A 144,179-nucleotide genomic window follows, 5' to 3' on the forward strand; every position below is an offset into this window, starting at 1 on the left:
TATTATAGTCGCTGTTGACTATTTTACCAAATGGGCCAAGGCGATGCCTACATTGGATAACACTGGTGAAACAACTGCCCTTTTCTTTTTTAATCATGTAGTCGCCAGGTTCGGCATTCCGCAGGCTATAGTGACAGATCATGGATCGCATTTTCGCAATCACATGATGGTTGAATTAGCTACCAAACTAGGGCTATCTCACGACAGCTCTACCCCATATTATCCACAAGCCAACGGACAAGTTGAGGCAATCAACAAGGTCCTGAAGCGTATGTTGCAGAGGATGATCAGGGTTCAGAAAAGAAGATGGCACCTACTCCTGTAATCAGCCTTGTGGGCTTACCAAACCTTGGTAAAGAATGCCACTGGGTTCACACCATTCCAATTGGTGTATGGCCTGGAGGCAGTCTTACCGATCCAGTGTGAAATTTCGTCTCTTAAACTCGCAATTGACCTCCTCCCTGGAACCTCAGAGGAAGAGGCTCGTTTCTTGGAGTTAATCCAGTTGGATGAAAACCGTCGCGACGTCGCTTTGGCAAACGAAGCCCATAAGAAACGAGTCAAGGCGCAGTTCGACAAAAATGTCAAACCTCGTGTCTTCTCTAAGGGTGACTTGGTTTTGCTTTACGACCAAGAATCTGACAAGTTAGGAGCAGGAAAATTTAAGTCCTTATGGATGGGTCCCTATATTGTTAAAAGGGTGTTAGCAAAAGGAGCCTACGAGTTAATGGATTATGACGGAATACCACTGGCGCAACCCCACAACGGGTTGTACCTCAAGCGTTACTACGCCTGAGTAGTAACCTGAGTGCTTTTGTTGTATTTTGTTTTCACTGAAGTGTTTGTTTCGGTTGAGTAATCCACCTTTCTCGTTTGTTGCAGATGTCGAATTTTTCTGAAACATATGTGGGATATGCCGACGGAGCGAGTCGTAGTTCGCGGAATTTGTCCTCCGCAGCCTTGGCCATTTTTGATCCAAGCGGCGAGTTAGTGAGTTTCAGAGGCGTGTGTATTGGGCAATCGACGAACAATATCGCTGAGTATAGCGCGTTGATTGAACTCCCCTCTGATACCATCGCTCATGGTATATGCCGACTAATTGTTAGGCTAGACTCATAGCTTGTGATACTACAACTCAATGGTATATATTCGGTCCGCAATCCAGCTATTTATCGAATGTTTCTAAGGGTTAAGATTTTGGAAAGAGAGTTTGATTCAATTCAATACCAGCATATTTCCAGAAACTTAAACACATTAACAGATTCATTAGCAAACTATGTATTAGATAGACATTTACGACATGTATAAGAGAGAGATGCATCGGTGCTATGCAAGTGGATCACAAAATCAACCAGAATAAACCCCGAAAATCAAAATATATAAAGTTGTTTATAGTTTGTACATAATGTGCTGTAACCAAAACAAAATTGGTCATATGACCTAGAACTCAAAAAGATGCTAGGGGGCACCCTAGCCTAGTGGTGCTCATGATAGTACGTCACGGCCTGTGCAATCATGCGCAAGAGACGAGTCCATCGTCTAGGCACGCCAATAGTATGCCGCTGCAGCTGTAAAGGTAACTCGTCAATCTGTACATCCGGAAGACCACGAGTAAGGCTCTCAACCTGCTCCTGCACAGCTGTAAGGGTCTCAGTATCGTCAAGGTCGCGAATAACAACTCTCCTAGCAGGCTCTGCTGCTGGGGCAGCAACAGGCGATCGCGGACGAGCTGCTGGACGAACAGGACCAACATCTGCATGCACCCAAGAGTTTGATTAAAAAGTTTTGATAGAATAAAGCACAGCGACATTATGAATAAAAACAATAAACAGTGATATGGTCAGAGATTTTACCAATAGCACCCCATTGCTCGCCGTCCGGTAGCACCAAATCCGGATCACCTCGGTAATCCATACCCACGTATGGATACTCAGAAAACGCCATCTCCTGGCGCTCGAACCACCTAAAGAAGGCCTCAGTAAAAGTAATCTGAGGTTGACCAGCATGTCGAGACATGTGGTCGACCCACCTCTGCATGCGTGGCTCGGTCGGAGAAGGCAAGTCAAGTATGATGTACTGAGGCTGCATCAATGGGATTTTCTCCAAGGCAAAGGCAGTCAGAATAGAACCAAATCCAAAGTTCTTCAGCTTCCCGTCCTTTACCTTGGTCAATTGACTTTTCATCTGAACAAGTAGTGCATCACACCAGTTAAACACTTTCAGTTGGAGACACTCCAAGGCGTGCTGCATGTAAGATCTGTTGGCAACATGCAAAGCTGCGCTACTGGCCATCCTACCAATGGTAAACAGAATGGACCTGAGAGACCTATCAGTAATCTCACGGATAATGATCTTACCATCTTTGCTCGGCTGTGAACCTTCCCTGCAATACTGACGGATATAATCTCTGGTGGAATCGGTCCCTCGAGCCGTACCTGACAAGGAAACGGGGGCACCCCGCCTTGACAACCCAGTCAAGAAGTACATGTCCTCTATGGTCAAGGGGATGGACTTCCCCCTAATCTGGAATACTTGGTTAACAGGATCCCAAGCATCAAGCATATACTGCAGTAAAGAAATCTTTGCTCTCATGCTAGAGATACGGAAGAACTTCAGCAGGCCACAGTTCCGAAGCACGTTCACCATGACCGGGTCATGGAGGGCAATCATGTCCTCCTCTTCATGTTCTCGTTCTCGCCATGTAAGGGACATTTTGTTCAAGGTTCCCTGCAAGCAAACAAGAGAAGGAGTAAGTTCCTGATTTTGATGAAAAACTGGCGAAAAAATCATCAAAAAATAACATGCAGGATCAGTTTTCTAGGCCCAGCGCAGGCAGAGAGTCTCTCCCCTGCGCTGAAGCGCAGGCTGCCTTAAGACAGCTTGGCATTCAGCGCAGGTCTCGAAAGGAGAACCTGCGCTGATGCTAGGGCGTTTTGATGAAACCCCTGGGGCTCAGAAACCCTGAAAAACATGCATGAAACTGAAAAAGGAAACCATGAAAGTGAAGGGCTAGGGTTTAGCTCCTACCTGGTCCAAACGGCGCCGAAAATCGTCCGCAGAATCTCCCGGAATCAGCTGGTGAAAATCAAGGAAGAAGAGGCACCTCCAGAGCTCCAACAAACCAAATGCAAATGAAATGGTAAATGAGAGGTAAAAACACCTTTTTATGACTTTTTACATAGTTTAAAGTTAAATATTAGGGTTATAATCTCATTTTCATGCAAATATTATCCATTTCTAACAAAGTTTGTTGCAGCAATTGAAAGTGCAGTACTATATTTGAAAAGAGAAAAGCTAGTAAAAGTAAAAATCAAATTTGACCATGTAATCGAGCAGTTTTACCGCGGAATTTATGCTCGTTAAAAAATAGAAAAGCGTGAGCAAGAGTTTCCACCAGAGTTCAAGCTCATTAAAAAATGAACCTATCCCGGTAAATAACCATTGCGATCGTAAATTTGTTAGCCTTAAAAGCCTTGGTCGTGTTTTCATCCACCACCTCCACCGTCATTTGGCCGATCGTTCACCCCCATATGATTGTTTACCCATTTTGAGGAACATCTGCGAAGAGTGATTTCACCTAGCCATCCTTGTGACGCTGCCGTGATTGGAAAATTCCAACTTGTACCTGGAATCAGTTGCTATCCCTGTTTATCACTCGTTCTTCAAAAGACAAGTCCTCTTTGAGCTCTTTTCCGACTCGTAAAATATGAAAAGTTTGCCGAGTTTTGGCCTTCCAGCTCGTTAAAGGGACTGGAAGAGCTATCCCTCATTTAGAGTTTAATATTTTTGGACCTGAGGGATTATTACACAAAAAGATCGAGCCCTTGTCTTGTTCGGCTCGTTAAAAGTACCGAACACCCATCCCTTCTGTATTTTTTTATACTTTTTCGGACTTAAGGGATTAGATGACGAAAAAGGAATTTTGGAGTTAACTTTCTGTACCTTTTCAGACTCTCTAAAAATGAAAAGGACCGAGTTTTCCTTGTCGTTAGACTCGTTAAAATGATTAAATAGAGACAAACTTGTCTTTAGACGAGAACGAGTTTCCCTATCACTAAGCTCGTTAAATCATAGCGATGGGCTTGCCCGAAGGGCAGGTTATAAAACAAGCATATGTTATCCTCCTCAAGCTTGACAAAAATAAAGAGGTACTGGTCAGAAATGACTGGGGAAAAATTGGGAGAACCTCAAAGCTTTAATGGTAGCAAGTCACTCTTGAACATGACACTTTTCCTCCGTACCACATCGGGTTGGGTTGTTTCATTCACCGGTCTCATCACCATGGTCTTCGCCAAACCATCCACATCTGGGGTAATGCTACCGATCCATCGCATCAGTGTCGTTATATGTTCAAGAGAGGTCATTCTGAAAGTGTCAACCGTGTCCCATCCACTGCCATACATTATCCTTCATCCGTCCATGATCGCCACCCTGAATCATATGTCACAGTTTGCTTTCACCTCCACTAAAATCATTAGCTCCGTTCCGTGTCATTGATGTGGGATTCATTAAGGCCCTCCTTTGACGAATCGCTTCTTGTCGACTTCAGCTCATTATCCAAGAAGTTGATCTAGGAACAACCCCATCAGTACTTTGAAGCTTGCATGCCTCAATGGCAAGTTTCTCACTTCCAGTGACAGGTATACATCAATGACCTTTGACCAGAAGATTTTGCGTGGCGTTCGACGCCAAGTCCTTTATTCATGCCACGTGAATTGTACTGTAGTACCTTGAGGGTCATTATCATTATCGGTGATTCCTCTCGCGCTTGTTAACGGTTTTCATCATTGACCGGTAATCAAGCGATGTCTTTCCATGTTCGACTTCAGCGCAATTCTCACATGGATCGACTTGTACTTAGAATGAAGATCGAACGAGTTTTGAAGACCCCGGATCTAGTTTCATCCATCCGGGCTGCGATATATATTCAGGAAATATAAAAGCATTTGTCATGTACATCATTGCAGCAGATGATCATCCTATTCAAAGGATGATAATTTCAGCAGAGAATTATCAGTCTATCATCAGACGATCGTCTGTTCTATGTACCAAAATGTATTTATAAAGCTGAGCATGGGAATGCCTGCCTCAGCTAGATCATGAAAACAGAATGAAAAATAATGTATTGTATTGTAAATTATTACAGGGCACCTCTCAGCACTTGAATGAACTTCGGATCCTCTGGATAAAGCATTTCACCCAATAAACGACCTCATACTTTAGGGGGCAACTGTTATAGACATTTTTGTGCCTCGCAGCATGGAGCATGAAATGTCGATAATTACAGGGATCCAAAGTCCCTAAACATGTTTTTCTTACCCCTAGAAGAACAAGGTCAGCAAACCACAACACTTCCTATCAGTTCTCCACCTGAAAACACTCAAAAACAGGCAATTTTAAGTTCATGTCAACTGCTCCACTGAGCATTTGCGCTGAATGTCAACTGTCCCACTCTGTACCTGCACTGAATGTCAAAAGAGCTGAAGGCTACCTGCACTGGGTGAGATTGGCCAAGTGGCACAGTCATTCTGCAAGGTGTCAGATGCCTAGGAAGCTTCCAGAAGACACTTGGATCAGCAAATTCGCCCTATGATGAGTAAGAGGTACTTGATCTCCATGTGGAAGCAAGGATCTCCAAGTGGACTCAAGAACTGAAGTTTAACTGAAGAGAGAGAGGACACAAGGCAGCTTCATGTCAGTCTCAAGCTAACTCATCCTTTCTCCATTTACCCTATATATAGAGCTCTCTTATGAGGTCTAGGGAGGCTGGAATTTTGTGCAAAGTAAGGAAGTGTTGTTGGTTTGAGTTTAGAGCTATTGGGTGATTGCTTTGAAGGAGGTGAAGAGGAGATTTCTTGCTGCTGGGAGGTGTTGCTGGATTGGGCCTCTATGGTTGTAACCCTCTCAGAACTTTACTTCTTCCATTAATAAAGCTTTTGAGGTTCTTCTATATACATGTGTTGCAATGATGTATTGTTGTATTTGTATATTTGATCTATTCTAATCCATGAATCAGTTATGAATGCATGCTTCTTGTAGTTCCCCTCTTTTGCCTTTTTGCAGGATCTTTGTGTAGCTGGGCCCGTGAAAGAGAAAGGAGCTGGGAGCAAGCGGCAAGGAGAGAAGACTGGATCAACACTAGCGAAAGACATCGGTTGGTGGATCTCTTTCTCCTCTCTGTATTTTCTTAAAGAAGACATATCAAATAGCTTTGCTTTCTGTTGTTGCTAAGGAACTATCACCCTTAGAGTAGGGATAGGGTCATTCCGAGTCGGATACTTTTCCCCACAACAAGGGGAAAATCTCTTTGTATATGTGTTTTATGTGTTATTCCCTTGCATTGTTTATTTTCTGTGTTTTAGAATTCATATGCAGGTAATTTCTGTATGGGGTTAAAAGCTACATCTTGTATCAGAGTTGTTTTGGCTTCAAGGGGATGCCTTTATTGCTGAGGGGTTTCACTTGGGCTTGTGGTAGACCCTGTTCAGTGGGAGATCTGCGAGATTGATTCTAGTGGTGAAAGAAGATGGCAAGTAGTGGAAAGATAGAGATTGAGAAATTTAATGGTCAGAGTTTTGAGTTATGGAAACTCAAGATGGAGGATCTATTGGTGGATAATGATCAGTGGATCATGGTAGATCTGGGTACTAAACAAATGGGAGTGTCCGATGAAGAATGGAAGAAGTTGGATCGGAAGGAAAAGAGCACAATACGATTGTGTGTCTCAGATTTAGTATTTTTGAAGGTATCAGGGGAAGCTACAACGAAGGCTTTGTGGGACAAGTTAGGGACTTTGTACCAATATAAGTCTCTGGTGAATAAATTGTTCCTGCGGAAAAAGCTGTATAACCTGAGGATGAAAGATGGAGACTCGATGACAGAGCATATGAACTCCTCTAATACTGTGGTAAGTCAGTTAGCATTTGTTGATATTAAAATTTCAGATGAAGATAAGTGCATCAATTTGTTGTGTTCTCTACCAGATTCGTGGGATAGTCTGGTTATTGCAATAGGTAACAATGCAACTGCCTTGCAGTTTGATGAAATAGCCTCATCCTTGCTAACGGAGGAGATGAGATGGAAAAATATGGAGAGCCATAATGGTGATACCTTGTCTGTACGAGGACGGTCCCAGAAAAGAAACAAAAATAATTCATCGAGTGGGAGATCTAAATCTAGAGGGAGATCTAAATCTCCAGGAAAACCTGTAAAGGTGGTGTGCTGGAGATGCGGAAAGGAAGGGCACTACAAAAGGGACTGTAAATCAAAAGCTCCTGATAAAGGAAAGGGATCTGATGATGCTCCTTCTGCAGAGGTGAAAACCACCTCAGATGAAGGTGGGTATGTGTACTTGACTTCTTCAAGTACACATGTAGATCATGAGGCATGGTTGATTGACTCAGGTACATCCTTTCACTTCATTCCCCATAGAGAGTGGTTCTATGAGTATAAGAAATATGATGGTGGCGATGTCTTCTTAGGGGATGATAGGAAGGCTAGAATCGTTGGTCGTGGAAAAGTAAAGTTGAAGTTGCAAGGTGGAAGGGTTAGAACACTTCTAGGTGTTCTGCATATTCCTGCGTTGGCCAGAAATCTGATTTATGTAAGCAAGTTGGATGATGCAGGTGTAAAAATAGTGTTCGAGAAGGATACCTGCAAGATGGTTCGGGGAGCATTGGTATTGATGTGGAGATTTCGGATTGGAACTCTGTACAAGTTGCAAGGTAGCACGGTTGTTGATGGGTGCAATAATTCTATGGTTCTTGAAAGTGGAGTAGAAAATCTAGTGGTCTATGGAGAGAAGACCATGTTGTGGCATCAAAGGCTTGGACATATTTGAGAGAAGGGCCTTCGAATACTTCATGGTAAATGTATGGTAGAAGGTATGAGTAATAGCTCTCTGGATTTTGATTTCTGTGAAAATTGTGTATATGGGAAGCAGAATCGGGTGAGTTTCCCCTTTCGTGGTAAGAGGGCGAAACAAATATTAGAGCTTGTGCACAGTGATGCATTTGGACCTGTGAAGGTTCCATCACTGGGTAAGTCTATGTACTATGTATCATTTATAGATGACTTCTCAAGGAATACATGGATATATTTCCTTAAGAAGAAATCTGAAGTCTTTGACAGGGTTAAAGAATTTAAGGCTCTGGTGGAAACTTAGACAAGGAAGAAGATAAAGGTGTTGAGGTCAGATAACAGTGGAGAGTTTTGCAGTAAGGAATTTGAAGAATTCTCTAAGAAGTGTGGTATAGCACGGCAGAAGACTACTCCATATACAACTCAGCAAAATGGAGTTACAGAATGAATGAACAAGATGTTGATGGAAAGGGCAAGAAGCATGCTCAGTGGTGTCGGGTTAGGACATGAATTCTGGGCAGAGGTGGTGGAGACTACATGTTACCTAGTCAATAGGTCACCTTCATCAGCATTGGAGGATAAGACTCCACAAGAGGTATGGACTGGTAAGAAACCCTCTCTTTCACATCTGAGGGTATTTGGATGTGATGCATATGTACATGTTCCAGAGGAGAAAAGAACAAAGTTGGATAGTAAATCTGAAAAGAGCATCTTTATTGGGTATAAGGAACCCAGTAACAAGGAAGGTTGTGTACAACCGAGATGTGGTGTTCAGAGAGGTGAAAGATGTTATTAAACATGAATTCCAACCAAAGGAACTTGAGAAGATAGAGTTTGAGCTAAAGGAGGAAGAATTAGACTCTACAACATATGAGGAATCAGAAGATGAAGAGCCACAAACTCCAGGTGTGAGAAGATCAGTTCGAGAAAGAAGGCAGCTAGAAAGGTACAGTCCATCTACTTGCTGTTCAAATTTTTCTTTCTCTATTACTGATGATGATCCCAGAACTATGAAGGAAGCAGTAGATTCAAAGGATGGAAATCTCTGGAAAGAGGCCATGGTTGATGAAATGGCATCTTTGCACAAAAATGAGGCTTGGGATCTAGTGGAGTTGCCAGCTGGAAGGAAACCCATTGGCAGCAAAACGGTGTTGAAGAAGAAGACAAATGCAGAAGGAAAGGTGGAGAAATACAAAGCTCGGATGGTAGAAAAAGGTTATTCCCAAGTTCTGGGAATTGATTTTGGTGATATTTTTTTCTCCTATTGCCAATGTAACTTCTATTAGATTACTGTTATCTGTTGCTGCTGCTTTTGATTTTGAGGTAGAATAGATGGATACGAAGACAACATTTCTTCACGGGGATCTGGAAGAGGAGATCTACATGAAGCAACCTGAAGGTTTTGTGGTGAAGGGTAAGAAAGAATAGGCATGCAAGTTAAAGAAGTCTCTGTATGGGTTAAAACAGTCACCATGGATGTGGTATCAAAAATTTGATACATTTGTACGGGGACTTGGTTTCACCAGAAGCAAAGTAGATCATTGTGTGTATTTTAAATTAATTGGTGACCGTGTTATTTATCTGTTCTTGTATGTGGATGATATGTTGCTGGTTGGAAATGACAAAGAAATTATCGAGGATTTGAAGACCTAATTGTCCTCCAAATTATACATGAAAGATATTGGTGCTGCAAACTATATTTTGGGCATGGAAATTAAAAGAGACCGGGAAAGGAGGAAGCTCTGGTTAAACTAGAGGAAGTATGTCAAGACAATACTACAGAGGTTTAATATGCAGATAGTAAACCGATGAAGGTTCCTATTCATGTAGGTGTAAATTTATCTGCTAAATAATGTCCCAAGACAGAAGAAGAGGAAGAGGACATGTCCCGTGTTCCATATGCAAGTGTAGTCGTAGCTTGATGTATGCAATGGTCTGTACTAGACTAGACATTGCACATGTAGTGGGAGTATTGAGAAGGTTTATGTCAAAACCAAGAAAGGAGCATTGGATAGCAGTGAAGCGATTTTTCAGGTATTTGCATGGCGCTAGTGATTATAGTTTGTGCTACCAAGGAAGACCAAGATTGGACAAAGTGTAGGATATTCGTGGCTTTGTTGATGCAGATTGGGTTGGAGATCTAGATCAGAGAAGATATACAAGTGGGTATGTGTTTAACCTATTTGGAGGTGCAGTCAGTTGGATGAGTAAGAAACAATTTGTAGTGGAACTATCAACTACAGAGGCAGAATACATGGTAGCCACTCATGCAAGCAAGGAAGTAGTTTGGTTGCAGAGATTGTGTTCAAGTATGGGGTTAGTACAGGGAGCTATAAGGATAGACTGTGACAACCAAAGTGCAATTTTATTAGCAAAGAACCCTACATATCATTCAATGACAAAGCACATTGATGTTCAGTATCAGTTTGTGAGGGATATGATAGAAGACAAAAAGGTGTTGTTGGTAAAGGTGGACACTTTGAAGAATATTACAGATGCATTGACAAAATCTGTGAGTTCTGAGAAGTTCTCTTGGTGTAGAGAAACAATGGGTGTTGCAAGGTTGGATAAATGACTAAGCTCTCTTGTGGCCCCCTATGGAAAGAAAACAACAAGTGGGAGAATGTTGGGTTGTGTTATATTCTTTCCACGACTAGCCCACCTAGTTAACCGGGGGGTTAGAGGCGGGGCTGAGCCCCTCGTTCATTATGTCGATTGCTTAGCGAGAAGGTCATAGAGGGTTTGAGGGGTGCAGGTAACCCCACTCTATGGGGTCTGGTGTAGTGCCCCAGAAATTCTGGTTTTGGACCCTATGTTAGGTTGGGCGGACCCACCTATGGTTTTGCGCATGATTTTTGCACATGGTTTTGGATTCGATGCTTTTCGGTCCATGGTTTTGGATGCAATGGTTTTTGGTCCATGGCATTGGATGCTTCGGCATGTATAAATATGTGTTGTAATATTGAAAGGAACATAATGAAAAATCAAGCTGGTAGTCCCAGTTTTGGGATCTAGGGGAAAATCTCTGTGTATATGTGTTATGATCTCGCATTATTTATTTTCTGTGTTTTAGAATTTGTATGCAGGTAATTTCTGTATGGGGTTAAAACCTACAATTACTAGTTGTTGGTGTTAGGATGGTTCCCTTGGGATTCACTAGGCTGGTTACCTTGGTTACCATGGTTACCCTTGTTACCCTTCCCCTTATTCTTTTTCTTCAAATTTTGGGGATTGATATCACTCTGTTGCGCAAACACCTAGCCCTGAGGGGGCCATGGCCGCTGGGGCTGAGGATGCATGGGATGTTGCAATGCTATTGCTTGAGGGGCTGGAGGACTAGGTTGTGCATAAGAAGGAGCACCATTTTGGTATATGGGTTGGGGCCCTGGAAACATGTTGCTAGCAGGAGGGGCATAAATGTTGGAGGAACTGGTGCCCCCCTGCGGATATCCATAAATTTGCTGAGAATATGGCGAAGAGTGTGAAAGAGATCCAACGATACCATTGGCGGCGTGAGATTCCCCTGGTGCATTGGCACTTCCAGGACGAGCGAGTTCTAGAATGACAATATAGACATAACCGGATTTAGCATAAATCAGATCATATCTCAAAGCGGTCTGGAGAGCTTCTTCCTTGGTTTGAGGAAAATGGGATGCAACATCTTTCTTGATGGGGGATAAATGACTCTTAAGAAACCAATCTAGATTGACACGGTCTTTGAAAGGCGGGGCAAGACATGTGCTCCTCCTTCAATGCCACTCTTGAACATGGTCATAAAGGTGAGTGGCGGAGGATTAATGGAATGTGGTCAATATATCCGTACCAGTGTCGTACCAGAGAGGTAATTGAAAATATGATAAGAATGCTTTAGCAAGCATCGTGAAAATGGAATGAGAGGTGGAGGGTTGGTCTACATACCATTTTGCAGCGTCTCTAGTGAGAGTGCGTTGGAAGAGCCGAAGACGAATGGAATCATTGGTTATGGAGTTGGATGAACACCACACGTGGAAGGATCGAACATGGTTGGTAGGACCCTTGCCAGCAATACCCTCGAACTTTGGGATGCCGGAGGGAAGCTTAATCGGCATAGAGGGCCAATTAGAATCATGGTGTATGGGGTCGTTTATCAACTGGTTAAGATCTGGTAGACTTAACCCAACCATAAAGGGGAGCATGGGCACTTCCAGAACGGTTCCTAAGACTGTTCCTCCCGATGTGACCACCGGTATAGCACTGGAGCCACCACTAGTTTGGGTTCCTACACCAGCTGTGGGTCCAGACATGGTGATGATATGTTGTAAATGAGGCTCAGAATTAGATGAGGAATGAGAAGGACTAGGGGAAGAGTCGGTACGGGGACTCGGAGGGATATGAACTCAAACCCAACAGGGAGGGGTAATACGCCCAACCAGAAACTAGGGGTGAAGGCCTAATAGTCTCCACGCCACACACCTTGGTGGCGCCATGATGGAAGGACAAACAGAACATGGAAATGGTGAATGGAGAAAAACAATATATATTTTGTCTCTGATGCAGTGAGATTATTATGTTAAGTCTTAGCTTGGATGTGTAAACCAAGCACCCTTCACTTAAGGTGTGCTTGTGTGTGCAAGTGTATTAATTGATTAAGCCTAGATCGTGTTTGTAAAAAAGAAAAAGGCTTGATGTATATAAACTGAAATAAATAATAGATAATGAACAAGAAAACAATTAAATAAACCCCATCCAAACTAGGTTTGCAAACAATGTACATCTTGGTGGCTAAACCGATGGGAAATACATTGAAATGGTCAAGAGATCTGAACATTGGTGTGACTGGGATCAAGTGACTCTAAGCTACTAGAAAGTGGTGCAGCAACCAACAAAAAACCAGAGGGGAAGATCGCTGCAAAAAGATAGGGAGATGGGTGAAACACCTAGGGAAACTAATGGGACCCTTAAGGGAATGACCAAACAAGTTTAAATGTGAAACTATGGATGGTAGAAACCTATCTAAACAGATCTGAAACAAAAGGTTACAGATCTGGAAAATGTGGCTAAAAGCACTGCAGAAACTCAGACTTCTCACTCAGCGAAACTCGTCCTCGAAAGGTGTAAGTGTACTAGAAGCCCTAGAGGAGGTTAAATTCGACTTTGATGAGTAAATTAGAGTGAATCAAAGCCTAAGAGAGATGAGACAGAGGTTAGACACCCAGCAGACAACTCTCAACAAAACCCAGAAATAGATATGAGAAAAACCCTAAAACCCAGAAATCATAGGTTATAACTTGTTTTTTGATGAAATCACACTTTTTGGGCTAAAAGTTGCTTTCTGAAGCCGAGATCACACCTTTTGGGCCAAAAACTATGCTTTTTTTTCTGAGACTCTCAGTTTGCTAATTTTGGAAAAAGGTGTTGCCTTTTTCGCGGCTGGTTCCTGTGACCTGCAGAAACAACCAGAAAGCTTGCATGAGTCAGAAATTTATCAGATCTAGGGTTAAAAAATTAGGAAACTCTAATAGAATGGAAAAAGGAAGAAACCATAAGATGAAAACCAAAGGTTACCGAGGTTTCCAGATCTGAAGTATAAAACTTAGCAGAGTCTTCAATTTTGTATTGGAGACCTAGGTTTATGAATCGAAATTATTGCCCAGTGGAGTCACCAATTTGTTGTAGGGTTTTCTTGTCAATGATGTATGAAAAGAACCCACTTAATATTGTGGATGATAAACAATCTCAACAATAGAAATAGCTACTAAACATTGTAGATCTACAGCTATTGATAGAAACAAAACCTACCAAAATTCTGGTCTATGCTACGATCATAATTAAATAGCGAAAGAAAGAGCAATAACCCCAATTGTCCAATGGAAACCAGATATGTAAAGAATAATTTAATAATAACACCTGTGAAGAGAATAGATAAATGTTACCAGTCCCCTCTATGGGATGGGTTCTTGGCTATCCTCACATGTCTTCATCTTTTGTAGAGTCTCTCTCCTCTATAATGCATAAACCCAACAAAAATCTGGTGTGCAACAATGAAAATAAATAGAGTTACAACAATGAGTGCAACAATGAAAATAATCAAAAGTGAATAATGAATGGAAAACCCTCCTATTTATAACAAAATATCGAGTTATTCTTGAATAATGAGCAATAATAAAATATTATTGATCCTATTCTTGGAATAACGACCTGGAATATTTGTTTAGGAAGGAAAAAGTATTTAAACTTTTATTTAGAAATAATAAATAAATAAATGATTTATTTATCATCTCAAGGAATTATTTCAGGAATAATAAACAAATAACGATTTATTTAATTATTCCTAAGGTATTTAGTCAAATTTAACAAAGAATAATAATTAATTAATGATTAATTAGTTTTCTTAGAGAAAAATAAAATAAAGAATGATTTATTTTTGTTTGTGGAAAAATCTGTGAACAGTTATTGAACCAATGTTTCAGACTAGTGCGAGGGGAAAAAAAAATGGGCTTTGCCCCTTTATCATTATGGACATCACCCTAGTTCCTACGACACCTATGAGTTCCGCCTGAATCATTAATGATCCCATGATTGCCCCAAACACTGGTGGGAAATCAATTTCCCTACCCTAAGAGGGAATTCACCGCTACATCTTACACATCATGCTCTCATCCCTTTGAGCATTGAGTATTAAAATCAAGAAAAATCAATAAAACGAAAAAGGAATATGAAGAACAATGTTAAAAAAAAGTCATGTCTAATTCATGTACCATGATTTCTCCCTCTTGCATTCATACACCCAATGTGTGGGATTTCTTCATCATATCTACCATTGTACCATGGCATGTGGCTTGGATCCTTCCGTCTTTCCCCCACTCGATTCCATCGTTATATCACATGAAACCTTCCATTTGATGGATGTACCATGGACATGTTACTCCCTTAGAGGTTGAAACCACCTAATAGGGTTTGTCATTAACTTATCTTGTCAAGCAAGGTAACATATGTAGATGTTTAAATCACATTTGGAAGGTGATGCCACTATGAAGTGTCCACTTCTACCCTTGATTATCAATCCTATTTACTAAATTGAACTAATGATTAATTTTACTAGAAGGTAAGGAGACACATTAGATCTTATATAGTATTGTAGGTCGGTCTTCATCTTGGACTTGGTCTCCCCATATGGGATCTAGGCCCTCTAGAGGGCCATAATGTTAGGTCTATTTTAAACCTCAAAATTCCTCTAATGCTAATAATAACTTAAGTTATAACTTCATTTCAAAAGATAAAGGAATATTAATTCATAATTCTGTATCATAAATTAGTAATTTATTACCTAATGATAGTGAAATCCATTTGAAAGTTTTTATTTATTTATAATTTTATCTCAAAAAGTATTTAGGAAAAAATGGTTGAATCCCATTTAAATAATTAGGGTCACATTTCCATCCCAAACCATCCACATAATAAGATAAAGTGAGAAAGTTATGTAAGTGCAATATTTTTAATTTTTTTTTTTTTTAAGAAACAAAAACCATGATATTGATTGGTCTTCTCTATGTTGGAAAATTAACCTTTTCTCCAATTCAAATCTTTATTTTATGATCATAAATAAAACACATTGGCATATTTGGGTCGTCTCTTTTATATGAAAGGATAGAATGTCAAATGTTAACTATTTTGCATCACTAAATCCATATTTACCGTTTCACTTTTACTTAATACAGTTATCAAATTACAATACAAATTATTAAATAACAAATGACACCATGTAAATATATATTTAAATGTGTTTATGTGTTTGTATCGACAAGGATGCCCACTGTCTCCCTTATAGTTCCTTTTGGTAGAAAAACGCCTTAGCAAGTTGCGTTTAGAAGCCAAAATAAGGGGTGATTTGAAGGGTATTTCTTTGGCCGAAGATCTGAAAATTACCAACTTACTATTTTTTGATAGTATTATTTTATTTTTTTATGTATCCAGACGAGACATCAATTCCATCAAGTTTGTCCTACAACTTTTTCATAAAGCATTAGGTATGGAAGTGAATTTTCAAAAATCTATTATTTCCTCCCTTGCACTATCGATGGATGAATCCCTAAATGTTCAAACACAATTTCCTTTTCTTATAAATACTTTATATGAAGGGATGAAGTACCTTGGCCTTCACCTCAAGCCAAATCACTACAAAAATTCATATTAAGAATGACTCAATGCAAAAATCGAAAAGAGTCTAAAGGTGTGGAGATTTTGGTGATTCTCTGAAGATGGTAGGTTGGTTCTTATCAAATCTATTTTGTAGGTCATCCTTGTATATTGGATGTCCTTATCATGGATCCCCAAATGTGTCTTAAATGTTATCTACCAGTTGTGTTGCACATTTTTATGGGCTAGGAAAAAAGAGAAATTCATCCTTCCATGGATCAGATGGAACAAAATCATTGTTCCAAAGGACTGGAGTTGTTGGGGCATACAAATAATTCCTTTATTTGTGAAGGAATTGGAAGCTAAAGTGGGGTGGACACTGCTTTCCACGAATAGTCTTTGAACCTTAGTGGTACAAGAGAAATATATCTATCTACTTTCTATTGTTGACTGGATCAGATCCCCTAACAAGAAAATTTCTAATGCTTTAGTGATATGGAAGGAAACTTTAGCTTTCTTCTCTAAAAGTGGACATGCATGGAAGGTAGGAAATGATGAAAAGGTGAGGATTCAAGAAGACCTCGGGGTGGGATGTGGGGAAATGTTTTGTCTCTCGGTTGTATTGGTAACATTCTTAAAAGACAATGGCAAGGTTACCCTGAATCAAGTGGAAAATGAAACTTGATCCATGATATGGGCCCAAGGATGAGCTAATGGTAACTAGCTCAATTTTCCAACTACTTTCATGGGAATTTAGCACACCTACACTACTCCCTTAAACTTGTCACATGTTAGAATATGAGACTAGGAGGATTCACTGTGCTAGGTACATTTTTTATTCAAGGAATCTACACCCAAATAGGATACTTGTACTTGATCCTCACAAATAGAATGAAGTCCCAATCCTAGTGGTCGAAGATATTTTGGAAATTAAAGTGCCGAGAAAAGGTTTAAGTATTCATGTGGTACCTTATTGAAAACAAAATTCCCATTTGGGATAATCTTCGGAAGAGTTGGAAGGAAGGGCCTAGCTGGTGTACTTTGTGCAAAAATGTTGAAGGATCAGTAGCACACATTTTCCTATATTAGAATTTTACACTGAAAATATAGGTTGTTTGCAAACAATTGACTAGCATAACAATTGTATGCGTTGGATAATTTTTTATGGAGTTATGATAGTCTTAGTGGGAAAAGAAAAACAAAAGAGAATCACACAAACATTCCTCCACTCATCTGTTGGGGTGTGTGACTTATAGGAAACAAATAAATCTTCTAGGACAAGCCTTAATCAATAGATCAGGTAGTGTCATAGGTCATAACCAATTTCTCTTTATTGCTTGTGTCGGTCTCAAGGCATGGCCCTCATGTTATCACTGTTGAAGAAATCAATATTTGTTTTCCATGGGCCTATTTTGATGGGTTTTCCTAAGAAATTGTAATATGCAATGGTGTGGTTTTTTTGTTCCTACAGGAGCATAACTCTTTCAAAATCTAGCTTATTTTTGGCATAGGATCAAATAACTATGTTAAATTGCTAACCTTAAAATTTCTCTTATTGTTCACCATTGAAAAAGGATTCCATACACTTCCGAGTTTTGGGGAATCTTTGGTCGTGATAAATCCATTTAATGAGACATAAAGATTCCACAATCATACATTACTTCCTATCCTTGAAGAGAAACACACTTTTGATCATATTTCATGTTGTCACAACTGCATGGAAAACAATGCTTCAACAAACCAACTATCTAAATCAAGTGCTTAATAGGTTCAGGGCATATGGGAAATCTTCGAGTAGCTAGGAGAGAACACACAACAATGCCTCCATAGCCCATTCATGGACATCATTCCATATGTTTAATTTCTTGTTTGGGGTTGGATATCTTCTAGTATCACCTTTTGTTTTATGCATATGTATAAACATGCTCATGGAGGATTTTAATGTCTACTTATGTTTCTACATCTTTGAGTTTGATACTATATGATGATGATGATGTAATATGTTTTCAGAGACTTATTCTCTAGTGACATTGGAAAGAATGTGTGTTTGATTTTATAATTTTGTTTAGTCAGTAACTTTTGAGCTGAATGCATCTTGATGCATCTAAAAAGTTTTATTTGCTCATTACTACTGAAAAATTACATCTTGTTTCTTGTGCGCGCGCGCGCGTGTGTGTGAAAGTGAAACCATAAGACCTATGAAGGAATGCCACTTCTTTTCACTTCCATAAAATAAAGTGCAATCATAAGAATTTATGGAAAATTTTTGTAGAGTTTTTTCTTAGAATAACATTAAGTAAAATATACAAGGAAGAATTTAGTAGTGAAGAATGAGAGTCATGTGTTCAAACTTTTGATTAGTTGATAAAATTTCAACATAATTAGCACAATGATATTAGTAAATATACTTGATATATGCCTTATTTTTTAAAGAAAAAAGAAAAGAAAAAAACATGCATATATCAACTACATTTACTAATATCATTGTGATAATTACGTTTAAATTTTATCAACTAATCAAAAGTTTGAAAACATGACTCTCACTCTTCACTACGAAATTTTTCCCTGTATATTTTACTTAATGTTGTTATTCGAAGAAAAATCTCTATAATCATTTTGATAAATTCTTACGATTGAACTTTGTTTTATGTAAGTGAAAAGAAGTGGCATTGCCTTGTAAGTCCTATGATTGCACTTTCTTCTAAAAAAAATTAGATGAAAATGATGTTAAAATAAGATAATTTATACAGCAAGGTAGGAAATTTTCCAAGAATGGTGAGAAGGATAATTTACACTTACTATTATTTTTTGTCTTCAAGGGTAAATTTTGGCTCTAAAATCACAAAGAAGAAGGGTCAAAAGGTGGGTCAAAGTGGCAGTTTGAAGGTACATAGGGCTCAATTCGTTTTGGTGATTATTATTCGGTAGCTCAATTTCATAATCATTATGTCATAATTCACTAGTATAAATAAATATTAAGTATGGATTTAGCATTCACCTGGATAGATCAAATATTTTCATATGCAAACCTCTTTTACAGTGCAAAATTAAAGGAAAACTTGCATCCCTCTCATCCCTTGATAGATCCCAATAAATTTGTAGTGGATCTCACTATATATATATATATATATATATATATATATGATAGTATAGATAGATATGTATATACATATGTATAGTATATAATATATATATATATATACATTGTTTATATATATATATATTATATATAATATATATATATATATATATATATATATATATATATATATATATATATATATATATATATATATATATAGATAGATAGAAATATACAATGTGTAAAATTTCATTGTTTAAATTATATTTTTAAAGAGTACATATCGCAAAATTGTAATTCTAATAATTCCAAAAAATCTATGTTTATTTTCAAGGGAAAATGATATAAAAAAAGTACCTAAAAATGATCAAAATGTAAAATAGTGAAACTACTTTAAACATTATAATCATAATAACTTCTTTTCAATTGCTTTATATATGCATTGAGACATTTTATCTATGCATTACATTATCCACATTAAAATTGTTTTTTATTATTAATATAATTTTAAATATACATCAATATTACTTGATTCTAGATGTTAAAATATTTTATTGATGACCCACATCAACATTTTTTATTATTATGAATTTTTTATATGTTATATATTAATTTTATATTAAGAATTCAATGAATTACACATCTCCCTCTTATTATACTTGATATTTTTATTTTATTTTTTATCTTTCAATTAATTTTTTATTTGGACATTGAATATTTGATTATATACAACATTAGAATTATATATATATATATATATATATATATATATATATATATATATATATATATATATATATATATATATATATATATATATATATATATATATCTGAAGTTGTTATTGCATAAATCTGTTAATATAGATGTTCAAATAGTTTTGCAAATGCTGTGTTGAAATATTTTTGAAAAGTATAAGGTTAATTATTTTACTCACATCTTATTTTATTCCTAATTAATTTATATTTTTAAAGTTGATATGGAATTATTCCCCAATCCAGGTGTGAGACAGATCATCGTCACTCTCGAGACTCTCGACAACAGTGAAATGATGGGTGACAGAGAAAAAGAGCGGCTCAACCCAGGACCTTACATGCATGATCATGATGATGGGGTGGCAGATAGCATGAGTGATTTTAATGTTCGAGCAATTTGACGCAGAGTTCACAATCTTCAGGTGGTGAGGGTTCATAGCCCCATTCATGCATTGTTTTGTGTTGGAGACTAGATTTAGGAGGTAAGTGGAGGTGCTTGGTTCTCTATCCTCTCGTGGTAAGCTTGGTTGGGAGATTTTTCTCGCAGTATGTCACCGACCTCGGGTTCATGGTGACTGTAGTCCGTTATGTACTATTTATTTTCTCCCCTCCTCCTCTATGGCCTACTCTATTTTTGAATGTCTCTTGCAAGTTTCTCGACCACTCCTACAAATTTCTTATTGAGTGAACTAGAATTGACTGCTCAACATGCGAGCATGTTTCTGTGGTTACTTTTTATGTTGAGTTTGTTGTTTCTATGTCGATGACTGTCTTATATGGTATTCTATTGCTTCAAATGGGAATATATGGAACAATTCAGGTCAATTGTCTTCTATGGAAGGATTATCCACCTAATGGAAATGGTTTTCTTCGTGATTTGTTGAATTGCAACAAGAAAGTCTCCTATAATTCTTCATTTCTATCCTTTTATTGTTAATGTTGTCCCTTAAGAAACCAATTTCTTGGTTGTGTATAAATTTTGCTTAAGACATTAATGTTTATTATTCTTGTCACTTATTTGTATGATATATCCACAAATGAAGGACCTGAAAGACCTGGTTCTTAACCCTTAATACTTAGGTGACATGGAAGTCCAAAAATGCCATATGATGTTGGATATAAATGATGAATGAAGAATGCTTTGAAAGGTTAGAGACAATATGATGTTTTTCATAGAAACTATTATTTGTAACACTTTGAGAATTTAAAGACAATATTTTGTTTTCACAGAAACTAAATTATCTATAACTTAGAAGAAATGTAGAAGTAGGGGTTTTAAGTATAGGAGCGCTCTTTTAAGGAATTTTAACTTCATTCACATAAGTAAACAAAGACCTACAACTTCATTACTATACTTAAAGAAAAGAAGACATATGATGACACATAACAGAGAAGTTACAAAATCATATCCAACAATGTGTGGAAAACTTCTGATTCCTTCATTAATCAACAATTTATCAAAAATACAGTAGCCTAGTCTCCAGGTTCAAAATTCGAACCCTTTTTCTATAATTTTGCCTCTTTTTATACATCATGTGACAGTTGATAATCACCAAAACGGTCAAACTGCTTAACTATCTCCTAACTATCTAAACTAAAATTCATTATAGAATATTACATTGGAGGGTAAAAGACACCTCATTCTTAAGAAAGAAAAATAACAAGAGGTAACATAAATTAGAATATAACTGATGATGGTTACCTGTTGTTTGGATCTGTGGCTTGACTACTGATGAAGTCTCTCTGTAGATGTTTTGATAATAGCTAGACTATTTTAACACAACAAAACTGCATCTTTACAAGATTGTGTGTGTGGTTGTGGGTTATGGGCCCACGTATGTATCATAAATGTTCTGATTGGAGGAAACACAAAGAAACCCTTATGACCCACATATATATCGGAAGTGCTCTGATTGGCGGAAACACAAAGAAACCCGACCAATCACCATTCCTTTGGAGTTTCGGTCATCCGACTCTAATTTTAGTTATTCTGCTAAAACAACGGAATTGGTTGATTTACACGGAATATGGAAAACCTTTAGTTACTATGGAACCGAAAGGAATTTAGACTCCAGTCCATAATCTTATCGTGTTCGCATTTTATGCAAACCTTTGCCCTCCGCACGGACCCGATAGGAAAAAAAACTGTAGTTAAAAGACTTCTCGAGTCTGATATTTATAATCAAACCCATGCACTTTTTTATGCGATATCTGTGGGATCTCGTCCCTTCTTGATGAGCAGTTGTGATTTATCTAGACTTCAACAGATTAAATCACACTTCATAAACCAACACATTCGTTTTCTGAATTAAAAATTGTCCTTGTTAATGACGCGATTACCGTCTGATCTGCATTCTTCAAGCGGACGACCCTGTTCAACTGAGGTTTTAACTCGATTTTATAACTTATCGCATCTGATTTTGGAGTAAACCTCACCCTTGTTAACCGCGCAAATACCGTTAGATCTGCTCCATGTCGATATGACAACTCAGATCTTCTCCCGGGTTTCTCGTGTTCAAAAGCCCTCAATAATATAAAACAACTCATTTCTTTCGGATTTCTGCATTTTATTTTATTTCCGTTATAACATAATATTTGATTTTTTTTTTTCATTTTTGCCATAAAACTGAAAATAAAATTAAAATGACAATGGATGCTACAATATCTGGCTCCACCTGGGGATATTTCTTTGGCCACAGAAGCACTGAGAACTGCAGATCAATTCCTTCACCTCAGGCATGGAGTCACATATTTCTTAGCCAATTTAAATTCTATGGAATTTGTACAATTAATCCACTCCAGTATCTACAATGACAGGATGCTTGTTCTTCCGAACTGGAAATAATGTTTGAGGTACTGCCCATTGGTAGGCAGCTGTAAGATTCACCATCAAGATTCTCCATGAAGAATGTATTATTTTCCCTTTCTTCTATAATTCTGAATGGGTTGTACCAGAGAGGATCAAACTTTCCATGTTTACCCTTATCTTCTCTTCTAGTATCCCACCTTAATACCAGGTCTCCAACTTTATAATCCATTTCTTTGGCCTTTCTGTCAAAAATACCCTTCATCTTTGATTGATACATAATCAAATTATCTCTTACCTTATCCCTAATTCCACTCATCTCCACTACCTTATGCAACCTTCTTATCAAAGCATTGGGCTCTTCTTTTGCCTCCTGAATCATTGCAATCACAGGCTTCACAAGCTAACTTGGGAACAGAGCTTGAGTTCCATACACTAACTCAAAAGGTGATTTGCATGTAGACCTTCTTGTAGTCACTCGGACAACCCATAGAGAAAAATTTAATTTAGAATCCCAGTCTTTTTGATTCTCTGCAATAGTTTTCTTAAGGATCTTCATCAATATTTTGTTAGTGGATTCAGCCAATCCATTTCCTCGTGGATGATAAGTTGTTGAATGAGATAAAATAACATTATACTTTTGATAAAAAGCAACAAACTTACGTGAATAGAACACTTCAAATTGTTTGTTATGATTTTGACAGGGCATCCAAATCTGCTGAAAATATTTTCCTCTAAGAACTTCATCACCACCTGGTCATTTTCCCTTTTAGTAGGTATAGCTTCTACCCACTTGGTGAAATAATCAGTAGCTGTAAGAACCCACTTGTGCTATCCACTTGAAGGTGGGTTAATTTCTCCAACAAAATCTAGTCCCCATTGTTTGAATGGTTCTTCTATGAAGACTGGGATCAAAGGCAAGGGAGCTAGCCTCTTCTTCTTAGCAAAAGGCTGACACTTCTGACAACTTCTGACAAACTTTTATGTATCACCAAATAGGGTGGGCAAAAAAAACCCTGCCTGTAGGATTTTATGTGCAGTAGCCTTCCAACTATGATGTCCACCACATACCTTCTCATGATAATCTTTAGTGGTCTTTGTAAATTCATCCTCTGTTAAACATAAGAATAACATTCCCTCGGGATCCTTCGAATAAAATCTGCCCTCAAAAATCACATATGGCTATGCTTTGATTTTTAATGCTCTATATTTTTTTCTATCCAAAGATATAGGACAAGAGAGAAAACATAAACAATGGACTATGTACTTGTACCATTATGAACATAAAAATTTATATCTAATCTTCATACCTGGCTTTGATTTTTCTTCACCTTCTTCAATTATTTCCTCATTTGCAGATGTTAGCAAGTTGATTCCCAATGCCTGAAAATTTGACTTTGTCAATATCTTTGCTAATCCCTGCCATTTCACCAGCTTTGTGGGTTTTATGTCCAGGTCATACTCTTGAATCTTGGCTATCCATTTCCCTCATTTGCCTTCCACATCACTCTGCACTAAGACATCCTTTATTGCAACATTCGGCACATAAGCAATGATCTATGACTGCATCACATAAGTCCTAAAGGCTTTTAGGGCTTTTACCAAAGCATATACTTATTTTTCAAGAATATTGTACTTTAGTTCAACATCTATGAGAATCTTGCTAAAGAAAGCAACTGGCTGCTCCTTTTCTTCATCATTTTTCTCTAACAAAACAGGAGCTATTGAATTAGGCGATGCAAATGAAAAAACTTGAAAATGTTTTTGATAATTAGGGATAATTAAAACTGGAGCTGCTTGTAATGCTTCTTTAATCCTGGAGAATGACTCTCTGGCTTCCTTGGTCCAATGCACCTCATTTTCCTTCTTCAATATATTGGTAATTTCTTTTACAATTTCATCATAATTGGACACAAACCTCCTTAGAAAATTTATTTTTCCCAGAAATTTTTGAATGTCTTTCTTACTCCTGGGAAGGGGTATTTTCTGTACAGCTAGCACCCTTGCTGGATCTATCTTCACTCCATCTCTAGAAACAATGTGCCCCAGCAGTTTTCCCTCTTCTAGAGCGAAAATAGACTTCTTAGGATTCAAGGAAAGCCCAAATTTGCTACATTTCTTAAAATTACTTTTAAGATGGTCCAGATGCTTCTCATCAGACTTAGAGAAAACATTGATGTCATCCAAGTATATCACTATAGACTTATCTCCCACAAATGCAATGTACATTTCCCTCTGAAATGTTGCACCTGCATTCATCAACCCAAAAGGACTTTGAGCATACATAAAGGTCCCCCAAGGAGTTGTGAATGCAGTATTTTTCTGATCTTCTTTATCAACATCCACCTGGTTATACCAAGAGAACCCATCCATTATGGAAATCTTGAATGATCATGTTACCTTCTGCAGCACATGATCCATTTTAGGTAACGGACAATTATCTTTTAAGGAAGCCCTATTCAGATTTCTAAAGTCCACACATAGCCTTATTTCTCCATTTTTCTTCCTTACAGGAAATAAATTGGCCATCCAGTCAAAGTACTTGACTGGAACTATTATCTTGGCATCAAGTAGCTTTTTGACTTCTTTCTCAATCAATGGTAAAACAAGAGGGTTTATCTGCTTGAGTTTCTACTTAAATGGCTTAATCCCTTCTTTCAAGGGAATATTGTGTTGAATAATATCTACACAATATGTTTTGAGATTCTCATAGGACCAAGCAAAAACATCAATATAGTCCCTGAAAAGCTTAATATATCTCTCCTTATAATTAAGTGGAACTCCATTAAATAATTTGACTAACCTGGGCTCCTTCTAGGTTCCAATATTGTGATCTTGAATATGCTCATCCTATGGAATTTTCTTTGAACTGACAGCTACATCATTTGAGTTAAAAAGTATTTCAAGAGGGACAAGCCCCCTTGGCAGAATATTATCTTTCAATTAATTAATTTTTTGATTAACTATAGAATTTTTCAAACCACTTACTTATGCACCTTCTGTTGTTTCATCTTCATCTTGATCAATCTATGTGCCTTGAAAATCTTCAATCATAGTCAAGAATTCCTTAATCTACTGATCATCCTAAAAATTATGCCATTGTTTTATATTATCAGGAACAGAAGGCTATGCCTCATTTCAACCTCATATCTTAGCTTTGTATTTATAGGAGGCATAAAAATACTGGTAGCCACAGCCAAAGAGTCTGCTAATCTGTTTCCATCTCTTGGAATGAAATTTATGTTGAAAGCCTTAAAGAATTTCTCAACCAAATTCCACACTTCATTTCTGTATGCCCTAAGCCTAGGGTGTTATGTTTGACAATGGTTCTTTATTTACTTTATAACCAGTTGTGAATCTCCAAAAATAGAAATTGATTGGACTCCCATTTGTTTTGCGGTTTCCAGAGAAATGATCAAGGCTTCCTATTCTACCACATTATTTGTTGCCTCGAACTCCAATTTAAAAGAAAAAGAGATCATATTACCTCCAGGTGTAATTAGAAGGAAACCAACACCTGTTCCTTCTCTAGAATAGGCTCCATCAAAGAATCACTTCCACACCCCTTCTGTTTGCAGCTCTGTATTTACACTGGCTAAAGTAAGTTGCCTCTAGCTATCTTCAGCCAACTCTACATTGTCATGCGGCACGAAGCAAGAAAAGCCATCTTTCTCTTGGCTATATATAGGTGAATTACTTGCTCTATTCTTTGTGATTGTTTTTACAAATCTTGTTTCTCTGTACAATCTTCTTTTTTCTCCACCAAAAATTGGTATGATAGCATAAGTAAAATCTAGTTTCAAAACACTACCCAATTTAGCCCCCCATGACCTAGATAGCAACATTCCAAACCTAGCAGGGATATCTGCTACCACTACATCCATTACCAAGCTTCTAGCTAGGATCTGGGCTAGTGACACCACCATATCTTCAATGACCCCCAGACACTTGACTTTATTTGAATCAAAATAATACATGTCTCTGTAAGGTTTAGTAACTTGTAGGTTTACTTGTTTCATCACTGATAATGGCATAAGGTTATGTGAAGCTCCTGAATCAAACATACAATTATGTAAGAGGAAATCATGAATCAATAAAGAAATGTAGAAAGGAAGTGTTGAAGAATCTACCTCCTCCACAGTTGGACCAAAAACCACTACTAGTTTATCTTCTTACAGATTCACAGTGTTAGTTATATTCACATTCTAAGATAGATTGATAAACTCAACAATCTCTCTTTGATAAACTGGTGTTTTAACCAACTTTGTGAGGGGCACCTGAATTCTGATTTTTTCTAATTCTTTATTGAGACTAAACAAATGAATCTTTTTAGAATTCCTTTCATTTTCATCTTCACTTCTCGTCATCATTGAAACCTATTGTGGAATGGAAACAAGTTTTTCTGAAGGAATTTTTTCATTTCTGTCTTCAGAAGACTCACCTTGAATTATTTCAGTCTTGCCATTTGTATTCTGTTGTTGCTTTCCTTTATTCAATTGTTTTGCAGGCTTTGGTTCTTGTGGAGTCTCCTTTTGTAGGGGAGCTGAAACTTGTTGCTCACCTTCATTTTCTTGAACTCTTGACCTTTTCCTTGATCTCAAGTCATATTTCTTATGTAATTCTGCCTGCATAAAATTAGAAAACTACTTCCAATATTCATCAATTTCATTTTCAACATAAATAGAATCTGTTTTAGTATATTCATATTCTTCTCCCTCAACACATAGTTTCTCTTCATCTACTCCATACAATGTAGAAATCTGATCATCATGGTCCCTGGAATGCTCTGGTACTTCATGAGGATTTGCCTCTAGGTAAAGTGGTGCTTGAACCTGATCTTGATGTTTTCTCTCCTTCTGCAAAATTTGTAGATGTTGTCTTCTATATTGAGGATTAAAGTTTATGTTCTGTTGTGCCTGCCTCTGAGAATTCTTACTCTCCAATTCTAATTTAATCAATTTATTAGACAAATTTTTAATTACATTATTCATATCCTCTAATGTTTGACTTTGAGAGGATTCCACTTTAGCATTTCCCTTATCTTGAATAGACTGTGTCTCTAGTGCTTTACCTACAACCACTAGATTTCCTTCTATTTCTAAAGCATCAGTTTTGATTTGATCAAGGGTTGTGGATCTTCTCTCCCTCAATGTGAACCCAAAATCTAATTCAAAATCCCTTGCAAAAGTTATTTTTGCACCAAAAGGAGGGGGCTTAATCTCCATTGGAAGACTATTGTACAATTTATTGAACCTTCTGATGAACTCCACAACACTTTCATCAAATTTCTTCTTAATAGCATTAAACTTTGTGAGTGAATACCCATGGTCTCTTTTCTCTCCCCATCTCTAGGTGAATAGGTGCTCCATCTCTTCCCATGTAGGAATAGAGTTATTAGGAAGCCCTTTAAACTATTTTCTTGCTTCTCCATCCAAGGATTGGACAAAAAGTCTTAAAATGACATCCAAGTGTTCAACATTGAGATTTTTTGCAAAATTACAAAACACTGCTATATGCTTCTCTGTTGTTTGTTCATCCTCCCCTGAGAAATGAGGAAGAATTTTCAAGTATTCTTGATGCATTTGATTCAACTGTTGTGGCAACTAAATAGGTGCATACCTATTCAACAAAAATGCAAGTGATGCCATGTTTGCTCCTGAACTTACTGAACCTTGAGTACCAGCAGATGTAGAACCTGACTGAGGAGTAAATGGAGTATGAAAAGGTGGCAAGGTAGTTATAGGTTCAGGTTGAATAACTATAGCAGATACTGAGAAAGAAATGGACTCTAAAGACTGTTCTTGATAGTTGGGTTATTGAAATGAAGTGGATGGTGAATGTTTGGATGAAAGATGTGTTGAACTGCTACAAGGTGCAGACAGTGTAGGACTTGGTGTAACTGGAGTTTTTGGCCTTCCAACCCTCTTTGAAACTAGTCTCTCAGGGTTTGAAAGGGCTTGAACCTTTTTCTGTGAGGTGTCTAACCTCGTATGAGGCCTCTTTGAAGCCAGAGTTATTTCTTTCTGTTCAATACAACCAAATATTTCCTCCTCACTGAACAACGAGAGGAAAATATTAAAAACCCAAGGAATAGTGTTGTTGTCTTCTCTCCCTGGAAACAGTGCCAATTAATGTTGTCCCTTAAGAAACCAATTTCTTGGCTGTGTAGAAATTGTTCTTAAGACATTAATGTTTATTATTCTTGTCACTTATTTGTATGATATATCCTCAAATGAAGGACCCGAAAGACCAAGTTCTTAACCCTTAATACTTAGGTGATATGAAAGTCTCAGAATGCCATATGATGCTGGATATAAATGCTGAATGAAGAATGCTTTGAAAGGTTAGAGACAATATGTTGTTTTTCACAGAAACTATTATTTGTAACACTTTGAGAACTTAAAGACAATATGTTTTTTTCATAGAAACTATTATTTGTAACTTAGAAGAAATGTAGAAGTAGGGGTTTTGAGTATAGGAGTGATTTTTTTAAGGAATTTTGACTTCATTCACATAAGTAAACAAAGACCTATAGCATCATTACTATACTTAAAGAAAAGAAGACATATGATGACACATAACAGAGAAGTTACAAAATCATACCCAACAATGTGTGGAAAACTTCTGATTCTTTCATTAATCAACAGTTTATCAAAAATACAGTAGCCTAGTCTCTAGGTTCTTCAAAATTCGAACCCTTTTTCTATAATTTTGCCTCTTTTTATACATCATGTGATAGTTGATAATCACCAAAACTGTCAAACTGCTTAACTATCTCCTAACTGTCTAAAGTAGAAGTCATTACAGAATATTACATTGGAGGGTAAAAGACACCTCATTCTCAAGAAAACAAAATAACAAGTAATAGAAATTAGAATATAATTGATGATGGTTTCCTGTCGTTCGGATATATGGCTTGACTGCTGATGAAGTCTCTCTGTAGATGTTTTGATAATAGCTAGACTATTTTAACATAGAAAAACTGCATCATTACAAGATTATGTGCGTGGCTGTGGGTTATAGGCCCACGTATGTATCGGAAATGTTCGGATTGGCGGAAACACAAAGAAACCCTTATGACCCACATATATATCAGAAGTGCTTTGATTGGTGGAAACACAAAGAAACCCGACCAGTCACCATTCCTTTGGAGTTTCAGTCATCCACCTCTAATTTTAGTTATTCTGCTAAAACAATGGAATTGGTTGATTTACGCAAAATATGGCAAACCTTTAGTTACTATGGAACCTAAAGGAATTTAGACTCCAATTCATAATCTTATCACGTCCACCTTTTCCACAAACCTTTGCCTTCCCCGCAGACCCGTTAGGAAACAAACTGCAGTTAAAAGACTTCTCGAGTCCGAAATTTATAATAAAACCCGTGCACTTTTTGACGCGATATCCATCAGATCTCCTCCCTTATTGATGAGCGACTGTGATTGATCCAGACTTCAATGGATTAAATCACACTTCATAAACCATCGTGTCTATTTTCTGAATTAAACATCATCCTTATTAACCACGCAATTACCATCGGATATGCATTCTTCAAGCGAACGACCCTCATCAACTGAGATTTTAACTAGATTTTATAACTTCTCGCATCTGATTTTGGAGTAAACCTCACCCTTGTTAATGGCGCAGCTACCATCAAATTTTCTTCCTGCCATTCTAACAGCTTAGGTCTTCTCCTGGGTTTCTCGTGTTCAAAATCTGTCAATAATATAAAACAATTCATTTCTTTCGGATTTCTACATTTTCTTTTATTTCCGTTATAACCTAATATTTGATTTTTTTTTCACTTTTGTGATAAAACTAAAAATAAAATTAAAATGACAATGGATGCTACAACATCTAGCTCCACCTGGGGATAGTTCTTTTGCCACATAAGCACTAAGACCCGCAGATCAGTGCCTTCACCTTGGGCATGGAGTCACATATTGCTTAGCCAATTTAAATTCTATGGAATTTGTATAATGAATTCACTCTGGTATCTACAATGATAGGATGCTTGTGCTTCAAAACTAGAAATAATGTTTGAGGTACTGCCCATTTATAGGCAGCTGTAAAGATTCACCATCAAGATTCTCCAGGAAGAATGTAATATTTTCCCTTTTTTCTATAATTCTGAATGGGCCATACCAGAGAGGATCAAACTTTCCATGTTTACCCTTATTTTCTCTTCTAGTATCCCACATTAATACCAGGTCTCCAACTTTAAAATCAATTTATTTTTCCTTTCTATTAAAAATACCCTTCATATTTAATTGATACATAATCAAATTATCTCTTACCTTATCCCTGCTTTCACTCATCTCCACTACCTTATGCATCCTTCTTATCAAAGCATTGGGCTCTTCTTTTGCCTCCTAAATCATTGCAATCATAGGCTTCACAAGTTGACTTGGGAACAGAGATTGAGCTCCATACACTAACTCAAAATGTGATTTTCCTATAGACCTTCTTGTAGTCACTCAGACAACCCATAAAGAAAAATTTAATTTAGAATCCCAGTCTTTGTGATTCTCTGCAATAGTTTTCTTATGGATCTTCATCAATATTTTGTTAGTGGATTCAGCCAATCCATTTCCCTGTGGATGATAAGCTATTGAATGAGATAAAATAACATTATACTTTTGACAAAAAGCAACAAACTTACTTGAACTGAACACTTGAGCATTGTCCGTTATGATTTTGACAGGGCATCCAAATATGCTAAAAATATTTTCCTCTAAGAACTTCATCACCACCTGGTCATTTTCACTTTTAGTAGGTATAGCTTCTACCCACTTGGTGAAATAATCAGTACCTGTAAGAACCCACTTGTGTTGTCCACTTGAAGGTGGGTTAATTTCTCCAACAAAATCTAGTCCCCATTGTCTGAATGGTTGTTCTATGAAGACTGGGATCAAAGGCAAGGGAGCTAGCCCCTTCTTCTTAGCAAAAAGCTAACACTTCTGTTAGCTTCTGACAAACTTATATGCATCACCAAATAGGGTGGGCCAATAAAACCCTCCTTGGAGGATTTTATGTGCAGTGACCTTGCAACTATAATGTCCACCACATAACTTCTCACGATAATCTTTAATGATCTCTGTAAATTCATCCTCTGTTAAACATAACAATAAAATTTCCACGGGATCCTTCCAATACAATGTGCCCTCAACAATCACATATGGTTGTGCTTTGATTTTTAATGCTCTATATTTTGTTCTATCCAAAGATTGAGGACAAGAGAGAAAACATAAATAATGGACTATGTCCTTTTACCATTATGAACATAAAAATTTATATCTGATCTTCATACCTGGATTTTATTTTTCTTCACCCTCTTCAATTATTTGCTCATTTGTAGGTGTTAGCAAGTTGATTCCCAATGCCTGAAAATTTGACTCTGTCAACATCTTTTCCAATCCCTGCCCTTTCACCAGCTTTGTGGGCTTTATGTCCAGGTCATACTCTTGAATCTTGGCTATCCATTTCCCTCTTTTGCCTTCCACATCACCCTGGATGAAGACATCCTTTACAACAACATTTGGCACATAAGCAATGATTTGTGACTGCAGCACATAAGTCCTGAAAGCCTTTAGAGCTTTTAGCAAAGCATATACCTGTTTTTCAAGAATATTGTACTTTAGTTCAACATCTCTGAGAATCTTGCTAAAGAAAGCAACTGGTTGCTCCTTTACTTCATCATTTTTTTGTAACAAAACAACATCTATTGAATTAGGTGAGGCAAATGAAAAAACTTGAAAAGGCTTTTGATAATCAGGGTTAATTAAAACAGGAGCTGCTTGTAATGATTCTTTAATACTGGATAATGACTCTCTGGCTTCCTTGGTCCAATGCACCTCATTTTCCTTCTTCAACATATTGGTAATTTCTTTTACAATTTCAACATAATTGGACACAAACCTCCTTAGAAGATTTATTTTTCCCAGAAATTTTTGAAAGTCTTTCTTACTCCTGGGCAGGGGTATTTTCTACACAACTTGCACCCTTGCTGGATCTATCTTCACTCCATCTCTAGAAACAATGTGCCCCAGCAGTTTGCCCTCATCTAGAGCAGAAATAGACTTCATAGGATTCAAGGAAAGCCCAAGTTTTCTACATTTTTCAAAAGTCTTTTTAACATGCTCTAGATGCTCCTCATCAGACTTAGAGAAAATAATGATGTCATCCAAGTATATCACTACAAACTTATCTCCCACAAATGCAATGTCCATTGCCCTCTGAAATGTTGCACCTGCATTCATCAACCCAAAAGGCATTCGAGCATACATAAAGGTCCCCCAAGGAGTTATGAATGCAGTCTTTTTCTAATCTTCCTTATCAATAGCCACCTGGTTGTACCCAGAGAACCCATCCAGCATGGACATCTTGAATGATCCTGTTACCTTCTGCAACACATGATCCATTTTAGGTAACGGATAGTCATCTTTTAAGGAAGCCCTTTTCAGATTTCTAAAGTCCACACATAACCTTAATTCTCCATTTTTCTTCCTTACAGGCACTAAATTGGTCACCCAGTTAGAGTACCTGAGTGGAACTATTATCTTAGCATCAAGAAACTTTCTGACTTCTTTCTCAATCAATGGTAAAAGAAGAGGGTTTATCTACCTAAGTTTCTGCTTAAATGGCTTAATCTCTTCTTTCAAGGTAATCTTGTGCTGAACAATATTTACATAATATGTTTTGAGATCCTCATAGGACCAACAAAAAACATCAATATAGTCCCTGAAAAGCTTAATGTATCTCTCCTTATAATTAAGTGGAACTCCATTAAATAATTTGACTAACCTGGGCTCCTTCTGGGTTCCAATATTGTGATCTTGAATCTGCTCATCTTGTGGAATTTTCTCTGAATTGACAGCGACATCATTGGAGTTAAAAAGTCTTTCAAGAGGGACAAGCCGCCTTGGCAGAATATTATCTTTCAATTGAATAATTTTTTGATTAACTATGGAAGTTTTCAAACCACTTACTTTTTCACCTTCTGTTTTTTCATCTTCATCTTGATCAATCTCTGTGCCCTAAAAATCTTCAATCATAGTCAAGAATTCCTTAATCTACTGATCATCCTCAAAAATCTGCCTGTGTTTTATATTATCAGATACAGAAGGCCTGTGCCTCATTTCAACATCATATCTTAGCATTGGATTTATAGTAGGCCTAAAAGTATGGGTAGCCACAGCCAAAGAGTTTGCTGATCTATTTCCATCTCTTGTAATGAACTGTATGTTAAAAGCCTCAAAGTTCTCAACCAAATCCACACTTCATTTCTATATACCCTAAGCCTAGGGTATTTTGTTTGATAATGGTTCTTTATTTGCTTTATAATCAGCTCTAAATCTCTGAAACAGAAATTGGCTAGACTCCCATTTGTTTTGTTGTTTGCAGAACGATGATCAAGGATTCATATTCTGCCACATTATTTGTTGCCTCGAACTCCAATTTAAAAGAAAAAGGGATCATATTGCCTCTAGGTGTAATTAGAAGGAAACCAACACCTATTCCTTCTCTAGAATAGGCTCCATCAAATAAACACTTCCACAACCCTTCTGTTTGTAGCTCTGTATTTACACTGGCTGAAGTAAGCTGCCTCTGATTATCTTCAGCCAGCTCTACATTGTCATACAACATGAAGCAAGAAAAGTCATCTTTCTCTTGGCTATATATAGGTGAATTACTTGCTCTGTTCTTTGTGATTGTCTTTACAAATCTTGTTTCTCTATACAAACTTCTTTCTTCTCCACCAAAAATTGGTATGACAGCATAAGTAAAATCCAGTTTCAAAACACCACCCAATTTAGCCCCCGATGACCTAGATAGCAACATTCCAAACCTAGTAGGGATATCTGCTACCACTACATCCATTACCAAGCTTCTAGCTAGGATGTGGGCTAGTGACACCATCATATCTTTAATGACGCCCAGAAACTTGACTTTATTTGAATCAAAATAATATAGGTATCTGTAAGGTTTAGTAACTTGTAGGTTTAGTTGTTTCATCACTGATAATGGCATATGGTTATGTGAAGCTCCTGAATCAAACATACAATTATGCAAGAGAAAATCATGAATCAATAAAGAAATGTAGAAAGGAGGTGTTGAAGAATCTACCTCCTCCACATGTGGACCAAAAACCACTACTGGTTCATCTTCTTGCAGATTCATAGTGCCATTTCTATTCACATTCTGAGATATATTGATAAACTCAGCAATCTCCCTTTAATAAACTAGTGTTTTAACCAACTCTATGAGGGGCACCTGAATTCACTTCTGTCTTGAGAAGACTCACCTTGTAGTATTTCGGTCTTGCTATTTGTATTCTGATGTTGCTTTCCTTTATTAAATTGTTTTGCAGGCTGTGGTTGTTGTGGATTCACCTTTTATAGGGGAGATGAAACTTGCTTCTCACCTTCATTTTCTTGAACTCTTGATCTTTTACTTGATCTCAAGTCATATTTCTTATGTAATTCTACCCGAATAAAATCAGAAAACTACTTCCAATATTCATCAATTTCATTCTCATCATAAATAACATATGTTTCAATATATTCATATTCTTCTCCCTTAACACCTAGTTCCTCTTCATCTACTACATACAATGTAGAAATATGATCATCACGGTCCCTGGAATGCTCTAGTACTTCATTAGGATCTGCCTCTAAGTAAAGTGGTGCTCGAACCTCATCTTGATATTTTCTCTCCTTCTGCAAAATTTGCAGAGGTTGTCTTATATATTGAGGATTAAAGTTTCTGTTCTATTGTGCTTGCCTCTGAGAATTCTTACTCTCCAATTCTAATTTAATCGATTTAATAGACAAATTTTTAATTACATTATTGATATCCTCTAATGTTTGAATTTGAGAGGATTCCACTTTAGCCTTTCCCTTACCTTGGATAGGTGTGTCTCTGGTGCTTTACCTGCAGCCACCAAATTTGTTTCTATTTCTAAAGAATCAGTTTGGATTTAATCAATGGTTGTGGATCTTCTCTCCCTCAATGTTAACCCAAAATCTGATTCAAAAGCCCCTGCAAAAGTTATTTTTGCACCAACATGAGGGGTCTTAATCTCCACAGGAAGACTATTATACAGTTTATTGAACCTTCTAATGAACTTCACAACACTTTCATTAGATTTCTTCTTAATAGCATTAAACTCTGTGAGTGAGTGCCCGTGGTCTCTTTTCTCTCCCCATCTCTGGATGAACAGGTGCTCCATCTCTTCACGTGTAGGAATAGAGTTATTAGGAAGCCCTTTAAACCATTTTCTTGCTTCTCCATACAAGGATTGCACAAAATGTCTTAAAACAACATCCAAGTGTTCAACATTGAGATTTTCTGCAAAATTACAAAACACTACTATATGCTTCTCTGTTGTTTGTTCAACCTCCCCTGAGAAACGAGGAAGAATTTTCAAGTATTCTTGAGGCATTCGTTTCAACTGTTGTGGAAACTGAATAGGTGCATACCTATTCAACAAAAATGCAGGTGCTGCCATGTTTTCTCCTGAACATACTGAACCTTGAGTACCAGCAGATGAAGAACCTGACTAAGGAGTAAATGGAGTATGAAAAGGTGGCAAGGTAGTTATAGGTTCAGGTTGAATAATTATAGCATATATTGAGAAAGAAACAGACTCTAAAGACTATTCTTGATAGTTGGGTTCTTGAAATGAAGTGGATCTTGAATGTTTGGATGAAAGATGTGTTGAACTGCTGCCAGGTGCAGACATTGTAGGACTTGGTGTAACTGGAGTTTTTGGCCTTCCAACCCTCTTGGAAACTAGTCTCTTAGGGTTTGAAAGGGCTTGAACCTTTTACTGTGAGGTATCTGACCTCGTATGGGGCCTCTTTGAAGGCATAGTTATTGTTTTCTATTCAATACAACCAAATATTTCCTCCTCAATGAACAACCAGAGGAAAATATTAAAAACCCAGGGAAAAGTGTTATTGACTTCTCTCCCAAGCAACAACGCCAATTAAGGTTGTCCCTTAAGAAACCAATTTCTTGGCTATGTAGAAATTGTTCTTAAGACATTAATGTTTATTCTTGTCACTTATTTTTATGATATATCCTCAAATGAAGGACCTGAAAGACCTAGTTCTTAACCCTTAATACTTAGGTGATATGAAAGTCTCAGAATGCCATATGGTGCTGGATATAAATGTTGAATGAAGAATGCTTTGAAAGGTTAGAGACAATATGCTTTTTTTCACAGAAACTATTATTTGTAACACTTTGAGAAGTTAAAGACAATATGTTGTTTTCATAGAAACTATTATCTGTAACTTAGAAGAAATGTAGAAGTAGGGGTTTTAAGAATAGGAGCGCTCTTTTAAGGAATTTTAACTCCATTCACATAAGTAAACAAATACCTGTAGCTTCATTACTATACTTAAATAAAAGAAGACATATGATGACACATAATAGAGAAGTTACAAAATCATACCCAACAATATGTGGAAAACTTCTGATTCCTTCATTAATCAACAGTTTATCAAAAATACAGTAGCCTAGTCTCCAGGTTCTTCAAAATTCGAATCCTTTTTCTATAATTTTGCCTCTTTTTATACATCATGTGACAGTTGATAATCACCAAAACTCTCAAACTGCTTAACTATCTCCTAACTATCTAAAGTAAAAGTCATTACAGAATATTACATTGGAGGGTAAAAGACACCTCATTCTCAAGAAAACAAAATAACAAGTAATAGAAATTAGAATATAACGGATGATGGTTGCCCACTGTTCGGATCTGTGGCTTGACTACTGATGAAGTGTCTCTGTAGATGTTCTGATAACAGCTAGACTATTTTAATACAACAAAACTATATCTTTACAATATTTCGTGCATGGCTATGGATTATGGGCCCACGTATGTATCAGAAATGTTCTGATTGATGGAAACACAAAGAAACCCTTATGACCCACATATATATTGGAAGTGCTCTGATTTTTGGAAACACAAAGAAACCCAACCAATCATCGTTCCTTTGGAGTTTCAGTCATCTGCCTCTAATTAAAGTTATTCTGCTAAAACAGCGGAATTGGTTGATTTACGCGAAATATGGAAAACCTTCAGTTACTACGGAACCGAAAGGAATTTAGACTCTAGTTCATAATCTTATCATGTCTGCCTTTTCCACAAACCTTTTCCTTCCCCGCGGACCCAATAGGAAACAAAACTGCAGTTAAAAGACTTCTCGGTCCGAAATTTATAATAAAACCCATGCACTTTTTGACACGATATTCGTCGGATCTCGTCCCTTCTTGATGAGCGGTTGTGATTGATCCAGAATTCAACGGATTAAACCACACTTCATAAACCATCGCGTCTGTTTTCTGAATTAAACATCATCCTTGTTAACCATGAAATTACCATCTTATTTTCATTCTTCAAGTGAACGGCCTTGATCAACTGAGGTTTTAAATCGATTTTATAACTTCTCGCATCTGATTTTGGAGTAAACCTCTCCTTTGTTAACCACACAACAACCGTTAGATCTGTTGCATGTCGATATGACGGCTCAAATCTTCTTCTAGGTTTCTCATGTTCAAAAGCCGTCAATAATATAAAACAACTCATTTCTTTCAGATTTCTTCATTTTCTTTTATTTCCATTATAACATAATATTTGATTTTTTTTTTCATTTTTGCAATAAAACTGAGAATAAAATTAAAATGACAATGGATGCTACAACATCTGGCTCCACCTGGGGATAGTGCTTTTGCCACATAAGCACTGAGACCCGCCGATTAATGGCTTCACCTTGGGCATGGAGTCACATATTGCTTAGCCAATTTAAATTCTATGGAATTTGTACAATGATTTCTCTCTAGTATCTACAATGACAAGAAGCTTTTGCTTCAGAACTGGAAATAATGTTTGAGGTACTACCCATTGACAGGCATCTGTAAAGATTCACCATCAAGATTCTCCAGGAAGAATGTATTATTTTCCCTTGCTTCTATAATTTTGAATGGGCCATACGAGAGAGTATCAAAATTTCCATGTTTACCCTTAACTTATCTTCTGGTATCCCACCTTAATACCAGGTCTCCAACTTTAAAATCAATTTCTTTGGCCTCTATGTCAAAAATACCCTTCATCTTTGATTGATACATAATCAAAGTATCTCTTACCTTATCCCTTCTTTCACTCATCTCCACTACCTTATGCATCCTTCTTATCAAAGCATTGGGCTCTTCTTTTGCTTCCTGAATCATTGCAATCACAGGCTTCGCAAGCTGACTTGGGAACAAATCTTGAGTTCCATACACTAATTCAAAAGGTGATTTTCCTGTAGACCTTCTTGTAGTCACTCGAACAGCCCATAGAGAAACCTTTAATTTAGAATCCCAGACTTTTTGATTCTCTGCAATAGTTTTCTTAAGGATCTTCATCAATATTTTGTTAGTGGATTTAGCCAATCCATTTCCGTGTGGATGATAAGCTATTGAATGAGATAAAATAACATTATACTTCTGACAGAAAGCAACAAACTTACTTGAACTGAACACTTGAGCATTGTCTGTTATGATTTTGACAGGGCATCCAAATCTACTGAAAATATTTTCCTCTAAGAACTTCATCACCACCTGGTCATTTTCCCTTTTAGTAGGTATAACTTCTACCCACTTGGTGAAATAATCAGTAGTTGTAAGAACCCACTTGTGCTGTCCACTTGAAGGTTGGTTAATTTCTCCAACAAAATCTAGTCCCCATTGTATGAATGGTTCTTCTATGAAGACTGGGATCAAAGGCAAGAGAGCTAGCCTCTTCTTCTTAGCAAAAAGTTGACGCTTCTAACAAACTTATATGTATCACCAAATAGTGTGGGCCAATAAAACCATGCCTGGAGGATTTTATGTGTAGTATCCTTCCAACTATAATGTCCACCACATAACTTCTCATGATAATATTTAACGGTCTCTGTAATTTCATCCTCTGTTAAACATAACAATAAAATTCCCACAGGATCCTTCCAATAGAATCTGCCCTCAACAATCACATATGGTTGTGCTTTCATTTTTAATGCTCTATATTTTTTTCTATCCAAAGATTGAGGACAAGAGAGAAAACATAAATAATGGACTATGTGCTTGTACCATTATGAACATAAAAATTTATATCTAATATTCATACCTGGATTTGATTTTTCCTCACCTTCTTCAATTATTTCCTCATTTGCAGGTGTTAGCAAGTTGATTCCCAATGCCTAAAAGTTTGACATGTCAACATCTTTGCCAATCTCTACCCTTTCACCAACTTTGTGGGTTTTATGTCTAGGTCATACTCTTGAATCTTGGCTATCCATTTCCCTCTTTTTCCTTCCACATCACTCTGGACTAAGACATCCTTTACTGGAGCATTTGGCACATAAGCAATGATCTGTGACTCCAGCACATAAGTCCTAAAGGCCTTTAGGGCTTTTACTAAAGCATATACCTGTTTTTCAAGAATAACGTACTTTAGTTCAGCATCTCTGAGAATCTTGCTAAAGAAAGCAAATGGATGCTCCTTTTCTTCATCATTTTTCTGTAACAAAACAACAACTATTGAATTAGGTGATGCAAATGAAAAAACTTGAAAATGCTTTTGATAATCAGGTCTAATTAAAACTGGATTTGCTTGTAATGCTTCTTTAATCCTGGAGAATGACTCTCTAGATTCCTTGGTCCAATGCACATCATTTTCCTTCTTCAACATATTGGTAATTTCTTTTACAATTTCAGCATAATTGGACACAAACCTCTTTAGAAAATTTATTTTTCCAGAAATTTTTGAATGTCTTTCTTACTCCTGGGCACGGGTATTTTCTGCACAACTTGCACCCTTGTTGGATCTATCTTCACTCCATCTCTAGAAACAATGTGCTCTAGTAGTTTTCCATCTTCTAGAGCAAAAATAGACTTCTTAGGATTCAAGGAAAGCCCAAATTTTCTACATTTCTCAAAATTCTTTTTAAGATGGTCCAGATGCTCCTCATTAGACTTAGAGAAAACAGTGACATCATCCAAGTATATCACTACAAACTTATCTCCCACAAATGCAATGTCCATTTCCCTCTGAAATGTTGCACCTGCATTCATCAACCCAAAAGGCATTCGAGCATACATAAAGTTCCCCGAAGGAGTTGTGAATGCAGTCTTTTTCTAATCTTCTTTATCAATAGCCACTTGGCTATACCTAGAGAAACCATCCAGCATGGACATCCTGAATGATCTTGTTACCTTCTGTAGCACATGATCCATTTTAGGTAACATATAGTTATCTTTTAAGGAAGCCCTATTCAGATTTCTAAAGTCCACACATAGCCTTATTTCTCCAGTTTTCTTCCTTACATGTAATAAATTGACCACCTAGTCAGAGTACTTGAGTGGAACTATTATCTTGCCATCAAGCAACTTTTTTTTTTCTTTCTCAGTCATTGGTAAAAGAAGAGGGTGTATCTGCCTGAGTTTCTGCTTAAATGGCTTAATCCCTTCTTTCAAGGGAATCTTGTGCTGAATAATATTTACATCATATGTTTTGAGATGCTCATAGGACCAAGAAAAAACATCGATATAGTCCCCGAAAAGCTTAATACATCTCTCCTTATAATTAAGTGGAACTCCATTAAATAATTTGACTAACCTAGGCTCCTTCTGGGTTCCAATATTGTGATCTTGAATCTGCTCATCTTATGGAATTTTCTCTGAATTGACAACTACATCAATGGAGTTAAAAAGTCTTTTAAGAGGGACAAGCCCCCTTGGCAAAATATTATCTTTCAATTGAATAATTTTTTGATTAACTATAGAATATTTCAAACCACTTACTTATGAACCTGTTGAAGCCCCGAAAATCAGGTCTACAACAAGGGGGATACCCACCCAGTCCGGACCTTGGTTAGCAGCTCCTTTTCCGTTTGGTATAGTGGATCCGACTGGGGATATGGGACCAGTTTCCCAATTTTTGTGTGTGTGTGTGTGTGAAGAATTGATATTTCCCTTTTAAAATTTCCTAAGTGAGATGCTCTAATTCTAACTCTAATCTAATAATATGCAAATTGTATTCTAATAAGCAGAAATATCTAAGTCTACACTAACCCGGGGTGTAATCCTTCTGTTATACGATCTAAAATGATTTCAGATAACAATTGGTAATAAAGATCATTCAACTGTTATGAGAAAAGAATTCAATAAAGATGAACCACTTCGTATAAAAATTTAGACGAAACAGTTGTGAAAAACATATCGCATAATAAGCTACTCATACATTAAGCATAAATAAATAGCTATCACCGTACAAAAGTGCAAAATGATAACTCAGGCATTCACGCATCAATATATAAACAGCTAAACATGAATATCACTTTTAACACAAAGGCAGAAATAGTTAAGAGATAAAAGTACCATTTATAACTAGTCCTACTCATGAGCTTCAAGCAATAATGACTTATCTCCTCTTAATCCAACATCCACTAAGAGTATAGAAGTGCAACATCAGTAGCAGATATTAAATACAGATATCAATAACTCCTGTTCCATTCATTCATCAAAACCTCCTCAGAGGGTACAAAAGTGCATGTTCTGGGGATAAGTTTTTGACAAATATCAGGACCCTTCTCTAAATGCATGAGAAGGGTTTAAATACTACTAACTAAATCTAAAAATAACTTATTACAAAAATGTAGGATGCGGTTTAAATGACCGTCCTTATTTTAGGCAAAAATAAAGCAAAATTAAAACTAAAACTGAATCTAAAATTAAAACTACTAACTATTTCTGTATCTGATCCTTGAAATCGCATGCGTTCAGCATTTGTTTGAGAAGAGTCAGCTGGCCGACTTCCGACTTTAGCTGTGCTGTGAAAATAGAATCGGCAAGAGCTGGCGCCATCTTCTCAACAGAATTGATGATACACTTGAGAGTCATGCACTGGCTATGTGGTTTTACCAAGTATGCCCAGTAATAATCCCAATTCAATTTAGTTAACCTTTGGATTGATTCTGCCTTTTCTTGAGCCTTTTGTCTCCAGTCTGTCTGCAATTGCTGAGCTTTTGGTAGATACCCTAGAGTGGTTTTTGAGATCAGATTTTCCCTATGCAAATTTTCATTTATACAGTCAATAACGCAGTTTGCTGCCGTGGCTGCTTCTTCTGCCGCTTGTTCTGCTTTTCTAATTTGTGCATCCCATTTGTTAAAGAGCATTTCTTTGTGATTGTCGTTGATTATTGGTGCGCCTGCTCTTTTTCCCTCCTCTGTTTCTTGCCAAGCCAAATATTCAGTAACTCGTTTATCAATTAAATCATAATCATGTCGTAATTCCATGACTTGATTAGTGATTTTATCACTTATTTGACAATACGAGTTCCACTGTGATATTCTTTGGCTCAATGCTTCCTGTTGCTACAGTAGTTGTTTGTTCAAGGAAATGGATTCTGTGATGAATTCTGTAAGTTTAGGATCATCCTTGTGCATCTCCTGCATATCCTATAACTGTTTTTCTCTCTCAGCCAAACTGGTCTGGTAGTCTATCTGCATTCGTTGGAAGTCCTGCTGTAGCCTTTCAAGCTGTTTCTGTGCTTCGTTGTTGGCATTGGCTTGTTGCAACTGTTGTTGCAAAACTTGTATGTGGTCTTCCTTTTCTTTTAGCAGTTGATGTACCTCAGATGCTTTATCAATAGTTTCCGAGGCATATGCTCCTATGATCTGAGATAATTTGGTGAGATTCTCAGTGGGATCGGTAGTAGGATCTCACCATAGGACGTCTAATTTCTTTGCATCATGAGAGAGCACGTTCTCTAGTTTTCTTTTCTTCCTTTGTCTTCTCACTACTGCCTTGTGTTGTGGACTATAAAATATATCAAGAGGAGGAATCTCTTCTATCTTGAGTATAAGTTCAGAGGATGGGGTAATAGGAATATGTTCCATATCTGAGACATTGCTAATTGTTCCTGTGACTATATCTTCTGTTGTCTGTACATTACTCACAGGTGTCTTTGTGCCTTGTCCTTCAAGATTGATCAAATCATTGAAGATCTCCCATTCTTTATCTAGCTCAGTTCTGACTGATGGTGGCTGAAACGATGAGAGAGGGAGGATCTATTTGTGGGGAGGTAAAAGCCTGTTGCTGTGGGAGCTCTTTTGATTGGGCAGTATCCTTTACTGACCCCTCGCTTTTACCATGGTCACTTTCTAATCTCTTGAAATGTTCAGATGTTTCTTTCCCGGACTTAGATTTAGATCTATCTGTGCCTGAACTTCCACTAAGACTAATACTTGGAGTTGGTTCCCTTACGGGTTCCAAATGTAATTTTTCCAAGGGGATACTGGCTAACCTCCTTTCCCTGTATATCTTGAACTGCTGAAATTCTACTGGAGGGAATCGCATTTGAGCCGAATGCAGAATTTCTTCAAGCATACTTTTCTGCTGGAATATGTCATCAAAAAGATCTTCTTCTCCAGAAAATACCTTTATTTTGAGTGCAGTAGTGAAATTCTTAGCAATATCATAAGGGTCGAACAGTCTTCCTAGAAATTTGAACAATTGTAGACATGTTATGTTGTTTACTTCTTTGAATGCATGGCCTACATCAAATAGCGAAAAGGCCCCACAGGCCACAGGAAATTGTGGCCAAATAGCCTTCTTTTTGTCTTTCAAATCTTTAGTAAAACCTCCTTCTCCGTAGGTTTGATAAGCAATTTCTCGTGCCAAGAGTTTATCAGGAACGTACAAGGGTAAGACGTGAGGGGAAGCGAGAATTCCGAATACCCTAACATATGTAAACAGTTCTTCTCCAAACCATCTCGCAACAGGGAGTATATCTACCTCTGCTTCAGGAGAAAACCTTGGAACATCCTTATCATACAACACTTTGTACATGGGCAGCATGATTCCATGACAAATCTTGTAGAAATACGGAGTGAACTTAGAATCCCACAATTCTTTATGATAAACATGAATGGGTAAAGGGTCTTGAGTCGTCCATTTCCAGCCCATCAAAGGAAACTTGGAAATATAACAGATCACATCCATCACATATGCAGATAAGTAGAAAGGGGGATAGATCCTCTGAGAAACAGTTTTTTAGACCGGTAATCTACAATGGTTGTGACTAAGTTATTAGACAATATTTTAGCCCAGTACACTATAGTAGCATTGGTGGCGGCATCCAATAATGGTAGCCATTCAGACGAAAATTTGTTAATGTCTAGCTTCCCAAAAAGTCTACAGAGCATAGCAGCAGCAAAGCAATACGGGGAGGTGAGAGAACCAGTGCTATACATACCATGTTTGTCCTTTTTTAGCGGTTCATCCCTCCTTGACTAGTCTTTGATGCATTCTGCCAGGTCTTGATTTTCTTTTGCAAACTTCTCCATGAACTGTTTGTTATAAGTCGCCTGTGGCTCTGGCAAATGATACATGAGCCTCAAATCTTGTGAAGTGAATGAGCCAATGAGTCCTTGACCCTGAGTCTTAAACTGTCTATTTCTGATATCAGCGCTGTCCAGTATCCATTTAACCATGTCTGTGTATGGGAGAATTTTGGGCCTCGCCGCTATTCGATGTAAGAACGAACAAGCTAGCTCTGTAATGGATGCCTTAGAAGAACTATGTGAGCCTACAGTAGCCTCAACTTCCATCACTCTGGGATTCTCTTCCTCAAGTAGACTATACATGCCTTCCCAAGTAGCAATACTAGCGTCTCTGTTACAGGCAGTGTCTGTATACAAGGGCGCCATTTCTTTCTCTTCAGAGCTCGGAGCTTTGCCTTTCTTCCCCATAATATCCTGTATACTGCTTTGTATATTTCTCTGTTCTCCGTTCCTGCAATTTACAAGTGAAGTGAGAATGATGATAAGGAAAGGTGACAGGAAAGTCTTAAATGCTAAAGACATATAAAATATACCACCTTACGTGAAATGACTCTTCGATAAGCATGAAACCGTATTCCATTAATGACTGGCAACTAACTCATTAATTAGAATTAAAGCGCATAACCATGTCTCGGTTTATGGAAAATACTTTTTCGAACGACGAGCCCGAAAGATCTGCGATGAAGCGATTTTGCGATTTGCTTTGCAATATCGCAGATCACATCACAAAATCACAACATCGCAGAATCACAATATCACAAGGTTGCTAGCTCGCTATATCGCATTATCACATTATCGCATTATCGCTTTGCCGCTCTATCGCAAAATCACAATATCGCAATATCACAATATCACAGGAGTGTGGCATATGACAATTTTCGTTCATCTGTTTTCTTCGAAATGTGATTTGCGATATACGCCATCGCATATCGGCAGTTTAAAGTTTTTCAACGTAAGCGGTCTTTGATGCATGCGATGCGATATATGTTTGTAGTCCCGTATCGCGATCTCGCAATCTTAGAATTTGGCTTGCAAGGAGGTATCCTGTTATCCTTTTTGCGATGCGATATTTCCTAAGGAATAATTCTACTTTATCATAAAACTTAAGCTTTTTTAGATTTTTCAAGGGTATTCTCATAAGTTTATGATGGTAAGTTTTATTGAAAAAGGAAATTCAAGCACTAATTGACTAAGGGTCCCCACTTATTTAGTATTAGTAATAACACCAAATAAGAAGGGGAGTTGTTGCTGGCCACAACAGAACCTTCTGTTGTTTCATCTTCATCTTGATCAATCTCTGTGCCCTGAAAATCTTCAATCATAGTCAAGAATTCCTTAATCTGTTGATCATCCTCAAAAATCTGCCAGTGTTTTATATTATCAAGAACAGAAGGCCTATGCCTCATTTCAACCTCATATCTTAGCTTTGATTTTATAGGAGGCCTAAAAGTACTAGTAGCCACAGCCAAAGATTCTGCTAATCTGTTTCCATCTCTTGTAATGAACTGTATGTTGAAAGCCTCAAAGAAGTTCTCAACCAAATCTCACACTTCATTTCTGTATGCCCTTAGCCTATGGTGTTTTGTTTGACAATGGTTCTTTATTTTCTTTATAATCATTTATGAATATCCAAAAACAAAAATTGACTGGACTCCCATTTGTTTTGCTGTTTACAGAGCAATGATCAAGGATTCATATTCTACCACATTATTTGTTGCGTTGAACTCCAATTTAAAAGAAGAAGGGATCATATTACCTCCAGGTGTAATTAGAAGGAAACAAGAACCTGTTCCTTTAGAATAGGCTCCATCAAATAAGCACTTCCACACCCATTCTGTTTGCAGCTCCGTATTTACACTGGGTGAATTAAGCTGCCTCTAGGTATCTTCAGCCAACTCTGCATTGTCATGGAGCACGAAGCAAGAAAAGTCATCTTTCTCTTGGCTATATATAGGTGAATTACTTGCTTTGTTCTTTGATTGTTTTTACAAATCTTGTTTCTTTGTACAGTCTTCTTTCTTCTCCACCAAAAATTGGTATGACAGCATAAGTAAAATCTAGTTTCAAAACGCCACCCAATTTAGCCCCCCATGACCTACATAACAAAATTCCAAACCTAGTAGGGATATCTACTACCACTACATCCATTACCAAGCTTCTAGCTGGGATCTGGGCTAGTGACAGCACCATATCCTTAATGACCCCCAGAAACTTGACTTTATTTGAATCAAAATAATACAGGTCTCTGTAAGGTTTAGTAACTTGTAGATTTAGTTGTTTCATCACTGATAATGCATAAGGTTATGTGAAGCTCCTGAATCAAACACAAAATTATGCAAGAGGAAATCATGAATCAATAAATAAATCTAGAATCGAGGTGTTGAAGAATCTACCTCCTCCACATGTGGACCAAAAACCACTACTGGTTTATCTTCTTGCAGATTCACAGTGTCATTTATATTCACATTCTGAGATAGATTGATAAACTCAGCAATCTCTCTTTGATAAACTGGTGTTTTAACCAACTCTGTGAGGGGCACCTGAATTCTGATTTTTTCTAATTATTTAGTGAGACTAAACACATGAAACTGTTTAGTATTCCTTTCATTTTCATCTTCACTTCTCTTCATCACTGAAACCTCTTGTGGAATGGAAACAAGTTTTTCTAAAGGAATTTTTTCACTTCTGTCTTGAGAAGACTCACCTTGTAGTATTTGAGTCTTGCTATTTGTATTCTGTTGTTGCTTTCCTTTATTCTATTGTTTTGCAGGCTGTGGTTCCTGTGGACTCTCCTTTTGTAGGGGAGCTGAAACTTGGTGCTCACCTTCATTTTCTTGAACTCTTGATCTTTTCATTGATCTCAAGTCATATTTCCTATGTAAATCTGCCTATATAAAATCAAAAAACTTCTTACAATATTCATCAATTTCATTGTCATCATAAATAGCATCTGTTTCAGTATATTCATATTCTTCTCCCTCAACACCTAATTCCTCTTCATCTACTGCATACAATGTAGAAATATGATCATCATGGTCCCTGGAATGCCCTGGTACTTCTTCAGGATCTGCCTCTAAGTAAAGTGGTGCTTGAACCTGATCTTGATCTTTTCTCTCCCTCTCCAAAATTTGCAAAGGTTGTCTTCTATATTGAGGATTAAAGTTTTTGTTCTGTTGTGCTTGCCTCTGAGAATTCTTACTCTCCAATTCTAATTTAATCAATTTATTAGACAAATTTTTAATTACATTTTTCATATCCTCTAATGTTTGACTTTGAGAGGATTCCACTTTAGCCTTTCCCTTATCTTGGATAGGCTGTGTCTCTAGTGCTTTACCTACAACCACCAAATTTTCTTCTATTTCTAAAGCATTAGTTTGGATTTGATCAAGGGTTGTGGATCTTCTCTCCCTCAATGTGAACCCAAAATCTGATTCAAAATCCCCTGCAAAAGTTATTTTTGCACCAACAGGAGGGGGCTTAATCTCCATTGGAAGACTATTGTACAGTTTATTGAACCTTCTGATGAACTCCCCAACACTTTCATCAATTTCTTGTTAATAGCATTAAACTCTGTGAGTGAATACCCATGGCCTCTTTTCTCTCCCCATCTCTGGGTGAACAGGCGCTCCATCTCTTCCCATATAGGGACAGAGTTATTAGGAAGCCCTTTAAAACATTTTCTTGCTTCTCCATCCAAGGATTGCACAAAATGTCTTAAAACAACATCCAATTGTTCAACATTGAGATTTTCTGCAAAATTACAAAACACTGCTATATGCTTCTCTGTTGTTTGTTCATCCTCCCCTGAGAAATGAGGAAGAATTTTCAAGTATTCTTGAGGCATTTGATTCAACTGTTGTGGCAACTAAATAGGTGCATACCTATTCAACAAAAATGCAGGTGATGCCATGTTTGCTCCTGAACTTACTGAACCTTGAGTACCAGCAGATGTAGAACCTGACTGAGGAGTAAATGGAGTATGAAAAGGTGGCAAGGTAGTTATAGGTTCAGGTTGAATAACTATAGCAGATACTGAGAAAGAAACAGACTCTAAAGACTGTTCTTGACAGTTGGGTTATTGAAATGAAGTGGATGGTGAATGTTTGGATGAAAGATGTGTTGAACTGCTACGAGGTGCAGACAGTGTAGGACTTGGTGTAATTGGAGTTTTTGTCCTTCCAACCCTCTTGGAAACTAGTCTCTCAGGGTCTGAAAGTGCTTGAAACTTTTGATATGAGGTATATGACCTCATATGAGGCCTCTTTGAAGCCAACGTTATTTCTTTCTGTTCAATATAGCCAAATATTTCCTCCTCACTGAACAACTGGAGGAAAATATTAAAAACCCAGGGAAAAGTGTTCTTGACTTCTCTCCCCGACAACGTTGCCAATTAATGGTGTCCCTTAAGAAACCAATTTATTGGCTGTGTATAAATTGTGCTGAAGACATTAATGTTTATTATTCTTGTCACTTAATTGTATGATATATCCTCAAATGAAGGACCTGAAAGACCTGGTTCTTAACCCTTAATACTTAGGTGATTTGAAAGTCTCACAATGCCATATGATGCTGGATATAAATGATGAATGAAGAATGATTTGAAAGGTTAGAGACAATATGTTGTTTTTCATAGTTTCTATTATCTGTAACACTTTGAGAAGTTAAAGACAATATGTTGTTTTCACAGAAGCTATTATCTGTAACTTAGAAGAAATGTAGAAGTAAGGGTTTTAAGTATAGGAGCACTCTTTTAAGAAATTTTAACTTCATTCACATATGTAAACAATGACCTGCTACTTCATTACTATACTTAAAGAAAAGAAGACATATGATGACACATAACAGAGAAGTTACAAAATCATACCCAACAATGTGTGGAAAACTTCTAATTCCTTCATTAATCAATAGTTTATCAAAAATACAGTAGCCTAGTCTCCATGTTCTTCAAAATTTGAACCCTTTTTCTATAATTTTGCCTATTTTCATACATAATGTGACAGTTGATAATAACTGAAACTGTCAAACTGCTTAATTATCTCCTAACTATCTAAAGTAAAAGTCGTTACAGAATATTACATTGGAGGGTAAAAGACACCTCATTCTCAAGAAAACAAAATAACAAGAAGTAATAAAAATTAGAATATAACTGATGATGGTTTCCAGCTGTTCAGATCTGTGGCTTGACTGCTGATGAAGTCTCTCTGTAGATGTTCTGATAATAGCTAGATTGTTTTAACATAGAAAAACTGTATCTTTACAAGATTTCATGTGTGGCTGTGGGTTATGGGCCCACGCATGTATCAGAAATGTTCTGATTGGCAGAAACACAAAGAAACCCTTATGACCCACATATATATCGTAAGTACTCTGATTGGTGGAAACATAAAGAGACCCAACCAATCACCATTCCTTTGGAGTTTCGGTCATCCATGTTTAATTTTAGTTATTCTGCTAAAACAACGAAATTGGTTGATTTACGTGGAATATGGAAAACCTTTAGTTACTACGGAAATGAAAGGAATTTACACTCCAATTCATAATCTTATCATGACTGCCTTTTCCACAAACCTTTCCTTCCCCACAGACCCAATACGAAAGAAAACTGCAGTTAAAAGACTTCTCGGGTCCGAAATTTATAATAAAACCCATGCACTTTTTGATGCGATATCCATCGGATCTCGTCCCTTCTTGATGAGCAGTTTTGATTGATTCAGACTTCAACAAAATAAATCACACTTCATAAACCATTGCATTTGTTTTCTGAATTAAACATCGTCCTTGTTAACCATGTGATTATCATCGGATCTGCATTCTTCAAGCAGACAGCCCTGATCAACTGAGGTTTTAACTCGATTTTATAACTACTCGTGTCCAATTTTGGAGTAAACCTTGCCCTTGTTAACTGCGCGACTACCGTTAGATCTGCTACCTGTCGATTGTACAGCTTAGATCTTCTCCCGAATTTCTCGGGTTCAAAAGCCATCATTAATATAAAACAACTCATTTCTTTCAGATTTCGCATTTTCTTTTATTTCTGTTACAACATAATATTTGAATTTTTTTTTCATTTTTGCGATAAAAATGAAAATAAAATTAAAATGACAATGGATGCTACAACATCTGGCTCCACCTGGGGATAGTGCTTTTTCCATAGAAGCACTAAGAACCATAGATCAGTACCTTCACCCTGGGCATGGAGTCACATATTGCTTAGCCAATTTAAATTCTATGGAATTTGTACAATGAATTTACTCCGGTATCTACAATGACAGGATGCTTGTGCTTTAGAACTAGAAATAATGTTTGAGGTACTGCCCATTGACAGGCAGCTATAAAAATTCGCCATCAAGATTCTCAAGGAAGAATGTATTATTTTTCTTTGCTTCTATAATTCTGAATGGGCCATACCAGAGAGGATTAAACTTTCCATGTCTACCCTTATCTTCTCTTCTAGTATCCCACCTTAATATCAGGTCTCCAACTTTAAAATCAATCTCTTTGGCCTTTCTGTCAAAAATACCTTCATCTTTGATTGGTACATAATCAAATTATCTCTTACCTTATCCCCACTTTCATTCATCTCCACTACCTTATGGATCCTTATTATCAAAGCATTGGGCTCTTCTTTTTCCTCCTAAATCATTGCAATCACAGGATTCACAAGCTGACTTGGGAATAGAGCTTGAGTTCCATACGCTAACTCAAAAGGTGATTTTCCTGTAGACCTTCTTGTAGTCACTCGGACAACCCATAGAGTAAACTTTAATTTAGAATCCCAGTCTTCTTGATTCTCTCCAATAGTTTTCTTAAGGATCTTCATCAATATTTTGTTAGTGGATTCATCCAATCCATTTCCCTGTGGATGATAAGATGTTGAATGATATAAAATAACATTATTCTTCAGACAAAAAGCAACAAACTTACTTGAACTGAACACTTGAGCATTGTCTATTATGATTTTGACAGGGCATCCAAATCTGTTCAAAATATTTTCCTCTAAGAACTTCATCACCACCTAGTCATTTTCCCTCTTAGTAGGTATAGATTCTACCCACTTGGTGAAATAATCAGTAGCTGTAAGAACCCACTTGCACTGTCCACTTGAAGGTGGGTTAATTTCTTCAACAAAATCTAGTCCTCATTGTCTGAATGGTTCTTCTATGAAGACTGGGATCAAAGGCAAGGGAGCTAGCCTCTTCTTCTTAGCAAAAATCAGACACTTCTGATAGCTTTTGACAAACTTATATGTATCACGAAATAAGGTGGGCCAATAAAACCTTGCCTGGAGGATTTTATGTGTAGTAGCCTTCCAACTATAATTTCCAGCACATAACTTCTCATGATAATCTTTAATGGTCTCTGTAAACTCATCCTTTATTAAACATAACAATAAAATTACCACAGGATCCTTCCAATACAATCTGCCCTCAACAATCACATATGGTTGTGCTTTGATTTTTAATGCTCTATATTTTGTTCTATCCAAATATTGAGGACAAGAGAGAAAACATAAATAATGGACTATGTGATTGTACCATTCTGAACATAAAAATTTATATCTGATCTTCATACCTGGATTTGATTTTTCTTCACCTTCTTCAATTATTTCCTCATTTGCAGGTGTTAGCAAGTTGATTCCCAATGCCTGAAAATTTGACTCTGTCAACATCTTTGCCAATCCCTGCCCTTTCACCAGCTTTGTGGGCTTCATGTCCAGGTCATACTCTTGAATCTTGGCTATCCATTTCCCTCTTTTTCCTTCCACATCACTCTGGACTAAGACATCCTTTACTACAACATTTGGTACATACGCAATGATCTATGACTCTAGCACATAATTCTTGAAGGCCTTTAAGGATTTTACCAAAGAATATACCTGTTTTTCAAGAATATTGTACTTTAGTTCAGCATCTCTGAGAATCTTGCTAAAGAAAGAAACTGGTTGCTCCTTTTCTTCATCATTTTTCTGTAACAAAACAGGAGCTATTGAATTCGGTGATGCAAATGAAAAAACTTGAAAAGGCTTTTGATAATCAGGGATAATTAAAACTGGAGCTACTTGTAATGCTTCTTTAATCCTAGAGAATGACTCTCTGGCTTCCTTGGTCCAATGCACCTCATTTTCCTTCTTCAACATATTGGTAATTTCTCTTACAATTTTAGCATAATTGGACACAAACCTCCTCAGAAAATTTATTTTTCCAGAAATTTTTGAATGTCTTTCTTACTCCTGGGTAGGGGTATTTTCTACACAGCTTGTACCCTTGTTGGATCTATCTTCACTCCATCTCTAGAAGCAATGTGCCCCAACAGTTTTCCCTCTTCTAGAGCAAAAATAGACTTCTTAGGATTCAAGGAAAGCCCAAATTTTCTACATTTCTCAAAAGTCTTTTTAAGATGGTCCAGATGCTCCTCATCAAATTTAGAGAAAATAGTGATGTCATCCAAGTATATCACTACAAACTTATCTCCCAAAATGCAATGTCCATTGCCCTCTGAATGTTGCACCTACATTCATCAACCCAAAAGGCATTCGAGCATACATAAAGGTCCCCTAAGGAGTTGTGAATGCAGTTTTTTTCTGATCTTATTTATTAACAGCCACTTGGTTATACCCATAGAACCCATCCAGCATGGACATCCTGAATGATCCTGTTACCTTCTGCAGCACATGATCCATTTTAGGTAATAGATAGTTATCTTTTAAGGAAGCCTATTCATATTTCTAAAGTCCACACATAGCCTTATTTCTCCATCTGTCTTCCTTACAGGCAGTATGTTAAATTGGAAACTAGGGCCAAACTCCATGTGGGTCATCTTATTTATGGCAGCTGATATTTTTATTGGATCCCTCTCATCGAGAGGTGTAGGATTGATCTAAATATCATCCGATTCCTATAAGTATTTATGGAGTTATGAATTTATTTGTATTATAAGACTAATTGTCAACTCGGCCAGGATCTTATGTAGGCTCGGAAGCCTAATAGTCATGTCCATTCATCATCTACATTTTAGTATAAATAAGAGAAGACTTGAAGTCATTTTACACACATTATTCACGTGATCTCCTCCTCTCCATGTCTTGGATTTTTGGTGAAGGAGAGACACTAATGAAGATATGTTGGGTTAAGTGTATAATAGCTGCAGATGATGCCCTAGCTAATGCCCTAGATGCTACACATTCATGAAGACACTATATACGCACAACAGTGGAGACTCATGCATATACATGCACAACAATGGAGACTCTTGCATATACGAAGCAATGGAACATACACTGTCATACATATAATAAAGACTATAGCACAACCTCTATACGCTGGCATGCCTCTATACGCTGTCATGCATATACACAACATTTAAATCATAGTCATGATGACATATAATATGCAAAATTGTATACATGATGTACACGTAACATATACGCTGTCATACGCAACAACTCTACATATAATATATGCAGGTCATACGCAGATATGGAATACGTTGCAATGGAGATAAGAAGCCGCAGTCACATAGAGAGGAGTCGCAGTAGGGTTTGACTGCACCTAGGGTTTCGGTGCAGTCACAACCTCGATGCCAGGAGCAATGAATAACGTCATCGCAGTGAAGAAGAGTCTCAGCATACCTATGATCTGAAGGAGGTATCTCACATTCTTTCGTGTGAGTATTGGAGCAGATCCGCTCTACAGGATTTATCATATTGTTTGGTACAAATGATAAAGGAATGATGTAGTCTCAGCAGCATAACAGTAAGGGTTACATAATAAAGCAGTAATGAGAATCATTGTCTCAACAAATATACAGTGATGACAAAGGTATATTGCAACAGTCCACATAATGATGACTTCAATGAAGAGCTCATTGACATAATGTAATGACTATCTTAGTGCATCAATGAAAGCATAGAGATCACAGTGAGTGGATCACGTTGATATGAAGCAACAGAGAAGATATCCGTAATGATGGCTTCAATGGTGCTGAAATGTGGAGGATCTCAGCAGGGATGGAAAAGAGGATCAGAGACCTGGTATATGGATCTCGGTGACATGCAACAGTGACTTAGAGTATAGCATGATGTATGAGCAGCATGATGTATGGGCAGCATAATGTAGATCATGGGCAACATGATGTATGGGCAGCATAGTGAAGAGATCATGAGCAGCATGATGATGCATGATGCAGAATGATGGCACTACATAGTAAGGTGCAGCAAATGGATGAGATGTAGCACTATGATAGGTGAAGGAGTCACCTTAGAGAATCAATTGAAGCAATGTGTCTTCAACTGATCTCATGCGATATCAAAATTCAAAGTATTGACTTCTATTGTAAATGTACTATCTCTCTCACTTTCTCTATCAAACTTTGAAGAACATAAAAGAAAAATTGATCAAGGGTTTCCCCACATTGTGGGGTTTGTCCCTGGCTAGCGCCACATCTTGTGTCCTCTTGTCTTGGCTTGTCTTCTGCGATTTATATTTATGTTCTATCTGCAGTTTACTTTAATGCTGATGTGATTGCTAACTGTGAAAATTTAGATAAATTGCTCTCGCATAGAACATACCAAAACTTAACACAGTAAATTGGCCACCCAGTCAGAGTACCTGAGTGGAACTATTATCTTGGCATCAAGCATATTTTTGAATTCTTTCTCAATCAGTGGTAAAAGAAGAATGTTTATCTGCCTGAGTTTCTGCTTAAATGGCTTAATCCCTTCTTTCAAGGGAATCTTGTATTGAATAATATTTACATCATATGTTTTGAGATTGTCAGAGGACCAAGCAAAAACATCAATATAGTCCCTGAAAAGCTTAATATATCTCTCCTTATAATTAAGTGGAACTCCATTAAATAATTTGACTAACCTGGGCTCCTTCTAGGTTCCAATATTGTGATCTTGAATCTGCTCATCCTGTGGAATTTTCTCTGAACTGACAGCTACATCATTGGAATTAAAAATTCTTTCAAGAGTGACAAGCCCCCTTGGAAGAATATTATCTTTCAATTGAATAATTTTTTGATTGACTATAGAATTTTTCAAACCACTTACTTCTGCACCTTCTGTTGTTTCATCTTCATCTTGATCAATCTTTGTGCCCTGAAAATCTTCAATCATAGTCAAGAATTCCTTAATCTGTGGATCATCCTCAAAAATCTTCTAGTGTTTTATATTATCAGGAACAGAAGGCTTGTGCCTCATTTCAACCTCATATCTTAGCTCTGGATTTATAGGAGGCCTAAAAGTTCTGGCAGCCACGACCAAAGAGTCTGCTAATCTATTTCCATCTCTTGGAATGAACTGTATGTTGAAAGCCTCAAAGAAGTTCTCAACCAAATCCCACACTTCATTTCTGTATGCCCTAAGCCTAGGCTGTTTTGTTTGAAAATGGTTCTTTATTTGCTTTATAATCAACTCTGAATCTCCAAAAACAGAAATTGACTGGACTCCCATTTGTTTTGTTGTTTGCAGAGAAATGATCAAGGATTCATATTCTACAACATTATTTGTTGCCTCGAACTCCAATTTAAAAGAAAAAGAGATCATATTACCTCCAGGTGTAATTAGAAGGAAACCAACACATGTTCCTCCACTAGAATAGGCTCCATCAAAGAAGCACCTCCACACCCCTTCTGTTTTCAGCTCTGTATTTACACTGGCTGAAGTAAGCTTCCTCTGGTTATCTTCAACCAACTCTTCATTGTCATGCAGCATGAAGCAAGAAAAGTCATCTTTCTCTTGACTATATACAGGTGAATTACTTGCTCTGTTCTTTGTGATTGTTTTTACAAATCTTGTTTCTGTACAATCTTCTTTCTTCTCCACCAAAAATTGGTATGACAGCATAAGTAAAATCCAGTTTCAAAACACCACCCAATTTAGCCCCCATGACCTAGATAGCAACATTCCAAACCTAGCAGGGATATCTTCTACCACTACATCCATTACGAAGATTGTACTTGGGATCTGGGCTAGTGACACCACCATATCTTTAATGACCCCTAAACAGTTGACTTTATTTGAATCAAAAGAATACAAGTATCTATAAGGTTTAGTAACTTGTAGGTTTAGTTGTTTCATCACTGATAATGCATAAGGTTATGTGAAGCTCCTGAATCAAACATACAATTATGCAAGAGGAAATCATGAATCAATAAAGAAATGTAGACAGGAGGTGTTGAAGAATCTACCTCCTCCACATGTGGACCAAAAATCACTATTGGTTTATCTTCTTGTAGATTCATAGTGTCATTTATATTCACATTCTAAGATAGATTGATAAACTCAGCAATCTCTCTTTGATAAACTGGTGTCTTAACCAACTCTGTGAGGGGCACCTGAATTCTGATTTCTTCTAATTCTTTAGTGCGACCAAACACATGAACCTATTTAGTATTCCTTTCATTTTCATGTTCACTTCTCTTCATCACTGAAACCTCTTGTGGAATGGAAACAAGTTTTTCTAAAGGAATTTTTCCAATTTTGTCTTGAGAAGACTCACCTTGAAGTATTTGAGTCTTTCTGTTTGTATTCTGTTGTTTCTTTCCTTTATTCAATTGTTTTGCAGGTTGTGGTTCTTGTGGAGTCACATTTTGTAGGGGAGCTGAAACTTGCTGCTCACCTTCATTTTCTTGAACTCTTAAGCTTTTACTTGATCTCAAGTCATATTTCTTATGTAAACAATGTAAACTTTGAAACGGGAACTATAAACTCAAAACGGGAACTCTGGCCAAAAAACCCCGAAAAAACATCAAAAACAATGCTAAAAACGAAAAGTGTTGATGCCGGAATAACACCTTTTTTTTTCCAGGGTAAATTTTCAACATGTTTTAAAAATGGCGGTGAAAACCAATTTTTTGTGCAAAAATTATCCAAAAAATACCCTCAAAACAAAGTGCTGATGTTCGAATAACATTTTTTTTTTCTCAATGGTAAATTTTGTGTAGAAAACACCCTCAAAATGAAAAGTGTTGATGCTCGGATAACAAATTGTTTTTCAAGGGTAAAATTTCAACATTTCAAAATAATAGCATAAAATATTTTATCATGACCCCGAAAAACATTAAAATTTCATATAGAAAAAATAAATAAACAAAAATAAAAATAAAAATAAAAATAAAAAAGTTAAAACAATGAAAAAACACAAAACAATGAAAAAACACAAAATAAAAATAATAAAAAAAAAAATAAAAAAACATAAATAAAAATCATCATAAAAATAAAAAAAAACAAAATTAACCAAAAAAAATATTAAAAAACTAAAAATTACAAATTATAAACAAATAAATAAAAAAAAATATAAAAAAAAAAAAAAAAAAATTAAAAAACTAAAAAAAATTGGGAAAATAAACAAATAAACAGTAAAAAAAACAAATTAAAAAAAAAAAAAAAAACAAATATGTAAACTAAAAAAATTTGGGAAAATAAAAAAATAAACATTAAAAAAAACTCTAAAATTAAGTAGGTAAAAATAGAAAAAAAAAAAAAAAAAACATTAACAAAAAACTAAAAAAAAACTGAAAATTAAAAACAAACTAGATTTAAAAAAAATGGAAAATTAACAAAAAAATATTAAAAACGTGAAATTAAAATTAAAATGATGATTACTTAAAAAAATAAACGTATATATATATATATATATATATATATATACAAAAAATAAATAAAAAATGTTTAAAAAAAAATTGTTTCATAAACCATAAAAGAATTTAGAAAAAAAAAAAAAAAAAAAAAATTATATATATAAAATTAAGTAGGTAAAAATAGAAAGATTAAAAAAATCATTAGCAAAAACTAGCAAAAAAAAAAAAATTAAAATTAAAAACAAACTAGATTAAACAAAATTAGAAAATTAACAAAAAAATAAAAAATAAAAACTAGTAAAATTACTATTAAAAGCATTTAGAAAAAACAAAAAAAGACAAAAATAAGCTCAAAATATTAAAAAAAAAAAACAAAAAAAAATCAAAATTTTAAAAACATACGTCTTTTCCAATTAAAAAAAATAAAATTAAATTAAAAAACATTTTAAACTTTAAAAAAAATGTGTTTTTGATTTTTAAAAATAAAAATAAATTTTTTTTATTAAATTTTCATTACTTATTTAAAAACAAACCAAAAAAAATCATTAAATTTTTTTAATAAAAATTATTAAATTTTAATTTAATAAACAATTTTAATAAAACTTAAATTTTAAATCATTATAATAAGAATTAAATTATTAATAAAACTTATCAAATAATTTTAATTAAAAAAAAATTTAATGTTTGTTTTTTTTTTAAACGATTTTTTTTTTAAAAAAAAAAAATATAAATTTTATTAAAAAAAACTATTGAAAAAATTTAACAATTTTTTTTAATAAGAATTAAATTTTAATTTTTTTTAAAACTTTGATTTTATAAAAAATTAACGTGCACCCCCGGACGCGCCACCCCCAGGCCGCTGGGGGCCCTGGGGTGATTCCGGGAATCGCCCCAGGGCCCCATAGCGGCCCGGGGGTGGCGCAGAAATTTAAAAAAAAATAAAAAATTAATTTTTATTAAAATTATTTGTTAATTTTTTTTAATAATTTAATTTTTAATAAAATTTAATATATATTTTTTTCACATAAAAAAAAATTCGTTTTAGATTGTTTTTTTTTTTTTTTCAAATAAAAATTGTTTAATTTTTTTTTATTTTTTATTTTTAATAAAAACAAAGATTGTTTAAAAAAAAAAATTATTTATTTATTTTTAAATAAAATATATAAGATTAATAAAAATAATTGCATTTTTTCTTTTTTTAATAAAAAATACGCGCTTTTTTGGGTTTTTTTTTTTATAATTTAAATTTGTTGTTTGTTTTTTTTTTTTTATATTAATTTTACCAGTTTTTTAATTTTTTTCTGTTAATTTTCTATTTTTTTTTTTTTTTAAACTAGTTTGTTTTTAATTTTTTTCCTAGTTTTTGCTAATGGTTTTTTTTTTTTTTTCTATTTTTACTTACTTAATTTTATAAATATATATTTTTTTAATTTTGTTTTTTTTTTCCAAAGTTTTTGATGGCTTGTGAGATATTTTTTTTAATATTAATTTTACTATTTTTTTTAATTTTTTTCGTTATTTTTCTATTTCTTTTTTTTAAACTAGTTTGTTTTTAATTTTTTTTTTCTTTTCCCTAGTTTTTGCTAATGTTTTTTTTTTTAAATTTCTCAATATTTACTTACTTAATTTTATATATATATATATATATATATATATATATATATATATATATATATATATATATATATATATATTTTTTTTTAATTTTGTTTTCTTTTCCAAATTCTTTTATGGTTTGTGAGATAATTTTTTTTAACATTTTTTATTTTTTATTTTTGTCTTTTTTACATATATTTTTATATTTTTTTTTAGAGACAATTATTTCATTTGGATTGAAAATTTAATTAACGATGTATAAATATGTAGTATATCGAAAATGCAAAATATCGACCTTCTTCTTTAAATATGCAAATCAATAAAAACCCCACTACAAAAAAAATAAAAATTAAAATAAAAACTAGAAAATATGAAAAAGAAGACCACTTCCAAAATTATTAAATTTACGAAATAATTATTTACATTTCATATGTTAGAAAAATTTAAAGTCAAAAAATAGGTCTTTTAAAAAAAGGGTCTGATGCAGAATAACCACTTTTTTAAATCAACATGAAAATCACTACCATTCTAAAACGCAATGTACATAAAAAAAATTAAAGTGCCAAAAACTATGCTTTAAAAAAAACATGTGTGTTCTGCATCACCCCTTTTCAAAATTGGGTCACTTTTTTGCTATCTCTACAAAACGGGTAACAGTAGCAGTTCCTGTTTCAAAGTTTACATTGTTTGTAATTTTGCGTGCATAAAATCAAAAATTGCTTCCAATATTCATCAATTTCATTCTCATCATAAATAGCATCTATTTCAGTATATTCATATTCTTCTCCCTCAACACCTAGTTCATCTTCATCTACTGCATACAATGTAGAAATATGATCATCATGGTCCCTGGAATGCTCTAGTACTTCATCAGGATCTGCCTCTAAGTAAAGTGGTGCTTGAACCTGATCTTGATCTTTTCTCTCCTTCTGCAAAATTTGCAGAGGTTGTCTTCTATATTGAGGATTAAAGTTTCAGTTTTGTTGGGCTTGCCTATGAGAATTCTCATTCTCCAATTCTAATTTAACCAATTTATTAGACAAATTTTTAATTACATTATTCATATCCTCTAATGTTTGAGTTTGAGAGGATGTTGGCATTGTGATACAGGTGTTGTCCTTGATGGAAACCCACTTGTAGCAGAACAACTCACTTGTATATGGTAACTAGATGAATCTACAGAAGAGATATCAGATGTGACAAAATGCATGATAGTTGTGTTTACAGATGTGACAAAATGTAGGGAAGTTCAAAGGAATCAGTTCAGAAGTAATGTACAATGGCAATTCTCTCAGATGACAGTTCATAGTACAACAGGTCAACAACAAAGAATTATAGATCAGACTACAAAGAATGAAGAGAGAGAGATATACGCAGGTTCACCTTCACCAAGCTGTGTATACACGCAGGTTCATAAAACAAAAAGAGCGTATATCATACACATGCACTTTCACAGAAGGAAAAGTGTGTATATGTTGGAAAACTAAGTTTTTCGTCCAAGCTATTTGGTCCAAGGAATTTTGATCCATGGTATTGGTCCAAGGTATTTGGTCTAAGGTATTGACCCTAAGTATTTGGTACAAGGTATTCGTCCTAAGTGGTTTTGATCCATGGTATTGAGAGAGGGCTAAAACTATATAAGTAGGAGAAGATCATTAGGCCAAGGTGTGAAAGTATCGAATATCTGATTAAGTGTGAGATCTAACATGCAGGTTATTGGCTTATGGTGCTTTGCTTGATCTGAACCAAGGATGAACCTTAGTAGTTGATAAGGGATAAGATCTAATGATGGATCACGATCTTAAGGCTTGAAATGAATTATCATTATATGGTTTGATCTTATATTGTCTAGATCTGAATACTAACACATGTGTTATTCTGTAAATGTTATGATCTGGGTATAACTGGTGTTTGGAATAGCTGCAAAATTATGAATTAATATTTATAGATGTGTACACTGGTTGGCTTTGATAAAAGCACGTATACACACTGTTTTGACACAGGGAAGTAGCGTATACCTTATGAAGCATGTTTCAGTTATTTCTGTTTGTTGTTGCAGAGTTTTGGGTTTTGGTGACTGTATTCTAGTGATAGTGTTCTGAATGATCAGATTCAGGTTATCATGATTGAGTTTTAGTGATTGGTTGATGCAGATGTACTTGATGATTGTATTGCAATTATGATGTTGTTGATGGGTCCAATATGAAAATTGAATGAAAGGCGGCCTTCAGATTATGGTGTTGCGTTCCAAGAGTATCCAGTCTGAAAATTTATGAAACGTGGTCCCTAGAGGAAGAAAGAAGGTCATAGCCTTCTGTAGGTTAGCACGTACGTACTAGTAAACATATCAGCTAGTACAAGAGCTAGGGGGTTGTAGCTCCCTTCCAGTAGAAGTTGGAGAACGAGAGAAGGTTGCAGCCTTCTGCAGGTGGGTGCCTACATACTGGTATAAGTCTGCACTAGTACAAGATTGTAAACATATTTTCTTATTATTAAAAGAAGACAGAGACGACAGCAGCAGGTGGTTTTTACCTACATTGGGTTTCCACCTTATATCTTGGTGTTAATGTGTGTTGCTTATGTCTGATGCTTTATTCTGCTTTTACTGCACTTTCTAATAAATCTCTAATATACTGGTTAAAGTTCAATACATGATAAACTGCCTAAATCAAAAGTTATCTGCATATACGCTGGTTTCTTTAAGTATAGTCATGTGTACATGCTAGTTCACTTAGCTGAAGTAGCATATATAAATTTTTTTGGGAAATTAAACTATTGATCTAATAATACTGATTCACCCCCCTCTCAGTATTATTTCAAATAGAGGATACCACTTTTGCCTTTCCCTTATCTTGGATAGGTTGTGTCTCTGGTGCTTTACCTGCAGCCACCAGATTTGCTTCTATTTCTAAAGCATCAATTTGGATTTGATCAAGGGTTTTGGATCTTCTTTCCCTCAATGTGAACCCAAAATATGATTCAAAAGCCCCTGCAAAAGTTATTTTTTCACTAGCAGGAGGGGGCTTAATCTCCACTAGAAGACTATTGAACATTTTATTGGACCTTCTTATGAACTCCACAACACTTTCATCAAATTTCTTCTTAATAACATTAAACTCTATGAGTGAATACCCATGGTCTCTTTTCTCTCCCCATCTTTGGGTGAATAGGCACCCCATCTCTTCCCATGTAGGAATAGAGTTATTAGGAAGCCCTTTAAACCATTTTCTTGCTTCTCCATCCAAGGATTGCACAAAAAGTCTTAAAACAACATCCAAGTGTTCAACATTAAGATTCTCTGCAAAATTACAAAACACTGTTATATGCTTCTCTGCTGTTTGTTCATCCTCCCCTGAGAAACGAGGAATAATTTTCAAGTATTCTTGAGGCATTTGATTCAACTGTTGTGGAAACTGAATAATTGCATACCTATTCAACAAAAATGAAGGTATTTCCATGTTTGCTCTTGAACTTATTGAACCTTGAGTACCAGCAGATGTAGAACCTGAATAAGGAGTAAATGGAGTATGAAAAGGGGGCAAGGTAGTTATAGGTTCAGGTTGAATAACTATAGCAGATACTAAGAATGAAATAGACTCTAAAGATTGTTCTTGACAGTTGGTTTCTTGAAATGAAGTGGATGGTGAATGTTTGAATGAAAGATGTGTTGAACTGCTGCCAGGTGCAGACAGTGTAGGACTTGGTGTAACTGGATTTTTGGCCCTCCAACCCTCTTGGAAACTAGTCTCTCAGGGTCTGAATGGGCTTGAACCTTTTGCTGTGAGGTATCTGACCTCGTATGAGGCCTCATTGAAGCCAGATTTATTTCTTTCTATTCAATACAACCAAATATTTCCTCCTCACTAAACAACCAGAGGAAAATATTAAAAACCCAACGAAAAGTGTTCTTGACTTCTCTCCCTGGCAATGGCACCAATTAATGTTGTCCCTTAAGAAACCAATTTCTTGGCTGTGTAGAAATTTTGCTTAATACATTAATGTTTATTATTCTTGTCACTTATTTGTATGATATATCCTCAAATGAAGGACTTGAAAGACCTGGTTCTCAACCCTTAATACTTAGGTGATATGAAAGTCTCAGAATTCCATATGATGCTGGATATAAATGTTGAATGAAGAATGCTTTGAAATGTTAGAGACAATATGTTATTTTTCATAGAAACTATTATCTGTAACACTTTGAGAAGTTAAGGACAATATGTCATTTTCACAGAAACTATTATCTGTAACTTAGAAGAAATGTAGAAGTAGGGGTTTTAAGTATAGGAGCGCTCTTTTAGGGAATTTTAACTTCTTTCACATAAGTAAACAAAGACCTGCAGCTTCATTACTATAATTAAAGAAAAGAAGACATGTGATGACACATAACACAGAAGTTACAAAATCATACCCAACAATATGAGGAAAACTTATGATTCCTTCATTAATCAACAGGTTATCAAAAATAAAGTAGCCTAGTCTCGAGGTTCTTCAAAACTCGAACCCTTTTTCCATAATTTTGCCTCTTTTATACATCATGTGACAGTTGATAATCACCAAAACTATGAAACTACTTAACTATCTCCTAACTGTCTAAAGTAAAAGTCATTACAAAATATTACATTGGAGGGTAAAAGACGCCTCATTCTCAAGAAAAAAAATAGCAATAAGTAACAAAAATTAGAATATAACTGATGATGGTTTCCCACTGTTCAGATATGTGGCTTGACTGCTGATGAAATCTCTCTGTAGATATTCTAATAATAGCTAGACTGTTTTAACACAGCAAAAATGCATCTTTACAAGATTCTATGCATGGTTGTGGGTTATGGGCCCATGTACGTATCGGAAATGTTCTAATTGGCGGAAACACAAAGAAACCCTTATTACCAACATATATATCAGAAGTGCTCTGATTGGAGGAAACATAAAGAAACCCGACCAATCACCGTTCCTTTGGAGTTTTGGTAATTTGCCTGTAATTTTAGTTATTTTGCTAAAACATCGAAATTGGTTGATTTACGCGGAATATGGCAAACCTTTAATTACTACAGAACCGAAAGGAATTTAGACTCTAGTTCATAATCTTATCACGTCTGCCTTTTCCACAAACCCTTTCCTTCCCCACGAACCCGATAGGAAAGAAAACTGTAGTTAAAAGACTTCTCGGGTCCGAAATTTATAATAAAACCCATGTACTTTTTGACGCGATATTCGTCGGATCTCGTCCCTTCTTGATGAGCGGCTGTGATTGATTTGGACTTCAACAGAATAAATCACACTTCATAAACCATCGCGTTTGTTTTCTGAATTAAACATCGTCCTTGTTAACCATGGGATTATCGTCAGATCTGCATTCTTCAAGCAGACAACCCTAATCAACTGAGGTTTTAACTCGATTTTATAACTTCTCGTGTCTGATTTTGGAGTAAACCTCACCCTTGTTAACCGGACAACTACCGTTAGATCTGCTACCTATTGATCAGATGGCTCAGATCTTCTTCCGGGGTTTCTCGTGTTCAAAAGTCGTCAATAATATAAAACAACTCATTTCTTTTAGATTTCCGCATTTTATTTTATTTCCGTTATAACATAATATTTGAATTTTTTTTTCATTTTTGCGATAAAACTGAGGATAAAATTAAAATGTCAATGGACGCTACAACAGTTATGGTGTGTTTCTACATGGTAGTTGGCTCGAGGAGTTGGTCTATAACTCCTCCCTTCTAAGGTGACATATGATCTCTGGTCTCTAAATGTCAATTGAACCATCTAAGCACAAGGTGTTGGTTATCTTGCATGAATGGCATTGGTGGTTGGCCTTCTTGACCTGCTATGTTTTCATATGGCCTGGGCCTAATGTAGTTCACTTCTTGCTCTTTTCCTCTGAATTTTTGTTAGGTTATATTAATTGGGGATTTCACTTAGTGCGCACGCAGCGAGTCTATTCTCAGGTTGTGGCTCAACCTATTTGGGTGGAAGGGTATACTCTGGTGGATTAGTGGTTTATATATATGACTTGGCCTTCTCCGAGTTTTGGTCTGTCAGGAACTAGGGGTAAGGGTCGCAGTCGCAAGGCTGAGAATAGAGGTGGATGGGGTTCCTCCTCTACACATCCACCTAGGAGAAATGGCAGAAAGTATGATTCTCATCTTATCAATGTCGCAGACCAAGCATATAACAGAGGTACTCCAGCCTAGTGAAAAAAATTGATTTCTTCATGGGAGGCAGATCTCAACCAGTGTGTGAGAATGAAGTATAGCTCGAGGATTCGTGTCTCTTGGTTCCTAATCCTGACCATACCCGTGGTCGTATCACTCAGTATAAAGTAGAAGGCTCACCTTTACTACATGATGAAGAGTATATTTTCCCACTATTATGAATTCTATAGGTTTCGTTAGTTTTGATCCCTATTTCCAGGAAATTCAGAAAGAATTTCAACTTGTCCAATTTCAAATTTAGTAGCAGAATGTTCGTATTGGTCGTATTTAGCAGCACATTATATTCCTTCCTCAATTAGAATTACCAAGTTCTAGTGCCAAGGACACAACCTCGGTGGAGTCCTCTGATGATTAGTAGCTAGCAATATACTTTTTGTTTATTTTGATGATCTATATGTTGGTTAGAAGTACTTATGTTAGTATCTTAGGTGTAAAATGGTTTATGGAAATTTAGTCCTATAAGGATTTGTGTGACAGACTTAAGATTCTCAGATTTTGGATAGCATACAATGTGGTCCGATGGCCAACAGACCTAGTTTCCCAATGGACAGGTTGAGGCCATGAAATGTATTTCATGGATGTAGCTTTCTTTTTTGCAAATGAATGAATGAAAGGTCCTACAAAGCTTACAAAAAAAATTGATATGGAATTATATTACCTCATGTGGACATTGGAATATATTATTTATGACCGAGAGTGAGTGAAATATTTTTACCACATTTGGTTGTTATATCAAAAATCCTAGATCCATCTTAACTCTAGATCTACCAAGTGTCGAGAGGGATCAAATATCTTTTCACTCTAAAATAGGTTTTCACCTCAAGAGATTTTATCTCTCTTGGTGCTTCGTAGATCCCAAGTTAAGATGTATCTAGGTTGGTTTAATTATTATTTATATTTACAATTACATTTACAATTATAATTTATTTCGTTTCTTTACTTTATTTTTTATGTAATTTGACCAAATCAAAAATCTTAAAAGGCTAGGATGAGAAATGACAACATCTCTTACATATTAGGCTTGTATTCCATATTTGGTTGGAGAGCACCTCTCGGCACAACAACGAATCCAGCGACCGTAGTGAGGTTAGGAGTATTGACGTTTTATATTGTTTTTAATTAAAACTAACTAAACATGTATATCCATTTTTTGTTTTTAATTATAGCCAACATTTCTTTCCTATTTATTGAAAAAAAATATTTATTTTAAGAGGGATACATGTCAACTCTAGGTTGAGCATCGACGTAATCACACATCGCCCCCATATTGGGATGTAGAATGGGCATCTCGACGCAATCATATTTATACAAATTTCAATTATTTGGGTGAACATAAGTTTTCTAGAGATTAAGAGATATCTTACTAAGCTCAAAAATTCCTTCTCAAACATTTTCTATAGTAGGTGATGTTAAAGGAAAGCATTTGTAAGAAAGTTGCAAACTAAGGAAAGGAAAACTTGTGTCGTGTTGTTTTTTTGGAAGGTGGATTTTAGTTAAACAATGATATGTGACAAATGGTGTGTTTTGACTATTATGATAGTTTCAATATTAGGCCAAATTAATTCTACGTTAAAGGTAAGAAACAATTTCATTGAAGAAGTTAATTTAAAAATAAATAAAAAAATAGGCTCAAGTTAAGAAAAAGGGTTAATCTAGATAAATATACACCAGCACATACCCGAGAAATGTCTTTTTAAATGTCGATGGATGATTTCAATAAAATATTTATAGATCTTGAGACTAACGTGACTAGACATGGAAAATAAATCGAGGCGCTCGAGGACACATAAAAAGGATCATGCAATCCTTTCAGATATGGTGAATCAAAATCATGATCTAGAAATGGTGATATTGACTTGTATTTGTGATAAATTGAAGATTACGATCGATCAAATACCCTAGGATAATAAAGCTACTCAAGATCTAAATTATTTGGATACATCAAACTCGTCAGACTCACATGAGAAACCTTAGTCTCCAAAATCATCATCCAGGCCCCATCAACAAAATAGTAACACAAATTTTCAAAATATTCAGCTCGGGAATCAATTTTACTCAAATATGAAGCTCGCAAATCAATACCCCTTCTTCACTCCACCAGTTGCTATGTATCAAAAAAGAGAAAATCTTTGGCTCTCCAAATTTCATGGTAACAAGAAATGCAGCGTTGCATAGTTCAATAAGCAGAGGAATATTTTGAGATTTACGATATTGACAATGATGATGAAAAGATCAAGCGTGGATCCATGCAAATGGAAGGCAAAGCATATAATTGTTATATGTGGTGGAAAAAGATGACACCTTCTATCACTGGGAGGAAATTAAACAATGAATTCCTTAAAAGGTTCCAAGGTGTCAAGGAAGAAGAGTTCTTGTTGACACTCACTAGACTGCACTCGAGAATGGGAAAATTAGCTATACGAGTACCCGAGTTATCATAAACATATCTCATTCAATCATACACCATGGGACTTAAACCCCATCTCCAGGCTAAGCTTGAGCTTCGTGACATCACTTCTATAGAAGTAGCAAGACAGAAGGCAAAATTTGTTGAAAGAAGCACAAAAATATGCAGTGGCCAAAACTTGAAAGAGTATATTCAATACGGATATTTTCCTAAGATGTGAACATGGATAATACAAAATATGTTCCACCACATCTTAGTGAAGGAGAAACAACTAACCTGGAAATGGAAATAATGAAAAAGTGAAAGTGCAAATGTTGCGGTGAAAAATGGGACCCTAAACATAGGTGTTCTAAAGGAAAAGAAACCAAGAACCTGTATAAATGTGAATCAACTAAGGATTCATACAGTGAAGAACCAAACGTATAACCCACAACTTTTTATAATTAACTATGGTGAAAATACTCAAAATTTTCACATTTCCCATGCCTAACATGAAGGTTATGGTCGCTGACAATAACAAAATTGATAAGGTAGGGAAATGCCATAAAAGAAAATTACAGATTCAAGACTATAATCTAGAATATTCATTCTACAATATACCATTAGGAGGAGTGGATGTGATCCTAGGTTTCTAATGGCTTCAGACCCTAGGAACTTACTCTGCCAACCACCAAAAGAAAATTATAAAATTTAAATGGGAAGGGAAGAAATACAAGTTATATGGGCTCTAGGCCCTGGTGAATAAAATTGTATCATCATCCCAGATGATGAAAATGATTCGGAAGGGAATCAACTTATCTAGTGTAGTTTCATCAATCAGAAATTATAACATCGAAACTTTTTAACGAAGAGTCACTTGAAGTTCAAGAACTAATTCAAAACCATGATAAGGTGTTCCAAGACCTTCCAATGAAGTTTCCTCCTAAAAGAGAAATTGAGCATGCAATCGAAGTCAAATCAAGATCAAATCCCATAAACATCAAACCGTATTGATATACACATCATCAAAAAATTGAAATTGAAAGATTAGTCCAGGATATTTTAAAATGTGGCATTATCACAAAAAATAGAAGTTTGTATGTTGCTCTAGTTGTATTAGTTCGAAAGAAAGATGGATCGTTCAGATTATGCATTGATTATCAAGGAATAAACAAAATAAAAATTAAAAACAAGTTTTCAATCCCTTTTATCAATGAAATGTTGGATGAACTACATGGAGCTAAATATTTTTCAAAATTGGACTTAGGGTTAGGGTATTACCAAATCAGAATAAGGTTGGAAGACATAGCAAAAATTACATTCCGAACACATGAAGTTCATCATTATTTTAATGTAATGCCTTTTGGTTTAACCAATGCACTAGCAACATTCCAAGCTACTATGAATGAGCTATTCTGCCCATATATATGAAAGTTTTTGTTAGTGTTCTTTGATGATATTCTAGTTTATAGTAAAAAATGGAAGGAGCACCCACAACATTTGGATCAAGTTCTTACTGTATTATAAGAGCATTAGTTCTATGCCAAGAATTCCAAATGCACTTTTGGGAAAAAATAAATAGAGTATCTCATACATATAATATCGGAGGAAGGAGTATAAGTAGATCCTAATAAGATCAAGGATATAAAGGAATGGACCAAACCAGTTAATATCTCCATGATAAGAGGATTCTTAGGATTGACTGGGTAGTATTGAAGATTTATTAAAAACTATTCCCATATAACCACACCCCTAATGAACCTTCTAAAGAAAAGCTCATTTTTATGGAATGATGAAGCAGAAACGTGTTTTGAAGACTTAAAGAAACTTATGTCTAATGCCCCTATATTGGAAACTCTAGATTTCTTAAAACCATTTGTAATTGAGTGTGATGCTTTAGGTTTTGGCATAGGAGAAGTACTAATGCAAGATGGTCACCCAATCATGTTTGAAAGTAGGAAGCTCAATAAGCAAGAACGTATAAAGTCTACATACAATAAGGAAATTATTTCTATTATTCACGCATTAGGCAAGTGGAGACAATATCTCTCAGGAAGTAAGTTCTTAATACGAACAGATCATAATAATCTTCAACATCTCCTCTAATAGAAAATGCTATCTATAGACCAACAAAAATGGATCAGAAAAATCACTTCCTTCGACATAGATATATTACATAAGAAATGGAAAGATAACATAGTAGTTGATTCTCTATCTAGGAAAGACAAAGAACCATCATTAATTGCAGTTTAAATTTTTGTTCCCAAATGAATGAATGAGATTCGAAGTGAATATGCAAAAGATACAGAAACAAGTGCCATAATCAATAACCTTCCTCAGAATTCCAAATTTGAATGGAAAAATGATATTCTATGGTACAAGGGAATAATTTATCTAAGTTCAAATTTTAAATTTAAATCCAAGGTTCTCAAAGAGTCACATGATTCAATATGAGACGAACATGTAGGATTATGTAAAACCTACTATAATGCATGACAGTCATTTTGTTTGGAAGGGAATGAATAATTGTATTCAAAAATATGTAGGAGAATGAGATAAATGTCAGAGGAATAAAAATGAAAATATTATGACACCTGGACTACTTCATCCTTTAAATATATCGAATCAGGAATGGGAGGAAATAGCAATGAACTTTATTGAAGGTTTACCTGTGTTTGATGGTAAGGATAAAATTCTTGTAGTAATCGATAAACTCACCAAGTATGATCACTTTATTGGAATGATGAAAGCAGAATAAGAAAAACAAATCACTGAGATATTTTGCAAAAATGTTTACAAATTACATGGATTTCCCAAGGTCATTGTAAGTGATAGAGATGCCAAATTCAAGGGTAATTTTCAAAAGGAATTTTTTAAAAATATAGGAACCTACCTCAACATGAGTTCAACCTACCTTCATTAAATAAATGGCGAAAAGGAGGTTGTCAATAAATTTTTAGAAGCCTACCTACGTTGTTATGCCATATATAAACAAAATAAGTGGGCTCCGTGATTACATCTTACTGAATGGTGGTACAATTCTAATTACCACGTGTAGGGGAAAATGATTCCATTTCAAGATCTGTACTGTTACGAACCTCCGAAATGGAAGGAATTTTCTATCATCGAGATAAAACTTCCAGTTGTTAAAGACCAGCTAGAAGAAACCTAAAAGGTCATCCAAACTCTAAAATAAAATCTAAATAATGCAAGAAATCGTATGAAGCAGTAAGCTGACCGAAAAAAAGTAGAGAGAGAATTTGAAGTTGGAGAATGGGTATTTGTTAAACTTCAGCCTTACAAGCATATGTCCTTTAAACAAAAGGGAAAAAGCAAATCAGCACCAAGGTTTTATGGACCATAACAAATGAATAAAAAGATCATCCAAGTAGCATACAATTTAAGCCTTCCTGATAGAATTTGTGTTCGCAACATTATCCATGTATCCTACCTTAAAAAGGAACTTGGAAAACATCAATCAACACAAACAACGCTTATAACTTTAGATGATGAAGGAAGGGCCATTCTAGAGTCAAAAGGTATTATATCTATCAGGAAAAAAATGGTGTGGTCATAGGTAATCAAATAATACCTAATCAAGTGGAGGTACTTACTAGAAGAAGAAGCTTCTTGGGAGACAAAAGTGTTTCGTCAACAACACCCGTCATTACGTATGCTTCAAGGACAAAGCATCGTTTCAAGAGGAAGGAAATGTTATATAAAAATTAATCAATTATGTATTTTATAATTAATTAGGATAATGGCATGATCAAATATCATGCCCATTCACCAATAGGCACCCAAGGTATTATTTAAGCCAGGGGCCTCCCGCATTTGTAATCATTTTTTTCCCCTAAGGAAAAATCATAATTTTATTCATAATGATAAAAATTACATGTTGTAGATGCTAATAAGAATATAAATAATAATCATGTCCTGATTTATAAGGATATATAGATAATCCAAAAGACTAATCTATTCTTTTTTACCTTTCCTTTTTTTCCACTTTTTTCCAACTACCAGTGTTGGGTGTGGATGTAACAATAGACATTTGTGTCTCTTTGGTAATTGATGGGAGTTCTTTGCTAAAATCAAAGCCTTCTGATCCATGTGTTCTTTTTCTTCCACTAACTTCTTTCCCAGGGGTGTGTTGTTCACTTTGCTGTTGTGGGATGGATGACCTTGGAATTAAAGCGGTGCAGTTCTCGATCTCGTCCTTCTGTGAATTTTTCTGGGTGGTTTGTTTTTTTATTTCTGTGGAGTTTCAAGGGAGTTCTGCTTCTTGATATTTTTTATTGGAGGTGTTTTCTGTAGGTTCTTCCTCTTTTGGATCAGCTGCCTGTGTATCAGAAAACTGCCATCCTTTTGGCTTTTGTGGTTGTCTTTTTTCCTGTCTTTTTTGTTTTGTGGATAGGCACTTTGTAGATGACCAGTTTGTAGACATATGCGGCATCAGAAGGCTATATTCTCATAGTCGAGGGGTTGGGACCATTGCTGATTATTATGATATAATAGCATGTGATCGTGTAATCCTTGACTAAGGTGTACCTCCACATAGATTCTGGCAAAGGTGAAGATATCCTTAGTGAGTCGATCTCCATCTTCTTTTAGGAATTTACCAATAGAATTTCCAATGCCTGCTAATACTTTATGGTGCAAAAAATGTAGAGGTAAGTTATATTGTTGTACCTACATTGGCATTTTGGAAACCATAATGGTATTTTTGTTAAAATCTGGAAACCATGGTGTTATGAGGAGACCTACATTACCCCAAAACTAGGGTACTTCATGCAGTGCATATTCCTTGTCTTTAGCTGCGTTGAACTTAACAATGAAGAAGCCTTTTGAGCATAAGTGTATGTCACAGTTTTTTGTCCATATGGAGAAAATCCATTGTCTTAGGGCTTCTGGTTTGGGCCGAAATCCATTAAATCTGCAAATCATAGCTTCAAAGATAAAAACCTTATGAAGCTCATTTACGTTAGGGAGAGTAATTGTTAAGGTTGGGATCTGAGTCATCTGCTCCACAATGTAGAGACCAGGAGTGGTGGTTCATTGCTTTGTTTGTTTTTTTGGCTCTGTCTTTCATTTCATTGCATCTTTGAAGGTGGTTGGTCCTTTAGAGCTTGTCTTAGGATATCCTCCTAGAAGTCTTGTATTGAGGAAGATGGTTGAGTCACAACCAATGTTATAATTTTGTAGCTTGAATTCCTCCTTTATTGCTTTCCACCCATCTTTTCTTCAATCCTATGTTTAAGATTTTTTATCTCCTCCCAGCAACTGATCTTTATACAAAAAGTTTTCCCTTCGAGGCTTCTGATAAAGAGATTGCTCCGTGTTCATTCATGTGCTTATATCGTGGGGTCTTCAAGATCCGACCGAAGATTATTGACTGCAAGGCAATGTTCTCACCCAACACTTGGTGCTTTCTTGAGATCTGAGCCAGTGTGTACTCTGTCTCATAGTGTCCATAAGCTAAAGCTATGTGAAGTCCCAAGCTCCTGCAACAACAAACGATTCTTTGCCCTAGAACATTGTGTACATATTTCTTTCCCGATATTGCGATCCCCATATTGATGCAAAGTATAAGGCATAGTTCGATTTGCAAAGACCCTTCATTGATCTGTAGGTGTTACCATTAGGGAATTTGAATCTGATTTTCTCAGTGGGGTTTTTCCATTTGGGAGCACAGATCTTGTATCTAGTGTGAGTGAGGCATATATGTTGGTATATACCACGATTGACGATATTTATGAATTGGAAAGAGTAGAACCATAGATCTCCTCTACTCGCAGCTTCAATGTGACCCCAAATCTTCTGTCGATTGGGTGTTTGAGGTAGCGCATGTTAGATTCGTATCGATTGCCCTGATCTAATTTTCATTTACAAATTTTAGAGAATGTTTCGACCATATGATAATTAGAGTAGGGATTCGTTGAGCGAGAAGTCAGTTATGCTGTAGATATAGAAAAATGTCATGTATCCCAATCAACTTCCATCATTGCCCAGTTCTTCAAATTAGATCTCCCACTGAGGTTTATATATGTTCCATTGAGGGCCACACAAATCAGAGCTAGGGCTTCCAGATCTGGCTAGAGTGGGGGTTATATGGTTGGATCAGAAATCCCATGATCCAATCCATGTAGTATGCCTCTGTTATAGCTCCAAATATCACCCTTGAGGTTTGTGATGCTGCACTCATGGCCCAGGGCAACCCCTCCTTCCAGACCTAGTCCAAAATTTAAAAAATAGTGTTTTATTCCCTATATGCGACATTTCCCTAAGATAAATGCGTGTGTACGCGGGTATGTGTATACCCAACCCGCGTATATGTCTTAAAACACTTAAAAAAAATAAATCTCCTCAATTTCGGGCAGAGATCGCGGGTTTTACCTACTGATTACCTGTTAGTGCCCATGGCCCAACTGTTCCCAACAAATTCCCAATTAAAAAACTACTTTGGGAGAAGTATAAAAAGGCTTCAATGGGAAGGCCTAAGGGAGGAGAGAAGAGAGAGAAAGGTTACTATGCTGAGATTTCCCTGACCAGGTCTGAAGATCCTTGTGCTTCCTGCACTTCCCCCATTTACAGGAAACCCTTGTTTCCTTGTGTGATGATGTCTACCTACTACTTGTGATATCATGGAGTAAGTCATGGAAGGAGTTTGTTAAAGGCTTGAGACTGGATGAATCCGGAGGATGGTTCTGCTTGGAGCCCGCGAAAGGACGAACCAGGTGAAATTATTCCTTTTTGTACTTTATTTGTCTATAATAAAAGAAACACTTGTCTTTGTTCCTGATATAAATCTTCTTCATGTTTACGATATCCATGTTATGATTCATATATGAATGGTTGTTTAATTGCATAACTAACTACCTTTCAATATATTATGAAGATTATTTCTTTATGATGTTTAGTCCATATACTATTGTACTTTCTTGAATTGATTGTTTTGCAGGTTGAAGGAGCAAAAGGAACTCTAAGAGGGTTTGGACCCTAGCAGGATCTTCTCAAACGAAGGACCCCCAGGTATGCCCCTTATCGTATTTTTTTCTTATATTAGCATTATGGCTGTATGGAATGTGTGTTTCTCCGTATAGACAACCTCTGATCTGCTAGGGTATCAACCCAAGACCCTAGGGGAATTTATCCCTTAACAGAATTGGCGACTCCATTGGGGACAACAATGTTGTTGTTCCTAGTTTGGGTTGCTTCAAGCCAATCAGGGCTCAACTATCAGTTTGCTTGCTGTTACTGTGTACTCTGTTCTTGTAGGAATTTGAATTGTAAGTTTGATCAGTTTCTTCAGACTGTTTTTTTTTTTTTTTTTAAATCTTTTATATACGCTGTTTTTTTTGTTTACAAAAGCGTATATACGCATGTTTCCTTAAGTTAACCCACGTATACGCAGGTTTCCTTAGGCTCAGTCGCGTATACACGCAGCTGTACATCAATACAATTGCGTATATATTATAATTTTCAAGATTTTTCAAATCTTTTTGTTTCTGAAGGTCTGTCTGCTGGTCTGGTTCAGTCCGGAATAGTTACTTTTCTGTGTCAGTTTTTAGTTTTACAACAAGTATCTGATTTCAAATTCTCTCTGATTTTGGAAAGTGTTTGTCTTATTGGTTTTATTGCAAGCGTCATCATTTTTGTTAAGCACACAAGATTTCTTGTTAGGAGTCTTGGTTGATCTGTTTTGTCAGGGCAGAAAGGTTGATCTCAGTCTTTGTGTCAAATCTTGTTTTGGTGGCTTTTTTGGTTTGCATGTCAAAACTATATCTTTATGACCATCTACTTTTCTTTCTTTCCGAAAGTTGTTGGTTTACACTTTCTTGAAAGTTGTCTTTTCAATATTTTGGTCTTTATTTCCAAGCTCTTGTTGTTGCTTTTTGATTGTTAAGAGCATTTTGAAACTTTTGTTGAGTTCTCACTTGTTTTGTGTTGCAAACTCGCAAAGAGTTTCATTGCCTATTGTTCGATCATAAAGTTCCAGTCTTGTTTAGAGCACTTTTGAAAAGTCATTTTTTGTTTTGCTTTTGAAGAAAACTTCTTGAAACTTGGTTTTGCTTTCTTGAACTTGGTTTTGATTTAGTTTCCTTTTTATGAATGAAAGTGCATTTTTGTTTGTCTTGAAACTTGCTTTTAGTGTAGAGATGAAAATGAGCATTAGCAAGTAACTTTCATTTCTTGATTTAAGAGTAGTTTTGATAAACAAGTAACTTTTATTTCTTGATTTAAGAGTAGTTTTGAGTTTTGCATCAGCATGTACTTGTTGCATTAGGATAACTCTGCACATCTTTTTAGGACATCCATAGTTTTGTTAATTTTTGTGAGTGTGAAGCGTGAGTAAAAGAAAAGAAAAGAAAAATTTGTTGCTTTCTTTGAAGTTCCTCTGAACCTAGTAGAAATTTCTTTCATCGAAAAATGAAAACAAGTGCATTTGCATATAGTTTGGTTTTTATTAATTTCTTTTGCGTCAAAACACCACTAGTTTCACTTCCGCTTATCCCTTGACTTAAAGAACAACCCATTTAAAAACAAGCGCTAATTAAAATATACTAGAACTTTTTATAATTGTCAAGTTAGACACACCAACAAGTTTTAGGATATTTTAGGGCCTTGGATTAGGCGAGTGGAGAGATAACTCTCCAAGGCCATTTAAACTGTCAAACATAGGAGTCTGAATAGTGAGTGAAAATCCACTAGCATTAAGGAGACCAAGAAAGCTCTGGATTTGGGAGTTAAGCACGAGGGTTTTTGAAGACAGGGAAGAGAGATACCCCCTCTCCTAATTCTCAAATCTTACCTCAAGACTGTTCCGCCTGGCTTCTGACACAAGTTGGTAACCTTAGTTGCTACTCATAGGGATCTACACAGGTGGCTGCGGAGGGGAATCCCATGGCACCTGAGGTCGACGTTGTATCTCTCTCAACGGTACTACTGGAGGGCACCCTTGCGAAACTTGTGAGCTTGCACCAGCGCACGCTGTTGTTAGGAGGTCAGCGTAACTTCCTCTGTTACCTTCGCTGATAGGACAGGGCCATCATTATCCATACTATCTTCGGAAGGCCCCTTACTTCACTTTCTTGTATTTTGGTGTCCTGTCCTCATCACCCGGAGTGGAAATACTCGAAAGTTGTTTGACTGGCTGATATCTTTTAGGGACTTTTTAGTGTGTGCTCTATGCTCGTAGTTGGCCTAGCTTTCAATTTTTTGAGTCTTTAGCTAGGTCTTAATAAAAAATTCAAAGTGGCTGACCGATCACCTAGACGGTCTCGAAAACTTCACGGTCTTTCACCACCAAGTTTAGAGCCTTCTCCTAGAAGACATAGAGGTAATACTGCCGGTGGGTTTCATCCCATGGCAGTTGATGCATCGGGGATTGACCCTCCTGATAGGGACATTAGTGTTCAGAATAGGCCTGGTACTTCCGCAGAACAAGAGAGGAGCACTCCAGTTCTTTCTCGATTTCTCTTTCAGATAGAAGATAACATAGAGGTAGAAGAACTCCCAGAGTCATTAGCGGCTCTGAATTCTCCCCTACCTTCTAGTTATCCAGAAGTATTACGATACATTGGGACTCCAACGCATAAACCGTTAAGTCCAAGTCACATTACGCACTTACCATCGATGACCACTACTGGAAGCATGGCTTCTACTACAAGTGCTACAACTATGCAGACTCGAACATCAGTACAAGGGCAAGGAACTATTTCCATCCCCTCTGCATCTTTATTTGGGTATTTTGCTAGCATATCTTTAGTTGGGTCTACCTCCATTCCTTCTACGAGTGGAAATTCCCAAGCCAATGCTTTTAGTACTGGATTCTTCCCATTTGGCACCCATTCATAGGGTATTCCATCAGTTCCGTTTAGTGCCTCCACATCCATGATGGGTGGATCAGCTTCATTTCAGGGTTTTCCTTTCGGAAGTGGTCATATACCACATTCCAACCTGACAGTAGGATCTATGCCTTTTTCTTCTACAGGACAAAGCAGTAATCCTTTCCAAGGTTGGACTAACCCTGCGGTTAGTGGCATGGGAACTGGGAATCCATTTTTCGGCTAACAAGGGAATGGGTCGTACTCCACAGTTAGTTCATTTCGAATTATTCCTCCCTTAGCTTCTACTTGGAATCCTTATCAGGGGTTAGCGACTCCTTATAATCCTTTAGGAGGAAGCTTCGCCGGTTATGGTGGTTTTTCGGTCGGAGTTGGTCAAACTCCGAGTTTTGTTGGATCACAAGGTCTGCCTTTTGGTTCAGCTGGTTCTATGGGTTACTTCGGGTAGCCTGGTGCCTTCCAAAATCCAGGCCAATCTTTTCAGAATTTTGGGAGCTTCGCCCAGTCTGGGTGGAACCCCCAATGTCATCCTAGGCTTCCTTTTCTGGTAACATTGAACTTGCCAGATCTCACGAAATTAAAAAACGATCCAATCAGATACAGCCTGGCCTAGCCTCAGGTCCCAACCAAACTCCCTTTGAACATTCCAAAATTCGAAGGGAAGGGTTGTGAAGACCCAGGCGACCATGTAACCACATTTCATTTGTGGTGCTCATCAAACTCCCTTATTGATGAATCGATTAGGTTGAGACTTTTTCAATGCACCTTGACTGGTAATGCGGCCAAGTGGTATATAGAGTTGCCAGGGGGCAACTTTACATCTTTCGCTAACTTAGCCAATATTTTCTTAAATCATTTCCAGTTGCCTGTCTGTTATGATGTCGGAACTAAACTTCTGGCCACTTTTCGTCAGGACACAACAACTCACATTTCTGACCATATTCAGGAATGGAGATGGAGAAAGAGGCTCATTAAAGCTGAAATTCCTCTGGAATATCGTTTCGAATGGTTTTTGAAATCTTTACAACCTGAAATCTCTAAGGATGTCTCCATGTCCGAAGTCTATTCTGAGGAGCAAGCTATTTTTAGGGCCCAGCAATTAGAATTGATTTACTCTTAGTCTGGGATCCTACAAAAAATCTTGCTAGATGCTCCTGGATCTAAGGTTGATAAAGCCAAGTCAAAGCCAGGTCCCCATGTGGATGGTATCGTTGGATCGATAGACACAAGTGCGGTGAACTTGTTGAGCCAATTGCAGCAGTTGTCTTTCCAAACTGCTCCTAACAACCAAGTCACATCGTCTAACCCTTCGCCTTCCCAACCCTCTTCGATTAATGCCGTCCAATCTGATAACCCCAAAGGAAATCAAAATTCCAATGGGAAAAAGAAAGGACAAGGTAAGAAAAAGAGTCAGGATGGGAAGGTTGATGCAAATAAATCTGGCAATAATGTTGGTGGTGGTGGTAATGAGTCTAAAAAGAAAGTCAAGTTTCCGTGCAAGTTTTGCAGTGGAGACCATTTAACTCATCTCTGCCCAAAGATTCAAGACGCTCAGCACTTGTTAGGGCAGCAAGGGACTTCTAGTTCTCAAGATGTGTTAACCAACCCTTTTCCCCAAGGGCAGAAAATGCTTGCTAGTGCGAGTTCAAACCCTAGTACCTCCGCAAGGGGCAACCAGGAAGGGGATAAATCATCAAATGTTTTCATGATGGGTTCTCACGCTAATGTGGCCACACGGTCACACGATTATGGTGAAGGTGAAACTTCCAAGGACAAAACTTCTCCCGAAAATACCGACCTTCATATTGAGCGACCCCCTGTCGAGACTATACCACGGGTACCGAAAGGTTCCGCTAAACATGCGACTATCAACCCTAATATTAGGGTAGCCTATAATTACTCCATTGTTGAGGATTTGGCTCAGAGTCCATGCGCCATGTCCGCTTTAGAGGTTCTCCAGTCGTGTCCATCTCAACGAAGTGCTTTACTTTTGGCGATTGGGGCAGTTGATCCAACTAACTCTTTAGTGCTCACTTTCGACATGTTAAATGTCAGAAAGTGACTCCCTCATCATATGGCTTTCCAAATAAAGTCTACATACCAGAAAAGTAACATTTTTCGTACCGTTATTGATGAAGGAGCTTCCATGTGCGTCACATCGATGTCATGCTGGAAGGCTATTAGATCGCCTTCAACTGTTCCTTCACCTACTGTCATGACTGCATTCGATGGACATTCTCATAAGCCACATGGGATTATCCCGACCTTTCCCATATGTTTTGGGGGGAAGGTCGTTAATATTGAAGTAGAATTCATTGATGCTAACCTAGAAAACAATCTCCTCTTAGGAAGGAACTAGGTATACGAAATGGATGGCGTTGTTTCGACTCTGTTTCGTGTCATTTGCTTTCCTCATGAAGGGAAAATCATTAAGGTTGATCAATTGGATTATTGTCCAGTCGATCCTCAGGAAATCTCTGACTCTACTATTCCTTTAGTGGATAACCCTTGTCCGCCTACTGAGAATCTAGGAGTTGGGATGTATTCTTCATTGATGGGTACCTTTGATCTTCCCTCTCCTATCGCTAGAATAGATACAATTTCATCCTCCAAGGACCCTTTACAGAAAGAGTTTGTTCAAGCTCATTATTTTTCGGATCCTGGAACCTTATCTTCGTCTGTGACCACATCATATGACGACAAGTCGGGTGGAATAGAATCTCTTATGTCTGCAGTAGAGCCTAGATGTGAATCTATTGATAACTCTACAGATAACCATTCTACTCCTTCCTTTGAGAAAGAGATAGATGGTGATGTGGCTCATTCTCGGACCCTTGATTCCAGTTTTGTGATGGATTGCTCAGATATTTTTTTTCCATCGGATGAAGCGATATTCGAAGCAATGATGGCTATAGGTCGACCTTTGGAAGATTTACATCGTAGGTCATGTTTTCTTTCCCCTTTGCATGAAGTTGAATCCAAGTCCTCCAGTTCGACTAGAGATGTTTGTATGGTTCCTTTGGCTCCAACACAGTCATTCGCTAAAGGAAGTCTATTGATTGGTTCGATAATAGTACCGATAAACATCCCTAGGAGCAAGTGGGTGGGGCCCCCTGACAGGCTCTACCTTAAGAAGTACTTTTCTTAGCAGTTAGGCAATGGCTTCTCTGTACATTGTGTACATTTGTACATATCTCATCGAGAGTTTTTGATATCAACACTTTTTGGTTTGCTATGGCAGGTGTTGATGGACGACTTGGTCTATTTTGGATTCGTCGATGGTGCTAGTCGGCACACTCGGAACGTCGCTTCCACAACTTGGGTACTCTACTATCCAACTGGTCAGTTGATGGTATCAAGGGGAGTATGCATTGGCCCCACTTCAAATAATATGGCTGAGTATACTGCCGTCATTAATTTACTATCCCAGGAAATTTCTCACGAAATCAACTCGTTGATAGTTTATCTTGATTCACAATTGATAGTGTCGCAATTGAATAACATTTATTGGGTAAGGGATCCATGTTTATATCACCAGTATTTAAGGGTGAGGTTGTTGAAAAGATCATTTACTTATATTAATTATTTGCACATTCCAAGATCTCATAATTGGTTAGCTGATTCTATCGCTAATCAAGCATTAGACTGGCACATCAATCATTCATCACAATAAAATCAAGCATCAAAAAGTCGAACTGTATATATATATCATAAAACATCTTGAGTGTACATAAGTCTGTCCAAAAATAATATACAAAATTGGGACTCAAATGCCCATAATCATGTCTAGTATATCTAATGCCCTGGCTCAGGATGAGCGGCTAAGTAGGTAACTATCGCATTGGCCACACGCCTAAGAGTGCGAACCCAGTCACATGGCATGCCAGCCACATGACGCTGCATCTCGACAGGAATATCCTCTACGGCCGCCATCGGTACTCCATGAGTCAGTCTCACCAAGTGCTGCTGAACTGTGTGAAGTAGTCGCTCTATGTCTGCAGCTACCTCTTCGGCCCCTCGGCCGCAACGTCTGTGCCATGGGAATTCATCTGGTCATACCAGCCCAATATTTGGAACATGATCATCATATTAGTCATTTGAATCCTATCAAAAACATTTTTCAAAATTCATTATTATATTTGAAAAATCACAAAAAAAATCATAAAATCAAAAAACACTTACCAATGTCGCCCCATGCTGTGGTCGGTGGTAATACTAGATCGGGATCTTCTCAGAAATCCAACCCAGCATAAGGGTAGTCATCTATGGCGATGATCTACTGATCCCACCAGGAAAAGAAGTCATTGTCAAATGCAGTCTATGGGACGTCCCCACCTCCTAGACGTTTCATCATGTCAGCCCACCTACCCATTTGTGGATCTCGTGGGGTGCTGATTGAAACCGGTACTCTAGGACGAAGTGCAGGGACCCTCTGAAAAAAGAAAGAACACAAGATAGTCCCATATCCGAATTTTTTGGTTTGCCCTCTCTTGATGGAAGTGAGCTGGCTTTTCAGGCTAGCCAAAAGAGGAGTACACCAGTCGAATACAGTGGTGAGACAGTCTACCGCCAAGCTCATGGCTACCCGTGATGCCTGGTGCAGAGAAGCTGATCCATTCACTCTAGCTATGGTGAATAGGATTATCCTCAGTGATAAACTCTCCACATGTGTGATTGAAATTTGACTTCCAACCTTTTTTGGATGTCTCGGGCAATATATATGTATGTAGTCCTCGATCGAGAGACTACCTCGTGTCCTTCCCCTGGAATGTATTACCTCTCCCCTTCGGGAAAGGCCTGTGATGAAATAAATATCTTCCACTTCTATCCTAAGTGGCATCTGGTCAATCATAAATGCATCATCCTCGATACTCCAGTAATCGATGAGCATCTCAAGCAGATGTGTGTTTGCTTTCATATTTGGCAATTTGAAGAATTTTAGAAAGCCACATTCCCGTAAGGCATCCAAAGCATTAGGATCATTCATGACCCCATCATCCACTGAGGTATGCTCTCTTTCTTGCCAAGTGACTGGCATCCTGAAGAAAAAATGATTTTAGACCGTTAGTTTTTTGTTTGAAATAGTCGCGGCGTATACACGGGTCCATTTACACACAGTCGCGTGTAGGGCCTGCCTGTACGCGGGTTTCATATTTCCAACCCGTGTATATGCCGCGGTGAAATTTTTGACAAAAAATTCAATGGTAAAACACAAATTAAAAATTCTAAAACTAGTCACAATGGATTGCAAGACAAATATAAGAGTTACCTGGGTATTTTGGAAGAATCCAAACAGTTGAATTTGGCGTATGAAAAGATTGCTCCTTTTGCTCCACTTCTCTGCTCTCAAACTCAAATAGTGAAAATGGTGAGTCCAAAAGCTCTTTTATAGGTTTTGAAAATGCAAAATTTTTTCAAAATTTTATTTTGTTTGGCCTCATGTAACTTTTAACTTGGGAGGTTGAAATGTCGAGAATGGTTTGATTTTCAGGACTTTTTGGACGTTTTTTCAATGGTTTCAAGACGATTCCATGACTGCTGACCCGTCATGGCAGGTATTGTTTTCTCACTCACATATAGGTTAGGGAAGCCATTTTTCTGTTGCATTATGCATACTAGCCTCCATTTGTCGATACATTTGCCATAGGATCAATCCCATCGTGTTATGGCTCATAAACCATCTTCACTCGCTGATTCTTTAAATCATGACATGATGGTAGAAGCCATCCTTTACATGGGCATCGTAGTTAGCACCTCAATGACATTTGTTGCCCATGCTGCTCCAATTTGAGTAGGCTCGGGAGTCCTCTGTCGTCCCGCCATGACTTATGCAATGAAGACTCATTCCTCTTTGCTTCTTCGCTTCGTTCTAGCCTTATACCCTAGAGGCTCCTTTGTGTTGAGTTGTACTACTACATTGCATGTTGACCATTTGCACCTTTTGGCCTTGAGCCGGCTTCACTTGGACTCATGTTTAAGCCAACTTTTGACCATGACGACTACAAAATCAAACTTGCATATCTTTGACTTCTGCAACTTGACACACCTTGACCTGTAGAAGGAACACACCTTTGAGTGTCATTGACCAGTTTTCACCTCCTTCCATTGAGCATAGGAATGTTCCAATCCCAGGAACTAGATCATCTTCTTCACTAACACTCGTTCTTTCCACTATACTATAGCATTCTTTTATTCTTTTTCCAGCTTGTTATAGACATTTTTGTGCCTTACAGCATTGAGCATGAAATGTCCATAATATAAGGGATCCAAAGTCCCTAAACATGTTGTTCCTACCCCTAGAGGAACAAGGCTAACAAACCACAGCAATTCATAGAAGTTCTCCACCAGAAACTGCTCAAAAACAAGTCAATTCAGGATCAATTCAGAGGCTCCACTAGCTGTCTGCACTGAAATGCAAAGTCTGCACTGGCTACCTGCACTGCAACGCAGGTAGAAGCACTACCAGGGTGCGCTGAGCGGGAATTGACAAATGGCAAGTTCATTCAACGAGGTGTCAAGACCCTGGAAGCTTCCAGAATCTTCCTCAATGACACTTGCCTCAGTGAATTCGACTAGTGATGAGTAAGAGGTTCTCAACCTCCAAGTGGAAGCAAGAACCTCCAAGTGGAAACAAGAACTGAGAGAGGGAGAGGACACTAGTCAGATCTCAAGCTGACTCATCCTCTCTCCAAACATCTATATATGGGTCTCTCCTCCATGAGATCCAGAGGCTAGAATTTTGTTATTGCAAAGAATTGCTATTGGTTTGAGATTGGAATCATTGGGTGCTTAATGCTTTGAAGGGAGGTGAAGATAGGAATTCCATTTGCTGGGGAGGAGATGCTGGATTGGAGCCTTCTTGGTTGTATCTCTTCCTGAACCTTGTTATTCATCAATAAAGCTATCTTGGTTTCTCCTATATACTGATGTATCTTTGATGTATGATTGCATTAGTATGTTTAGTTTATTTCTAATCCTGAACTGGTTATGAATATGAATCTATGTCTTTGTGTAGTGTTCTCTTCTTGTGATCTTGTAGAGACCTGTTGAAGCCGGGCGAGCGAGAAGGCAAGTAGCTGGGAACTCTCAAAGAGAAGAGAAATCAGATCGAGGGACAAACGGAAGACACCGGTTAGTCCATCCATCTCTCTTCATTCTTAATTCATAAAGGAAGAATACTAGAATAGCTGTGTCTGTTTGTTGCTAAGGCACTGTCACACCTTAGGTGGATAGGATCGTCCTGCATAGGAATTTTTCCCCACAACAAATTGGCGACTCCACTGGGGAGATCTATTTAGTCATTTTATTTGTGTCTCTATGATTGTTTGTTTCATAGACTCAACAACAACAATCGAACTGCATCTGCTATTCTCAGATGCAAAGTAGACAGTTGCTGCTTTGATCCAATCACTGGATTTGTCTATGATTTGAACAATGGACTCACAAATGATTTGATGATCCTTTGTGATAGATCTTAGTCCTCCCTCAAAGCATCCCTTTGATTGTACCTTGCTTGTTGCTTTTATTTGGCCTGAAACCGTAGATTAATCAGCAAACTGTGACCCAGAACCCAATGAGCAACTCTCGTTTCTCCTTCAGCACAGACCCTGTGAAGAGGTTCTGCATTTCAACGCAGGTCCCGTGAAGGCTACCTGCGCTGAATGTCAAAACCTCTGTGTTGAGGGTGCATTGATCCAGTTAGGCCTTGTGCAGCTGGGGTTCTCTGCTCTGTTTTGCCTTGTTTTGATCTCTGATTTTTGCAGCCTATAACCAGCATAGGTACCTATCTGATAACTCCTTTTCTCTGCTTAAATTCCACCTCCTTTTGTACCAAAAGACTGTGAGTGTTTTTATGTGTTTGTGGCGTCATTTACAGTTTTCCTTTGCAAGAGTGAAATAATCATCCTGTAGCCCTTGATTCAGATCTGTTGATTGTGATCTTAGGAGAGAGTTCATTGGCTGTTTATAGTTGATTATACATTTACTTTTGCTTTTGGTTTGAGTTTGTCTCTTTTAAGTGTCGAAGCAAGTGTTCATTTCGAAAGTCGTAAAGTGTTGTATTCTCTTCTACCCTTTCTGATTTCGAAAAAGTAAACTCGTTTGTATTTGTCATTTAAAAGCAAATTCAAAGTTGTACAAAAAGCTTTCTTTTTAGGCATCAATATTAAGAAAGCGGAAAACAAACACCTGCATTGTGCATTTGCATCTTGATAGTTTGCATGCTTGATTTAGGAAAAGTGCATTAGAGTGTGCTGATTGCTCTTTGAGAAAAGATGGTGTCTTTCTTTTCCCTTTGTAGCTAGGATTTTCATAGTTGAAAAGATATAAAAGCTTGCTTATCATCTTTAGACTGCATTTAGGAATTGTATCATACATCTCGTGGTGATCCAAAAAGGAAAACTTCTAAAAAGAACAACCTAAAATAAATCGAATGAACTTAACAACGCTTTGCAACATAACGCACAACATAGAGGTCTAGGCTAGAGACGTGTTCCGACGTCGTAAAACCTGGTCACTGGTTGCCTCACTGATGGTTGGGTGATTCCTCCTGAGGGACAATTAGTACCAGTACGGATTGTGCTCCCACGTACCGTCGCGTATATATTGGGAGACCCCTATAGGCATATAACCTTTATCCTTAGGAAGCCGTGTCGGCTGCCCTACTGATCGCAATGCACTGAACACAACATTCAGGAAGATCGACTGCCCGTACCCTAAAAAGTATTCTGCGGTTTTGCGAAAAGTTTGGCACACCCTCTGCCTAGAACTCCAGAGCAGTTCCTTTTGGCCTTTTTCAGACTCTATAACGGAAAAAGTCCATCCGAGCATTTGTCACTTCGGGCTCATTAAAACATCGAAGGAGACTAGAGTCATCTTTAGCTTTTTCTCGACTCTTTAAAAGTGAAAAAGCAAGTTTGTGTCTAAGCATCGTTAAAAAATTATTTTAAACGGAACAATCACCCTTTATTCCTACGTTGATCTTTAGGTTGAGAAAATGGAGCCCACCAACCAAGGAATTCCCCTTGGTGGAAATCCTAGTCCCTTCTCCTCTTGGGGAGATGTTGGTGCACCCCATATGGCCACATTGTCGCTTCCAGGATTGACAATTGGCTTGCCGTTCTGGCTCTTTTCAACCAATGTCGTTCAGAACACCACTATTCCTGAATAGTCGAATCAACAGTTAGACCAGACTAGAATTACCCACCAGCCTTCTACTTCATCTAATTCTTCCTCTCCTCCTTCCTCTTCGCTTGACGGAATTGGTAAAACAAAAAACCAAGTTCCTAAGGAGAAGAAAGAAAAGAAGAAGAAAGAGAAGAAGAAGAAGGAGCCAAAAGTGACTGAGGGCAAACAAGTGTCGACTGACAAAAATCCACACGCAGCACTGACTAGGCCTAAATCGCCATGTGTCATATGCAAGGGAGACCACTTCCACAGAGATTGTCCCTGCATCCCTTGGATACTAAGGGACTGGTCTCCCCGTTTGCACAATTCGGTGGCGTCAACCTCTGATAGCCATGTTGGCAGCACACCGTCAACTAGTGAAAGTGAAGCCACAGGACAGAGAGGGAAAGCTAGATTTCCCTGAAAATTGTGTGAAGGCGACCATGCCATCCACCGTTGTCCCTTCTTAGAAGAGGCTAAAAGAGTTTTGGAAGATCGCCCGGTTTTACCAGTGCGACTTCCTCCTGGATATCAAAAACTCCTGCCAAATCCTTCACCAGTTGAGAACCCGGCTGGCCCGCTCAGGTGGTCAGCCAAAGCACCTATCATTGAGGATGAACCGTCCGAATCCATACCTGACGAAAGTCAAAAGGTCGAGGCGGCAGTTGACCCGGTCTTGCCTTCAGAGGTTCTATCTTCGAATGATACCATCACAGAAGAGAATAAAGATGACACCGTCCAAATTCTCTTCATCAACACAGACTCCGACGAACACGGGGGCAATGCACCCATTCCTTTATCGCAGGAAGGAAGTTCGTCGGAGCGATATCCGGCCGTCTATTCGGTCCCACCACCAAGCAACCTGGTTGTGTCCTTCGACTGGAACCAACTAGGCAGACCCCGGTTGCCAGCAAGCATACCATTCAGAATTATCATTCAAATATATAGAATGGTAATGGCTGGCACCATCATTGATGAGGGGGCATCTGTGAGTATCCTTTCCTCTATTGCTTGGAAAGCACTTGGTTCGCCAGCGCTTTTGCCTGAAATGAGAAATCTGACAGGCTTTGATAAAGGAACCAGTCGACCTTTAGGGATCCTCCCCAATGTGCCCATAACATTGAAAGGGAAGACCGTTCAAATGAACGTGATGGTCGTTCAAGGACCCTTGGATTATAACCTACTCCTTGGACGAGACTATATATATTGCATGGGAGCCATCGTCTCCTCACTCTTTAGAGTAATGTGTTTTCCACACGAAGGAAGAGTGGTCAAGCTCGTGGACCAACTTTCATTTCCCGGATCACGCATCGCAAATAGTCATACACCATCCCTAAATGGTCTCTTCATGCAAGAAGTGTCTCAACCCACGGTCCGTCCTCCCGATGAGCGCGAGTGATTCGGAAGGATATGACTGGAACCTAGGGGGCATGCATCCGGGTCTGCTTCGGCAGGAAAACTTTGGGTATAGGGTAGATTTCTGCGGGAGAATATGACTAGTCCATACCCCGTCCGGCATGGAAGAGGGGTTGTTCTAGAATAAGATTCTTTTGTCAAAGTTATGTGAGTTGGCGGGCATCGTCGCTCACCTTTGTTTATCTCGGTAGACATCGCCGAAGAAGTGTTTTGTTTGAAAGATTAATGGAACAATCTTTGGGTAACCTGAAAGAGGTAGGCCTCTCTCGGTAAAACAAATGTTTTGGCGGAAGTGAAGTAGGGGTAACCTTGAAATCGTACTTTATGCCTGGGGGCATGCAAACCTTTTTGAGTGCAAGCAAGGGGCGGCTATTTATTTTTTAAATTTTTAGGTCCTCCCTTTAAACCTGTAGGTCTAACCCTTTAAACTCGTAGGATTAGTCGTTTCCGAACTTGCATAACGAAAGGATCCGGAGCAAAGCTTTGTAAGGCGCAAGCTCCATAAAAAATGGAATCTTAAATGAGACATTCTTATCATATGACTGGATTATTCGAGCAGTTTTAGCACACAGTTCATGCTTGTTAAAAAATAAACGCAAGATCCGAGCAGTTTTATCGTATAGTTCATGCTCGTTAAAAAAAAAACATAAGATCGAGCAAGTGTTTCAATCCACGTTTAAGCTCGTTAAAAAATGAACTACCCGGTAAATAACCTCTGCGAACGTAAATTATCAGCCATTAAAGCCTTGGTCGTGTTTGCACCATCACCTCAACTTTTCCATTGGCTGATCATTCACCTCCATTTGATTGTTTACCCATTTTGAGGAACAGCTGCGAAGAGTGATTTCACTTAGCCATCCTTGTGACACTGCCGTGATTGGAAAATTCCAACCTGTACCTGGAATCAGCTGCTAACCCATTTTATCACTCGTTCCTCAAAAGACGAGTCTTCTTTAAGCTCTTTTCATCTGACTCGTAAAATATGAAAATATTGCTGATTTTTGGCCTTCCAACTCGTTAAAGCGACCGGAAGTGCTATCCCTCCTCTAGATTTTAATCTTTTTGGACCTGAGAGATTATTGCACAAAAAGATCGAGCGCTTGTTTTGTTCGGCTCGTTAAAACTATCGAAAACTCATCCCTTCTGTATTGTTTTATACTTTTTCGGACTTAAGGGATTAGATGACGAAAAAGGACTTTCGGAGTTGACTTTACGTACCTTTTCAGACTCTCTAAAAATGAAAAGGACCGAGTTATCTTTGTCGTTAGACTCGTTAAAAGCATTAAATAGTGACAAACTTGTCTTTAGACGAGAACGAGTTTCACTATCGCTAGGCTCGTTAAAACATAGCGATGGGCTTGCCCGAAGGGCAAGTTATAGAACAAGCATATGTTATCCTCCTCAAGCTTGACAAAAATAAAGAGGTACTGGTCAGCAATGACTGGGGAAAATTGGGAGAAACTCAAGAAAACTTTGATGGTAGCAAGTCTCTCTTGAACATGACACTTTTCCTCCGTACCACAATCGGGTTGGGTTGTTTCATTCACCGGTCACATCACCATGGTCTCGCCATACCATCCATATTTGGGGTAATGCTACCGATCCATCGCATAAGTGTCGCCATATTTTCAAGAGAAGTCGTTCAGAGAAATCAACCGTGTCCCATCCACTGCCATACATTATCCTTCATCCTTTCACGACCGCCACCCTGAATCATATATCATCAGATCATTTTCACCTCCATCAAAATCATTAGCTCCGTTCCGTGTCATTGATGTGTGATTCATTAAGGCCCTCCTTTGACGGATCGCTTCTTGTCGACATCAGCTCATTATCCAAGAAGTTGATCTAGGAACACCCCCTTCAGTACTTTGAAGCTTGCATGCCTCAATGGCAAGTTTCTCACTTCCGGCGACAGGTATACATCAATGGCCTTCAACCAAAAGATTTTGCGTGGTGTTCGACGCCAAGTCCTTTATTCACACCACGTGAATTGTACTGCAGTACCTTGAGGGTCATTATCATTATCGGTGATTCCTCTTGCGCTTGTTAACAGTTTACCTCATTGACCGGTAATCAAGCGATGTCTTTCCATGTTCGACTTCAGAACATTTCTCACATGGATAGACTTGTACTTAGAGTGAAGATCGAACGAGTTTGAAGACCCCGGATCTAGTTTCATCCATCCGGGCTGCGATATATATTCAGGAAAGATAAAGACATTGACATGTACATCATTGCAGCAGATAATCATCCTACCCAAAGGATGATAATTTCATCAATATTATCAGTCTACCATCAGACGATTGTCTGTTCTATGTACAGAAAAATGAATTTATAAAGCTGAGCATGGGAATGCCCGCCTCAGCTAGATCATGAAAGCAGTATGAAAAATAATGTATTGTATTGTATCTTATTACAGGTCTCCTCCCAGCATTGGATGAACTTCGGATCCTCCTGATAAAACATTTCACCCGATAAACGGCCTCATACTTTAGGGGGAAACTATTATAGACATTTTTGTGCCTTACAGCATTGAGCATGAAATGTCCATAATCTAAGGGATCCAAAGTCCCTAAACATGTTGTTCCTACCCCTAGAGGAACAAGGCTAACAAACCACAGCAATTCACAGAAGTTCTCCACCAGAAACTGCTCAAAAACAAGTCAATTCAGGATCAATTCAGAGGCTCCACTAGCTGTCTGCGCTAAAATGCAAAGTCTGCATTGGCTACCTGCACTACAACGCAGGTAGAAGCACTACCAGGGTGCGCTGAGCGGGAATTGACAAATGGCAAGTTCATTCAACGAGGTGTCAAGACCCTGGAAGCTTCCAGAATCTTCCTCAATGACACTTGCCTCAGTGAATTCGACTAGTGATGAGTAAGAGGTTCTCAACCTCCAAGTGGAAGCAAGAACCTCCAAGTGGAAACAAGAACTGACAGAGGGAGAGGACACTAGTCAGATCTCAAGCTGACTCATCCTCTCTCCAAACATCTATATATGGGTCTCTCCTCCATGAGATCCGGAGGCTGGAATTTTGTTATTGCAAAGAATTGTTGTTGGTTTGAGATTGGAATCATTGGGTGCTTAATGCTTTGAAGGGAGGTGAAGATAGGAATTCCATTTGCTTGGGAGGAGATGCTGGATTGGAGACTTCTTGGTTGTATCTCTTCCTAAACCTTGTTATTCATCAATAAATCTATCTTGGTTGCTCCTATATACTGATGTATCTTTGATGTATGATTGCATTAGTATGTTTAGTTTATTTCTAATCCTGAACTAGTTATGAATATGAATCTATGTCTTTGTGTAGTGTTCTCTTCTTGTGATCTTGCAGAGACCTGTTGAAGCTGGGCGAGTGAGAAGGCAAGTAGTTGGGAACTCTCAAAGAGAAGAGAAATCGGATCGAGGGACAAACGGAAGACACCGGTTAGTCCATCCATCTATCTTCATTCTTAATTCATAAAGGAAGAATACTAGAATAGTTGTGTCTGTTTGTTGCTAAGGCACTGTCACACCTTAGGTGGATAGGATCATCTTGCATAGGCATTTTTCCCCACAACACAGCTTAACAGAAAAAGACAAAAAAATTATATATTCCAAAAAAAGAGCGGGAATGGGACAATATTTCCATTTATTGTTGGTAGCTAGAGCTAGTCGTGTCGCCCTTGAACAAAGCACTCAAAGCAAAGTCTCCTTCATTTGGGTGAGATTTAGTTTGACTTAGGTATGCCTTAACCTTGTTATTGAGTCAGTTCTCCCCTAATTTGTTATCTCTTCCAATCATATGGAGGGTTCATTCGTGCCTCCTGCATGACGAACTTATATAGAGTCATCATATGTTGCCACATAGTCACATTGAGTCGTGCTTTTGTTCAAGGGATGTTAGCCTGAGTCGGCCTCTCTGCGGTGTCTCTTGACTCATTTTTCAGTCGGCCATCCCTGGTTGTCAGTATCATGTCTATCATCACATTAGCTATATTGGTCCTTTACTCGTACCAGTTTGAGAAGGTCTCCATTGACTTCTTGCTGGCGGGTCTTGTCCTTATCGACAATGACATATTGCTCTAAGGACAGGCCTAGAGCTGCACCCTGGCCCTATTTTCATTATTGATAGGTCACCTTGTGCTCAGCATCGATCAGTATAATGGGTCTTTGACTGAGTGGTTTCCCTTGTGCTTGACATCGGCTTACATTATCACACATTGGGATTCGTGCAATACCTTGGTTTCCATTTGACCCTATTGGTGGATACCTCGCCTCTATGTCAACTTTCATTATTGGTTGGTTTAGAGGGTTTCTGTCGTGCGCTAGCCACATCTTGTGTATGCCGGAAACGTACTTCGGTCGGGTTACTACAACTTTTTAGTCCGATTCCTTCCACATTATTGGCCTACGGGTTACACTCGTGCTAGATTGATGAAGGATGCCTTAATGCCTTCCTTTTAGCGGATCTTTCCCTATCGACTACGACTCATTGCTCTGGGGCAAAGATCTAGAGTCCATTTGGCAGTACCTTGGGGTTTGCAGTCATTAGTGGCAGATCCTTCACTATCGATAGTGGGAAACCATCATTGTCTCCTGATTGATAGATTCTTACAGGTGTTCAACTCCAACTCATCTATTCACACTTGTTAGATTGTACTAGGTACCTTGACACTCATTATCATTATCGGTGAGTAGTCTCACGTTTGTTAACGATATACATCAATGACCGGTAATCAAACGAAATCTCACATGGTGGACTTCAGATCATTTTTTCCCATGGTGTAGAAATGTAACATAGCGGTCGGTGAAGACCTCATGTTGTATCAACATTCATTGGTTCACTTGACAGTTGCTCCTGTTGCTGCTAGTTGATACCATTCCACCTTATATGTTGCAGTCAGTCATGGTGACATTCTATATGCTAGCACCTGAGTTTGCAGTGTAGTACCATCCTATTCCATCATGTTCATTTCGTACCTTTTGTGATCAGTCTTTGATATCAGTGATCCGGTTCATTCTTCAGCATCATTGACATTCTTATATGTGATATTCAGACATGTACTTGTTCGATCGTGATCAGATGATCCATTATGTATTTTCCAGTATTTTATACTTATATACTTAGTGGATCCACTTGTACTTGATATGCGGACATGTTGTACTTTCTCTGAGCATGGGTATGCCCGCCTCAGACAGTGTTTCTTTCTGATCTTCTTTTGTGGCTTGGCAGGCTGAACTCTAGTGAAGTCCTTCTCAGTTTTTGACAGATTTCCTTTCCATGTACTTGCTTAATACATTTCGGCCATCATGTACCCCTTCTGACCTCATATATTAGGGGGCATCTATTATAGCTCCAAATCTCACTCTTGAGGTTTGTGATGTTGAGAATGCAACAAGATGATGGAGCTTAGTGGAAAGGAGTCGCCTTCACTAAGTGGGCCCGCTTGGTATTTTTGGCGCAAAGTCTATTTTTAGACTATGTCTATTTTTAGACATATGGATCATGGTCTATGAGTTGCAGGATGATGTTTATGGATGATTGGTCATGTTGGGAAAAATAGATGGACTTCTATTTTTGGATCACAGCAGAGTGATCAGAGTCTATTTTTAGACTGCCAGTTCAAAAATAGAAAAGTCAAATATTATTAGCCCTTAATAATATTTGGACTCTAAACATTATCTTATTCTCTTGGAGCACTTCAGTTCAAGCTACGGATGTGGCACATGCAGCTGACAGAAGGAATCACGTGGTTTCTTATGTCTTAGTTGAGCTATTTCATGCAAGACTTCAGTTAGAACTCATGTGGTTGAGTTTGGTGGAGTTGGATGTGGAGTTGATGGAGTTGTGTTCAGTTGAACTAGTTGTATTTAGTCTAACTGCAGAATACACTAGTGATGAGTTGTGTGAATTGATTGTTAATTAATTCACTAATTATTAACTCATAAAGAAACTAAAAAATATATCAGTTAACTCAGTGCATGGACAGTTCAACAGAGACATGTGTTAGAGGTAAGTGAAAGGGTGAGTTGTGACTATCAGTTGTGCATGAGATTTTCACATGCATGGATTTGAGTAATTCCAATGCGGATTGCGCAGTGTGGGCCAATATCAAGGAAATTGTAGCCTGAGCTCATGTGATTCTCTTGTAGGATTGTGCAATAGAGGCAGGCAAAGCAGCGGAGGAGATTTGAACATGTGAGTTGTTCGGATCTGAGCTAGTTTTGTGTGTAATAGGTGGAGATAGTGCTGGATACTTGTGAGGAGTATTGTACTATGTATTGTTACATGTTCTCAATCATTAATATACAGATAGTGTGGGGTTTTCAACTGTAAGCTTTCCCCGGGTTACATACTGTGTTAATGTGTGCATGCGATTGATGTTTCATTGTTTTTAATGCTGCTTAATTGATGATCAACGTACAGGAGGTTATGTATTATACATGTATTCCAAAATAGTGTATAATCGGGATAATCTCTATGAATAAGTGTTTATTATTCAAAAATTTTACATGGTATCGAAGCTATCTGATTTGTAGAAAACGTTCTACATGAGATCAGAGTGGGATTGACCATCAGATCTATTATTCAGAAAGTGTTTACATTTTATTTCTTCAAGCAGAGTCTGTAATCGGGCCAGGTAGCCTCTGGATTCATCCTTGCTTTGGAAGATGAGATATCCGGTAAAAGCCCATACAGTCAATCTCTGTACGAGAAATACCTTGTTCTCACGAATCTTAGATCAGAAGCAGTTGAGTTTTGAGCTGGTGGAATTCGAATTTGCAGCAGTGTTTTCTTGGTGTCAAAGTTGAAATGTCTTTTAGTGGATTGCGATTTGAGTATGCTCTTGAGGGTAGCTTGAAGTATATTGCATGGAAAGACAAGATGGAGGTGGTGCTATATGATAATGGGTTGAAAGATTTCATAGAGGCTGAGGTCCCAAAACCTATTGATGCTACTGAAGCTGTGGTTTGGCAAAAGAAGACAGAAAAGTGTCGAAGGATTCTGTTGGAGGGCGTGAAGGATCACATTGTATCCAGTCTACATGGAAAGGCTTCTCCATACGTGATGTGGAAAGCATTGACAGATCTATTCCAAAGCAAGAGCGACTAGAGGAAGTTGGTGCTCAAGGATAAACTCAGAAACATTAAGTGTGAGAATGGAGACAGTAGGCCCAAGTATCTCACGAAGTTCACCCAGTGCCAGGATGAGCTGGGAAGTGTGGGGGTGACTATTGATGATGAGGACTTGGTGAGCTTGGCTCTCCTTGGTCTTCCGAAGAGTTGGCATTGCTATCAGGACTCTGTCAATGGCCGGGAGAAATTGTCAGGATGGGAGAGACTTTGGTCGGATCTTGTGCAAGAGGAGATCAGGTAGAATACCAGGGACGGATCTTCATCAAAGGCATCTGATGAAGAAAATTGCGCTTTGGCTGCCAAAGCAAAGAAGGGGAAGGAGAAGTGTTCTCTTTCCAAATCTAGTTCTTCCAATGATGGGAAGAAGGTTGACAAGTCGAAGGTGAGATGCTTTCATTGTCATGAGTTGGGCCATTATGCTACTAATTGCCCAAAGAAGAAATCCAAGAAGGGATCCGAGGAAGGATCTGAAGGTGAGGCACTTGCTTCACAGTTTGAGTTGGATTTCACACCCTTTGCATGCATGGTTTCATCCATGGTGGGAAGTGGTTGGTTTCTTGACAGTGGAGCTTCTTTCCACATGACCGGTAACAAGGGTTTGTTTAGTACTTTGGAGGAGAAAGATCTCCAGATACTCATAGCGATCGGTAATGATGAGAAGTATAATGTCTCAGGTGTAGGCACGGTTATTTTTCAGAGGGAGCATGAAGCTCGCCTTACCTTGACCGATGTCAAGTATGTACCAGGGCTGAAGAGAAACTTGGTGTCAATCGCGATGCTAGAAGACGGAGGCTATGATGTAGTCTTCAGTAAGGGAAAGGTTTTCCTTAAACACATCATCACTAAACAGGTGAAGCAGATTGGTTCACGGGTCAAGAACCTGTATGCTCTTGAGGTTCAAGATGCATGCAAAGCCTTGAGAAGTGAGGCAACTGATGGAGACTTGGTGGTTGAGAGGGAGCGTATATTACCTCTCAACATGCAGAGCTAGAAGAAGTCTCAGACGATTGTGGAGGATCCACGATTGGTGCAGCAACTTGAGGAGGTTGTGGAGCAGCCACAACAAGGGAAGCTGAGAGGAGATCGAGTAGAGATATCTACTCATGCAGAGACCTCCAGTAGGGGGAAATTTCGAGCCAGGTGGTTTGAGGGATCGCATGCAGCCATACCTCCAGGTAGGAGGTGGGGTGATGTGGATTGATCGTCCCAAGGAGGAGGGGCAAGATCCTTGAGGTACCCAACCTCTTGGATGAGACCTTGCTACGGGAGCCCCGATGTGGAGTAGCAGGAACTGACTGATTGGGTAGAGACAGATGCGGATGGAGCGGCAGAGAGAGCGACTGTGTAGGGAATCCCAGGACAGCACATGGCTAGCAAGCTGCAGCAATGCGAGAGGCACAAGTGTTTTGCATAGTGCTAGGTGGCACAGAGAAGTGTGCAATGGTGTGAGATGCATTGACATGTTGTAGTAGCACAGATGTCAGAGAGGGAGCACTTGTCAGCAGTAGGTAGAGCTTCAACATCAGAGTATGTTCCTAGCCCAACAGAGTGGTCAGTTGGGAGTGTTTTTGTTCCAAGTGTTGTTGGAGAAAGTGGACCGGGCAAATGTTTTGCATGCGAACGTTCTATAGTTACAGGATAAGGGTTGCAGATAATCCATATCTTTTTGAGAGGGAGTGTTGAGAATGCAACAAGATGATAAAGCTTAGTGGAAAGGAGTTGCCTTCCCTAAGTGGGCTCGCAGGGTATTTTTGGCGCAAAGTCTATTTTTAGACTATGTCTATTTTTAGACATATGGATCATGGTCTATGAGTTGCAAGATGTTGTTTATGGATGACTAGTCATGTTGGGAAAAATAGATGGACTTCTATTTTTGGATCACAGTGGAGTGATCAGAGCCTATTTTTAGACTGCCAGTTCAAAAATAGAAACAGTCAAATATTATTAGCCCTTAATAATATTTGGACTCTAAACATTATCTTATTCTCTTGGAGCACTTCAGTTCGAGCTACGGATGTGGCACATGCAACTAACAGAAGGAATCACATGGTTTCTTATGTGTTAGTTGAGCTATTGCATGTAGGACTTCAGTTAGAACTCATGTGGTTGAGTTTGGTGGAGTTGGATGTGGAGTTGATGGAGTTGTGTTCAGTTGAACTAGTTGTATTTAGTCTAACTGCAGAATACACTAGTGATGAGTTGTGTGAATTGATTGTTAATTAATTCACTAATTATTAACTCATAAAGAAACTAAAGAATACATCAGTTAACTCAGTGCATGGACAGTTCAACAGAGACAGGTGTTAGAGGTAAGTGAAAGGGTGAGTTGTGACTATCAGTTGTGCATGAGATTTGCACATGCATGGATTTGAGTAATGCCAATGAGGATTGCGCAGTGTGGGCCAATATCAAGGCAATTGTAGCCTGAGCTTACATGATTCTCTTGCAGGATTGTGCAATAGAGGCAGGCAAAGCAGCGGAGGAGATTTGAACTTGTGACTTGTTCGGATCTGAGCTAGTTTTGTGTGTAACAGGTGGAGATAGTGCTGGATACTTGTGAGGAGTATTGTACTATGTATTGTTACATGTTCTCAATCATTAATATACAGATAGTGTGGGGTTTTCAGCTGTAAGCTTTCCCCAGGTTACATACTGTGTTAATGTGTGCATGCGATTGATGTTTCATTGTTTTTAACGCTGCTCAATTGATGATCAACGTAGAGGAGGTTATGTATTATGCATGTATTCCGCAATAGTATATAATCGGGATAATATCTGTGAATAAGTGTTTATTATTCAAAAATTTTACATGTGATGCTGTACTCATGGCCCAGGGCAACCCCTCCTTCCAGACCTGGTCCAAAATTTAAAGAACATTGTTTTATTCCCTATACGCGACATTGCCCTGAGATAAATGCGTGTGTACGTGGGTCTGTGTATACCCAACCCATGTATATGTCTTAAAACACTTAAAAAAATAAATCTCCTTAATTTCGGGCGGAGATCGCGGGTTTTACCTGCTGATTTCTTAGTTAGTGCCCGTGGCCCAACTGTTCCCAACGAATTCCCAACTAAAAAACTACTTTGGGAGAAGTATAAAAAGGCTTCAATGGGAAGGCCTAAGGGAGGAGAGAAGAGAGAGAAAGGTTACTATGCTGCGATTTCCGTGACTAGGTCTGAAGATCCTTGTGCCTCCTGCACTTCCCCCATTTACAAGAAACCCTTGTTTCCTTGTGTGATGATGTCTACCTACTACTTGTGATATCATGGAGTAAGTCATGGAAGGAGTTTGTTAAAGGCTTGAGACTGGACAAATCTGGAGGATGGTTTTGCTTGGAGCCTACGAAAGGACGAATCAGGTGAAATTATTCCTTTTTGTACTTTATTTGTCTATAATAAAAGAAACACTTGTCTTTGTTCCTGATATAAATCTTCTTCATGTTTATGATATCCATGTTATGATTCATATATGAGTGGTTGTTTAATTGCATAACTAACTACCTTTCAATATATTATGAAGATGATTTCTTTATGATGTTTAGTCCATATACTGCTGTACTTTCTTGAATTGATTGTTTTGCAGGTTGAAGGAGCAAAAGGAACTCCAAGAGGGTTTGGACCCTGGTAGGATATTTTCAAATGAAGGACCCCGAGGTATGCCCCTTATCGTATAGTTTTCTTATATTAGCATTATGGCTATATGGAATGTGTGTTTCTCTGTATAGACAACCTTTGATCTGCTAGGGTATCAACCCAAGATCCTAGGGGAATTTATCCCTTAACAACCTCGACTCATAGGGGGATGACACCTGTTCAGGGTACAATGGAGGCCACTTCAATAGATGGGATGCGTGATATTCACCATAGTGAAACAGATCAGATAACTGACTTGCAAAAAATATGCATGTATCTTCATAGCTTCATTGGAGGCACCGATCGTCTATCCTACGTTCTCCATTGTTAATCTCAACGACACCATCAGAGAGCTCATACTCAAAAACCCTCGGCATTGATCGAACTCCTGACACTATCATAAATTGAATCCCTTGACCCCCACATTTGTAATCATCTTTCAACTTATCAATAATATATGTATTTATTGAGAGTGATTCACTCCAAAGTCCCACTAGCACAACCACTTGAGGATGATCCTGGCTAGCAAGGCGACCCAAGATCGAACCTTAGGGAGGATGTTTCATTTATTCCAGGGAGAGGAGACAATCTAAAATCTGACCAGCTTAGGGATGGTGTGGCCTAGGTCGAGTATGATCCCCAAGTGAATTTGATGGCTTAGATGCCCTTGGGTCATAGTTTCTCAAGCCATGGGTTAAGCCTTGATAAACAAAGATCACTTGACAAAAAAAGGAAATGGTATGTTAAAGGTAAATATTATATTTTTGAAGAAAAGAAGGTTGAGGATTCTTAATTCCAATTGTGTTTAGAGTCATGTTTATTACATTAAATATTATGTTTATTTTGGAATAGGATTTCCATAATTTAAAGTTCACAATAGATAATTATTATATGGGATTTAATCTCCATGAAATATCTATACAATATTTTTAGTAGTCACAATATTCTTGAAAATTGTTTTAAAAGCAGTTATGACACTATACTTGTGTTATTAAACTCTTATTACTTATTGTTGTTTTATTATGTTTACTTAGAAAAATAAATAACAAATTGACATTGTTCACACTCCAAACAGAAAATCGCATTATTATTTCATAGACAAATAGAGGTTACATATATAGCTTATAGATTATGGATTTTTATAAATCTAGATCCTAAGAAAGTGGATCTAATTAGCTAAAGAAGTAACCTAGAAACTCACAATACAACCTGTAATTCACATGTAACACATATGGATGCATTAGTTCCAAGTCCCTCCCTTAATTCTTACAAGTCAAATATTAAAATCACAAGTTACAATAATAATACTGATCTTTGTCTTATTAGTCCTCATTAGAACTTACACCTAGTCTTGAATCTCATAGACTATTCTCTTTCTTTAACCACCAACTTTGAAATACTATTTCATCCATTTAAGACACAATTGGTTTTTACCATCGTTAATATATTTGTACGATTGATGATTCTTGAATACCCCAAAAAATACTCGATACTACATCACTCTATGGACTTACTTCCATCTATAAAAATTCAACGAACTATAATTTTAACAATTATATAGATAAGTGGTCTAAGTATTGATTGTATTCAAAAGTCAATCATACAACTTGAACTTTTTGGCATACACAAACTTACATACACACAAATATAACTTGTAACTAATGTTCTTAAAGCACCAAAGAACACCGAGAAACATTAACTTATACTATGCTACTATATTCATTAATTAGTTCTTCCTTATATATATTTTACAAACAAAATGATCATATTCTACTAATTATTAGCTTCCATTTCATTCGTGCACCACAGAATAAAACCACATATAGGATCAACAATAAATTGTTGCAAAATATTTTTATAAAATCTTAGAGAGTGACTAGGTCTCCCTAGTAGGCTTGATGATTAGTTCTCCACATTTCATGCACACTACACAAAACCTTTGAGAAATGCAAGCAAATACTTCTAGTCTTTATAATTCCCTTCCATAGATATCACATGGTGTAGCTACAGTTCACCTAGCAAAAACATTTTCAAAAGATTATTTAAACTATATATCCATGCCAATATGACTAGATCTATGCTATTTTGGCTTCTTCACAAAAGATTTGTCCACAATAAAACTACACACAACATCCACAACACTAGACCTTCACAATTCTCCTTTGCATGCAACTATCCACAATCCATACACAAATAAAATATTCACAAAAAATACTTACACATTTACACTAACCTACTGTTAAAATAAATTTCCATCACATTTCTCTCATATTTCTAGGTCCTCTCATAGGGAATTAATCCCAAAACTCCAACTCTGATACCAACTTAGAAAAATAAAATGAGAGAGTGAGCATTGATCACACACAAACATAAATCACATTAATATTTCATACAAAGTTAGCTGTTACATATATAAATTATAGATTATGGCTTCATAGCAATCCAAATCCTAAGAAATTTTATCTAAATAGCCTAAAACAATAACCTAGAAAATCACAATTATAATGCATAATGCACATGTAACACACATGGAAGCATTACTTCCAAACTAATTTTCTGGTTATTTTTTTGTTACATTGTATATATGTTTAATTAATATATTAAATAGTTTTTATAATTATTAGTAACAATATTAATTTAAAATAAAATTATAACTCTCTCAACTCAAACTTTGTTTGGTACAGAAGATCTGAATCTTAGAAATGTTTTTCCCTTTCAATTTCATGTGTTTGATGCTGGTTTAAAATACATATAACCCAATTGTTACAAGCAAGGTTGGGCTTGGTTAATTGCCAATATTGAAAAATGATTTAAAATTTTCTGCCTTAGGTGGATATATAGAGAATGGATATTTGTGTTGGTTAAATCAGAGTTGGAGTCCATTCCTATTTTCTAGATGTCGGTGGCTTGAATCTCGCCAGTATTTGAGAAAAAGTTTATAGAATATGCTTTAAATTTTTATGGGCTAGTACTACAGATCAATTTGTGCTCCCATGGGTTCATTGGGTGTGGATTTCTCTCTCTAATGAAATTGGAGGGTTGTGTCCAAGAATAATAGTCTTATTCTCGAATGCTCTAGAAGCTAAATGTGGTTGGAGGCTCATATTTACTTACAGTTTTATGGACATAGGTGGTCCATAAGAAGTGCATCCACCCCTTTACTCTGGAAGATTATATTAGCCTTAGGGATAAACCTCAGGTTAATATATCTATTATTCGGCAAGTTGTCCTCAACTCTTTCAACATTATTTCTTTTTTCCTTACTTGGAAGGTTGGTAATGGAACAAAGAATTTTTTAAAGAAGACCCATGGCTTGGTTGTAGGACTTCCCATCTGCTGCCTTAGGCCTCAATCGACCAATTCAAAGACAACGGGTACTCTCACCTTGATCATATCACAATCCAAGTAGGATTACTGTATGGTGTCAAGGGTGGTTATCTACAAGGGCTTTGCAGATAGGGTTGATATATTGGGATGTCTAGAAAGCGTATTTAGAGGCTTTATATGTTGCCTATATAAGATTGTTTCATTCTGACAATGAGCTGGGTTGGGTCCATTCTCTAATAGGAATTTACACTCCAAAGGGGGGGGGTACCTTCACCTAAATATGTAAGCTTCTAGCGAATATGGGGAATGGTGGTGGAAAGGTGTCTGAAAACTGAATTGTCTGACAAAATCTTGTCCCTTTATGTGGTACATCCTTACTAAAATTGTGCCTACCCAGGACAAGGTGCAAAGGAATCATAAGATTGGTCTTGGTTGGTTCATACTTTGTAAGAATGATGGTGAATCCGTTGAACATATATTTGTTGACTGTCTATTTATTTGTAAAATACATAACATATACAACCCTTTCTTTTGGTCCTGATTATTCACGAACTGAAAAATGTTTTTAGGAGAGCTGGAGAGGTAGAGTACAAAATGAGAATTTAAAACCATTAAAATCCCTACCTCTTATCACTTGTTGGGGCACGTTGTTAGAAATAAACAAAGAAATTTTTCTAGATGTGTCTTCTTCTCTGCATCAGGTGGTTGCAAATGTTATTTACATTATGTCTCATTTCCCTCAATCTGTTACTATCCCTCTATCTAGAATTGGTATTCAAGAGGAGCCTAACATTTTTCAAACATGTGGCTTCTATGATGGGGCTGCATAAAGGGATGAATCTATGTGTGGAGGGCCCTTTCTCTTATTCATATATAAGAAACACTTTTTCAAAGTTTCAATGGTGTTGACGGTGTTGGATGGCACCAATAGGTGAGGGGGTATCCTCGATATGAACTCCCAATTAGACCTCACGCCATTGTAGGATCTCCCACCAATCATCCAAAATGTTCATGACCACCATTATATTGATATTAGGGATATGCCTTGGCTACAATAACAACACAAGAGATCATACACATGATTTTGAGGTAATCAAGTGAGTAAGCTTTGTGAGACATCAATTGCAATTTATAAAAGGCACTTCAATGGAAGGGAAAAAGAGAGTGGGCTTCTAATAGAAAAGATTCATTAGTTAACATGAAAAACAGTTCATAAGATAATAACTATCATGAAATCATATAACAACACACATCCAACAAGATAGATACCAAAGTCAATGAAATAGTTCATTTTCTTTAGTATGAAGGAACATAAACATATACCATGGAAATTTAAATAATATTCATACAACATGCATGATAGGTGCATGAAAGTGTGTCGGATCTAAGAGCTTTGAATGATTAAGTGAAAGTTCCAAGTACAAAATTACAATGATGAAACACTAGCCTAAATAGTGGCACATGAATCTACCACTTTCTTCTCCAAAGAATGATCTTCTCTCCTATGCTAAACTAAAGAAGTCAAGGCTTACTCTCCAAAATCCCCTTCTCTTGAGTTATGAGGGTTTGTTTATAAAAAGTGAGGTGACCTTTCACCTACCCTTGTGACTCTTGAGCTCCCTCCTAACTCTTGAGCTCCTATCTTGTCTTTTAATTTATAATGACTCTTCATATTCCCCATGTGACTTTTGGACTCATAGTTTACACATTTGCATTTTCTTATTATTTTCAAAATGAAAAATTACAATAAGAAAAAATGTGTCTACTAGCCATAAGACATAATAGTACATTATGGTTAAACTTATGGAAATTGTAAATCGATGACAATAATATGTAATTTTATAGTGAGATATTGGTGCCAAGCTTTATACTATGTTGTTATGTGCTCAATGTTGGGATAGGGTCCCTAGGGGTTAAGTTTTAGTCAAATTTTGTAAATATGTAAAGTCTCCGTGAAATGTGGAAGTAGAGTGTGAAGATGGTATGAGTGAAAGGGGCTTTAGTCCCTTAGGTGGGTAAGTTATAGGGAGGTTTTGAGACCTGCCCATGGTCCACGAACCATGTTATTGTAAGAAAAATTATATATATAGATGAGTCATAGCGAGTCTAGGGGGTATCTAACTAAGATAGAAGATCATTGTTTTGGGCAAGAAGCTAAGGCAGGAAAGGTTTGTTTCTTGTACCTAGGCAAAGGGGAAGGTTCCTGCAGCTGAGTGCACAGGGAAAAGAAGTATGTACTTGAATGATTACACTTAATGAAGACAATTTTGAGCCAATTCTGATACATCTATGTATTATTTCTTATTTCTGTAGAATCTATAATTTCACTCTATGTTGAACTTTATATGAATTAATGCTTATTTGGTGTGCAAAAATAGTATACCAGTACTCTTTATGCATGTTATGAATGATTAAAATACTTTGCAAAGCTTTGGAATTTGTTTAAGTACATTTACAGTAATTGTCAGTTCGGAAGAGTTAAGGGTTCACAAAGGTAGATCCAAGCCCTAGGAACCACAGGAACCTATCACACAGGCCTGCGGATGCAAAAACGTGGTTCTGTCATCCCTGAATACTACTTTGGGTGAGACTGCAGCTTGTGCTACACAACTTATTACCGAAAGGGCCAGCAGTTAGGGTTTTGTTGGTTAGCGTAGATAACGTTGAAGCTGGGTCAGGCCTCATCAAGCCAACAAATAGTTCCGTTGTCGGGATCAGGATCTTGCTAAAGGGATGTGTGATGAATGGTTCCCCACGAAGAAAGAAATTGAGAAGTGGATTGTTTGAAACTTGTACATGTTTGCAGCACAGGAAAACATAAATATGTGCTTCTCCAAGAAAGAGTGGTTGAGCAGATACATGTACATAGATGATCTTGAAATCTTCTTCTACTCTTTTCTTGGTGAATTGCATGAGTGGTTGTCCAGGTTAGCAGATAGTTAGGGTACATGGAAGCTTGACAACCCTATTGTGTGGACCCCAAAATTGGTGAAGAATTTAGAGGCTTCAGAAAATAACATCGCGTGGACCATCGATCAGTAGATCGATCATATTTTAGGAGGATTCATCACTGAGTTTGCGATCGATATGAACATAAACTATAGTGAAGTAGAGCACATATTCTTCAAGGGACCCAGAGGTAAGTACTTAAAATCTCTGAAGACCTGGATTAAGATGTTTTTTTGCGAAAAGAGGGTTATGCCATTACATTGATTTGTCGGACTACGCGAAGCGGAAAACCCTTCAAAAGGAACGAAGAATTAGGCTCTGAATACAATCCACTGTTAGGATCTTCTTATAGCGACATCGAAGGAACTATTCTGAGAACGCCATGAATCTCGCTGTAGATAGTAAGCTAGGGTATCCCAGGGATACCCCATCCATCCAATCCAATGCCACCCCCACCTCCACCACATACACCTACACCTCCACCTCCACCTCCACCTCCACATCAACCATTCAACATGGTGAACACGATGAAGATGCCAATCTTTAAAGGGGTGGGAAGTGAGGACCCTATACAATTCTGGCTCATCACAGATGCTATGTGGAAGGCATAGTAGATTACTGACGATAATATGAAGAAAGAGCAGTTGGTCACAATGCTGCTAGAAAGGGCATTGACTTGGTATATCAAGTTCTCTATGGATCAACCAGTGCGATGATGGTAGAGACTCAGCAAGCACTGAAAAATGAGTTTAAAAATCCTAAGTCTCAGGTCTAGTATGTAATAGCGTTTAAGGAAATACAACAGAGGGTAAATGAGTCCGCATGGGACTTCAATCAGAAGCTAAAATGCTTGATCCGACAGGCTAATATGAAAATCACGGATGATCAACATAGAGGCTGGTACATTGCTTCATTATTACCTCACCTTAGATTGCCATTATCACAACAGAAAATAGGAACAAAAGCAGAGGTTGTGGAGCTCATGATGAGGTTGGAACCCTCACCAGTATAGGACACGAATGTTGGAGTACAATATATTTAGTCGTAGCTGGCAAGCATGCACATGGATTTGCAGAGCTTGAAGACATGAATAGAAGCTCAACCTGATGCATGCTCAAGTTTGGTGCATAAAATGTAAAGACAAGGGACATGATAAGGATCACTATCCTATTTATAAGAATTACCTTATTGGATGAGGTCCTGTTCCTTTGAAGCCTGAGAACATTGTGGGACGAAGCGCAGGAGTACCCTTATGGTGCGCTATCTACCAAATAGTTGGGAAGTACGCAACTGATCATTGTCACCTCTTGCAAAAGTTTGTACAGACTTTGCAACAGTGTTTTGTAACTTTTGTAAATCAGTTGGGCATGATGATCGAAACTACCAAAGCTATGAATTAATGATGGATTGGATGCTTACATATCGGATGCAAGCTAAAACTTGGCCTCAGGATCAGGGCGCAGGTGTAGTGCGCGATGGATTCCACGGCCAAGGAAGAGGAAGAGGAGGAGGAGCTAGAAGAGCTCATGGACAAGCTATTTTCTACAACTGTGGAGAAGTTGGACATTTTGCATGTGACTTTTAGAACCCAATGCATCTATCCTATGAGTATTACAAAACTTTTGACCATGTGATACAGGATTTCTCAGTGCTGATAGCCAAAATGCAGGAGAAAAAGACTCAACCAACCATGCAAAATATACAGATGATGAGGGCAGAGCCTCACGAAGAGGACCATAGCATCAATATCACGACGCAAAGTGGTATTACCACGGGAGAAGATAAAGGAAAGTAGCTAGAAACTGAAGGATAGGTGCGTAAGGCTGCTAAAAAAGAGGTTGGATTTGATCTCAGAAAGGCTAAAGAAAATTTTATGGAAGCCAAGAAGAACTTCGTTGAGGCTTCTATGTAAGGGAGTTAGGAGAAACCAACTAAAAACAATGAAGCATTGGATGTGGACCCCTAGCTATTGGCTACTTTTCTAAAAACCTGTATCAAGCTATTGCAGGATAGGAAGGTGGTGGAAGGGCTCCAGTAGATAATTGAAAATTGTACGGGTAAAATCAAGACTCCTCCTAAATGCGCACTGTAAGGAAATTAGGTAAACATAAGAAGAGGACAAGGTGTGAAATGAGGCTGACCGTGTAGATTGGAGAGTATGAAACAGATCAGGTCATCCTGGATCTAGGATTTGATGTGAATGTGCTACCAAAGAAGACATTGGAAAGGATGGGAAGACTTGTGCTATAATGGTCTTATATACAGCTACACATAGTCAATCAATAGAAGATCATTGCTATGGGGTGCCTCTATGGGGTAACGGTAGACATTGAGGGAGAAAGCGCTCTGGCTGACTTTGAAGTAATTGAAATAGAGGATGACAGCAATCCTTACCCTGTGTTATTAGGAATAGACTGGGCCTTTGACATGGATGTGGTAATCAATCTGAAAAGAAAAGAACGACATTTGAAAGTATTATATACCCAGGGGGGATAATATGGGGTACCAAGGGAGGTACCCAAGGTAATAATGTAATAATGGGATGGGCCATAGTAATAAATAAGGTGGTTAACCCATATCATGTAAGGGACCACAAGTAGTTAGTAATAATGTAATGGGCCCATGGTATTAGTTTGATGGTATGAGGGAACCATGGTAATGACCCATGGTATTGTATGTATGAGGCCTATATAGAGGCTAGAGACTCCATGTCAAGGAATTGTGTGAAGGATTATTGTATGAACAAGCATATGGCTTGTGTAGTGTTCTCCTTCCTTAAGGAGTGAATGTATGGTGTTGCCCTACCTTAAGGGTTTGATCAATAAAAAATCATTTCATATTATTTCTAGGTTTATTTCCATTGTATTATATTTTTATATCAGATCTATAATATTTCTGGGTTAGATCTATAACAAGTGGTATCAGAGCTATAACAAGTGGTATCAGAGCAATTTCATGGGCAAAAGTGGAGAATTTTTTTTTTTTTTTACAGGATTTCAGGGGCGGTGAGTTTGCAGATCATATCTGTACATTTTGGTGCAAGATATGCTAAATATAATTGCATATCTGGATTATTTGTGAAAAAACAGCCGATTTAAAAAAAACAATTGGTTGAATCGAAGTCCGGATGAAGGAGATATCGCTGATTTAAAAATCAGTGGGGTTGCAAACAATTTTTCAGGGCAGCGAATTTTCGGCACAGATCTGAACGTCTTGGTGCAATATATGAAAAATCGACTTGTAGATTTGGATTCTGTGTGAAAAGACACTCAATTTCAAAAAAAAAATTAGTCGAATCAGAGTCTGGATGAGGGAGATATCGCTGATTTAAAATCAACTCTTTTTTCAGAAATTTTGGTGACAGCGGGAGAGTAGCAGCGCAGATCTGAAATTCCAGTGCCTGGATCAAGATTTCTATCACATGGACAGATGCAGAATGATTGTTCCATTTCTGAAAATAGGTCATAATAGGGATTCTGAGTAATATTGACTAAACTGTGACAATTTCAAATTTTCACCAATTTTTTGTGATGGATCAGAGTTTGAGGGACTTGTATAAATTTGATGGCTCTCATTCAGCCAAATGGCTAGCACAAATGGAGAAATGTTTTAGTTTGAATTACATCATGGATGATGAGACTCGGTTGAGAATGGGACAAATGTACTTGGACTATGAAAGATGGCAATGGTGGCAAAGGCATCAACATTGCTATCGAAGGCCCTTGACTTGGGACATATTCACAAAAGCTATTATGGACCACTTTGACCGTAAAACTAATCTTGTTGATAAGCTCACACAGACAGACACACTGCCTAGCACATATTTTATTTTTACATAAAAGAAGGAAACCAAGGAACCTAAAGGGTTATTTTCTGCTGGTATCTCCTTATTGCAGGTTCATGGATTGATTCAGAAAGAGAAGATCATTGTTTCTATAAATCCTAGTTGCAAGCATAATTTCATCCATGTTAATTTGGCAAAAAAATTGCAAGTTCCTGCAAAAAACATTGAAAACACACAGGTGGATGATGAGGATGTTCAAGTGTATAAGGATTTGAAGATTTTTATGGATAAGTATGTGTTGCATGGTGATTTTTATACTTTAGAGATGGATAATATGGATGTTGTTTTGGGATACCCTTGGATGGAATCAGTGGGTACTATCAATATTAATGTGCAGAAGAAATTCCTGAAGCTCTGGTATAAAAGGAAGAAAATTACATTACAGGATATTTCCATCAATAAACAGGTAGAGTACATGGAGGCTGAAGCAGAAAATGTTCCAGGGACTGACATATCAGATGACGAGCCTTTGATGATCAACAATCAAACACAAACAGAGGCTGAAGCAAAAAAGGTTACAGGTACATCAGATGAGGGCTCAGTGGTTGAAGTCATATTGGAAAGGAAGACACCACAACAGGCACCACAGCAGGGTGAATTAAAGAAAAAGACACCGTCGGTTAAAACTTCAACATATCATCACCCACATCACCCCGCAAGAAAACAACCAACAAGATGGCAACCAATTAGCCACAAGGACAACAACCCCCGTATGACCGATAGCGAGGAGCGAAGATCCACCTACTACACATCAACACAGAAGAGCTGCCATGGTCAACTTCCATCTCAAGCAAGCGAGGCACCAGCGAGATCGAGGGTTCACCTTTCTCTTGGATGGCTAGATGCACGTGGATGGTACCAGAGGACTACTCTTTTGAGTAGATCTTATTATTTGTGTTCTTCCCATGTTTCGGGGACGAAACATGCTAAGGGGGGTGGAATCTTATATACCTAGGGGGGATACTATGGGGTACCAAGGGAGGTACCCAAGGTAATAATGTAATAATGGGATGGGCCATAGTAATAAAGAAGGTGGTTAACCCATATCATGTAAGGGACCACAAGTAGTTAGTAATAATGTAATGGGCCCATGGTATTAGTTTGATGGTATGAGGGAACCATGGTAATGACCCATGGTATTGTATGTATGAGGCCTATATAGAGGCTAGAGACTCCATGTCAAGGAATTGTGTGAAAGATTATTGTATGAACAAGAATATGGCTTGTGGAGTGTTCTCCTTCCTTAAGGAGTGAATGTATGGTGTTGCCCTACCTTAAGGGTTTGATCAATAAAAAATCATTTCATATTATTTCTGGGTTTATTTGCATTGTCTTATATTTTTATATTAGATCTATAATATTTCTGGGTTAGATCTATAACAAGTGGTATTAGAGCTATAACAGAAAGGAAGGCACTCCAGGTTGTTGTCCCATTGGATCCCACTGAAGGAGCGTGCTACTCTAAACCAGTCCATGACTATGAATAAGAAGACAATTTGGATCAAATTTACGAGATCATTCCGTGCGATGAATATTGGATCAATCTCACTGCAGATAGGTGAATTACATGGGATATAAATAGCTCATGTACCTAAGATTCAGATGAATAACTTGAGCACTGGAAGAATAGGTTGCACGAAGTCTCAATACTACGCTGCAATATGATGAAAAAAATTATTTGCTACATATCTATAAAGGTACGAAATCTACCTCATTATGATGGTCTGAATGATCTTAACTTGTTTTTGGAACAATTTGAAATGGAGGTGCTAGAGGAATATCGATTCCAGGCACTAGATCTGGTGTTGCGCACTACGCCTGCATGATGGTGGGGGACACATAAGAATAGCTTCAATGAATGGAAAGAGTACAAGCGAATGATGAAGCTAAGGTTTAGGTACGCAAATACCCACCTAACCGAGAAATACATAGGCAAGGATGATCCACGTGAGCATTTTGCGAAATGGAATAAAGCCTAGGGGGAGGGGTCTCAACCGGAATGGATACATATCATTTATCACACCCTAGATACTATTCCGATGAACAGGTACTTGGAAACAGAGCTATGCCATGGGACGACCGAGTGGGATATCCTGAGGGAAAGTTTCTTGTTAACTTTCAACTTTGAGGATGGATTTGCATGTATTGATGAAGCACTCCAAGAAATTAAGGCCGCAATCTTCAAGGTGCCTGAGGAACTAGTAGAATGGGTTCAACTGGACTAGAGTACACAACTATGCCATGCACTGGAATGCTACAACATGATTGCAGAAGAAGAAGAGGATCCATGAAATATCAACATTTCAAAGTTTGAGGGATAGCGTGAGGTTGAAGAACCCAAAGCAGCAAATGCTGATATAACAGAACCTTTGAAGACTAGGAAAGTGAACATTGGGTCCAACACGCAACCTAAGTATGCAAAGATAGGAAATTATTGGGATGAATATACAGTCGATAAGGTTGAGGAACTATTGCAAAAATACCAGGACTTGTTTCCTACCGATTTCTCGAATCTAAAAGTAATAGCAGGGGATCTAGGTGTAATGAATATCACCCTAAATCCCAATGCAAAGCCCATGAAACAGAGACCCTACTGTCTAAATCCAAAGTATAAGGGGAAGGTGTACAAAGAGCTAGAAAAGATGATAGAGGCTAGAATGATTAAGCCGGTGGAAGAGTCTGATTGGGTGAGCCCTATGGTTGTTCAGGAGAAGAAGCAACAAGATGAAATCAATATATGCATAGACCCGAGGAAGCTCAATGATGCGTGAGTTCATGACCCATTTCCAATGCCATTTATGGATGAAGTTTTGGAGAATGTTGGAGGGAAGGAGGCCTATTCATTCAATGATGGGTTCTCAAGGTACCATCAAATTAAGATCGTGCCAGAGTATCATAGCAAGACTAACTTTGCGACAGAGTGGGGATGCTTCCAGTACACAGTGATGCCATTCGGGCTTAAGAATGTGCCCGCTATCTTCTCAAGGGTCGTAATTTCAACTTTTAAGGAGTTCATCCATAAATTCTTAGAAATTTATTTTGATGATTGGACTGTGTTTGGGTTGGTAAAATGCCATGTTGCAAGTCTACGCCTTATGTTAGATACTTGTTGCATATACCAAATTGCCCTAAATTTGAAGAAATGTATCTCTTGTGTGCCCTATGGGATATTGCTAGGCCATGTGGTCTGCAAGAAGGGATTAATGGTAGATCCTACGAAGATAACTGTTATTATCAATTTAGAGGCTCCAAAGAATGTAAAAAAACTATGTGCAACTCTAGGCCACAGAGGATACTACATGAAGTTTATCAAATCTTATTCGCAAATAATTGCGCCAATGGAGAAATTACTAAAGAAGGATGCGACTTTCTTCTAGGATGAGGAGTGTCAGAATAGTTTGGATGTTTTAAAGGAAAAGATGGTGATTGCGCCCATTTTGGTGTTCCTAAACCAAATGAAGGAATTTCATGTTCATGTGGATGCCTCCTGTATTGCGTTAGGTGCAGTATGAACCTAGCTAGGCGAGGGCAAAATTGATCATCCTATAGCCTTCACAAGAAGGAAATTATCAAAGGATGAGAAGAACTACTCAACTACAATGCATGAAGGGTTGGTGATGGTATATGAGCTACAAAAATTTTGACATTACCTGTTGGATGCGCACTTCAAAATGTACATATATCATTTCGCTCTCAAGTACCTGGTCAAAAAACCTTTGTTGGGGGGAAGATATGTCGGTGGCTGCTATTTTTCAAGAATATAACTTTCAAGTGATTTTGAAGCCCGAGCGATTGAATGCGGGACTGGATCATTTATCCAGAATTGAGACAGGTGAAGATCCCACTAGTTTGGAAGAAGGGTTTCCGGATGCGTAGCTCTTTGTTGTAGGTGTCACAGACGATCACTTTGATGACATCATCTAGTTTTTAACCGCTGGCACAACCCCAAAGGGATATTATACACAACATAAAAAGGAATTGGTGGTTTGCGTGACTGATTTTTATATGATCATTGGACACTTGTATAAGATGGGCTCCGATGAAATACCACACCGATATGTTCCAGAGTTTAAATGATGCAGCATCCTCGCCGAAGTACATGGAGGAGTGGCAGGAGGACACTATACTTGAAGAGAAACCACCCAGGATTGTGGTGGCCAATGATGCATAAGGATTCTAAGGCTTATTGGAGGGCATGCAATGCTTGTTAGAGGATAGGAGAGTAGTTGCAAAGGGATGGACTTCCCTTAAACCCATGGATTTCTTTATAGGTGTTTGACAAATGGGCGATCAACTTTGTGGGCTGATACAACCACCAGGGAAAATGGCGAGCGCGCAATACATTATTACTGCAATCGAGTACCTGACGCGATGGGCAGGATCACAATCGATCAAATACTATAGCGTTGTTATAGATGCGAAGTTCCTTTTCGAGTTTTTCTTAACTCGGTTCAGTTTCCCAAAGATATTAATGAGCGATAGCGGTACGCATTTCTTGAATGAGACTATTGTTACAATGTTGGATGAATTCCAATTTTATCACCAAAAGAGCACGCCCTATCATCCTCAAGATAAAGGTACAGTTGAAGTGTTCAATAAGATCCTGAAAAGAACATTGACAAAGGTCTGCAACATGAAAAGGAATGATTGCGATGTATGCGTACCAGCAGTTCTATGGGCATATAGGACAACGTGTAAAAAGTTGATTTGACAAACTCCCTTCAAGTTGTTCTATGGGATAGAGGTTGTGATTCCCATGGAGTATATTGTGTCGATTCTATGGATTGTAGCACTCACTCATATGGCTTATCGCGACACGATGGAGGAGCGTCTTGTACAACTACTGGAATTAGAGGAAGATAGGTTTTTGGCAGGATTTCACTAGCATGTGCAAAAGGAGCGTGAAAAGGCCTGGAATGATTAACATATTAAGAAGTGCACCTTCCAGGTAAATGATTTAGTGTTACATTATGATACAAAATTCATGAATTTTCCTGGAAAATTTCAAATGCATTGTTTGGGGCCATATGTCGTCAAAGAAATTACAGATGGTGGTGCAATTCATCTCGTGAAGCTGAATGGGGAATTCTTTCCAAGAAGAATCAATGGCAGTCGATTGAAGTTGTACAAGGGTGATCCCACCCCTGCGCAATGGCTATATGGTGGTGGGATAGTATTAGTACTCCAGGCAGCTGCAAGGAGGTATGGGACTATAAAATACATTGCCCAAGAATTAGGAAGACGAAGTAAGGGAGATGCGCCACGGAGAGGTGCCACGCAGACAGGTCCAAAGGTGGTCGTTGGATGCACTGTAGATGATTGGATGAAAAAAATTCCGTTAAAAGGAGCGGGAAGGTTGCATTTATGGGGAAAATATTTGGAAACCTACCGCCAAAGATGCATTAAAGATCGGAAATTGGAGGGAACAATCAGATTCAAATTTCAAATCACCTATAAATTGGGCATGCCACCCTGCATTAGAACACTTTTCTCTCTGAAAATTAATTATGAGCTTTCTCGCCTTGTGTTGCACCAAGAGTTTAATTCTATGTCCGAGCCTGATTGGGAAGAACTTTTCTCACATCCAAGATTATCTAACGTGTTTGAAAATTTCCGTAAGGCCTTCTTAGAAAGAATGGTTGAAGCTCGCCACTCAGAAGTCACCAGTTCTGAATCTACAACCACTAAAGTCATGCCGACAATGGAAGCAACACCCTTTGTACCTATGGTGCCGCGGTCGTCTATGCCTAAGCCATCTACCACTAATAAGAAACAAATGAAGCCCCAACAAGTTCCGGTGAGACAGTCACTGCGGAAAAACCCCACTAAGGTTCGCCAAAGGGGAAAATGGATTAGTCAGAGCAATGGCATGAGTCCCTTGATCTTGATGAAGAAGAGCTTCCTTGAGGAATTGAGGAGATGGAAGCCGAAGAGGGTGAGCCTATGACTCGGCTCCCGAAATATATCCCACCACAAAAAGGCAAAGATAAGGTGCTGAAAGACCCAGATATCGCCAAATTCATGGTTTCTACACCACTACTGCCAGAAAAGGTGGTGTTTGAAGGCACGGTATTAGGGCGCATTCCCTCACTCAAGCTGGAGGATTTGGATCTAGCAGACCATGAGAAGTTCCCACAGCTTGCGCTGAATAAGTATTTGGTGAAGATTTATTCTAAAGAGACCGAAGTAATGCGACTGGAGCCAATAAAGTAGGTCGCGGGGGTTGATAAAGAAGGCATGCCGAAATGCTTCACGTGCCACATTTTAGCAGAACCAACATCAACATAGTCTGTGTTCAACAATTTCTCACCCTGGTGTATGACAAGTGTCTCTAGTTTGGAGAACCCATCCCTATTATTGATACGCCGATCCACCTGATTGGGAAGAACTTTTCTCACATCTAGGATTAGCTAACGTGTTTGAAACTTTTCATAATGCATTCTTGGAAAGAATGGTTGAAACTCGCCCCACAGAAGTTGCCAGTTCTGAAGCTACAGCCCCTAAAGTCGTGCTAACAATGGAAAGAACACCCTCTGTACCTATGCCATCGAGGTTGCCTAGGCCTAAGCCATCTGCCATTGAGAACAAACAAAAGAAGCCCCAACAAGTCTCAGTAAGATAGTCACTGCAGAAAAACCCCACTGAGGTTCACAAAAAGGGGAAAATGGATAAGTCAAAGCAACCACATGAGTCCCTTGATATTGATGAAGAAGAGCTTCACGAAATAATTGAGGAGATGGAATCCGAAGAGGGTGAGCCTATGACTCAACTCCGGAAATATATCCCACCACAAAAAGGCAAATCTAAGGTGCCGAAAGAACCCGATATCGCCAAATTTAGAGTTTCTACACCACTACTGCCAGAAAAGGTGGTGTTCAAAGGCGCGCTATTAGGGAAAATTGCCTCACTCAAGCTGGAGGATTAGGATCTAGCGGACCATGAGAAGTTCCCATAGCTTGTGTCAAATAAGTATTTGGTGAATATTTACTATGAAGAGACCGGAGTAACGCAACTAAAGCCAATGAAGTGGGTTGCGGGAGTTGATAAAGAAGGCCTACTGAAATGCTCTACGTGCTTCATTTTAGCAGAACCAATGTCAACACAGTCTGTGTTCGGCAATTTCTCACCCTGGTGCATGATGGGTGTCTCTAGTTTATGGAACCCATCCCTATTATTAATACACTAATCCACCAAATCACTATGTTTCCCCATAAACAGGTAGATCCAGCAAAGTCGTTTGGAGAAAAAACTAAATAAAATAAACTCACGGACCAAATGAAGAGCGAGTTCCGCTTGGTGAAGAAGTCGCGTGGATATTCCATCTACTCTATTACACACAATATGGTGCCATTTTCTGTGCATATCTCGGCCTACAAGATCATGAGGAAGTGTTGCACAGACAAGGTTCCAGCACTGGTAATTTCATTACCTCCCCAATGTGTTAAAGGTGTCCAATACAATTGGGCATAGTACCTCTACAAGGAATTTTTGGCCAACTATCGGGAAGCACAAGATGAGGGCAAGGAATTTCAATATGCTTGGTTGTTGTTATTGATTGCGCTAGTCACGTGGAGGCTTCCTGAAGATAGTGAATTCCCTCCACAAGAATCTGATTTACCAGGATCCGTCAAGTTCGCTTCGTTATGGGTGATAAAGGACCCTGCGCGGGTCATGGAGACTAAAATGTTTTGGGTGCTGGTCAAGATGGATGTCTGCATGGTGATCAATTAGAGGCCAAGGCTATCATTGACTCTATATCAACAACTAGAAGATTATCTAGAGTTCAAGATGGACTTTCACAATGAGTCTATCTGCGCAAGATGGGATCCAAAGAAAAAGTGGTACAAGTTACTCTACCTAGTGAGTGAGGCAAATGTGTAGGATGTGGTTGGGAAATGGCCAAGGGAGTGGATGCACCCCTCAGATCTCGATGCATGTACAAGAAACATTGGGGAAAGTTCCTCCGCGTGGATCACAACAACACAAAAGTAGAAGGAGGTTGAGTTGGCTACAACTTGAGAGAAAGTTGCGCAGTAGATGAAGGAAGTTGCTACCAAGGAAGCTACAAGTAAGGCAGTTGCTAAGAAAGAGTTGGTGGTTAAGAAGACTACTGTTGATGTTGAGGAGTCTGCTTCTGAGCACACCTAGGACGAGGAATAGTCCGATGTTGAAGGAGGCGACGATGCGGAGCAGGACACCCCCTTTAGAGTACATAAGCACTCCAAGGAGAAAACTTCAAGACCTATGAAGAACAACAAGTCCGACAGGAACATGCATGTCGATCCAATGTTCCTCACTAAGGGGGACTTGGAAGGAATCGGGGATAAGGTTCGAGACACCACAACAAAAATGTGGATGTAGTTTTAGCAATAGTACTAGTAGGCATTGGGCAATGTGAAGAATGGTATGCATGATCTGTAGATCCAAATGGGGCAACTGCAAGTGAGCGTTTGTCAGGTGACCAGGATTCAGGTGAGCCTGCAGCAAGTTAGCGTGGCCATGCTAAACAAAGATCAGACTCTAGACCTCAAAGTCATCCAATTACTGGATGGGGAACTGCATGCCCAATCAGAGGAAGTAAACACCTAGCTCACATAGCTTAAGGATCTTGGTGTCAATCTCGTGGCACTTCCTATCCGGACCCTCTGTGAACTACACCGAGGAGTATCCGAGGAGCTAAGGGTTAGGGAGAAGTGCAAATTTTTGTTAATCAGCGAGGTCAAGACCAATAACAGAAAAATATTCGTAGAAAAGGCATCGGCATTGAAGGAGAAGGAAGAAATGGCCATGTGTATCTAGAACTTGGAGGTAGAAATTACATAGGCATGCAATGCACTGCCTGAGCTCAACATTCCCATAGAAATAGAGTCAACAACAAAGATTTAGAAGTTGGCTACAGTGGCTTGGGAATTAATGAATGAAATTGGCCACATTTGATTTGAACTTAAACTACAGATCTCATAGTTGGAGTTGAAGTTGCAGTTGACCACTCCGCTAGAAGTCTTGGAGTAGCGCAGACCAGCAATTAAGGAGGGGATGGCCACATTAGACACAACAGTCAAGGAATATACAAATTTATTCGAGCAGGCCATGGAACTATGGACATCTCTGTAGGAGGACCCCACTCTGAAAAATATCAGTACTGATATTAGGTAAAAGCAGCAGCAATTTGACGAAATCAGGTCGACTGCATGTACTTTGGCACTAGTCCAGCACTTCGCACAACTACAGGAAGGAAAACAACTGTAGACATAAATTTAAGAGTTGCTCTGTAAAGAGCCCATCTTAAGGGCTAGAACACAGCCATGGATAGAGTAAGAAAGGCAACTGACTTTATCATTTTAAGACAAGTTGAATACCATCAAACAGACACAACAGATAATGGGCCTCGCAGTGGAAGGCCCTACTATAGAGAAGATGGTCGAAGAAGTATAGGAGGTCGCATTGTGAGGTACTGCTAATTTGCAGGTTTTGAAGATGGAGTTCCGTGAACTCGATGATAAGATTGCAACGCTAGTCAAGTGACTTGAGGGCAAGTCACCCAATTTGTGTTGGGGGCCTGTTGGGATAGGGTCCCTAGGGGTTAAGTTTTGGTCAAATTTTGTAAATATGTAAAGTCTCTATGAAATGTGGAAGCGGAGCGTGAAGATGGTATGAGTCAAAGGGGATTGAGTCCCTTAGGTGGGTAAGTGATAGGGAGGTTTTGAGACCCGCCCATGGTTCGTAGATCATGGTATTGTAAGCAAAATTCTATATATAGATGAGTCATAGCGAGTGTAGGGGGTATCTAACTAAGATAGAAGATCATTATTTTGGGAAAGAAGCTAAGGTGGGAAAGGTCTATTTCCTATACTTCGGCGAAGGGGAAGGCTCCTGCAGTTGATTTCATAATCCCCTGTAGATGAGAGCGCAGGGAAAAGAAATCTGTACTCGAACAATTATACTTAATAAAGATAGTTTTGAGTCAATTCTGATATATTTGTGTATTATTTCTTATTTATACAGTATCTATAATTTTGCTCTATGTTGAACTTTATATGAATTAATTCTTATCTGGTGTGCGAAAATAGTAGATTAGTACTCTTGATGCATGTTATGAATGATTAAAAGTCTTCGCAAAGCTCTGGAAGTTGTTTAAGTACATTTAGAGTAATTGTCTGTTTGGAAGGGTTAAGGGTTCGCGAAGGTAGATCTAAGCCCTAGGAACTAGAAGAACCTATCACACAGGCCTCTGGATGTAGAAACCTAATTTTGTCATCCCCCCATACTGATTTAGGTGAGACTACAGTTTTCACTACGTAATTTATTTCCAAAAGGCCAACAATTAGGGTATTGTTGGTTGGCGTAGATAAAGCTGAACCTATGTCAAGCCCCATCAAGCCAACACTCAACCTTCATTCATACATCTAGATTGTATCTATTTTTAATCTCTAGTGCATTTGGATATATGGTCATGGAATATGTTTGAATGACGGTTAGCATCATGATTAATTTCATGTGAATATTAGTTGGCTTAGTCACACACTACAGAATATATTATTTTCTCACATCAAAATCATCCTAGATGGTTGTCTATTTAATGTTATTCATGAAATAATATATCTCTTCTTCAATAATACTCCTACTCTTTAGCTCCGTAAATGTACCAACATCTCATATATTTTGAATCTTGACCAAGGAATCCAATCCATTATACAATCATTAATATATTGTTATGGTGTTCATTCCAGAAGTATGGATTTTCTCATAAATCTATATACACATCTTGATTTTTGTCATATCCATTTCAACATCTTGCTTTATTTTCCTAACCAACACTACAGGTATATTGAGATATTTTGTGCCCAAACCTAGATCACATCTATGGATATATAGGTTGTCTTTAGGAAATTTACCATCTTTATTTACCCTTTCTTCACTTCATGCAAAAGCACCACTACTTCATGAAGAGTGAACATCTCATCATATAGTTGCGTCATAGTGTCTTCCAAAGGCTTGATCTTTGCTAGTATTGTTGCCTTCAATTCCATCCTGTTAGTACTAATGGAAGACAACCTTTGATTATTGGTCATGATATGGTCAACATGTTTCCTTGCGAAGGCGAACTCTTTTTCCAATGTGACATTTTATCTCATAAGATAATCAATTTTTTCCTTAGTCGATTCGCTAGAGGTCACATTTGTTGCTGCAACTTCTCTTGGATTCTTGAATCCTAGTAATTGGAACGAGCACCCTTTCTATATTAATGGAAATAGGGTGATGGGGATAATTTGGAAAATACCTTCTTCTCTCTTGTATTATCCTACTTTATAGTTGGTCGAAAGTGAAGTTTGAAATGTACATAGCCCTGTCATCTGGTGGAGGAACTAGTCGCATCTCACTAAATGGGAGGTGGCCACCAGCAAGAGGATTTGAGGGATGATAGCTTGAATTTTATTCAAATGGAATAATATTTAATCATTTCTCATCCTCATCTTCTTCATCATAAATATACTAGGCTTGTAAATCCTCCTATTTTCTCTTTCTTTCTTCTTCTTCTAACAATTTTTTTCATTCTTCTTCCTCCTTTTGATTTTGCAGGGCTTCTTCCTGTTGTTTCTTCCTATCTTCTTCTTCTTTTCTCCTTTTCACCTCTTCCTTTCCTTTTTTTGATTCTTCACTTTTATTCCTCTCTTGTTCTTCTTTATGTTTCCTTTATTCCTATCACTTGTGTTCCTCTTCCTATTTCCGCTCTGCTTCTTGTTTCTACTCCTTTTCCTATCACTTTATCAAAACTTCTTCAAATTTCGTTCTTTGTTTTTCTCCCTCAATTGTTCCTTTGGTGGTCATATTTTCTTTGAATTTTCTGCTCTGCTCTACTTCAAGATCATGTAAAATCTTCATCGTAGGCTTGACAATACTATCCTGAGTAGGCACTTCTTGTTGGTTCCCTTCTTGCACAATGTCTGTTGTATGAGATGTGTTAGAAGGGTCTACATCATCACCCGATCTAGTTTCTCTAGAAGAATTCTACCAATTCTTCATTGTTTCCTCATCTTTCAGAGACATGGAAACATAAGGCCAAGAAAAATGCAACTTGACATAGTGATGTTTACATAGTCCCCTAGGGTTATACTTATGATAACTCATTTCACCAAATTTGAGGCAAGATAGTTCTTCAACTTTTGCTTGCGTTTCCTTCAAACTCTTCAACTCATAAGACCACACTTGTAGGGGAAGGAGACACCATGGTTTCTTCTTCTTCTTTTACAATAGCTATGAGAGCCTTAAGAAAATACGATATGTAATTTTCTACATGATAACCTTATCAATTACATACTTCAGTAAGATATGTGGCGGCTTTTGAGAACTAAAGACCCTGATAAAGGTTCCCTTATAAGAAGCAAACCAATCTGCAACTTTAGTAATCACTTCTTTATCTTGTTCAAACATGCAGAGTGCATCTTTGTTAGGTCCCTATAATACTAGTGTATTCACTTATTAATATTGTCATTGAAACCCCTTATTGTTATTTTTGTGCCCATGTTGTCCCCATATCATTATTATTAAGCCCCATAGAAGCCCACGATTGTTATAGTTGTGCACTTATATTATTATTGTTATGTCGTCTTTGATTATATTGTGACCCCTTAGACTCCTATATATAGAAAGGAGGCCTTGTCATTTGTATCATCCAAGAATTGTTCGTTTCTGTAAAGTAAAGTAGGTTTCCCCCTCAAAGAACCTGATTTTGAAGTCGTTGATCTATCTTTTCTTCTATTTTGTGAGGTGGTTGCATAACATTTGGTATCAAATCTTTGGATTCTAGGGTTTCGCTACTTCAAACAGGCCATCGTGGCATGTCAGCTATAACTTGTTTTCTACGAAGTTTTAGAATCTAAACTTAAAACCCATTTGAGCCGAAATTACTATGAACCTTGGGTACGAATTTCAGATCTTGTGTCTCTATATTTTCGGAGATATGATCCAAGGAATGTAGGGTGTTTGCACGCTCCCGAATTATATTCCAAACAAGTGACCTGGGAAAACTCGTCATAAATTTCTATTTGAGCATCAGATTGAAATTTCATAAAAAGGTGAAGAAATAAGACAAAATTTAGTTTTCTGTGTATTGTGTCTAGGTCTGAAGGTCAAACCACTGACACGTGGCACTCCGTACAAGTTTGCTCTACTGAACCCATCTATAATCAAGTCATCGTGGGAGATTTGGAATAACGCTTCCTTGAAGAATCCAATCTTGATCAGATTTGTGGGGTTGGAAAGAGGACTTAGAGGGCTACCTCAGGAAGAAATTTTTGACCTTGTAGATTTGAAATTAGAGAGCTATAATAGATTCAATATTGATCTCCTACAAAACGAAAAAATGTGTGTAGTCTTTTTAAAATTTTTCAGAAGTTTGGTTTGAAAAATTATTTTCAAGGAATTCAAAGGGCATAGTGAAGAAAATTTATCATTAATTGATGCCCCAAAGAAAGAAAATGGAAGCACCGAGTAAGTAACCTAAAATCTCTAGCATGGCTCATGAAGAAGAGGAAGAAATGCAACATGATAAATCAAAATTACGAGATCAAGTGCAACAAATTTCACTCTCACAAAAAGTAACAGAAGCTAAGATGGATGGCTTAAAGAAAGGTGTGGAAGCTAAGATGAATGGCGTGGAAGATAATATGGATGGTTTAGAGGTAAACATTGAAGATTTGAAGAAAGACATGGAAGGTTTGAAAGGAGGTTTGGAAAAGTTGCTACAAGAAATGCTTCCTAATAGCAAAAAGGTAGTAGAGGATACTCATAATGAGAGAAAAAGAAATGTTAGTCATGATTTCATAGACTCTAACATTGGATTGAAGACCCACCATGTTTCAAAGATTGATATGAGGAATTTTGATGGAAAGGATCCCATAATATGGATACTACAGATGGAGAAATATTTTGATCTCCATAATGTGAAAAACACACAAAAGGTAAGGATTTCGACTTTATATTTGGAACCTAATCAGTTTGTATGGTATCGATGGATTTTCTCTCGCAAAAAAATTGTCACTTGGGAAATTTTTACGGAAGAAATGATAGCACATTATGAGGATACAAACAACAATCCTTTTTTTAGCGAATTTATAAATCTCAAACAAAAGGGTTCAATGGTGGAGCACATTCTGGACTTCAAAAAATTGAATATAAGGGTAGAAGATATTCAAGAGGAGCATAGGATTGATTTGTTCATAGGGAATTTAAAGGATAGCATCCAACATGAGGTTCACCTTTGGGAACCTGATTCATTGGAGAAGGCCTTCAAGTTGGAAAGAAAAATTGGAAGCAAAATTATGGCAACAAGGAAGCCTACCAATCACAACTATAAAGATGGAAGTGTTGTTTCCCCTAGCCTTCCACAACCTACAAGGTTGACACCACAACAATTGGAAGAAGAAAGAGAAAAAGTTCTTTGCTACAGTTGTGAAAGAAAATACACTAAAGGTCATAAGTGTGTGTTGAAGCCTCGAAAATCGTTGCTTCAACATGGGGGAAAAGCACCCGGTCCGGAGCTTGGTTGGCAACACCTTTTCCCAATATATTCAATGATTGTGCTAATGGGGTGATATGTGATGTTTTGAAGTAATGTTTGAGCTAAAAGTAATCTAATCTAAACTAACAATCACATGCATTTTATCCTAATTTAAACACTATATAATTATAAATATACCTGGGATTAAATTGATGTATGCGATCTACAATAATGTCTGAAAGTAATTGATAATAAAGATCATTCAATTGCGATGAGAAATGAATCCATTTTAATAATAATCATTTCGTATAAAGAGTTAGCTGAAATGATTGTGAAATATATATCGCATAAGGAATTATTGATATATTCAACATAAAATATAGATCATAATCATACAGAAGTGCAATAATGGCAATCAAGATTCATACTTTCATACATAAACAATTCAAAAAGAAATCATTGCTTAATACCTAAGTAAAAAGGATTACGAGATAAAATTACCATTTATAATACGTCCCACTCATGTGTTTCAGCAATATTGATCTATCTTCAGTCAAATCAACACCATCTATGAGTACAAAAGTGCAATTTTCAGTAGAAGATGCTAAATCAGATAAAAATAAATCTTGTTCCATTAATTTCAACAGAACTTCCTCTATAAATGCATGAGAGGGGTTTAAATACTTAAACTATAAAACTCAAAATAGATTATTACAAAAATAGTTGAGGAGGTTTAAACGACATGCCTCAAATTATGCAAAAATAAAATCAAAATAGAAATAAACATGGTGACTAACCATCCTACATTTCATCCTTCAGATCACCAATGTCCATCATGGGCTTGAGCTATGTTGGCTGGTCGAATTTAGCTTTCAACTGTCCAGTGAATATGGCATCGGTCAATGCTGGTGGCATTTTCTTCATAGAAGTGGTTAGGCATCACATGGTCATCCATTGGCTATGAGGTTTTACGAGATGTTGCCAATATGCTTCCCAGTTTAACCTGGTCATTTGCCTTATTACTTTTTCTTTTTCTTTTGTTGCCTATTTCCACTGTAGTTCAAGCTATTTCGCATTAGGAAGAAAACTTGGAATGGATTCTGCCACAAGGTTGGAACTATGTAAATTTTCATTGATATTTTTTATGACACTGTTTGTTGCTGCTACCGCATCTGTTATTTCCTTTTCTGCTTCTTTAAGCCGAGAATCCCAGGTCGCAAATAGGATTTCTTTATGCGAATCTTCTAGTTTAGGCAAGTCAGCATTTCTCCCATCTTTTGTATTCTTCCAAGTGATGAAATCGAAGACATTTTTAAAGATATCATCATATTCAAGTCTCATCTCCACGACTTCACTTGTCAATTTGTCGCTTGTTTCACAATAAGAGTTCCGTTGTGAAATCTTCTGGAACAATAATTCTTTTTGGTGCATCAGCTGGGAGTTAAGATCAAGTGCTTCGGTAACAAACTGATCAATTTTTTGATCAAATTTGTGTAGATCAGTTATTTCCTGTATTTTTGCTTCCTTCTCAACTAAGCTGGTTCGATGTTCTATTTGCATCTGCTCGAATTCCTGTTGTAGCTTAGCTAACTGTATCTCTGCCCGCTAGTCAGATTTTTCTTGCTGTAATTTTTGCTCAAGCGACATTATTTTATATTATTTTTCTCTAAGAAACATTTGTACCTCTGTTGCTTTGTCCATGGTTGTTGTGGCATAGGCACCTGCAAACTATGAGAGTCTAGTAAGATTGGCGGATGGGTCAATGGGTGAGTCTTTCCAGAGAACATCCATTGGTTCATTTTCAGGGGTAGTAGCAGTTGTAGAGTCCAACTTCCTTTTCTTTCTTTGTATTTTCACCACGGCCTTATGTTGTTGTCTATAAAACACATCTAGAGAGGGAATCTCTTCTATTCTCAAACTATTTCAAAGGTGGGGGTAATAGGGATGTGTTCTACCTCTTGAGTATTTACAGTCTCTTTTGTTGTAATTTCCTGAGTTTAATTTTTGTTGTTGAGATTACAACTCTAGAATTTGTTCCTTTGTGTTAAGCCTTTTATTAAAAATTTCCCACTCTTCCTCTAAATCAATTACCATGGGTTTTATTGGCTATGTGGAGGTGGTATGGATTTCAACCTGCTTGCTGACTGAAGTTTCTTCAGCTATCTTCTGTGTAGATTGGGATGTATCCTTTACCAACTCCATGCTTATGCTTTTTCTGTTTTGTGATGACTTTTGTGATTCCCTGGTAGATTTCTCTTGGGATTCTGCTCTAGAATCATTTTGAGAATTTTCTTTGGAGTCACCTTCTATACTCACACTGGGAGTAGGCTCCCTTATTGGTTCAATAAATAATTGGTCCAATGGGACCTTTGATAACCTCCTTTCTCTGTAACTGTAAAATTTTTCCATATCTTCACAGTCAAAAAGTAATTGTGCCATATGCTTCACCACTGTGAAGGTGTTTTTCTGCAAAAAGATGTTATCAAAGGCATCTTCATCATTACTGAATACTTTTATTTTCACCAAAGTGGTGAAATTTTCGACAGTGCCGAATGGGTCATATTGCCTTCCAAGGAATTTAGTTAATCGCAGAGATAGCATGTTTTCTACTTCTCTAAATGCATGCCCTAGGTCATGTAATGCAAATGCTCCACACTGCAAAGGGAATCTAGGTTAGATGGCCTTTTTTGATTCCTTTAATGTCTTGCTCATCCCTCCCTCAATAGCTGTTTGATAGGCTATCTCTCTAGCCATCAATTTGTCTAGAACATAGTATGGGAGGACATGGGGGGAGGTGATGCTGCCAAAAACCCTAATATACGCAAATGTTTCCTCCCCAAACCATCTGGCCACTTGGAGGATATCTACTTCAACTTCTTGGGAAAACATAGGGGCATCTCGATTATAGAGCTTCTTGTGAATAGGGAGCATAACTCCATGAAAAATCTTGAAAGAATGTGGTTGAAAGTTGGATTCCCACATGTCCTTATGGTATATGTGAATAGGAAGTGGATTTTGAAAAATACATTTCCATCCCATGATAGGGAATTTCGAACTAAAACAAATCGCATCCATTATATAGGCACTCATAAAAAATGGAGGGTAAACCCGCGAAGCAACAGTTCTTTTCCTTATATACTTGATAATTTCTTTTACTCAATTGTCAGACAAAATTTGTGCCCAATTCATTACAGTTGCATTAACAGCTACATCTATTAATGACAACCACTCTGGGGAGAATTTAGTACTATCAATTCTGCCAAATAGTCTACATAACATGGCCACTGCAAAACTATGAGGGGGAAAAATAGGCGAAGTAGTGTACATACCATTTTTGTCTTTCTTTATTTTTTCCTCATTATTTGACCAGGCCCAGGTGCAATCTGCTTGGTTGTCGTTCTCTTTCGCAAACTTCTCAATGAACTTCCTATTGTAGATGACTTGTGGCTCTGGTAGGTGGTACATAAGCCATAGGTTGTCTGGGGTAAAGGATCCCATAAACTCTTGGCTTCTTGTCTTGAATTCTCTGTCTGAGATGTCGGCTTCATCAATAACCCATTTAACCATGTCGATATAGGGGATTATCTTCGGGTGCGCGGCTTTGCGGTGCAAAAATGGGCATGCCATTTCTAACATGGAAGCATTTGAGGAATCACATCCGTCAGCTATAATCTTCCTTTCCAGAATCCTTGGTCTCTCTTCGTCCAATATATTATACATGTCCTCCCATGTATAGGTTCCTCCCTCTATGTTGCATGTACTATCCGTAAATAGAGGAGTCATCTATGACTTCTCAGAGGCAACTGCCTTGCCTTTCTTCACCATTATTTTCAACGATTTCCTTCACAGACATTCCCTGAAAGTGAATAGCAACAACTATTGGATACACAAAGATGATAATGAATGTAAAACAAAATAATGTAGATAACTTGTAAAGGTGATAAAAGCAGTTTTATTTGAATGCACATATGAAGATATCTTATCACGCTAAATGGCTTTTCACACACAAATGCAGTTATCTCTTACTAAATGCCCACTAATGCTTATTTATCCCTTAGCTTTAATGCTCATAAATTTTTGCATCGTAAAATGGGAAGAAAGCTTCTAGACTGGCGAGCCTTTGAACTGCGATGATGGTGATTGTGTGATTTGTGAAGCAATAACACAGATCGCAATATCGCATCATGCCTTTTCACCTTTCTTACCTCATGTTGTCTTTTTGTGAGATGCGAGATGCGAGCCATTCATTAATCATTTCAAAACGTAACTACTTGCTAGGTTTATCTATGTAAAAGACCCTTTTTAATGAGTGGTGAACCTAAAACATTTGCTTATGATATATTTAAGGAGTGGGTCCAGGTCTTGATTGCATTTCACAATATCGGCTGGTGGTAAGTTTGTGGTTTTCGTTTGAATGCCTGAAATGCGATGCGATAAAGGTTATAACGCCATCACAATTTCGCATCTCGCATGTTTCAAAATAACCTTTTTAAGGCGGGTCCTTTATGAATGGCGACATGCGATGCGAGACTAAGCCTAAAAAGCTTAAGGACTTAGTTTATGTTGGATTTATGATAGTTTCGAGCATAGAGTCCTTTTTAAACCTTTTTACTTGATTTTGGAGGGTTAGAAAGGTCTTTTGATGGTCATTAATCATGTTATATGTGGGAAGGTAAGAATTTAGTAGTTCTCTAAAGGTGGGGGGGTTTGATTGATATCTTTGCTTTATTCCAAAAATAAAAGAAATGCCTAAATGGTAAGTTTTGCTTTTTTGGATATATTTTTAAAGGGTCCCCATTTATTAACGTAATATTAACGACTATCATTAATAAATGTGGGGTTGTTGAATAGCACAACAATTGGTGATTCACTTGGAAGAACCAGCTATCTCTGAGAGTTTTTCGAAATTTCTAAAACTTCCAAAATAAATATAGTTTTGAAAATTAAATAAGTTATATGGAATATAAGGTAAGTAATACTACTCTTTATTAATAAATCAACTACCATTCTTTTTATTATTCTTTTCTCATAAAAATTCACTTTGTCTACATCAGTATTTACTTGGTTTTTAAAGATAGAAGCAAGGAGTCTCTTCTCAGATCAGTTTTTGGTATACTCAGTTGTCATAGGTAGAGCCTCTACGACCAACAGGCATTCATAGCCTCAACAAGGTTACCTCTTAACCAACAATGATTCATTATCCCACATAAATCAGAATACAATCTTAAAGATAAGCTTGTAATTATACTTATTGCTTTCTTTATTTTTTGAAGTGATCCATTATTACTTCAACTCTTTATCTTTTATATCTTAAAGGACAATGCCTAGTTTTGGTGACCAACATTGACAATGCCATTCACTTGATTTGTAACTTAATTGAACAAGTTGGCTCGTGATGAGACCCCTTGTCTTTTGTTTAATATAATCTTAAGCCATTACCCTGTTTTGATATGTAGTATTGGTAATGTCAGTTAGTTATAATCTTATGATCATGGTAAGCCGACTCTTGATGAGACCTCTTATCCTTTAAGTTTAAGTATATTTTAGAATTAGACTCTAAAAATGAAATCTGATTAAGTGGGGAGAATCATTGGCTCCTTAAGAGCTTCTAGACGACAATTGTAGAGTTTTAAAGATGCTTTTATGGAGAGGGACTTTTCTTTCTTATTGAAACTTTTTTGGACTGATGTAAAGGCAAAGTTTCTTTCATAAAGCTAAGTTTCATCAAAATTCGGATAGTTTAGGCAGAAAACAAGCAGTTTAAGAGCAACAAAACTTAACTATATATTTCATATGTGAAGATTACCTTCATAACAATCCTTACTTACACAAGCGAAAATTCAAAATTAAAAAGAGACTATCCTTTGTAAAACCAAAAGTAAATGATTTCAATTCGTATTATTCTTTCTAAAAGAAAATTTAACTAAAGCCAATAATATACAGTGAACAGAAGAGATAATATTCTATGGAAAGTATTTCTTTAAAACCTGCCCATTAACAGGTAGAGAGTCTCTCTTACCTGATAAATCTTGTAACAAAAAAGTTGACGGGCCTATTTGTTCCACAATCTGAAATGGGTCAAGCCACATTTTTTGGAACTCAGTATTCTTACCTTTCTCTTTGTGGGCTTTATCCCATTTTAATACTAGGTCTCTGAGTTGAAAAGACTTTAAAGTTACAAAATTTGAATCAAAGGAGGCTTTGACTAACTGCTAATGATGTGCATGTGTGGTCCTGGATTTTTCTCTTTCCTCTTCAAGCTTAAGAATTTTTAATTGTCTAACCTCCATAGATGAGGAAGGAGTTTCTTCAATGAATTGAACTAAGGCTAAGGAGGGAATAGCTATGTTTGTTGGCAAGACTACTTCTTTCCCATAGACCAAATTAAAAGGAGAAGTCCCAATGGAAGCTTTCTGAGTTATTCGATCTGCCCATAGAGCAAACACTAAAGACTTATGCCAGTTCGTTTAGCTTTGGTCAACAGTTCATTTAATAATCCTGATCAGATTTTTGTTTGTGGATTCGACTAACACATTTCCTTGTGGATAGTGATTGGCAGAATACTTAAGCTTAAAACCTCTTTTAAGAGCAAACTCTATCATAGCATTGCTTGAAAAATAAGATGCATTATCAAACATCAAAGAAGATGTGATGTCGGGGATTACCCCCGCTGACACCCACAATATGCATGTAAAATGCATAAGCACATTTGTCCCAGGAATTTAACTTACCAAGGAGTCAAATCTTCAACCACCAATGGTAATAATTCATAGACTAACCAACATAGTCTAAACCTTAGGTAATATTCACATATCGGACCTAAATTAACTCTTAAGCTTTCACATAAGACTTTCTTAAAGCCTTTCATTAAGTTCTTCCTATTGGGACTTTAAAATCCCTCATAACCTTTATTAATGTTAATATTGGACCTAACCACAAACCCTTCCTTAACTTTGGTTATGCATAAACCTTAACCCAAAAACCTTTTCCACACATTATTTCTATTACACCCCCTTTTTAATAGAAATATACATAATCTTACTTTTTTAAACTGAAACTTCGCTTTATCGGAAAACACAGGAATAACCCGACTGAAACACATAGGCCGAACTTCAAACATTATAAACCCATGTTCATAATTGTCATCGGGTCCGCTTATCACCTCTTTGCATTATCGCGTGTCACTTTCCATTCATCGATCCTCGATCAAATTATGACCATCGATCTAGACTCGATCTAATAGTAGGACTTCCACCCGATCAACAGAACGAAACGATGACCTTCCGCCATAGATATTCCTCCATCATATCCGATGATTGTTATTTATTTTGGATAGACAACGAGCATGGGGTTTAGCCGCCAGATAAAGCGGTTTCCCCTTTCCACTTTACTGCTACATGTCGTGATATGTATGGGATCATGCACTCAACACTTGATACCACTTATGGTTTCTTCGCCACCCAAAATACCATTTTTCTTATAAACCCGCCTTTTCACTAGTTACTTCCTGTGCTCTTCTATCACTCGATGACTATTGATCTATGAGATCGATGGTCCTCGTTCTTTGACGCCTACACCATTGATCTTCGAGATCCAACAGTTCATATGCATCACCTCTTCACTTCTCCACTCGTTCCTTTCCTTTGACTTTATTTCGTCGTTTAGTTTTTTTCCTTATGGTTTTGGTTTTCCTTCAGGGTTTTAGTTTTTTCTCTCTTCCGCTTCCTCTAAACTTAACTTCCTATGCGAATTCTCACTTCGCTACCTCTCCAAAGCTTACTCTCATCTTCCAATTGGATTCAAAGACCCATGATGATTCCTTTGAATCATTCTCTCCTCTACGTATTCTACATAATTATGCTTGCAACCCCTATTACAGAACCTACGAATTCACATATAATTCAATCATTCAATATACGTTCCACACACTTACACAACTATGGAATAAACCTTTGTATATATAATTATGAACAATTGATTACATATCAAGACCCTCTATCTCTCACAGGCCTAATATTCAATATCAGTGGCCTCCTCCTCTTCACTCTGCCTGTAGGCTTACATTTATACCAAAAAGGTTATGTTGAACTAATTCTGGTTCAAATCCTAGATCTACTGAACTGACTCCTAAATGTCCTCTATGTCCACTTGTAACTTCATTTAATCCCTAAGAATTCTCTCTAGTCCCTCGAATCATGAAACTACCTTTAAGATTTATAATTGACTTCTAACTCTTTTGTCATTATCAACCACTCATGTTCTCCTTTATTCGAGAGCATTTACAAACATCCTCACACATCTAATTAATTCCTATCCTACTCACTTAAAAGCCTAAATATTACATTAACTTAACACTTAGGAAACCAATTTCCCTAAAACACATGACCCCCCTATGTCTACTAAAATACAATGATTTTCCTTTGGTTGAATGCTCCTACATTGGACTCCCAAAGCAGAAAATATTCAAGAGCTCCTGATCATGTGTCTTCATAAGTTGATTAAAAAAACCTCTAGGGTCCCAAACTTTAGTTTGTAGTTGCCCAAATGCTTTTTTCTTTTGCCTCTATTGTACTTCAATTCTCTCCTACTCCATCTTCTTCTCCTTGTCAATCAAGTTCAAGTTCTGATTGATCATCCTTCATATTGTCACCAACTTTCTCTCTATGGCCTGTTTCATCATCAGCTACCACAATTCTTCAATTTCTTTTTCCAGTGCATCTTTGGACCAGTCCATACTCTACCTCTTATTTCTGCCACTTTCTTTTTGTTTCAGGTTGTTGTTGCTATCCAATAACTTTTCAAACTGTTGTTGGTTACTTTTACTTTGTAGTTGCTGGTTTACTTTTTCTTCTACTTTGCTCTTGTTCCAACTTTTGCTTTGTCTTCTATGCTTACTGCCTCCCTTTCATCCTTACCATCTTTCATGATTATTTCTGTCTATATTGAATCATGACTTTCCAACATTCTCTCCAACAATTGAGAATATTTGTTCCATGGATTGAATTTTTCCACAGAATCTTCTTCTTTCATCTTTATTTGGCTGCTCATCTATGCCAAATTTTCTTCAGCATCTGCAACAAAACCTGCACTCACAAAACACTTGTTAAAATAAAAAAACATAAGCTTTTGTGCCTTATCTTCCTTTGGCAACAATTCAGTTTGATTCTCTGTTTCTTTCTCCTCTGTCAGCACATCAGTATGTTGTTTTGAATTCTCAAAAGAACTCATGAGACTGTCAACTAGTCTCTCCTCCACATCATCTGCTCTAATGATGTCTTCCTGCTCTTGTCCATTGTAGTGAACTCCTTCTTTTGCAGTGTCAATTTGCTGAACTTTCATTACCAACTCCTTTTTCTTATGATTGTCATTCATGACAATTTTTTTGTCTTCCTTTTTTAGCAATCTATCTTGAACATATATCCTCTGTTTTTCCATTTCCCTTCTTTGAAAGTCTAATTTTCTATATAACTCAATAATTTCAATTGGAGTAGAATTTGGAAATTTCACACAATTTTCCATACCTTCCTTTGTTATTGATAAATCATCAAATGTCCTTTTTCCCTTTGCTAAGTTTTTTGCATAGACTTCTTCTTCCTTAACATCTATCAGTAGATGTCCTTCTTCTTCAGTACATTTTGCCTTGTTGTCCCTCTGTAACTCTTCTCCCAGAGTTATCCTTGTCTCATCATCTTCATTAATATTCTCCTGCATTTGTTTTTCATCAATAACATTAATCAAACTCATTTGATTACCTTTCTGAGACAATATTCCTTCATTCTTCATCAGAATAAGATCCTGATTCCTCATCTCTATGATAGCTTCTATAGACTCATCCATAGACTTTTTCTTTTGTATGCAGTCAAATTCTTCTTCTTCTGAGAAGTTTTCTTTGTCACCTTCTACTTCTAGATCTTCATCTACTCTGAAGATATCTTCAAAAGGTTGCTTTTCTCCTACAATACCTGCCATCATACACAAACTATTAGTTTTAAAAACATAATACCTTGTGGTCTCACTTGATGCTTCAACCATCATATCTCCTTGTTGTTCCAAGTTCTCTTTATGACTCAGAAATTCTTCGATGGTCTCCTCTTCAATCTTCTCAAGCCCTTCACTTGGTTTCTTGAGATCTTTCCCCAATTGTATATGAGACCTATCTATCTCATCTTCTTCCAGAATAGAATTTATATTTTGCTTGTCTTCTTCCTCCTTTATGAAAATATCAGCAAATTGTCCTTCTTTACATGTTTCATCTACAAACATACATAAATTGTCAAATTTAAAACCATGTGACCCTTTGGCCTCACTTGAAGTTTCAGTCTCCAAGTCTTCATCTTCACTCTCTCCCAGAATTTCTCCCTGTTCTGGTTCACAAATGGACTCTTCCATTTCCAACTCAACTTCCTTGAGTTTTTCCATCAGCCACTTTACTTTCTTTTGCTGTAGCCTTCTCTGCATCTCATGCCATTTTACTAGCTTCTTCCTCAAGACCCAACCTAGTCTCTGGCTTTCCTCTAGTATTCTCCTTAATGCATCAAATTGTTGTATTAACTCTGCAATCTCCTTGTCAATCTCCTCTTGACTCATCCTCTTTCCATTTGCATTGGCATCCTCTTTCTTCATCTTTCTTCTACTATGGTATTCCTCAGAACCTCTACTATGACTATCAGTAGCCATCTTCTTCTTCTATATCTTCATGAGCTGCTCACTCACTCACTATGAGCTGTGTTAAAGCCTCTACAACAACAAGTCCTTGTTGCAACTTACCTCACCAAGCTTTCTTCTATACTTGTTCTTTTAGCAAGCCCTTGGTTCTCTATCTCTTGAACCTCCTTTGAGCACTTCTCTCTGCTCCTTCTAGGCTTCAACTCATCTGCACTTCTCAAGAACACAACCGTCCTCTTGTATTTCAATCACAAGGAAATACTTGGTTCTGACCACCTCTTCTTTCACTTAGAAAGTCTTAGCAGCTTCCTTCATCCCTTAGCAATTCTACCCACATCCTCTGTGGAATTTCCCCTGTGATCTGCAACAATACTTATACAATAACAAGTCTCCTTCTTGCTACATATGCCTCACTAAGCTTCTCTCCTTTGAGCTCAGTATTTTAGCATCTCTCTGGTTCTTTCCTCTGGAACCAATTCAACACTCCTCACTCTAGATTGCTACAACCTTCTCACCTTTATCTATGCATTAATGTACAAACACACATTCTCAAATCAAAATAGAACATATCACCTCACCTTCAAGATCTCAGCATGATCTTGTTTCACCATTCCACCTGTACCTTGAATGGATTGTCCTCTATTTCTTGCATCTGCAAGTTCTGCTACACATCCCCTCTGTGTGCCTACTTTCTGTCAGATTAGAATCTGATCCTTCCTTTCTTGCATAAACATCTTTGACACATAACTTGTTCTCAATTATTTCACATAGAATTTCTTTGTTCTATTTTAACACCAATTGTTTCAATTACAATTCTTCTTTGATACCAAATGATGCCACGGATTACCACCGCTTACACCCACAGTATGCATGTAAAATGCATAAGCACATTTGTCCCAGGAATTTAACTCACCAAGGAGTCAAATCTTCAACCATCAATGGTAATAATTCATAGACTAACCAACATAGGATATCCCTTAGGTAATATTTACTTATCGGACCTCAATTAACCCTTAAGCTTTCACATAAGACTTTCTTAAAGCCTTTCATTAAGTTCTTCCTATCGAGACTTTAAAATCCCTCATAACCTTAATTAATGTTAATATCAGACCTAACCACAAACACTTCCTTAACTTTGGTTATGCATAAACCTTAACCGAAAAACTTTTTCCACACATTATTTCTATTACACCCCCTTTTTAATAGAAATATACATAATCTTACCTTTTTAAACCGGAACTTCGCTTTATCGGAAAACACAGGAATAACCCAACAGAAACACATAGGCCAAACTTCAAACATTATAAACCCGCATTCATAATTGTCGTCGGGTCTGCTCATCACTTGTTTGCACTATCACGTGTCGATTTCCATTCGCCGATCCCTGATCAAATTATGACCGTCTATCTAGACTAAATTTGATGGTAGGACTTCCACCTGATCAACAGAATGGAATGATGAATTTCGGCCATAGATCTTCCTCCATTGTATCCAATGATTGTTATTTATTTCAGATAGACAACGGGCATGGGGTTTAACCGCCCGATAAAGTAATTTCCCCTTTCCACTTTACTGATACGTGTCGTGATATGTATGGGATCGAGCGCTCAATGCTCGATACCACTTATGGTTTCTTCGCCGCCTGAAATACCATTTTGCTTATAAACCCGCCTTTTCACTAGTTACTTCTCGCACTCTTCTATCACGCGATGACCGTTGATCTGTGAGATCGATGGTCCTCTTTCTTTGATGCCTACACCGTTGATCTTCAAGATCCAACTGTTCATATGCATCACCTCTTCACTTCTCCACTCATTCCTTTCCTTTGACTTTATTTCGTCCTTCAGTGTTTTTCCTTATGGTTTTGGATTTTTCTTCAGGGTTTCGGTTTTTTTTGCTCTTCCGCTTCCTCTGAGCTTAACTTCCTCTGCAAATTCTCACTTTTCTACCTCTCCAGAGCTTACTCTAATCTTCCAATTTGATTCAAAGACTTGTGATGATTCCTTTGAATCATTCTCTCCTCTACGTATTCTACATAATTCTACCTGCAACCCCTGTTACAGAACCTATGAATCCACATATAATTCAATCATTCAATATATGTTCCACACACTTACACAGCTATGGAATAAACCTCTGTATATATAATTATGAACAATTGATTACATATCGAGACCCTCTGTCTCTCACAGACCTAATCTTCAGGATCAGTGACCTCCTAGATCTACTGAACTGACTCCTAAATGTCCTCTATGTCCACTTCTAACTTCATTTAATCCCTAAGAAATCTCTCTAGTCCCTCGAATCATGAAACTACCTTTAAGAGTTATAATTGACTTCTAACTCTTTTGTCATTATTAAGCACTCATGTTCTCCTTTAGTCGAGAGCATTTACAAACATCCTCACACATCTAATTAATTCCTATCCAACTCACTTAAAAGCCTAAATATTACATTAACTTAACACTTAGGAAACCAATTTCCCTAAAACGCATGACCCCCCTATGTCTACTAAAATATAATGATTTTCCTTGGGTTGAATGCTCCTACATCAAGATGGTAGGCCAAACCTAGTGATGATAAATTGATCTATAAATTCAATAATGTTTTCTAAATTGGCTACCTTTAGTGGAATTTCCTCTACCCATTTGGTGAAATAATCAGTGGGTGTAAGGATATACCTATGTTTCTTAGAAGAATGAGGAACGATATCACCTATTACGTCCAATTCCCATTGTTCAAATGGTTGGTCAATGCTAACTGGATGTAATGGTAATGTGGGTTTCCTCTGCCTTCCAGTAGTTGCTTGACAAATATTACATTTCCTTACATAACTGTGTGCATCTTAAACAATGTTGGCCAGTAATAGACGGCATGTAGGATTTTATGTGTTGTAGTATCACCTCCAAAGTGACCACCAGCTAGTCCATCATGAAGTTCATGCAACACCTTCTTTGCCTCATATTTTTTAAGACATCTAAGTAAAACAGAATCATAATTTATTCTAAACAACACATCTTTGACAATTTGATATTGCCTAGCTTTTAATCTCAAGGCTCTTTTCTTTTTGTAATTTAATTGGGTTGGGGCATATCCATTTTTTAAGTAAAATATGATATCAACATACCTTGATTCTATGTTGTTAAGTCTTACCTCATAGATTTGTACATCGTCACATGAATGTGGCAACTCTGATAGATTCGATGCTCCTGCCAACATCCTGCAAAAACCTTGACCTTTTACAATTTTCACTGGTTTAATTTCTATGTCATATTCTTGTAGGGCTGTCACCCAATTCACTCTCTTTTCACCTACATCCCTTTGTATTAAAATATTTCTCACTACTGAGAATGGTACTATTACTTTAGTGTGGGTTTTGAGGAGAAAAGGTTTGAAGTGTTTTATTGACTTGAAAACAGCAAAGGCTTGTTTTTCAACATCTGAGTAATTTAATTTAGCTCCCTACAAAGTGGAGCTAAAGAAAGAGATTGGGGCTTCAACTTTTTCTTGATTTACTTGTGTCAATATGGCTGCATATGATTTCTCGGAAGCGAAATTATATAAAATGAAATGATTCAAAAAATGTGGCGTTGCTAAAGATGGGGTGTTTATGATTGCTTGTTTTATCAAGCCAAAAGCTTCATGTTCTGAATGTCCCCATTTAAACAGAGATTTTTTCTTTATCATGGATTGAAGAGGTAAAACAATTCTTGAGAAGTCAGGGACAAATCTTTTAACAAAATTCATTTGAACCAAGAAAGATTGCGTTGATTTTTTGTTATGCGGTAAAGGTATTTCAGAAATTTTTCTAATTCTGTCAAGGTCAATATGAATTCCTACTTTGGACACAATGAATCCAAGGATCTTTCCTTCACTTAATGCGAAAAAAGACTTCTTGGGGTTAAGAGAAATTCCATGCCTTTGGCAACGTTCAAAGATCTGCTTTAAATCTCTTAGATGATTGTTGCGTTTTTTGGAGTATACCGTTATATCATCCAAGTATATCACTACTGATTTGTTTACTAAACCTTTGAAGGCTATATCCATAGCTCTCTAGAAAGTGGCACCAACATTGATCAGTCCAAATGGAATCTTCTGATAAGCGTAAGTGCCTCGTTTTGTTCTGAATGTAGTTTTCAACTGGTCATTTGGATGTACTAAGATTTGATTATAACCTGAGAATCCATCCAGGAAATACATTATCTCCGAGCCTGCTACTGATTGCAAAATCTGTTCCATAGGGAGTAATGGGAAATTATCTTTTTGGCAAGCTTTATTGAGGTTGCAAAAATATATACATATCCGATTATTGTCGTTCCTTTTTCTAACTGGGACAAGATTGGAAACCCACCAGGAATGTCTGACAGGAAAAATAATTTTGGCTTTCAGTAGTTTATTCAACTCATGTTTAATTTGACTTTCTAAATTAGGATGGATCTTCCTCAATTTCTATTGAATATGTCTTTCATCATATATCATGCGAATATTATGTTGAATAATAGAGGTGGCGTATGTCTTGAGATCTTCATAGTTCCATGTGAAGACATTGTTGTATCTTTTCAACAAACCTATAAAAGCTGCTTTTTCATCTGACGTAACTGCAAGACCTAAATTAATATTTTTAGGTTTTAAATCAGTCCCAATATTGATCAATTCAAACCTCGGAGTTGAACTCTGAAGTTTTGAATTGGTGGATCTTTTAAATCTGTCTTTGAGGTCATATAAATCTTCCAACTTAACTACAAATTTTGGAATAACATTAATGAATGTTTCTTGTTTAAGTTGGTTATCATGCTGGTCTTCATCAACTACCTGGTAATCGTAAGAGCCTTTTGAGGTCAGGAAGCTTATGGTATCTGGATCGTTATTAAAGACTCTCCAGTTGCTGATATTATCAAGAATAGAAGGCCTAAAAGATAATTCAATAGAAAATTGATCTGGGCTATAATCCTTTGGTGGGATAAGCTTGGAAGTGACATTAGCTAGAAGATCTGTACTAGCATTATGGAGTCTTGGAATAGGGGAAATATTAAATGCTGCAAAGTGAAGAGTCAGGTCTTAAACTAATGACTGATAGTGTTTCAAATGTCCCGACAAGCAATGTATAGTATATCTCACCTGTTTTATGACAATCTCTGAATCTCTGAATACTTGGAGGTATTTGATGCTAAGTCCAATTGCCTTATACAAACCTTGAACTAGTGCTTCATATTCAGCGGTGTTGCTTGTACAATCAAATTCAAGTCTGCATGCTAACATAGTCCTTTCCCCCTTGTTATAGACATTTTTGGGCACTACAACCCCAATCATAAATGTCCATAAACCAAGGGCTCTTAAGTCCCTAAAAGTGTTGTTCCTACCTCTAAAAGAACAAGGTCAACTGATTACATCTTCTCCCAGAAGTTCTCCATGAAAAACTGCTCAGAACTGGTCAAGACTAGACCATCTCACCTGCTCCATGGTCAAAGTGCGCTGCATCCCACCCAAATACACATGGGAGGTGCGATGCATATTGGAAAGCCCTTCTATGGGGTGCGATGGGTGAGAGTGGACAAATGGCAGGGTCAATCTGCAAGGTGGAGGAGCATGGAATCTTCCAGAAACTTCTCCTGTGACACTTGCCTCTCTGCATTCGCCCAGGAATGAGTAAGAGATCATCAATCTCCAAGTGGAATCAAGAACTATCAGAGAGAGGACACTAATCAAATCTCAAAAGCTGGCTCACCCCCCTTGCAAACATCTATATATGGATCCCTCATCCCAGAGATCCAGAGGCTGGAATTTTGTATCTTGTAAGGAAGTGCTGCTGGTTTCTTGGTGCAATATCATAGTATTGGGTGATCTAAGCTTTTCATGAGGTGAAGAAGGGCTTTCTTGCTGAGAGGATGATGCTGGGTCAGAACAATTGGTTGTAATCCTCTTTTCTATTCTTGATTATTAATAAAGCTATTCAAGTTTTCCTCCACGTTCTTGTATGATTGATGATATATGCATTTGTGTGGTAAACATATATCTGGTCCTATATTGTTTATGATAATAGATCTATGTTCTTGGATAGTGTTATGCTGCTTTGATTCTATAGGTGCTCTTTGAAGCTGGGTATACGAGGAAGCGAGTGGCAAAGATCTATTAGAAGGGAGAGGAATCAAGCAAGGAACCAAGCGCAAGACAGAGGTTGGTCTCCTTTATTCCCCTCTTTTCTATTTCTCATAAAGGAAAACGAAAGTAGTTTTAGTTTGTTTGTTTCTAAGGTAGCTACCAGCCTTAGTGGGACTAGCAGCTCTGCATAGACACTAGTTTTCCTGATAAAAAAATGGCGACTCCACTGGGGAGTGAATAGATTGTTTGTTTATCTACATTTGTTTACTTTATAAACTTACAGACGGAGCCTGAAGTCAAGCCAGCTAGCCTTCGAACTGCATTTTATATGCAAGTGCAAAGTAGATCAATGCTGCTTCAGTCTATCTCCGAGTTTTGTTTATGAACTAAACAATTGATTTACAAGCTCTCTAATTGCCCTTGTGGTGGATCTAGTAACCTCTTTAGATCTACCCCCGTGATTGATTTACTGATTACCACTTGCTCGGCCTAAATCCCTGAACTGAGCTGCAAACTGTGACCCGGAACCCAGTTAAAGTCTCGTCCCTGGTCCAGCGCACTGTCTCTTCTGTGAATTCTAGATGCATTGCACTTCCCGAGTGTAGTAGGTGCGCTGCATCTCTTTTTCACTATGTTACAAGTGCGCTGATATGACAAGGCCTTTCCTGCTCCTAGATTTTGGTTTCTATGTTCACTCTTTTCAGCTCTATTCAAGAGTTTTGCTGCTTGTAGTCAGTACACCTCTGTTGAAACCCCCTTCCTTGCCATTATTCTGCCTCCATTGTGCAAAGGACTATAAATGTTTTTATGTATTTTGAGCCATTTTCAGTTCTCTTTTACAAAGAAGTAGCGTAATTGTACTGTCGTTTCTTGATTTGAAAGTGTCACAAGTGTCGTTTTCAGTCATAGAAGAGAATCCGATTGTTCTTGATGGTCGACTACACTGTTACTCTTGTATTTGATTTGAATTAGTAGTTTTTCAAGTGTCGAAAGAAATTTTTCAATTCCAAATTGCAAAGTGTCGTCATTGTCTTCATTTTGTCTTGAAAAGAAACTTGTTAGTAATGTTTCTTTGAAAAATAATTCAGATTTGCGCTTACCTTTCTTTTTATCATTCACAAATTAAGAAGGCTGAAAACAAATACATGCATGTGCATTTGCATTTAGACTATTTGTTGGTTTGATTTAGGGCAGTGCATATAGTGTGTGCTCTCTGCTCTATGTTGAAAGAACGTTATCTCTCTTTCCTTAGTAGCTAGGATTTTCATTGCAAAAAGAAGATTAAACGATTGTTTATCATCTTAGACCGCATTTTAGGAATTGTACATCTACATCACGCAGTGAACCTGAAAGGAAAATTTCTTAAGAAAGATCAACTATAAAATAAATGTAATGAATCTAAAAATGCTTTGGAACCTAACGCACAACATCTAGAAGTCTAGGCTAGAGATGTATTCCGACGTCGTAAAGCTTGGTAACTGTTGTTTTCATTGATGGTTGGGTGATTCCTGTCGTGGCGGAAAAAGTCATTTGGGCTGACACAACTGACCTCCCTAGGAGTTTACACTCTCTAGCGACAAACAAGACAAAATGGAGTGATCTTTCTCTAAATATACCTTTTACAACATGAAAAGTACAAGTGTTTAGGCTTACCTTATTCCAAAACGTTGTTGTTGTAGTTCGTCCTTGCCAATCCGGATGAGCTCCTCTTTCAAGTCAATTCCTGCAACCACAAACAATCAAACAATTACCGAGCACTTGTATTTCATATAATAAAACATACATTCAACATGCAGACCAAGGAACACATGAAATAACTCATTAACACAAGCTATTGAGAAAAATAAACCAGTTTGTATTAATAACGAAACAAAGAAACTCTTACAACCTGGCCTTGGTGTTGTGCAAGTTCCTCCCAGGGTCCATCAAGTGTTTTCCTCTACTTTGACAAAGCTCACCCACTTCCAAGTAGAATCATGTAAAGACAATCTCTCCTCACAAAGGTTCTAATGGAAGACCTAAATCCTGCAGCATTTACCCAAAGAAAATGTATAGCTCCAACCTCCTCTCCTTCTGGCTCAATGCCTTCATTTATAGTGCTGTAAAGAGGTTATTCAGGTCCACTATCAATGGGATCATCCCCCTCTATGGGTGGGATAGCTCCCTTATTGATGGGATAAGTTCCCCCTTAATAGAGATACATGAACCAACTGGAGGCGCATCCATTTCATCAAACCGACCTCTAGAATGTTCTAGAAGTAACCACAAGTAACTTTCTCAAGATAAAACTTGCGCATTTTGCCTTTTACAGGAGGATGCACCTGTCCTTTAACATACAGAGCGTCCATGGACGCAGTTTTTGTGAACATGGCCTGCGTCCCCGCAGGTAAGGCTAGAGAGAACCTGCGACCCCAGAGATAAACATAGTTTTTACAAGACTTTCTCTCTTCTTTGAGTTTGAGATGGATAACAGAGGCATAAGACCTGCCTAAGAGGGTAGCATGACTGTTGATTTTGAGCCATACTAACTGTAAGTAGTCAAGGTGACATTTTTTAGTGTAACAGATTGCCCCCTAAAGTGCAAAGCCTGGAATAGATTGGTGTTTTATAATTCTAGGAAGGGTGAAGCGCTTTATCATTTCAAGGATTGACTTGTGGATGACCTGGTTGGAACCTGCAATTTTCAACACAAAATACATGTATAAGATTATATCATCACTGAGGTAGGCATTCCCATACTCAGATTCAAAACTTTAACTAATGGACTAACTATTCTGATACAGGAATGATCTTGCAGTACATCATTTTTATAGACTTTTGTAGACACAGTA

This window comes from Pinus tabuliformis, chromosome 1_2 (assembly GCF_031772625.1).
Source record: "Pinus tabuliformis cultivar Carrire ecotype Pingquan chromosome 1_2, CPIR1, whole genome shotgun sequence".
Taxonomy (NCBI): Eukaryota; Viridiplantae; Streptophyta; class Pinopsida; order Pinales; family Pinaceae; genus Pinus; species Pinus tabuliformis.